Source organism: Nannobrachium achirus, assembly GCF_963921795.1.
Source record: "Nannobrachium achirus genome assembly, chromosome: 21".
Classification (NCBI taxonomy): Eukaryota; Metazoa; Chordata; class Actinopteri; order Myctophiformes; family Myctophidae; genus Nannobrachium; species Nannobrachium achirus.
The window spans coordinates 43164360-43308538 of NC_137828.1; the positions used below are offsets into that span (position 1 = coordinate 43164360).

The window sequence follows — 144179 nt, forward strand, 5'->3', positions numbered from 1 at the left end:
AATCCAACCCTTCATGTTGAGTACCAAGCAGGCATTGGGTCCCATTTTTTGTCTTTGGAATTATGGCCCAGCCAGGGATCGAACCCCAACCTCCCAGTCTCAGGGCGAATACTCTCTAACCACAAGGCCACTGAGTTTGTGAACTAAATCATTTGCAATAGTGGTGGAAAAACTCATTCAAGCTCTCTTCCACACTAGACGGTTAAGGACCCATTGACCTATATACTGTAGACCAATATTATCATCTTTTCTGTGGTCCGTATAATGACTTCGGGACTTCAGGGTTGCCCAAAAAGCTTACCCAAAGCTTTTCAGAGTCTCTTGTACGTTCTTCAATCTTATTCTTAAAAAGAGGTTTCTTGGCGCGTGTGTGTGTGTGTGTGTGTGTGTGTGTGTGTGTGTGCGTGCGCGCGCGTGCGTGCGTGTGTGTTTGTGCGTGTATTTGATGAATTTTGAACAAATTTAAAGATCCATGGGATCCAATGTAGTATAATGATTTATAATGTAGTATAACGATTTATACTACGTTGTGAGCTTGGAGGTCGGCTATTTTCGATGCTTGATTTCTACACAGAGAGGGCAATTCCTTCAACATAATGATTTGTTTGTTGGTATGAGAAACGGCACATCATGTCTGTGTCTGTCCACGTACGCTTTTTTACAGTCTATATGGGTTTGCCGCTCTGACATCATGCTCTGACATCACTGTGATGTCAGGAGAACAGAATCCCTTTTATGCCCATATATGGAGATCCCTGATGTCATCAATATTAAGCCCATATCTAACAGTACTTCATATCGGAATGCCCATATATGGAGGCCATATCGGCCACATACCACACTAACAGAATCCATATGGCCAAGACGGCCCATATCTGTGTGGCTGGTTCTACAGACAGGGATCTGGGCGAGGTCGCTTGTCGCCCTTAGGCGTCTTACTGGTATAATGTGCATAAAGCCTTGTCTACTTTGGGTAAGGGCTCGAACACACTGTACGATTTTGCGTGGTCGGCGAGTCATCAGATCATTCGAGTATTTCACACTGCACAAGTGACTTTCTTGAAATCGGCTTGTTGTGGTTTTCGCCGACAAGATTGACCACCGACAGATCACCGACAAGGGGTCACACACTGCCAGATATTTCACCAGGATGCATCCCCGATACATAGCCAATATTACATTTGTTTTTATTCTAATTGTGCACAAGCGGGCGCTAATGATTTTCCTCTCTCGCTGCATGCGTGCGTTCGTGCGTGCGACACACACACACGCACACGCACGCACGCACGCACGCACACACGCACACACACACACACACACACACACACACACACACACACACACACACACACACACACAGAGCGTACTCCGCACCTGTTCAATGTTTTCATAATAACACCAGCCATGCTGCTGCGTGGTTTTATCAACATATTGTGAGATGCGTTGGTTTTATATTGCTATGAAACAGCATCTGTATTGTTATGATGAAAGTCATGAAGCAGACTATTATTTAACAACAATATTACTATTATTATGGACCGCTGGACCACTGCATAATAATGCCCTCTCCAGTCTCCAGCTCTCCTCAGGTTAAATTCTTCAACCCTCAGCCCCTGCTCTCTCTCTCCCTTCCTTTCTCTCTCCGCTCCGCGCGTCTCCATTTGACACAGAGAGCGAGAGAGACAGAGAGACAGACAGACAGAGCGAGAGCGGCGAGCGCGCACTAGTCTAGGAATGCGCTGCGAGTGAAAGAGCCAAATATCAAAGCTGCTAGATATCTAGAAACGCTCGGGAAGATGTCGGCGAGCGCTGGAATCGCGCATGGATCTTCTCGCAGTGCTTTTCACACACAGCGAGTAAAACCCCAGGGAGCAAAGCCCAATCTTGCGGCAGATCAGCGTTTTTTTTCGGCGAGCGCCAAAATTGGTCGGCGACAGCATAATCGGCTCAAAAAGTCGGGTAGTGTTTTCGAGCCCTAAAGTGTCAGCAAAAACAAAACAAAAAAAAAAACTTCATAACTATTACACATTTCCACTGTCATTTGGAGTGTGTGTGCCAAAGCAGTGCTGTGGTGCTGAAAACAAACAAAACTAGAAGCAGTGCTCTTCCGAGCACAGGTCTCCACCAGGCCGTGCATCCTGGTGGTGCTACTGTATAATAGGCCAATGTAAAAAGGGTGGCATATGTTCTTCACCTTAGAGACCTTTCATGGCAATCGGACGCTGCATGCATGATTTGAAGCATTGTGTTCCAAAAAATGTATTTTGCTAAAGTCTACCTGCTGGTGGCGCTATAACAGGCCAATGTGAAAAGGGTAGCATTTGTTCCTTGACATAGCATTTTGTTCAAAAACGGAGTAATCCTGCAAACTTTGGAAGCTAATATTAGCCAATCAGGATGGAATATGAAATATCAGACGGATCAGACTTGATCACATGACTATAGAGATACTGTGTACTGATTTGTGTTATTTTTGGAGAAAATCTGAAGGAGAAATATCCAAAAATGTGTTTTACATAAGTCGGCCCAAAGGTGGCGCTATAAAAGGCTGATGTGAAAAATGCAGGGCAAAGGTTTATCCTTGGCCTCTAGGGAGTGCGCTTACAAAGTTTGAAACTGATCGGTGGAGAAAACCACAAATCGGCCTGTTATAGCGCCACCATGAGGCTGATTTCAAAAATTTGAAGTGGCATTTCTTCCTCGACCTAGTGGAAACGTGTGTGCGCGATTTCATGATAATTGCACTTTGCGTTTGGAATTTGAGGCATTTTGTTCAAAACGGCTCAATCCTACAAACTTTGGAAGCCAATCTTAGCCAATCAGGATGGAATATGCAAAATCGGACACATCCGTGTTGATCACATGACTGTCGAGATAATGCCTACCGATTTGTAGGATTTTTGGACAAAATCTGTAAGAGTAGTGCACAGAAATGTGTTTTGCGGACATCGGCCACTAGGTGGCGCTAGAAAAGGCCCATTTGAAAAATTTAGGGCAGAGGTTCTAGATTGGCATCCAGGGAATGTGTGTGCTCACTTTGCCAGCGACCGGGCCAACGGCGACTGAGATTAGGTGCACACAAACTGCGAGGACACACGGACGCACGCACGCACGCACGGACGGACACACGGACGGACGAAGGGGAAAACATACTCTCCCCCATGCCTTCGGCTGGTGGAGACAATTAATGATCACTTTTTCCCCTCCATCTCCCTACAAACAACAGGGGCAGCCAGGGTAATGTTAAATCCATGTGTGATAGAGACTCTGTTGCTTAGTGTGCAGCGCATCTAAAAGGGTGTAATGAACCATGTTTTCCCAATGGCGTATGTTTTTTTCTCTACTGTACCGTGGTGCTCCTGCTCCATCCCAGTGGAGAGCGTTCTTTTTTATTGTTCCGTGCTCCATCCATCCCAGTGGAGACCGTTCTGCGTCAGCTAGTTGTTCAGAGCCTGTCTGGCATACTGCTGCACGGCACACTTGATCTGCAACCTCACTTCTATATAGACATAAACACAATAAAATAAATGTACTGTGTATCCTCGCTGTGTTGGGCGCAAACTTTCTGCTTTTTCCAACTTATTTCAACTACATCAAAAATATTATATTATATATTATATATATTATAATATCCAAAACGTTTTGGGTCTGAGAGGCTAAATGTCATCAAATGGTGGTATGTGGCTCAAATGCAGAATAAATAATGGACTTTGATATGGAAAGGGTTGAAAACCACTGCTGTAGATATATCCTACATCAGCAGTAACTATTATATCTACAGGTATATACAGTATATCTGTGTATATTTATCCTAGTCTATGGTCATTTACTACACAACATTTTACACTTTATTACTGACTGATAAAGTACTAATCATGGAAAAACATTACCATACGTATTATATTTTGTACTATATAGGATATTCCGGCAGAGAGTATCGCACCAACATTGCACTGTATACTGTACACATACTGTATGGGACAAATAATGTATTTGAATCTTTGAATGCATCCCATCCCTGCAATCCCATCCCTGCATAAAAACTAGATACTCCACTGAACCACACAACAACACACAGTCTACAGTACAAACACAGTACTAGCGGCAGTGGCTCACGAGTGGCCGCTTGGGGAAATAGAAGGTTCCCAGTTCGATTCCGGGCTCCCCCAGAGTTGTTGAGCAGGTTGGTGACTTGTATGGTTTCCTACGCCATGCACGGTGTATGAATGTGTGTGTTGTGTGTGTGTCATTGGGTGAATGTAATGCATGATCATTGTAAAGTGCCTTGGAGAAAGTCGTTATAGAATTGCATCTTTTACCATTTACACTACAGTATAGTCACAGTGGCTTTGATGGAAAAAACAACATGGAAATACAGTTGTGTATAGTTGTTGGCCAGTTGATGATGCTTAAAGCAGATGAGGATATGGGCCACCCTGTGTCCTGTGGGGGGCCGTCCCTGTCCCTGAACTGAACCTACAGTAGCAAGTAGAAAAATATCCTCATGTCTTCAAGCCGAGCCTGCGGGAACATATTAATGCCTCAGCTAATCCGATTAGCATTAACTATCCCACAGGGGAAATCGCTGCACATCTGCAATGGGCAGATAATTACGTTGCCTCACATGTTGGTTCTTGGTTGTTTATTTCTTTTATCATGGGGGTATTTTTTTATTTTTATCTCCACAATGTTTTGAAAGACTGCCAGGGTTTGGTCTGCCCAGCAGGCTTGTTGGGCTTCCATTTCAGCACAAGATCTTTATGTAAACATGGATGAGCTGCTTTGTCTCATTGACAAATCTCTCAAACAACCAGCTATCAAGCTAGCTCAAACAGACTTTTCCTGAGTACTGAGGTCCTGTGGTTGTTTTGTGGCATCAAACAGGACACTATCTTTGCTGTATAGTGCACACTAATCTCTCAAGGCACATTCTGCTGTTTGCAGTACCACTGCCCTAAACATGTAGTTATGTTTTTAGCAGGAATAAGAAGCACCCGGGAGGAAGTGGACTATGAAAGGGGAGGAGCCAAACCAAGTTGCTGTTTCCACACTAAAAAAGGAGGTGGTGCCCCCAGAGGCAAAAAGAAAACTAATGGGTCCCTAAATTGAGTGCACACTAATAGTAGTGGTACTAGTTTTACTCCACTATTTATTCCATCTTTGCAATGACCTGCATCTTTCTTTCTCAGTATTTCATTGTGGCCATTAAACCTCATATCACTCTGATTCAATATAACAAGTAAGACGCCTTAAGGGCAAGAAGCGACCGCAGTGCGCAGGGAAACAACAGAATAAAAAAAATAGTCACTGTAAACATACACATACACAGAGACTAGGGCTGTATTGACTCAGGTGTGTGTTTGTGTCGTTACAGGCAAGCATTACAGACAGTGTGACAGGCAAGAGTAACAGGCAGTGTGACAGCGTGACACAATTGCTGCAGGTTTTCACACTAACTGCTCCCTGCGGTCGCAATTACCATATCCTACCATGCCTTATTGCTATACACAATGATAATGCTTTAATTACTATTTTCAGTGGAAAACATACCACGGTGCCTTCATGCCTGAACCCTAGACATCTGTTTGAACCAGTAAGCAGAGAGGCAGTTAGACTTTGCACAGCTTTGCACACTGTGCTCATTAAAAATGTGTTTCTCTGACACATTGTGTACTCCCCATGGTGAGCCCCTGAGACAAGACAGACTTGTCCTCTGCTGTCCACAGCCGGTCTGTCTGGTGACCTCTATTGGAATAACTCTTTCTTCTCTACTCTCAGAGAGAGAGAGAGAGAGAGAGAGAGAGAGAGAGAGAGAGAAACAATACAAGTTTCAGTACGAGTTCAACTTGAGTAATTGAGTTCCTCAATAGGATGCTTTTCCGGAAATTCGATTACCAAAATAAGTGCAATCCCCAAAAGAGTAAAATGTACCACAACTCCATTTTCTTATATAAAAATCTAAATGATAACTACATGCGCAAAAGACACTTGTCACGTCATATACTAAAATGTCACAAATGTATTATTCACACATTCTGATCATTGCATAAAACCTGAAACTCACAAGTAAAACACTGGACAGATTGTCTAGCTGTCAATGTAAAACAAACAAAAACAATAGTTATAAAATCATGGACACACAGACAAAAGAAAGAAAAAAAATATATATGTTCATTACATTTTCATCTATAGCCTTATTTTTTGTTTGTTTGTTGTATTGTATTATCAATCCCACAGTGGACTGGTTCAGCTGAGGTTACACTAGTCAAACTACTTCAGCCACGCTCACGCTGTGATTTACTATATGGTCAATGCTCATCTCATAGAACATTCATCCTTTTCCTGCCTCCTCCCCTGAACCCGTGTCTCCCTCACTATACCACGCACTCCCACACCTCTTGCACGACCCCGAATGACACCTGCTTCTTGTTCCATTTTCTACGTACGTAGAAAGAAACAGTGCACTGTAAGCCTTAGCATTTGTGTAATGTACGTTTGTGAGTATTGTGTTCACAATTTGCATCTCTGGGATAGAATAGACATCATGTGTGTTCTCTGTTACCCGTGATGATCAACCATCATGCTATTGCTGGCCTCATCTTTTGTACAAACACAATGCTCATTGTACATAAAATAGTATTTAGATTTTACCCAATGAGCAACTTGGTCAATGCAAAAGGGAAATGTGGCATTTGACTGGAATGTGGCAGAAATGCTATGAGAAATGCATTTAGTATTATGCATTCTGTGTGAACACAGGTGCCAATTGCCTTGGCACCTGGTGTGGAGTTTTGAGGTGAGAGTTTCAAGCAATTGAGAACAACTATAATCAAAGGATAAGGAAAGCTAAAAAAAATAATAAAATGGTATGATATAACTGGAATGAATTGGAGGACGCATGAGCTTGTGACTGGAGGATGAGCAAGATCAGCCTGTGTCTCCGTGCATACCTGCGTGCGTGCCTGCTTGCACATGTGTGTACGTGCGTGCGTGTGTTCATGTTTGTCTGCCTGTCCTTTTTACATATCTCAAGAATTGTTCATTTTGATCCACTTCACACTTGCTGGGTGTACAGCATAGCAGAGGAGGACCCAAGGGGGTCCCAAGGGTCCATTTCATTGTCGAGTGTGAAGTTGATTGGATGAGCGATTCTCGAGAATACAGCAAGCAGCCATACCACAATTCTGTATACAGTATACTGCAAGCAGCTCTTCCAAGGGCCAAGCAATCAGCCTGCTGCCATGCCTTTGTGCACTGCCAATCATTATGCCCTGTGCTGCGAGGCGTTGTGAGCTTGTAATATCTGCCAAGATCCCTGGACAAACTGTGGTAACTCTGAGAGTGGACAAATGGCCCTGAAAGGATTTAGCTGGCAAATTGTCTGATCGATGACGCCAGTATGTATACTTCGAGTATAATCTTTATTTCTAGTCTATTTGTCTGTTCAAAAACAACAGTAAAAAAAACACATAACCATAAAGTACAAAACAACATATCACCAAGACGATACAAGAGGTCCCCACTACACGCGGAAAACCATCCTATCGACGGGGCAGTTTGGACAAAACTCCCCAAACATAACTCCACTAAAATTAACCTTTTCCTAAGGTTCTGTATCTTCGCCCCGATGGCATGAAGTCGAAGTACCGATACCGGGGTGATCAGTGTCTTTGTCATTGAAAGTATTACGTTTGTGATGGCTTCATTGTTCATATCAGAAAGTATGGGTGTGGGAAGTCTGTGGGATACTGTACGTACATACTGTAGCTGAAGCTGCACAAATCCAGACATCCGTATGGTACGTGCTAAACTGAAGGATTTGGAGCCACCAACAGACGACATTTTAATCAGGATGACTTCACACTGTTTTGAGAGTGTTTAATGTCCCATGACGCCCAGAGAACACATTTACCATGCAGATGGAAGCACACAGCAAGGGTGTAGATGAAAAACACAACTCAAGATGAAAAATCCTTCATTCATTCAAACCTTTATTTATTCTCGAAAGGACATAGAGGTTGCCCTCATTTGCAGTGTCGTCGAGATACATCACGATCGCATGTACGATTTCATTTTCACTTCGATATTCACATCAATGTGTGATGCAACACATTTTAAAAACAGTTGCAGATTTTAATTTGTCCGTATGGGAGAACTGATTTTTGATTTAAGCTGTAGGTTATTCATTCCAAGGGGTTGGGGCACTAAAACAAAAGGCTGTTTTTCCCAGTTCAGTCTTCATTTGGGGACCTTTAGCGTGAGCCAGTTGTTGTTGCGTGTCCCATATGTTCCGTGAAATGTGTTTTCCCGATGGTTTCATTTGACTTCTGCATGAGAGACATGACATGCGATGCCATGTGTTCCACTCTCATGCCATGTTCCTCCTCTCCTCTCCCAGGTTGTTCTCATACATTATTACATGGCTTGGTTGAATGCTTGATTCTGATTGGTCAATCGCAGTGTGTTATTTCTTGATAACAGGCCGTTCCGTTCTATACAGACCGATGTCTAATAGAAAAGCTCAGAGCACCTGCTGCACTGCGTGAATTTTGTGCCGTATCTAACATGAAAGACTTGTAAACAAACACACAGTGTCATTTACAACTAAACGTTGCTCTCAAAAATGTTTAAAAAAATATTTGAAGTGAGAAATAGACAATGCAGTAACCGGAAATTGATTATATTTGACCAACACTTCCTTGTTTTCCAAGGTGACCGACGCTGACCGTGTTGCACTAGGGGGACACCCATAGCGCAACACTTTTACTGTAAGCAAGCCAGGAAATACTTTGTTTTGTTTTGAGTTTTGTCAAATTATACATTTTATTGATAGCCGTGTAATAAGAAATAAAAATCCCTTCAGGCTGATAACCCCTTCCGCTTTGCGTCGGGGGTTATCAGCCTGTCGGGATTTTTATTTCTCGATAACGACCGCTGAGCCAGACGTTATCCCTTACGTATCATGTTCCTCCTGTCCTCTCCCAGGTGGTGATCCTCTACTTCCAGCCCAGTGTGTTCCGTTGTATCCTGCTGAGATGGGTCCGGCTGTTGGGCTTTGCTACCGTATACGGGACGGTTACTCTCAAGTTATATAGGTAATGACATATAAACACACACACACACACACACACACACACACACACACACACACAATATTTAAAAGATTTGAGTTCAAAATGTTCCTTTAAAAAATATAGGCCTATACGGTATATGGTATGCTAATTTAGCTTTGGACGCCCTGGTACACACGCACCATCCATGCATGCATGCACGCATAGTACACACGTGTGCCTTGCACATGCACATGGGGACCCATGGATTAGACTTCATGTGATCTCCTTAAAATGCAATTACAGTCTATCATACACCTAATTCCCATGAGGGTGAGATCATTATGAATAGCCGATAATGAGATGGAGATGGGGGGTGGGGGTCTGCTGTATTAACCACTTTGAACTGCATCCCTATTTTGGGCATGTCATTATAGGCAAAAATATAAATGTAAAATTAAATTAAAGATTTATTTTTTTCAAGAACAGCGTGAGGGCTTGAAGCGTATGTGAAATTCTCCGCTTTCCATTGATTGTAATTATTTCATTGAAAACAATATGTTTAATCAATCTATACTTAATATAGTTAATTAAGCGTCAATCAATGAAAAGCTGTCCTGTAAAATTTTGAAAATGTCACTTACTGTACACCCAATATAGCATATCAACGAGGTTGTCATCTTGTAGATCGGCTGAGCAGAAAAGTCTGAAATCACTGCCAAACCAGGTGATATACATTATGGATATATGAAGCATCAACTGATGGTGAAAAAGTGCTAATATCATAAAACAACAGAGACACATAACTGTACTGTACCTGACCACATCACTGGGGTGGTTTGTTTATTTCTGGAACACAGTTCTAATATGACGTGATATGGGACAACAAATAACACCGTTAACCAGGGGTAGTGGGATTGACGTCAGGGACTTCGGTACCCTTATTACTTGCGGCAGCAGAGTGCGCAAGTACTGCGTTCGTGGCGTATCTGTTTGTGTTTAATAGCCAATCAGGGACCAGTATTCTTGGTGACGTCACCAACAACAAGCGCGACCTGATATAATAAGGCGAGCTCTGCTGGTGCACATGTAGGCCATACATGGCCACAAGTGCACTAGGCGCAAGTTGGCACCTCGACCTCGTCTGGTTTTAGCTGTTGTGATGAATTACTGTATATTACATAAGTGCTTAAAGGAATAAAGCAGCGTGTGCTTTCATGTGTGCATCTGTGAGGTCTGTTCATGACGAGCGGGTCTGTCAGAAGAGAAAGGCATAGTGAAGATGCTGATTAAGAAGCTGTGGTCGTACATGCGTGTGGGAGCTGCATGAACCCACAAGAGGTGAAAATCTACATATTGCAGAATATACTTCTGATACAGCCTCATTAGTGGGAAAAGCAGTGTACAACAGAGTGTGGAAGAGCCCCCGTATCTCCCAACCGATGCTTCATCTGCAATTAAGAAGCCACGCTATGAAGAATAGGTCTATACTAGGGATATCGTCCGGCCTGCCAATATTATCGGCCAATATTAACATAAAAATGTTATATTGGAAAATATCTGTATCGTTTTTTGTAAAAAAAAGTGAGCTTGCTTAAAGAGGTGGGTTAGGGTAGGGTGGTTCTGTTTTGTATGTGTCTATGAAGTTAACATTATTCTAATAGGCCACCGGGTGGGGTTATAATGTGCAGATTTGTCTTCCCTGTGTATTTGTGTTTACTTCCTGAAAGCTGAAAGCCTCTTAGGCCCTGTCGAAAAACACAGATTAAATGACATCATATACTCATCCCCTCCCCTTTTCCCATTCACCCAACACTGTGGGTGTGGCTAACTTCAGCTGGGTCACCACCCACCTGACAACCAGGCATACCCATTAACATATAAAGGTGGATGCCTCCTCCGGTGTGGGGCGTTGGTAAAAGAGGACTGGCAAGCCTCCCTATAACTCTATGCAAGCCTCCGGAATTCTGAAGGACGCTTCCTTGTGCGTTGCAAGGAAGTTATTTTAGAAGGAATGGAAACACGTGACCACTGGGCATGCATCATGAAGCTCAGCATGGGTGCCAGAACTCGCACCGGAAGTACGATAAAATACATGTCAGTGAAGCGACCGCAGTTTTCCCAGTGACCCTGAGCGCAACGGTGGGGGCCGATGGGCAATAGGCTTCCCACACTCCTGCGCCCAATCAGATGCAAGACTGGCGGGACTCCCTCTTTCCCAATGCAGGGGGCAGAGTGCCTTCCACAGTTACGCACTTCCGCCAGTCTTGTTTTACCAGTCGCGCCAATGAACTGCAGCGGCGGAGGAGGTATCTTGCTTTTTATCTGTGGGCATACCTAATGAACTTGTGGGTGCGATCACATAAAAATGCAATTTTAACTCTTTCTTTACACTTTTCTTTGAAGAATTCTTCCTCCTAGTATAATCATAATACCTGATCATCATGTTTTAGGGGGGAAAAAATCATGGCACTGCATCTTTTAGGGCTTTTGGTCTCCAGTTCAAATATGATTATTTTGGGAGGTCAATCGTGGCCCGAAAAGGTTATACTTGTTGTATATGACACACAATATAGTAAATAAAGTACATGGTAAATAAAATCCTAAAATATCACACTTTTCCCTGGCTGAAAAGTCATTTTGGGGGTGAACTACTCCTTTAAGCCCCATTTCTAAAATAGCGGAAACAGTGGATCTACTCGATCAACGGCATTGAGATCCTGTAGCTACACTATTTTCGCTATTAGATTAGTTTGGGGGCGAAAAGAGCAAATGTTTGAAGATGGTTGCATTAAACAATAAAACACTTGGATGTTTTGCATGATGCATGTACAGTAGATGGACGGCCATCGATTACAATGAAATCAGATCAATCCACAAAAACTGGGGACAATAGGATATGCATAAATGAGATGAATTTGAGGTTAAATGTGAACACTAGGGGGTGGCAAATTGGCAATTGCCATCCCCTGATGCCCCCAAATAACGCCCCTGCGTCCAACCCACAGGGTGCTGAAGGTGTTCCTGTCCCGCTCGGCCCAGAGGATCCCCTACATGACCAGCTGGCGTGTGCTGCGCCTGCTGCTCATCATCCTGCTGATGGTGGTGTGGTTCCTGGTGGCCTGGACCTCCGCCGTGTGCCAGAGCGCCGACCGGAAGCTGGCGCTCATCGACGTGGGCTACACGCCCGACGGCCTGCAGTTCAGCATGTGCCTGCTGGACCGCTGGGACTACATGATGGCCGTCGGTAAGCGCTGCGCTTCACGGCTATGCCTCTTCTGTGTGGACAAGTTAGAACAGAGGTTCTCAACCTGTGGGTCAACCAGGGGGGTCCCCAGATGATTTAATTAATGTGCAACATTGTTTTCTCTCTCAACAGTAAACAAACCGACATAAAGTTTAATTGTATAGAGCAGGGGTAGGCAACCTTAGGCACGGGTGCCAACATTGGCACAGCTAGGGGAGGGTGATCGCCGGCACACTGGAAGAAGTTTGAGAGAGAGGATTTTTATTTTAAAAACAAAACTTTTTTTGAACGTGGTCAATTAAATGAAGTTAGCTAATGAATAGCTAATTACATATTGCACAAAATTCTACATTCATTAAAACTCTGAACTCTGACTGGGGAGGGAGTCAGGGAGATAGGTGGTTTATTGCTCTGGGTCTAATGATACTTATAACAATGTCCTGCCAATCAACATATGACAAAATATTTGTCATTAAAATGTACCGTATGTTGACATGGCACACCGACACTCTAGAAAATAAAAACGTGGCACTTCATTTCAAAAAGGTTGCTGACCCCTGGTATAGAGGGTGTCTGCTCATTTCTAAAGTGACAATTAAGGACTTTTTAATACCTCTATTACAAATTAAACCAAAGCCAAATTGTCAGAAATTGTGAAAATAGACGATCTACATACTTATCAGCTATTTTCACAATAGAACCATATTATACAAAATGTAATGCCTCAACTCTTAGTGCTTATCAGGGTAGGGTGTCCCCAGTTCAAATATGATTATTTTGGGGGTCATGGCCTGACAAGGTTGAGAACCGCTAGGTTAGAACATATTATACAACAGGTAGCTCCGACGGAGCAATCTGATTGGTTGAAATAGCTTTCTACCCGTGGTGACAACGAGCATTATGGAGCAAGCAAACAAACAAACCATTTACAATAATCAGATATAATAACAAAAGTCTTGGCTTGCTGTCTCCAATGTACAGTATATTCCCAAAACCAAATTAGCAATACCACCACAGACAAATTAGCAATCCTAGAACAGTGTATGCAAAAAAGAAAAGAGTTGAATGAGAGAGGGGGGTTGTTGGGCAGATGAAGGAGAGCTCAACAGAGTTTGCTCTCCTTCACGTTTGGCAGCACTACTCACGTCTCTCTGGACATTAATCCTTCTTCTCGGTTACAGACCGTGGTGTACATTTACTCAAGTACTGTACTTGAGTACAATTTTGAGGTATTTATCTTTTTCTTTACTGGAGTGCTTCCAATTTTCAATAATCTTACTTCACTACATCTCAAAAACAATTATTGTACATTAATTTACTCCTCTCTAATTATTTGAAAACTACATTAACCTAACCACTTCAGCCCTATATACTTCAGCTATTTGAAAATAGCCGATCCACAAGCTCACAACGTGTCGCCATGCAACGCATTGTGGGCTTGTAGATCGACTTTTTTCAAAATACTTTTTTTATACATTTTAGAAATGGGACATTTCTGAGTACATGCCAGGATGCCAGTACCTTGGCATTTTGAATACTGAACTGAGTGTTTTACATTGTGGTATTGATACTTTTACTTGAGTAAAACATTTTAATACTTCTTCCATCACTACTTCTAAAGACAATAAGACATTAATCCTCTCCACTGGTAATGCAGCTCAGATACTCTCCTGGCTTACAGAGGATGTTCGTAGGGAAACTTTAAGGATCTCACACTGAGGGGGGGATAAAACCCCGAGAACAACATGCTTGTGACTCAGTCAGCTTTAAGACCCGTGTTCAGTGGACTTGCTCTCTGCATCGAGGCTACGTGTAAATCAACCCGAGGAAATCTGAATCTCACTATGCGGCAGTGTGCCAAAGATCACACCGACTGACTGTGTCAGGTTGCCTTTGATGGATGTTCCCCACATTCCTCTCCATAAAGCTAACAAATGTTGTTTCCCCGTGTGCGTGGCGGCGTATAATGTATGCCGCTGATGCTATCGCGAGGAGCGCACGCAGCTCAATCAAAGCTGGCAGTCACCTGCGATCACGCAGGCAGACAAGCACCATAAATGTCAAAGTAATTGTGACAAATCTCTCATGGGAAACACAGGTGTTTGTTGCTGTCAGGCTAAGCCTGGCACCAGGAGATATTACAGCACTGAGCTGCCAGAGGGCGCTGGGGGGATTTATGAAGTAAGAGCCTATTGAAGCTGCTCCTGAACCATATGCAAAACATTCCAGAGAATGTCTGTCCACATCTATATCATGTGCATCAGGCTTTTGTTGAATGCTATCTTTTTCTGTATTTTTCTGTATAGAGCATCGCAGCGGAAGTGGTTTACTGGTGCCACAAAAAATCTCCCATTCATTTTCCCCATAGACTTTTACAAAAATATTTATTACAATTATGTTAATCCTAAAACCAAGCCATCCAGGATCTCAGCGAATTGTGACCACAAAACCTTTGATCTTATATAAAAACATATTTTAATATTTAATTATTTGATATACTACATTTAATAAATACGCTTTGTTTAGCGATTTTCAAACATTGCTTTTCATAGAAACAAAGGTTTCATGGTCATGATTCACTGACATCCTGGATGGCTTAGTTCAAGGCTTAACATAATTGTTATAAATATTTACGTAAAAGTCAGGAGGAAATGAACGGTGGAATTATTATAATTTTTTTGGCACCAGTAAACTATGCCCACTGCGATGCTCTATAGTGTAGTGGTTTTTAAACGTTGTTATGCCCAAGGCATATCAATATACCGGTACAAAATATCGAAATATTTTGCTACTCACCAAAACAAAGCAGTTTTGTGTTGTTGAAAGTCTATTCTCCAGGGTGGGAAGCCTCTTAGGACCCCACTTTCTCTGTATAATACGCTTTTTGGTCATTTATATTGACCAGATCTGTAGAGGGTGCAGTGGAGTAAATAAAATAATTTCTTGTTTAGTGGATATATTTTATTTTCTCTCCAAAAAGTGTCCTGAGAGGCTTTCAACAACACAAAACTACCTCTGTTTCGGTGAGTAGCGAAATAGTTTTGTGTATGTTTTGCTAAAGTTGGAGACCTTGCGTGGCAGTGGAGTTTTCTGACTATGAGTCTGTTAGCATGTCTGGTAGGGCGTTAGTGAGAACTCACCAGCGCCCTGGACCAGGGCTAACGGTACATAGTGTACAGTACCTCAGCACACATGTTTGAGAATCTCGATGAATTGAATACATAGGACCACAACGGATCAGAGACGCACAGAGAGCACTGAGCTCAAACCTCACAAAAGGGCACTTCTGCGTGTGCAGATTTTTGTTGTTCAGTAGTAGTACAGTGAACTTCATTCTGCTTTCTGGCCGTCTCAACTAATGTTGTTTGCAGCTGCTAGGTTAAGGAGGTAATGATAGTGAAATTATAATTATTTGGTGAAAATGTTTGTCTTGCGGATGTTGGGCAGGCTATTAACACATTCAGGATGCTCTTGATAAAAAAATTATTTAATCGTCGACTGCCACGGTATTTTATTGATTTTTCCTTATTTCGGAGGCTCGGAGTAAAAGTAATCGAAGTAAATGTAATCCGAGTACTTCCGGAATTTCCGTGTGATAGTATTTTCTTTCACTCAGAACAGAAGAATGACAATCGCAGCCATCAGTTCTTTTGTAATGGCCGGTAGCGAATGTCTCATTTTATACATGAACGTGATCTGAAGTTAGATTACGAGATGTATTAGGAAACCGGATTTCCTTATCATGTTATATCCCGTTGCATTCTGGGAATTGGAGTGTTTCTCTTCAGCCGTGGCTGCCCCAGACAGTAAGCTACGGTTTAATATAAAACCCTATCAGACCTGTCAAAGGCGTCGACGGCACAAAGAGACATTGATGAGTTTGACTTTTTTAAATGTTTTATTTTTTTTGCAAAGGGGCACTTTGCGGCAAAAAGGGCAGGTTCCCAAGCACCCAAAGTCCCCCCCCCCCCCCTCCTTTTAGCATTATGGTATAACTGTTGCTTCTGTACTTTTTGCAAATGATTTAATAAAGTATTCAATCAATCAATCACTCGATCAATCAAATGCACATAAAATAGAAAAAGAAAGGCTCAATGGATAAAAGCTCTGTCTGCAGTAGAGGCTTGTCAGGAAATGCAACAAAATATTAGACATATATTACTACAGTACATCTTATTATTATTATTATCTATAAATTCCAGAAACCATGTCCGTCTGTGTGTATGCCGTAGCCAATCACGGGCCACGGGTCATGTATAACCATAGCCATGGGCGATTTGGGGTGTCTATGGGTTCACTTGCACCCCCTGGCCGCCAGGGGGGTGAACAACCTCCTAAAGTCATTGCAAGCTACACAAGCAACACATTTCCACAGAGCAAAAAAGTGTCTGTTATTTAGCTCTGGTGGTGAATTTGGTGGTGAACTGCTCCTAAAGCCTCTCTCTTTAAGTGTATTTTACACACAAGTTGTTGCAAAAATAAGTAAATAAATCATATAGACATATGCTCATGATGTCTAGAAAAGCACAGTTTATATTGTGTTACAATTAGATAAAAAATAAACATTAGAAACCCGTTAAAACAACAGGATAAACCATACAAAATCCGAAAATGTTCGCACGCGCGTATGAGGAACCCAGTCTTGCACCCCCTGCTAGAAGAGGCTAGAATCGCCTATGACCGTAGCCAATCAGAGAGAGTCAAAGAGTGACATCATAATATTGAATATATATCTGTGTGGAGTTTGCATGTGGAGCTTGCATGTTCTACCCGTGTCTCCTAGAGGTAGATAGTTACAAAATCGTGGGATAAAAATAAAGAAATAAATACAATTAAAATAAAATATAGAGGCATATATAAGGCTATATGAGGCTATATAATACCACACAAGGCTATATCGGACGGGTGAGGATCCCCTAGTATATTCAATATTCAAATTTGCCTTTGGCTTCACTAGAAATAGAGACATGTACTCTATGGTCCAATGAATACACATTAAGTAAAACTTTGGAGGGGGCACGGTGGCGCAGTGGTTAGCGCTTCGCCTCACAGCTAGAAGGTCCTGGGTTCGATTCCCACCGGGGAACGCTGTGGGTGCTGGGGGCGTGTTTCTCCCTCCGCGTCATCAGCGCCCACACCCTAGGTGGGGTCGGCGATAAGGCCTTTCTGTGTGGAGTTTGCATGTTCTCCCTGTGTCTCCTAGGGTTGATACCCTCACAAAAACATGCAGTAATCCTGGTCTCAATAATGCCTTCCCCTGGCCAGCTGGGGCGCTTGATGGAGGGGAAAGGAACTGGTTGGAATAACGTGTTCCTTCCACGCGCTACGTCCATCCTGGGGAAAATCCCCCCTGTCAGGTGAAAAGAAACAACTTGGACTACTCATGCATTGAAGGAAGCATGAGGTCAGTCCATTGTCTCCCCAGGTGTGGCAGAGGGAGAGCAGAGCCCAGGATTACATAGGCAATTGGCACTGGGTGAAAATGGGTTGCAAAATCATGGGATAGAAATTATAGAGGAAAAAAAAAGTAAAACTTTGGTGAAAGTGAAGACTTGGTGAAAATTGGCAAAAATTTAGCAAATCTAAAAGCTCACAATGTGTCACGTTGCGAGCTTGCAGATCTCATATTCAATCTGCTGGAGTATTTCCAATTTTCTGTAGGCTACATTTACTTCTACTCCACTGCATCTCAGAGGACTTATATATATATACATACTTATACTCCACTATAATTATTTGAAACCTTACTAATTAATACATTTGTAGATTTTGATTATTATTACAAAACATAGAGTAACTCTATTCAGCCCTGCAGTATCGGCCATTTGAAAGTAGCCGACGTGACGCATTGTGAGCTTGTAGACCTGCTATTTTCAAAATATTTGTATGCGTTTGAAAACTTGTGAGATGGGACATTCTGCGTGTACTTTCTACTTAACATTTTCATAGCAATTCTTTTGTACTATTACTCAAGTACATTTTGAATATCAGACTAGCCTTATAAGGGCACAGTCCGCACTGTGGCCACTTTTATTCCACCTATGAGGGCGGACTTTGCATTTCCATGGGAATGGAGCGGTTTTCTCACTTTGCTGCCATTTTCCAAAAAAAAAGAAAAAAAAAAGAATTCCCACTGAAATGCATGGGCAGAATCCGCCCTCAGATAGGTAGAATAAAAACGCGGTGTGACCGTGCCCTAACAGAGTATTTCTACATTGCAGTATTTATACTTTGACTCAATTAAAACAAATGTGAGCACTTTTTCCATAACTGCCTCGCACTTACTTCCCATGGTGTAGCTGAGTTCCTGTTCCTGCTGTGGACGGTGTACCTGTGCTACGCTGTGAGGACCGTCCCATCGGCGTTCCACGAGCCGCGCTACATGGCCATCGCTGTCCACAACGAGCTCATCCTGTCGGCCATATTCTATGTCGTCAGGTAATCAAAGCCTCCCCACTGGGCTGCGTTCAGTATGAGTATGAGATATGGTGATCAATACCGTCTTTGGAGCAGACACTTTGTTATAACTTTTGGTAATACTTTCCGTTTGTTTGGTTTGTTTTGACTCTGCTTGAGTTTCAGTGTGGCTACGAGGCTTGCCACATGGATCAATAAGTGCCAGGAAGTTATTGATTTATTTATTTTTATTTTGTTTATACATTTATTTATTCATTATGTCATTCGATACTCTTTATTTACTATAGGATTGTTTTTAGAGGGATAGACTGGCAGAGAGTCGCTGAGCCATAATTGGTTATATGATTGACGTAACAGGTTAATAATTATGGGGTGCCCGCTGGCCTACTGGTCCAGGCGCATACCACATAGGCATTGCCACATAGGCATTGATGCCTGACGGCGTTGCCGATCTGGACAACCTTTGCCTTGTGTCACTCCCCATCTCTCCCCCCATTTCCTGTCAGTCTACTGTCCTATCTAATAAAGGCATAAAAACCCAAAACAAATATAAAAATTTTATAAAAACAGGTTAATTACTAGCACAACTCAAGTGACAAGAAATGTAAAAAGCTTGATCTTCAAATAGTGCTAAATGCAGAAAAACCCACTCCTCTGCTACTGCAACCAGATGAAAGCAAAGGGTTAGATTTTCTGTAGGCTAGATAGTCTATTTCTGGCAAAGAGGTTTGGTGTAGGGAGGAATTTCTCCCTACACTAAAGTACAGAGTGAAAGGTCAAGTTTATTAACTATGGACAATTTAAGTGGTTAAATGTCTGAAAATACACTAACCTGAATCCAAAACAACGCTACACAATGATAATGCTGTCAAACAACTATCTATAAAATCTATGCAAAAGTTTAATCTGCAACACAATGTTATACAATTTGTAGTGGGGGTCCCTGCTCTCTCAGCTAAGGGGTCCTTGGCCTGAAAAACGTTGAAGACCCCTGATCTAGTATTTTCTATAGTATTCTTCTAACATGGCTCAACCTCAGGTGTACACAAGGGGCAAACCCCCTGCGCTGGAATTGAAGCTCTCTTCTGAGTTTTTCTAATGGCCTTGTACTGTAGATGTCGCTTTTTTCACCTTCTGCCGGTCGCAATACAATATACTCTCAATAGAACCTAAGGTTTTGGGCAGACTTTACACTTGATTTTATTACCTTAGCAAACATTTTCATAAACACTTTGTTTTCAATCGCTAGTCATCATTATATGCGTTTTGTAAATTATGATCCCATTATTTTTATTATGTATTTGAATTCATGATAAAGTATGTGTCTAGGATTTCTACTGTTTATACCGAGTGAAAACCCACCCTTTCTGCGGTTGCCGCCAACTGCAGTCGTTTCCAGAAATTCAAAGATGTCGGATTTCAATTCGCCGAAAAAGTGGCTTCAAACCGGTCTGTAGAAACCAACAGGCCTCGCTGTGTCCATATTCTTTTACAGTCCACCACACTAACTACTATGCTAACTATACCACCATGCAGACTACAAATTAGATGCTTGAGCTGACACTGCTAAAGCCACTCTCAGCTGGAGTCCGTCTAATTAAAAGCTCTGCACCACCACGTTATTCACTAATTACACACGTCCCAAGGACTGATATTTTCTTTCTCCACACAGAACGATCGGCTGTGATATAATTAATATCTGTAACCACGTAAATTGGCTGTAGCTGAGGTATTTTGGGAGCACGGAGGCGTCAGGTTCTCCCTGGTTTAGTTTAGTTTTTAGCATTCGGAAATGTGTGTCTGTTGTGCCGAGCCTTTTAATGGGGCTTTTTGCAAGCCGTGGTGTCTATTTGTCTAAGGCTCCAGTGCCTGTAGCAAACAGCCAGACGAGAGAGACCCCTTATCTATACTATAATTTTGCGAATGTCTGTCTGAGTGAGTGAGTGAGTGAGTGTCTGTCTGTCTGTCTGTCTGTCTGTCTGTCTGTCTGTCTGTCTGTCTGTCTGTCTGTCTGTCTGTCTGTCTGTCTGTCTGTCTGTCTGTCTGTCTGTCTGTCTGTCTGTCTGTCTGTCTGTCTGTCTGTCTGTCTGTCTGTCTGTCTGTCTGTCTGTCTGTCTGTCTGTCTGTCTGTCTGTCTGTCTGTCTGTCTGAAACAGCGTTTCTCCTCAGTGGCTGGAGCATTTGATCTGAAATCGCATCACCAATAGCATATGAACACACCTGACATAACTGTGAAGCCCGTTTGTCACTTTCACAAATCATATGCTGTATATTAGCATTTTTATGGTGTATCTATATCTATTTAGCCTACAGTACCTTTTGTGACCACACATGTTAAGGGAGGGGCGCTGTTGTTCAGGCCATGCACAATCACACACAAACCCACACACACACACACGGAGGGGGGGGGGGAGTGTGTGTGTGTGTGCAGGCGGGCGGGGGGGGGGGGGGGTTCTGGCCCTGTTACAGATGTTGTCCAAAAATCATGCAGATCGGTACACAGTATCTCTGTAGCCGTTAAATGGAACGGGTATTTCTTACATTGATGCTCCTACATATTAGCATGCAAGCACCAGTTAAAGTTACTTTCCATCCCTCATATACTGTGTGCACAGTGCACATCCCATAACCCACACACTGCACATCATTTCGGAGCTCATATCTTTGAACGGGTAAGGGCTAGTACAGTAAATTGGAGCGCTTGTCTGGCATCGCGGGTTGATGCTGAGGGGTTGCAACCTGGGACTCACGGCTGCAGCTTGTTAGAGGCATCCCAGCATCCACTTCTGTTACTTACACAAGCTGCTATATAATCCCACAGTGACCAGTTAGAGCACAGACCAGACGTCTGTCCCTTGATCACAGCGTGGGTAATAGGGTACAGTCTGGCCCAGGGTGAGGTTGATGTGTGGGTAGAAAATGAATAACAAGACAGGCTGTAATATTAATGGCATTGCCTCCATGCATGTTGTGGATCTCTCACATAATGTCGATGACATCGGTGTGGAACTCCATATTTGGGCAGTAAAAGAAAAAAAGCGCACGCACGCACGCACGCACGCACGCTAGCTCTCATGTTACCAAGTAAAGAAGTTAAAATAAATACTGTTTGGAGTTAAAGAACTGCTGTGGGGATTCATTCAAGAACTTTGCAGTTACTATCTCAGATCAAAGGTAATATTCAGCTCGTATGAGTTGAATTTTTGATTGGTCCATGCTGACGTCATGATTGTGGTTATAACACGGACCAATCAAAGGCCGTAAACGGTGCTAATTATTTGTTAAACGCGCTTATAGCAAGCCTCTGTGTCCATGACGATATGGTCAAACCGGTGTTCGATTGGTCTGTTCTGTTTGCTTAACACATGACTTCATGATCAGAAGTGCTTTTGATTGGTCCGTGCTGACGTCATGGTTAACACTAAGTGAAACATAGGAGCGGTTTGCACCGCTCAAAAGTTTTTGTTTCATACGACTTTACATTGTGCAAGACTGCAAGTACAGTAACGGCAGGGGAAGCAGCTTCTTCTTTTGTGTATCATCGTCAACATACTGAACATAGGCAAAAATCAGAGCTATCCATGTGCAAAGGTTGGAGTCTGTAGAACTAACCGTGTGCTGTGAGACCCCAGTCATGCTTACTCAGTTACTTGTTATGTGAAAGTCCTATGACGTCTGACATCATACATACAATCCCTTTTATGCCCATATATGGAGATCCCTGTCTGTAGAACCAACCATGTGCTGTGAGACCCCAGAGGCCCAGACATTTGTGTGGTTGCCCTAACAGGCCATCATCTGGGAATCACATGTAGAGGTCAGCTCCATATATGGAGATCTAGGTGATGATCCAGTCGTCTCCATATGGACATCCAGGGTTTGATCTTTGATGAGTTGATGCCACAACAGTGTGATGTCATAATGTCAACAATATGATGTCACAACAATGTGACATTGACATTGAGGCATTGAGGCGTTAAGACTCTACGGACAAAAAAGAAAAGAAAAATCACAAAACAACACTAAACAAATTGACCCTTACAGGTCTGTAACTCCCAGATTCACAGGGGTCCTTAAAAACCTAAAAGGTTTGAGAAACTGATCTAGGAATAAATAAAATAAGTAGTGCAAGTTTTGCAACATCAACGGAAGCATTCAAAATAAAGAAAATAATTGATTACTGTAAATTACATATCAATGATCTGGTATGGGAATGGCATAGACTGGCATACTCACCAGCATTTCAGGCAGTATCTGCACCTTTGTCCGATACTGCTATCCAGTGGTGGGAAAAGTACAATTTTCTTTTACCAAAGTAAAGTTATCAATACTGCAGTATAGAAATACCTGTACTCTGTTAGTAAATCTACTTAGTTACTTTAAACCACTGCTGGTATCAACTCTAGATATCATTTGGCATTTGTCGTTGCCCTCAGTATCCAAGCCTTTGGCTTGGGCTTAGGGCTGTCACGATTATGATATTTTACATTATGATTAATTGTCACTCAAATAACTGCGATTAACGATTTAATTGTGTTTTTGTCGTTGACAATTACAATTCTGTTTGGCTTTTAGGCTTCGAAGTTGCACATGGTAGATGACACATAACCTAAAAATACAAAGAAATTACTGACATATTTGACAACTTACTTAAAACAACATTGATAGTGGAAATAGCAGATCTACAAGCTCACAACGCGTCGCATCGCTTTTTACATGGAAACGATTATGACGATTGTGAGAAATAATCACGATTATGTCAAATAATCGCGATTAGATGATTATGTAATAATTGTGACAGCCCTACTTGGGCTGCTCGTGGTTGGATTATTAATTATCTATATTAAAACATTGCATTAGTGATGCTGTAGCCAATCAGAAGTGTTTCCAATGAATCGAGTATAAAAGGTTCAGATCCTTCTGTGTACGCTAGAATGATTAATGATGCTGCATAACATTATTCCTGTCACGCCCCAACAGGGAATGACATTTTGCACACAGCAAATAATTGGATAAATGTAGCAGCACATTGTGCAACGCCTATTTGATTTTGCATTATTTTGGATTATTATATATTTCATTGCTCCACTCACCAGTGGTGGAAAGTAACTAAGTACATTTACTCAAGTACTGTACTTAGGTACACTTTTGAGGCAGTTTTACTTTACTGGAGTAGGCCTATTCACAATTTTCAACACATTTACTTCTACTCCATTATGTCAGAGGTGAATATATAGTTATTTGAAAACCTTTGTTTCTAGTTTCTAGTTACTTTTACTTAATTTTGATTACCATGCAAGGTTCAAGGATCAAGGTTGTACTTTATTGTTACATCTTTTGTACAGGTACATAAGAGTAAAACGTATTTTGGTTTGGCTTCCTTCAGACAATGCAACGGTATATAATAACAGCAGAACAAAACAAAAATAGAAGATAGTTATACTAATAATTACATATTACAAAACATATTACAAAACATACACCACTTCAGCCTTAATAATTATATACTTTGGCTATTTGAAAATACACGATCTACAAGCACACAACGTGTCGCATAGATCTGCTATTTCTAAAAGATTTGTATGCATTTTGAAAACTTGTGAAATGGGACATTCTGCACAACCAGTACTGTTACTTTTGGGATTTTTTTGTGCCAATACTTTTGTACTTCTACTCAAGTAAATGTTGAATACCTGACTTTTACTTGTAACAGAATATGTTTACCTTGTGGTATTGATTACTGAAGTACAAAATCTCTTCCACCACTGCAAATAATTGGATAAACATAGCACACTGCGCCAGGGGTGTCACACCAAATTCTGGGCCCTGGGTACAAGGATTCACTCACATTTTATGCTTTAACTATTGAAAAATAGCAGATGTACAAGCTCACAGCGCGGCACCGAGTGCCACGCTGCGAGCTTGTAGATCTGCTATTTTTTTTTAAACCGTGAACATTTTGTGCAAGTCATTTGCAAATCCTTTTTTCGAAAAACCTATGTTTCTATGTCAGTGGTGCTCAAACCTTTTCATGTGAAGGACCCCCAAAATTATATGTATTTGGCCACGGACCCCCATCTCAAAATAGTTAGTTCCAGGGACCCCCCAGAAGCAAAATTTGACTTACAAATGTCCGCTTAAAAAATACATATATATACTGTAACTCAGTCCCCCCCCCCCCCCCCCCCTTTGTGACACCCCTGCACTGTGCTGTGCCTGTTAGTTTTTCATTATGTTGGATTGTAATATAATTCATCACTCCCTCAACTGTCTCTTCTTTGTGTCTCTGTTTTTTAATAGGTTCACCCTGGCTCCCGAGCTCCATCCAGACTGGATGTTGTTACTGTTTTTCGCCCACACCCACCTAACCATAACAGTCACTCTGGGACTACTTCTTGTCCCCAAGGTACTCTTCCTATGCTAGATTCATTGCTCCCTTTACTTTACCCGTCTAGGCTAGGGAATATGAAAAGTGTGGCAAGCTCATGTGTTCATTTTTAGACTGCTTTACAATACAGAAGGACACTTTTAGACTTTTGAAGTTGACCTAGTACTCAGTCAGTAGTAATTATGCAAAAACTTCTTGCATTAGCACATATCCTTCGGGGCCAATATTTACAAGTGAGGATTTTACTGTGAGCTTGTCTGATGATAATATTTTGAGCTCATTGTTGTTTGCTGAAATTACAGTTTCTGCAACCTTAAAACAACTTTTTTTTTATTAATAAAATGTAAATTTGTTTTCTTTCAGAGATTTTCACTAACCTTTGAAAATTCATAAAATATTCCACGATGCTCTGATTTGCTTCGATTTGCTCTGATTTGTTCCAAGACCTTCTACCTTGGAAAACATTAGTGATCCATAATCTAGCGAACAATGCCATCCAGGAAAAGGGTTTTCCTTTGTTGTCCGATTTTGGTCTGGTGACATCGTCAACGTGTCGGTTGTCCTTCCGTTTACCCCGGAAGTAATTTGTGACCCATAAGCTAGAGAACAGCGCCATCCAGAGTAAAAAATAAGCAACTTGTCAAACACATGACGTGGCAGTTTTATATGTCGGCTATAACTCGCCAAACTCGTCATAACTCATTGTATGAGTTAATGCAATATAACTTATACAATCTGTTTGATACAGTATGTTAATACAATATAACGTATACAATTGGGGTGGTCATATTTTATCTCCCTGCTCATCTATAGAAACATTTAGATTGTGTCAAAGGTCATGTCTCATGATAGAAGAAGAAAGAGTTACATAGTGCTGCTTTAACTAGTACAGTTAATGGCAACACTGTCTATAGGTTATTTTTTAGCAGCTTGCTTCAGCTGCTGCTCTTGTTACACACAGGAATGTAGGCGTTTCCTTCCTTGATAGGCCTATATGCAAGAAGGCTCAAAGAAGGAGAAGACACCCACCCGGAAGTTGACACACCACGGTCCATGCGCCATGACACTTTGGGTGGCGGAAGTGGCACCGGAGGTTCGGTGAATAACATTAGCGTCTATGAGCTTCGGCTGGGACAGCTCATGAACAAAAAATAATTCTGAACGATAGAGACCTTTGTTGTATAATCGCTCCAGGAATATAAAAGAAGACATATCACAGGTATTTTTACAATCACTTGCTTTTTGATGTGCACAGTACATAATGTTATTGAGGCACCTAAACAGCGGCAAGTATAGTTTCTGTCTCGGAGCTATCGCGAGATTTGGATTCCAGACAGGGAATGGTGGAGAGTCTCGCGGTCTATCTAGTTCAGAAATGTAAATTGTGCTCTTTAGATGCCTCTATAATGTTATACAGTGTACTCACCGAAAAGCAACACAGCACAAAACTATGTGTGACATGTTTTCTTGTATATTCCTGAGCTGAGTGTTTTATAAAGGTCTCTATCGTTCAGAATTATTTTTTGTTCATGAGCTGTCCCAGCCGAAGCTCATAGACACTAATGTTATTCACTGAACCTCCGGTGCCACTTCCGCCACCCAAAGTGTCATGGCGGATGGCCATGGAGCCTAAAATGACGTTGGTGTCCATTCCTTCTTTGATCTTCCTTGGATATATGTATCCAGGTAGGCAAAAGGGGCGAGGGCCGGCTTTAGTGAAAATGGGTGTGGCTTTAAACAGAAGCATAGGTCGCCATCTGGTGGCCAAAGGAACGAACTACAGATTTAAAGTTGCAACATACACATTCATATATCTCATAGAATTAAATTCGCTATGTCTCTGAAACAGTGTTCAAAGGAGTGGCATATCTTTTATTTTATATCTTATTTATTTCCCCTCTTTGCTCTCTGCGTCCAGTTCTTGTTTTCCGGTACACACATGCGAGACGACATTGCGTCGGAGGCCTACGAGGACGAGATGGACATGGGTCGCTCCGGCTCCTACCTGAATAGCAGCATCACCTCGGCATGGAGCGAACACAGCCTGGACCCCGAGGACATCCGGGTACGACCGGGCGCTTCCCCCGCTTCCACCCTTTTCACCCCAACCTCCCTGCAATTCTTACCCCAGGGGTCTTCAATGTTTTCAGGCCAAGGACCCCATAGTTGAGAGAGAGAGAGATGAAGCAGGGACCCCCACAACCTTTTCATAGATTCCATATAGTTTCATCGTTTGACAGCACGATCATCAGTGTATTTTGGATTTATGTAAATTTGTGTTTTCAGGTATTTAACCACTTGAATCGTCATTACTTAATAAACTTGACCTTTCACTCTGTACTTAGCCTGATCTTTTTCCCCTCTACAGCAAAACTCTTTGCTGAAAATAGCCGATCTACAAGCTCACAACGCCTCGCAGCGAGAGGCGTTGTGAGCTTGTAGATCTACTATTTTTGGCTAAAAAAAGTTCTCAGAATATTGACACTAGGGTTCAGGTGATTAATATAAAAAAGGAGAAAAAAAATCACTCAAAGATTTGGAGGACCCCCTGTAGTAACTCTGAGGACCCCCTAGGGGTCCCGGACCCCCTGTTGAAGACCCCTGCCATTGTATATAACCCAGTGGTTGTCAACCTATTCAGGCCACCAACAAAATAATCATAATTTGAACTGGGGACTCTCCCAAAATAATCATATTTGAACTATCCAGCCGATAAGCACTTGGAATTTAGGAGTTGAGGCATTCGATTTAGTTTGACTCGGTTCCACAGATAAATATTGCGGAAATAGCCGGTCTACGAGCTTGTGAAGTTGTAGATTGGCTATTTTCAGTGTTTGACCAGTTTTTATAGTATAGTTTGTTGATTACTTTTGATGCAGTAATCGTCTTTTCTTTTTTCTTCTTCTTAGTATTAAAAAGGTCTTAAAAGTCCTTAAATTGTCACTTCACTGCCCCCCCCCCCCCCACACACAGGTTGAGAACCACTGGTATAACCTGGTGAAACCACTGTTTTTAAATCCCTGTCATTTGTGGAAAATATACTGAGCCATGGCAGTCTTTTTATTGCAGACGCCAGACGAAATGGGCCATCACAGTTCTGTTAATGGCTGTGGCGTAAGATCTGACACTCTTTGGGAAAAACGTACCAATGTGAGCAGAGGTTTCTGTTTTGTCCGTTAGAGCTGAATAAGTCTCTCCAAACGATTTGAGCACCAGATATCAAAGTTGATCATATTTATATCCTGCTTGTTTTGAGAGCTGTCACTGTATCGGATGGACACAGAGACATAAATACAATAAATTCAGGACCAAAGCTTTTAGAGACTCTTTCAGACTGATCGTTAAAACACACACTGTTTTTTGTTTATATGCCATCCAAGACCGTCCTGTCTTTTTCCATTACATCACCAAGCATGTGATACACACCATGGTGCTTTGTTAACCAGCTGTATGTAGTTGTGTGTCTTGGGTATGTACTGCATGTTTTCTGTCGTATAGAACGTCTGCTTTTTTACGTGACACCATCTTGGTTGGACACCACAATTATTCACGTTTAAAATTGTAAAAATTAAGCTTAAATTTCCAGGTCAATAATTGTTTTTTGTGGTGGTGTTTCTTTCTTTTTCTTACAAATTCTACAGGAGGAATTGAAGAAACTCTATTCCCAGTTGGAGATCTACAAGAGGAAGAAGATGGTGGCCAACAACCCTCATCTCCAGAAGAAGCGGAGCTCCAAGAAGGGTCTGGGTCGCTCTCTGATGAGGCGCATCACCGAGCTCCCTGAATCGGTGCACCGGCAGTGCAGCCGCGAAGACAAGGAGGCGGAGCACGGCAGCAACCGTAACAGCACCTGCATGCTGAGGAAGAACCCCTTCGACCCGAACCACTCGGGGAAGCCCGTCAAAGATGAGACGCAGAAGAACAACGTCTTTTCGCTGAAGAAGTCCCACAGCAGCTACGACCACGTTCGAGATCAGAACGAGGACTCGAACAGCTTGGCGACGGATAAGATGGAGGAGAATGCGTCCGAAGGGTCTCTCCTGATGGGCAAGAAACTAGTCAAGAAGTCCAATGAGAAGACGGACGCGACCAGCGAATCGACTGAGTCGGTTCCTTTGGTCTGCAAGTCGGCCAGTGCTCATAACCTCACTGCGGACAAGAAACCGATTCACCCGAGAACCTCCATGCTACAGAAGTCCCTGAGTGTTATCGCCAGTGCTAAAGAGAAGACACTGGGTTTAACGGGAAAAGCTCAGGGTGTGGAGGACAACAACAACAAGAGAAGTCAGACAAATGGCAACGATACCAGGCCCGGCGTGGAGCCAGAGGACGAATGCCTGCCCAAGATGATCATCAGCCAGTCGGTTGAGTACAAACAGACGGCAGCAAAAGGTGGGATCATGAAACAGCAGGTGAGTGGAAGTCAGCCGTCCATCTGCTCTGAGCCCGTGAAGGGCAAGGACACCTATGATCTCTCAGAAGTGTGTCCCTGGGAGGTAGAAGACCTCCCGACTCCGTCTGAAAACAGGGTCCAGAAACACGTGTCCATTGCGCCGAAGGAAACCACAACAGTTCATGGAAACGGCTCCAAGGTAATAAAACCTCAGCAGCAGAAGCAGAAAGTTCCCGATCAGTCCCCGTCTGGTGCTCTCCATTCTAAAGAACCCCAGAGGACACTAGTGGTGTGTCCATGGGAAGATGCAAATGAGAGTCAAGCCAGTCAATTAGAAGGCTTAAAGACACAACCGTGCGTTCAGGTTAACCAAAATACCAAAACTGACCAGTCCCGCCCTGCAATAGAGAGCTTCAATACCCAGCGGGTTGATGTCTGCCCATGGGACTTTGAAGAGCCCTTATCAAAGACAGCTGAATTTACCCCTTCTGCAGAGACCACAAAGCAGAGGAAGGCCACCAGTCCTGTGGGTGGGAAAGGGAGAAGTGCTGTAACAGAATCCTTCCTCACAGGAGAATCACTCAAGTTGCCTGTTTCAAAGGCAGACGTGTGTCCCTGGGATTGCGACACCGCAGCTCCACCTCCACACTCCGAGAGAACACCCAGTCCTTCTCAGGTTTCCAAGACCAAGGAAGCCCCCTCCAAAAAGAAGGGCACAACGCCTTCCACAAGAACAGTTGAGAAGGACAAGCCTAAAGATACCGACGAGGAGAGAAGCAGAACAAAAGCCAAGGACAAGAAAAAATCTTCAGAGAAACACGTGAGCCAGCAGGCCCAGGTGTGCCCTTGGGATGTGGAGGATCAGGAGATGCCTTTGGTAGAAAAAAGGAAAAGTCCGAATTTTGGAGCAGCTAAAGTACAGCAGGCTGGAGCAACCAAAGTACAGCCGGCTGAGGTGTGTCCGTGGGATTTCGGCGGTGCTGCAGACAAAAGTTCTTCTTCAGTAAAACAACAGAGCAATCAGAAACCCAAAGGGCCGATGGTAGTTGAGGCAAGAAGAGCAGATGTTTGTCCCTGGGACTTTGATGAGAGCACACAAGGCAAAAAGGCATGACACTCAAACTAAAATAATGGACCGTTGAAAAATTATATTTCTTCTTGTATACCTTTTTCCACTTTAAAATCCTCAAATATTGACATTATTATTAGGGTGACTTGGAAGAAAAGATGATTAATTTCCACAAGTTGCCTTCCTTTCTGAATTTTGTTTAATTTTTTTTAAGTTAAACGTACAAAAACAAGATGGCATAATCATGTTAAAGCATTCCAGATTATTACAGATTATTCCTAAAGGTAAAGAAGACCTAGCCTATAATTATGCAAGTTTTGATTAAACTTTTTCACTTAATGTGCATTGTTACAAATCTTCATTGATCATATTCTGTGTTCAATCAACATTTATAATTCTTAGGCTAATTAAATATTAACTCATCAGTAAGTATACAAATAAAATGTAGAAGGTATAAAGGGAAAAGAAAAGCACTGATATGTATAAGAAGCTACACAATTTGAATTATTATGATAGAAAAGAGTAAAAGCCAAAGAGTAAGTGACCATCTTCAAAGAACGGTGATCTATGTTGGGGACAACAATCTTCATTTTGTAACTGTGTCAAGCCAAGGCACTGATTACGAGGGACCCGGTCTAATAGCACTTTAGCAAACTCCATGTAAAAAAATGTACTGAGGATAGGTTGCGTTCTTTAACTACATGAGTTAATCTTGTACATCGACATGTCCACTTACTTTCTTAAAGGAGTAGTTTGTCCAAAAAAAGTACTTATTTTGTGTCAATTACACACCTCATGAAGCCTTGAATTCATGGAGATTTCTTTGTTTTGTCGCATTCTTTAGCCAATAATATGATGAACGGGTCATCGGTCAATAGGAGACTCAGCTTTGACGGTCATCAAATTATTGGCTTAGGAATGCAACAAAAACAAAGTAATCTCCATGAATTCAAGGTTTCATGGTGTGATTTTTGGGTGAACTACTCCTTTAACCTCGTCGCTTGATATCATAAAAGATATCACACATCAAATTAGCACGTGAATTGCTGAGGTTTTTTACGGTTTAGCTTTCGTTTATAGTTCTCAGCTCAGTCTAATAATATTGCTTCCTAAATTCTGTGGAGATTACTGTATGTGCCTATACCTAACTAGGATTGTCTCTTCTCAGTCTTACTTGTATGTTGTCTCGGGTGAAGCAAGCAGCATCTTTTCGTCAACTTTGTGAAGCCGAGCTACAGTATATATACACAGCAGCATGGAGTGTAACGTGTGGGTTCATGGGTTTTACCGATTTGTTAACTAAAGCAAGACATTATTTTTCTTTTTTTTTCTAAATGCCAGCAGCCCATCATGTTCTTTATTCATATATCATATTTCAATTGCTCATTCTCTGTGGAAACAATAGAGTATGAGTGCACTGCAACTCAAGTGTCTTGCTAAATTGTCCCATACTGTATGTACAGTACACACTGTAAAAGGTAATGCTATAGCTCTTAGCTCCAATAGTGGGGCAGCCACTTGCATCAGCTTAGAACATGTATCTAGTATGGCAATATTTAGTTTGCCATAGTTTTTATGTGTAGCAGGGGTTCTGTTGGGGGGGGGGGGGGGGGTTAACAACTTAAACCCTATATGGTTGAGCGGTGTCCCTCAGGGCTCCATACAAGTGTATTTTCTGTTTGAAATTTGCAGAACAATGCCGATCTACAAACTCACAATGCGTCTCAGCCTGACACATTGTGAGCTATTGTGTGCTATTTTATGTAGTTGTTGCCTGGGGTTTAAGTGGTTAAAGAAGAGTTCTCAACTCTAACTCTAACCCTAACTGGGCCGGCCCGAGGCCCTACCTGGCCCGACTAGTTAGTATACATTTTAGGCCCTACCCGCCCGAAAACATCGGTCGGGTCGGGTATGGTCGGGTTCGGAAAGAACATATTTTATTTTTTCATTGAGCCCGAGGCCCTACGACTACGTAGCCCAACCAATTAACATACATTTTAGGCCCTACCCTACCCTAAATGTCAGGTCGGGTATGGTTGGGTTCGCGCAGAATTTGAGACTCTAGGTTAAAGCTTCACTCTTCTCGGTGTATCATCCCACTTCTGACACCAATGTAACGTTTCCCGCAGACGCGCAAGCTAGAATTAAACCCCGGTCTCCAGTTTGGCAGTTTAACGTTGAACTATTTGTAAAGTACATTTGTAATAACCTACACTTCACCTGATATTTCCAACTCAGTGGATTTTCTAATTATTTATTTTGATAAACTGATCACACTTTTGGGGGCAGGTTTTGTCACTAGAATGTTTACATTTCCTTTGTATAATTTCAACACAACAACTAAAAATGACATTGTAAGAAATTATTATTTGTGCACTTGTTACAAAACAAATATCAATGTTCAGTAACCTTTATGATCTCTTTTTAGATAGATGGCATTATTAGATGATGTCATTGATAGTGACTGTCACCTGGGTAGAATTGCAATCAAATATATCTGTATATGTCCACATATATATGTCCTCCTGGTTCATTTTGAACTTAAATTAATACTGGGTGTTGGTGAATGATACTGTGTAGTCCAGATCTTACTATGACATCATTTGACTTTGTACAGCAAAATACTGTCTTTTTCCGCATCACGAAGACAAAGGAGAAAGAAAGAAAGAAAGAAAGAAAGAAAGAAAGAAAGAAAGAAAGAAAGAAAGTTGAATGATGAAGCTTTAAGGTTAATTTTTAATTTAAGCAGAAATGTGGTTATCATACCGAAATTGAAGCAGCACTTGGTAACTTTCTTCTTCTACCCGATTTGAACCCGGTTTCCTGTGCAAGCTCTGAATGTTTTACCATTGAGTTAATAGAGCTATAGTAGTGCTTGCTCAGGTGATAAACTGAATCTTGACCATCAGGTCAAAATTTGTGTAAGATCCTGTGTCTGGGTGAGACATGATGACCGTTGACATGATATGATCTAAATATCTCAATAGAAGAGCAGGGAGACAAAAATACAACCACCCAGTATGTATTGCATTAACATACTCTACCATACAGATTGGACAAAATTCATAAAAGAAATGTACATGGTGCCACTTTAACGTCTCTCCAGAGATAGACTCACAGCACCAGTTTCTTAATTCTACCTCCAACATGCTGAAAAACTGAAATATATATATAAAAAGTAGTAGATCCGCAACTGACTGCAGTTTTAGTCATCCCCAATTTAGTCATGCCAATTGATTCCGACCCACACACATTTCTGTGTTGCCACTGCTGTTGTATCCTACTGACTCACCTGCCACTGGTGAGGAGCCCCCACCAGGAGGACGTAGGGCCTGGGGGGGGTGCTATTGGGTTCACGTTGTTAAAGGAACATACTGTAGTTTCAAATAAAAGCCCTTTGCTTATCGCCTCTGTAGGGTGGAATGTCCAAAACTGTTACTTTTCAGGATCCAAATCCCAAAAAGCATCAAATGTAGCAGACCAGATCGACAAGCTGGAGAACTTGCAGATCTGCTACTTTCAATTTTTTTGCGTGACACTTAGGCATGATCAAGTATGGCGTTAATTTACGAAGGAAGACAAAAGGTTAAAATATGGAGATATGGAGACGTTTCTGCCTGACAGGGACGTTACAATACGAGACCATGCATGTGTGGTTAGAAATCAGTTGCTGATTTAATGTAGCATTCATTTGAAATTTGACTCGCAAAGATACGCATGAAGGTTTACCCATCTAGTCTTGTGTCCTTTAAATACGTGTTATACTGAAACAGTTCCATAGATAGAGCCTGTCCCATTAACATTACATAATAATGTTTTAGATTATATTTATTTTTCCTTTAAATATAGTGTAAGTGGTATTTTGTGGTTCAAATAAAATAAAATATTTTTTGTTTTTGTTTTGTTAAAGCTCTATAATCTGATAATCATTGCTATAGAGCAGGGGTTTTCAATGTTTTTCAGGCCAAGGACCCCTTAGCTGAGAGAGAGATGAAGCAGGGACCCCCACTACATATTGGATTCATAAAATGGGACATTTAACCATTAAACCCTCAATACTTTGTAGAATTGACCTTTCACTTTGTAGTTAATCTGCAATATTTTCCCCCTCTACGACCGAAATACCGTAGTTGATCTGCAAGGTATTGTGAGCTTGTAGATCTACTATGATTGGCTAAAGTTCTCCTCAGAATAGGGATGCTAGGCTTCAAGTGGTTAATGTAAAAAACATATCTTATCACACAAAGATTTGGCGGCCCCTCTGTGGTAACTGAGGACCCCCTAGTAGACTTATTTTAACAAAACGAAAAAATCTCTTGTTGAACCTTTAACATTTTCCATTTGCAATTATTTGTAAAATATACCCAGTAATGTACAACGTAGTACAGATTGCCACTCATAAAATGCTTTGGTGAAAAAGTGTTGCAGGACATTTTGCTAGATACAAAAATTACGTTATTATAACTTTAATGTGTGTGTGTGTGTGTGTGTGTGTGCGTGCGTGCGTGCGTGCGTGCGTGCGTGCGTGCGCGCACGCTAGAGTTCTCAACGGGCCTGAAAAATAAGGCCCGGCCCTATGAGCCCTAACTGGACATACATTTTAGGCCCTAGCCGCCCTACCCAGCCCGAAAACGTCAGGTCGGGTCAGGTACTGTAGGGTCGGGTTCTGGAAGAATTTGAGAACTCTATCACAGAGTAAAAGTAATATAAATAATAAAAAGATATATTTTATTTTTTCATTGAGCCCGAGGCCCGTCCCAGCCTGACTAAAGACATTTCAGTCCAAAGTTTACATGTGAATCTGTCTATAATACATGAATCGGTGTCTTATTATGTTTTATGTCTCTGGAAGTTACCGCTGTAATTTCAGCAATATAACATCTAGGATTTGGTGCAGGTTCTTTGTGAAACTCCTTCAATTTACAGTAAAGCCCACTGTCGCTGTGCCCCTTTGACATAGTCGGCCAGTGGTTCTCAAAGTGGGGTCCTCCGGGGACCCCCCAGGGGTCCTTGGAGGGATTCCAGGGGGTCCCCAGCTGAATGTGTTACCTGGGCTATTTTAAAAATATCAGATGTACACGTTTGTACATCTGATTATTTTGACTTTTTAACACAAATCTTATCTTCTGGGGGTCCCAGGCACAACACATTTTCAGATGGGGGAGGGGGGGGGGGTTTCCATGTCCTTATATATATATATATATATATATATATATATATATATCGATTTGGGGGTCTTTGGCACAAAAAGGTGTTTCCCAAATAATAGGCCATAGCAATACACTGTCCTGTCCTCTCTTTGTCCACTGGTTTGATTTTTACCATTGGCGTTCTTAGTTGGCTATAGCTTGATTATTTTAACCCGACTTCTCTTGTGACCAAAACCAAGTCACTGAATGGCAAATACTACGACTATTACTACTACTACTACTACTACTCAATGCTGTAATGTGGTAAACTTTGCTCTTTGTGGCTTCTGCATGAATTCAAAAACTAGTAAGACCGATGTTTCACTGCCCTTGAATAGAACAAAACATAAACTTGATCTTTTATGGACTGTTACCAGTTGTATAGTGAGTGATACTGTAATAACCCAATGTATTATGTGCTTGTTATAGCTATAATTGCTATATGACAAGCTTATAGCATCCATATATATGGGAATATTTGGTAGATTTATATTGTGTTATATATTGTGATAGCATGTACATAAAGAAGATACCTCCTCTGCAATAAATATTTATATGAAAGTTGAGTGTGTGTAAAAAATGTGTTATTTAATTACATAATACTGTATATAATAAAATGTGGTTAATGCAACTCTGGAAGTGTAAGACTTTACCCATCTGGTATTGTTAAAATGGACCTTTACTTTCAGAGTTAAGTAATTTTATTGCTTGATCTCACAACTTTTTTGCTTCCACTTTTGTTGTTCGAGCGAGTGTTGCACTCATTGCCACCTTCTTAAAAATATATGGCATATGTCATCTTAAGTTTTTCCGAAAACAGAAAAAACTGAACCAAAACAATATGTTATTTCTTCATAATTTCACCCAAAAGGTTTATAACAATATATGACCACTGACATAACTGTCATAGTTATGTAACATAATTGGATTAAATGACTTACGGCCGGACTACACCAAGCCGTTTCGCGCGCGTCAGTGCGTATGCGGGGCGCGCGCGCGTATGCGCGTTTTGGATAGATCCAATGTATATCAATTCAGCCGGCTACACCAGGCGTACGGATAGCGCGAACCACGGATACGCATTCCCTAAAAATAGGATCGGTTCTATTTTTTAAGTAGGCGTATGCGTTTTGTACACAGACCATCTGGTCTTCCTCACATATACTCCCTCCTTGGTGTAGCCTGGAGCGTTTACGCACACGCGAGCGTCTTCACGGACAGTACGCGCGTATGTGCACATTTTTTGGTGTAGTCCGGCCGTTAGGCCAATTTGTGTTTTGACTAGGGCAATTGTAAATCTGGCCAAATTATTTGTGGAGTAACTGACCTAAGTCTAAGTCACAAAACAATATGACTTAGGCCACAAGTCACGTGTCATCAACTTAGGCTAAAATTGTCACACTCTTGACATAGGCCACATTATACTGCACTATACTGGGGCGGGAACATCATGATCTTTTCAATTCAGATATAGGACATTATTTTTTGGAAAGTGACGCTGCGTCTAACACTATGGATAGAAATCGATAAAATGCATGGGCCTTTTAAAAGCTCTGTGCATCATAACCACTCTAACCCAATAAAACCTGGGAAAGCATCTGTCATTGTACATTCTAGCATTGGCTATTTAGAAATGGAAGATGCACAAGATCACAGCATGTCACTTTGTGCCACGCTTGCACGTTTGCCATTTTTGGCAGTTTTTGAAAAATCTTGAATAATTTAGTTTTTTTAAACAAATATTCTCTTCTGGGGGTCCCTGGCACAAAACGTTTTCAGATGGGGTGGGTCGGGGCGCCCGCTGGCCTGGTGGTCAAGGCGCATACCACATACTAGGCTATGATGCCTGCTGGCGTCGCCGGTTCGATTCCCGATCCGGACGACCTTTGCCACATGTCATTCCCCATCTCTCTCCCCATTTCCTGTCAGTCTACTGTCCTATCAATAAAGGCATAAAAAGCCCCAAAAACAAATCTTTAAAAAAAAAAAAGATGGGGTGGGTCCGCAGCCATATATATCAATGGCATCACGAAGTTTGAGAACTACCGATTTAGAACGCATTTGTAGAATGGGCATCAGGTCAAGATATGTACTGCATGTGGTCTTGGCTTCTGGCCTGAAATGCTCTCATGGCGTGTTTTGGTCTCTTGGACAGAGATCAATGGCAGCTCTGCAGAAACTAGAGGATAGAAGATAATACACAGGCTCCAGACCCCCGCTTAAAACAGACGGGGTCACAAACAGGGAATCATGGGAAAAGTGATGCCCAGAGAGCAAAATTGATTCCCTCACAGAAGATACATCTTGCATATTAACCACTTTCAACCCTATTTTGGGCATGTCATTATTTAGAACAGGCGAACTGTGACCCGTCCAGGTGGCCATCTTGTGTGGTTTGATGTGTGTAATAATATAAAATATCTACTAGTAACAAAAGTTTTCATATAACTGTAGTGGAATATTTGCCTCTGAAATGTACTGTTGTAGAAGAAAATGTATTGAAGATTAGAAATATTCCTGTAAAGTAAAAAACATCTAATTTTACTTAAATGTATTTACTGTAATTACTTTCCAGCAGTGAAAAAACTATAAAGCTATATACTCATTACATTGGTTTGGTACAGAGTGCAACACAGTGCTAGAAAGTGCTTTCCTGCAATAGGCTACTAGTCAGTCACAATATTATTCATGATCATCATTTCTTTGCTAAACATGCTTTATTCTGGAGAAGAAAAAAAGGTTGGTTAAAAATGGGTAAGTAATAGGGAAAGAAAGAAACAAGCAAGACCAAAAGTGAATGAATTTCAATTTCTGTGCTTATGATACCCACTACCCAGCTCTGTTTGTAGCTCCAGACGACTCCTGTGCTCTAGACCCGTTGTTGACCTGTCAAATGCTGGATGAGTTAGATCTTTCTCAAGCTAAATGTGGATAAGACAGAAGTTCTCATAATTGGTCTACTTATTATAGCAGAGAATAATAAGTAGACTCGGTAACCTGACTGTAGAAAGTAACACTGCAGTAAAGAACCTGGGGCTTGTAATTCATTCTTTCTTTCATCGTAGAAATATTGCAAATCTGTCGCTGGAAGATGGAAAAAGCGTTGATCCACGCTTTTGTTTTTTCTCGGCTTGATTACTGCCATGCACTTTTTCTGGCCTGCCAAAGAAAACAACTGACAGATTACAACTTCTTCAAAATGTTTCAGCCAGAGTTTTAACTAAAACTAAGATGAGAGAACATATTACTCCAGTTGTAGTTTCACTACATTGGCTCCCAGTAGTTTTTAGAATTGTTTTAAAATGTATTTTACTTGTTTATAAAGCTCTAAATTATCTGGCACCTTCATACCTCTATGACTGCCTGCCTATTAGAGGTGAGTGGATGGCGGTTTCATCTGCGGTTGCAGATGAAACCCTTTAGACTACTGTTCAAATCATATGTTGATGCCTGCTGTCTCTCAGCTTGAACGTGTCTTTGCTGCCTGCCTTTGAACACACGTCACCTTCCAAACATCATGGCAGCAGAGCTTAATGTTAAACCCCCAGACCACGATCAGCAGGTCTGGATGAATCATGGCCTTTTTATTCTGCGGGGCGATGTGTGGTGGTGTGGGTGGAGGTGGGAGGAGAGGAGAGGAGAGGAGGCTCATTGCTTGGCACAGGCTAACAGTCTCTGTCAATGACTCATCTTTCTTTCAGAGGGACAGAGGGCCTTAGGGAGGTGGTGGCTGCAGTCTTCTTACATCTCACACTACTCACAGCCAGCTCATGATGAGTCATGAGGGAGAGCGATTGATTGATTGATTGATTGATTGATTCATTCATTCATTGATTACGACCGTAGTATGAAAACCTGCAGATCATGTCTGTCCGTCCGTCCCTCCGTCACACGTCACACTGAGGCGTCACGTCTCATGTCATGCTGAGGCGTGACGCCTCATTAAAAAGTTAATGAGGCGTCACATGTCAGCGAAGAAGGCAGCTTGTCTGTCGGAAACGTTGGTCCCTTATTTCTGTGTCATAATAAAAAGTTTGCATCGGCAGCTACGAGTGTGCGTCTATACTCTTCTTTAATTATAGCGTGCATGACATGAGGCGTCACTTGATGCCATCAGATCCCTGGTGTCCCAACGTCCTTGTCCCTTTTATGCCCATATATGGAGATCTCTGATGGTCAATATTAAGCCCATATCTGGTAATGTCCATAAATGGACATATTGCGTCAGTCTCATGTGGTCTTTGACATCAGATATCTATGATGTCAGACGTCACTCATCTCCATTATTTGGGAAAATATGGCCACATTTTGGGCACATTTTGGCCAACTTTTGGCATCTTTTTTGGTCAAAGTGCATCCCATGCCAAAGCGCCAGCACTCGCCCAGCAGTCTGCTGTCACCGAGGCGGATACGTGCACGTGCCAATGTGCACACACGCCCATGTGCGCGACCTTTCCCTAAAGGGCGAGCTCGCTTCTCGCCCTTAGGCCGTCTTACTAGTTTAATACTTTATTAGTCAGAAATGTAAACTGCACATTGTGGTGAGTGACGTTTCAGTTGAGTCGGGTGAGCGCAGAACAACATGACACCAGGCAGTGTCACACGACCAGTTCTGAAGTTTAATACACACATAGAGAATATGTACAGTATTGGATAGATGACCAGAAGATATGAGACAAGGATGGACAAGAACAGAATGGATTGTTGAACATGCATCTCATTGTGCACAGATGTCAGTCTCTGACAAAGTAATTGATGGTCATCATCATGGTCATCGTACCACAGGAATCAATTATGCTTATGCAGATGAGTGATTCACCAGTGTGTTGGTATACTAGGTTAAGCAGATAAAGCAAGGTCATATAAATGCACATACCGGTAATTACTGATGACAACAGGGGTCTAACAGATACAGAGATCTCCATATAGCGACAAAAAAGGGACAATCTGCATCTGGTTTCCATCAATTTCCAATGGCAGCGGAAAGGTTTATCTAGAGAAAATAAAGTGTATCTAGTGAAAAGAAAGTTTCCCCAGAACTACAGTGCCTGGCTGAAATGGTGAGTCACAGCAATACTGTGTGTGTGTGTGTGTGTGTGTGTGTGTGTGTGTGTGTGTGTGTGTGTGTGTGTGTGTGTGTGTGTGTGTGTGTGTGCGCAAGCATGTGTGTGTGTGCGGCATGAGCGTGCAATGAACGCTGAATTAACACTCATTCATTGGAGAAAAAGGTTTTCGTTTGACGTCATTCATCTTAATCACTTGGTTCACTGGGTTCCTTCCCTGATGTTTTTATGTTCAGCATCTCTCTCTCTCTCTCTCTCTGTGTATGTATGTATGTATGTATGTATGTATGTATGTATGTATATATATATATATATATATAAACCAGTAAGACGCCTAAGGGCGAAAAGCGACTCTGACATCATACATACAATCCCTTGTATGCCTATATATGGAGATCCCTTTTATGCCCATACATGGAGATCCCTGCTCTGAGTATCTGACATCACTGTGATGTCACCTGTGATGTCACAGTGATGTCAGCCTTTTATGCCCATATATGGAGATCCCTGCTCTGAGTATCTGACATCAATGTGATGTCACAGTGATGTATCAGGGGAACCACAGTGTCAGGCGTTCACATATTAGACTTTGGTGTATATATATATATATATATATATATATATATATATATATATATATATATATATATATTTATATTTATATTTATATTTGAGCCAGGGTTCTTAAAAGGATCCCTGGATAAATAAAATAAACAGTAGTTCATCTTTTACCCAAGAGGGGCAATGCCTGTCACAAGTTGATGATGTCATTTGTCTATGTGTGTTCTATGGGATTTATGGAATGCAAGTGCAAATATAACATATATAAAATATTGATTGTAAAGGGGAGAACCACCAATTTTCAACGTTTAACTAGTCATTAATGTAGCCTACCTTTGAGTTGTTACTTGGAAATAAGAAAAATGTCCTGCCCCATCTGTGTTGCCTAGAACTGGAGGATTGATTTGGGGGTTTGGCTTGCAAAGTAGGCTACATATGGTGACATAGTTCAATGTTGAAAATGGGTGGTTCTCCCCTTTAATTTCTCATTAACTTCAGGCAGCGACTCCAAAATAATCATATTTGAACTGGTAACGGCTTTCCATTCCGACATATCCCCATTCCGACACACCAGGTTAGCATTCACCAGCGTCGGCAGGTTAGCATTCACCAGCATCGGCAGGTTAGCATTCACCAGCATCGGCAGGTTAGCATTTCACCATGCAGGTTAGCATTCACCAGCGTTAGTTTTACTGAGGTTAGGGTTAGGGTTAAGGTTAGGTTTAGGTGGTCGGAATGGCAATAAGCTATATCGGAGTGCTGACATGTATTTGAACTGGAGAATCCCCAAAATAATCATCATGATATAGTAACCTAAACCGTATTGCAGGCTACACAGTGCTCACACACAACCTCGGTTTTACATAGACGTTTGCAGCATCTAAGTACAACTATAAAACACCCAAGCTGTGGCACAAATACAAACCTTTACCAACAACAGCATGCTAAACATAGATGAATACTGCCACCTAGTGGTCATAGGCAAGGCTGCTGATGTTCCCTCTTCCTGTTTAATATAAATACATTTATCACAGCAATAACTCATAGTATGTAGCCTATCATTTCAGTTAAGAAAACAGAAACATACAAGTACCACAATGAGGGACTTTGGTAAACATGCATCAGATTAACAGTGCATGTAGGGAAGATCAAGAATGAAAAGCAAAGTTTGTCACTGACTCATAGGGTACAACCTGACCTGTTACCGGTAGGCCTACAAGCATTGGTGTGTCATGATCGATACAATATACAAGAAAATAGTTTAATATAATAATTATATAATAATACATAATTATATAATTATACATAATTATAATTACTTTGTCTGTTTGTCCTGTGTCTGTCAGTGGACTGTGGTCAATTTTGTCTGTTTGTAAGCCCAGGGTCACATCGGCCATGCTTCTACTCGCAATGAAATTAACTAATAGCACCACTAAAGGTAGTCAACAAACATAGTTTGAGTCTACTCAATTAACACTGGCATCATGTCTTATTTAGCTTATAGCAGTACCTCACATTTGTTTTGGAAATGGTGCGCTATTTTTCTGGATATGCACAAAGCAAAGCAAAACTTGTTCTGTTTGCTTAATTTGATTTCGGCAAATGTTTACCAGAATAAAAAATTAAATAAAAAATAAACCTTTACTCTCATCAAAAATAAATAAAAAATGTAACGCACCCATGCATACTGTACAGTAGCCTACTTAAAAAATGCATAAAATAAAAAGCTTAAGCTTAAGCTTGAATTCCACTACTTTGTGTCTGATTTGTTGTTTATTTGGTTAATACATTATAAGGGGGACATACAGTCCTGTGCTGTGTGTTGAACTTGAATTTGCACTCTCTCAGCCAATCCCAACTGCTGATTTCATCATGGTTTACAACCTCTGATGGCAGATCTGAGTTTGTGGATCTGCTACTGGATCTGCTACTTTTGATAGCCTACAACGTAGTCATACTTGTAAGCCAATAAATCCACTGTGCAGTCACTACATGTACCGCCGTTGGCCTTTCCTCCTGGTGAAGGGATTAGACCAGAAATGCATGCCATAATGCAAAGCTGCCTCGTATTGATAAGGATCCATACTTTGAACTCAGCATTCAAGGTAGGACCATTCTCATGTATATGTAGATCAGATTCAATTAGTTGAAGGATATCACTGTTGCGGGTGGAAACCTTGTACATTATGTCCAAAACCTTTCGTATTACATTTATCATTTGAAAGAATGACTTAAAATAGTGAGAATTGAAGATCTACAAGAACACAATGCCTCGCGGTTTGAGGTGGTTTTAGTTCTGTGTGACAGGCCTGGGGCCCAAACTAGTATTTTCAATACTTATATATATATCTATATAGTATATATATATATCTATATTAGATTTTTCATTTTATTCATGAAATATTTTTGGAAAATGTTTTTAATTGATGAAAAGGCATTGTTTTTAATTGATGAAAAGACAGTACATCGCTGATATAATATAAAGATACAAGGAATATACAGTATCTGTACATGTTATGCTGTTGATGTGACTACCACTGTGTTATAGCTGTTCTTATACCGTTACTATTGCTGCTTTAGTATAAAGTGTCTTAGTTTTTCTACAGGCTACATGGCTATGCCTTATTGCACATTTTTATGCCTCACCCTCATGCCTCAAGTGAAAATGTATATATTTAACTGTTTTCTCCCCGCTCTTATTGCTATGCTGATGTGGATATTCTGTCGCAGAGTACAAGAGATGAAACCTTGAGCTTTGAGTGTAACAGGAAGTTCAAACGGTCTCATCATTTACCTCCGCGATGCACAAGGTAACCGAGTGGACTGGATCCCTACGCCACTATGTGACCGTGAGTATCTTGTTCAGAGAGAATTTGTGAAATAAGTTTTCATTTATGCCTTGTTGAATTGATAACCACTTGAAACCTATACAGTGTCACACATTTTTGGCGAACATAAAGTTTGGCACAAAAAATATATATAGCCTGGGTCTGTGCAGGATTTTAAAAAGTCAGCGGTAAAAAAGGTTCAAAATAATTGTTCACAATTTGCCAAGATAGTTTTTTTTAAATAGCCAATTAAAGTATAAAATCGGTTTAAGTCGGGCTAAGACTTGATGCTATATTAACTAATTTAGCAGGGGACCCCCTGGAACCCCCTCAATGACCCCTGAGGGTCCCCGTATCTCACTTTGAGAACCACTGGGTTAAATGATGGTAAAAGAATGATATATGATGATATATTGTATATAACTAACAGATCACACATTTAGATTTTCCAACCAATTCAGCTGTGACATGTCTACTGGCACCGGCCCAAACTCCAAAGTACCAGATATGAACCCGGCACCACAAGTGTATTCTCACCTGATGACACAGTCACAGTGAAATGTGACTGAGGTTTCTTTATTGGTAGCCATAGTAACAACACTAGAGCAGTCATTACCTGCAAAGATGACTATTATAAAACATCTACAACAAATTCAAATTAAAAGTTTCAACACACACAGGCACGCACGCACTCACATTTGAAATGTTTATTTATGTCCACATAAGCAGAAGTACACGAATGTACAAAGGACATAAACAGTATCAGTGCAGTCAGATAATTAGGAAAACAGCCAGTTACAAAGTGCATGTAGGGCATAACATTGTTACGTACAATACTGTTGGCATAGATGTCAAACACAACAGACAACAATCAAGGGTAAAGATAACAACGCCTCCTCCAAATTGAGCGGCTTCCTATAATAGCTGATACAGAGCAGTACCTTGCTAGCTGCTTGGCCCTTCTTTTGGTGAGGCCGGCCATTTGAAGGCCCCTCACAACCAACTTATGCACATGCCCTAGGCTCCCAAAGATAAAAAACAGAAGTTTACATCTGTAGCCTAGCTGTGTGATGGTCTGCTCTAGCTGATTATATTTTAACACTTTGGTTAAGAAAGCTTCCTCTAAGCTGTAATCAAAGGTATAGCCGACCTCGAGAATAAACACTTCCTTATGAGTTTCATTAACAACAATGACATCAGGGGTGTTAGCTGAAATGTTAGAGAACACAGAATCGTCGTTACACAGGCTAAACATGCTCGGCTTAACAGTAGAATGCTTATATAGCATGATGGAGGACCTGAAGATGGAAGAGACATCTTTTGATATCAAATCCACTATTCTGTCATGCCTACTTATGTAGAGGCCCCTGTATTTTACATGACACCCATTTAAGATGTGGGACATGGTTTCAGCTATTTGTTCATGACCATGATGTATACAGTAGGGAGCATGATTGCCTGGAAACCAGATGGAGAGGTTAAGTTTAGATGGTAACACCTGCAACCTCGCTTTCAGAGTAAAGACAAAAATGCATTCGTCTATGGCAACATTTTTGAACACAGAGTGAGATACAGAATGGTCCGCAGCAGGGTGACACACACACACACACACACACACACACACACACACACACACACACACACACACACACACACACACACACACACACACACACACACACACACACACACACACACACACACACACACACACACACACAGGACCACAATGGAAAAAATACATGTTTTTGTTCCTCCTTTTGATAGAGTACAAATATAAGTTCATATACACCTTTTGGTTAATAAAAACATTAGCCAATCAAATAACTCACACTAACGTTCACAATTGTCTTTCTTGTGAAGAAATAGAATGTGGCGATCCACATAGCGAAGCCAACGTGAACAGAGCTGATGGACGAAAGAGGAAGCTGAACGACACTGTAACTTATTCATGTCACCGCGGCTACAAAGCCACGAATGGCAGCAGCACTGCCACTTGTATACAAGGAAGGGCTGGACACCAAAACCCCTGTGTGAAGGTACACCCATTGGGCAATGTTCGGCTATAAGACGTCTGTCTAAAATTGGTCTAAAAGTGAAAGTTTTTTAGATGTTAAAACTTCGACTACGTTGATTAGACGTTATTTCAATGGCTATATATAGACTGTCTATATATAGACGCCTATTGGACGTTTAATCAATGTCTAATCTAAGCTTAGACGTCTAAAATACACTCTTTTTAGACAAATTTTAGACTAGCGTCTAGACGTATATAGGCCGAAAAATGCTCAGTGGGCAGTGCATCTGTGAAACCCCTGTGAAAGTACAGAGCATTTTTGGAACAAAATGCCTCAAATCATGCATGCAGCGTCCGATTGCGTCAGTAACGTCAAAGACAGCACTGCCTGCGATCTCGCCATTTTGTACTTTTATAGCCATTGTTTTTTGGCTTGAAGCCAGCCCACAATTGTTTCGAAGGAACAATATTTTCTAGTTGATTTTGAACTTATCTCAAGTAGATAACAATCTAAAATTCAACATTCTACCAAAGATCAACATCACTTTCAAATGTTATTTTAAGCTGCCATGATGTGAGTGAAAGACAATTATCCGGCCACCTTGTGTGGACAGTAAATAAGTGGCATGGTATGGAATGGAATGGTATGGTAATGGTATCATCAGAGTTGGCCTGGGTCTGTGAGACCCAAGAAGAGGTCTTGGGCCCCAAGTAAGATTATATCCTTTGATCTGTGAATTTTACTTAGCATTAACACATTGACCGCCATTTTAACATACCTCCGTACTCCCACCTGCCATTCGTCTCCATAGACTTCCATGTAATTGGGTGTGCACGGATCATGCACACCCATGCCTAGATAATGCACCACGTGTGTCCACATTGCTCACAGCTTTCAAACAAAAAAATCCGAATGGAAATCCGTTCAGGCATTCATGAGATAACAGCCACTATGTTTAACAAAGATGGCTGCCAAAATGGCTGCCATGCTTGAAAGATGGGGTTGCTATGGGGGTTAAACATGCAATTTCGCGATTGCTATCATGCCTACTCCATTTTTTGGGGTCCAAAAAATTTTTTGAAAAAAAATTTTTTTTGAAAAAAAAAAAACCTTTTTTTTTTTTTTTTTTAATTCTCGGGACTATCGGGCCTGGCGGGGAAAGACATTGGAATAATCTCGGGACTATCGGGCCTGGCAGGGAATGAGTTAATCTGATACAATAAAGCTATCTCTTTTTCTCTACAACTCAATAATGGAATGTCATTCTTAATGCCAGTGAGTGAACTGTCTTGCTAACACTTACCTGACTGGGAGGTCAGGCAGCTGACCGGCAAATTACCATGAATCACAATGTCACCACCACTAACCCGGTGTTTATTCTATGTGTTTATAGTCTAAATGTAAAATGTGCATCGTTGACCACTGTGTGGCACTAACATTAAAAATAGTCCTATATGGTCGCCTATACACAAGCCAATGAGAGATAGGCAGGGCGGGGTTACAGAACGTCAGTGCCATTTGTAATCAGGCTATGTTGGGTGTAACATCATCTTATCAGCATTTTGGATGTGTAAAGTTGTTCATTTGGACATTGGGCATTACACTGGTAAGTTACATATCAAACACCTTTACATTTACATTATATTATACAGAAAGCGTTGCAGCGATGCTATTATGAATGTGACGTAGTAATAGTGTTTCATTTCATTTAGTCATGATTGTACACAAGGTTAAATGCACCTGGTGAAGTGTGTTACTTTAATAATCCTAATCATGTTCTTTGAATTCATAATTAAATCATGAAATCACTTGGTCAGCTAAACCACATGGACTTCAGGTATATGATCATTTAGAAAGATGTCAGGTTTGTTTTGTATTTGTTTTTCCTTGACCACTACCCCCTGTTTGACGTAAAACATTCATAGCACTGCCATGGTCCCTCTGTAAATTGCACTGGTGGGCTACTACTCCTACTCCTAAATGCCTAAAATGCAAATTATAGTAGGTACTACCGCTATGTCTAAAGGAGCCTAATTAACTGAACTAAAATCCTAACCAGGAATTAATGGTAAAAGTGTGATTTCTCCAGCCCACCTTTGTTTGACAAATAGCAATAACCTCTATGATGACGTGGTATGACTTCCAAAAGCCATGCAGGGTGCATGGCGTTTGAATCTTTACACAGTTGCATAGCTGCATGATGCAGCTACGCGCAACTATCTAAGGATTGTGCATATACACATGCTAAAATAATTACAGTTTAATAAAGATTGTATAGCCTACACAGGGTAAATTATGTGCATACCGGTATAGTACTCATTTTAAACCACACGAGGCGTTGAGAGCTTGTAGATCTGCTATTTTTGGCTAAAGTTCTCCTCAGAATTGGGATGCAAGGGTTCAAGTTGTCAATTTAAAAGAATTATCCTATCGCACAAAGATTTGGCGGCCCCCCTGTAATAACTCTGAGGACCCCCTAGGGGGCCCGGACCCCCTGTTAAAGACCCTTGATCTAAAGGCTGTGTCTGATTAAAAATTTCTTCACAGCAGATCACCATGTCATCCTCCACCCCCCTGTCAGCCGCCTGCACAACCATCGCTCTGTCTCTGTACAAACAGCTCACGGAGAACAACGGCACAGGCAATGTCTTCTACTCTCCTATCGGCATCTCCTCTGCTCTGGCCATGGTGCTGCTGGGAGCCCGTGGAAACACTGCCGCACAGATGGCACAGGTGGGTGCATGGACACACGCACATGCACACATATGCATAAACATTTCATGATTGGCTTAGTGCACACCAGTGGTTCTCAACCTTTTCAGGCTGCGACACCCAAAATAATCATATTTGAACTGGGGACCCCCACCCTGACGAGCACTGCTTGGAGATGGAGGAGTTGAGGCCAAAATAGCCAATCTATCTAGATGTAGATCAGTTTGGCCAATGTTACATTTTTTAGAGGTATTAAAAAAGTCTTAAAAGTCCTTTAATTGTCACTTTAGAAATGTGCAGATACCATCTACACACTTAAACTGTATGTTGGTTTGTTTACTGTTGAGTGAGAAAACAATGTTGCAAATTAAGCTCATCTGGGGACCCCCCCCAAAATAATTTGGGGACCCCACTGGGGTCCCAGACCCACAGGTTGAGAACAACTGGAGTGGACTGCTCAGTTTCCCAACTCAGCTCCCGGCAAAGGGATCTACTTTCACAATTACATCTCAGCTCGTCATGGACATTGAGCCAAATGACTAAATTACATTGTAGAGTCCTGGTGTAAAGTAACAAAGTACATTTAATTAACTACTGTACTTAAGCACAAATGTGAGGAACTATTTCCCATTTTCCTCCACTACATCACAGATCCAAATATTGTACTTGTACTTCACTACAATCATTTGAAAACTTTAGTTACTAGATACTTTGCAGATTTTAAATTATAATATTATGAAACATACATTGCTCACTTTACAGTAGGCCTATTTTATGCCTAGCCTATTTGAAAATGGTGATCTACAAGCTCACAACGTGTTGCGATGTGACGCGTTGTGAGCTTGTAGATCTGCTATTTTCAAAAATGTTTTTACTTTTACTTTTGGTACTTTTTGTATATTTTGATGCTAATACTTTTGTTCTTTTACCCAAGTAAATTTTGAATTCCGGACTTTTGCGTGTAACAGAGTATTTCTATATTAATACTTTTACTTAAGTAAACATTTTTGAGTACTTTTCCCACCACTGCTAGAGTCAAATATGAGTGAAATGCAAGTGTCAGTAGAGTCACGCCCTTGTTTCCTATCCTAATCGTGCCAGACGGGTGTGGGTACTGTATGTTCACCAGCCACTGATAAGACCACTGAGGGCTTCCTTGCTTTCAAAGAGACTGGCAGCTCAGAGCCAGCTAAGACAACTCATTAAAATGCTGGAAATTCAAATAATGTGAAAGAAAAAGTGCCCATATGGAATATGGCATTCTCTTAAAAATCGATATTTCTATTAAATCAAGCACCATGATCTATTTTATTTTATTTTTTTATTACTATTTAATTTTTTCTTAAATATTTAGCTTTCATTTTCCGATAGCAGTCAATGTATTCTGTATTCTAGAGCCGATTGAATTGACCCGTCCATCTTGATGGTCGAATTAATGTTGAGCAATCGACCAAAATAAAATAAAATAAAGACAAATTGAAACAATCTCACCACCTGCCGTCACACTCAGGCTGGTTTGCATGTGAACCCTCTGAACACTAATGCCCATGTTAGCAAAGAAATGGTCACTGTGTCCTATGTGTTTAGTACTTTTCTTAAAATGTATCACATGCCTTCTGTACCAAACTTCTCAAAACATCTCTAAACGTTTTAAATGTTCCACTTATTTCTGTTCTATAGTGAGTGTAGTTTGGATGTGTCAGAACACTGCCATTCAGGCACGTTTAACTTGACTTCCATCATCAGCACAATTATTTAAACATGTTTTATTCTTTTCAAGGTTGGTTACTTCATTTTCACTGCCCTGTTGAGTTACTAGTGAAACACCACCAAAAGTCCAACTTGTAGGATGTGATAAACTAATCAGCCCATCGTCTGCTAGCTAATGTTTTATCAGTTGTTCTGTCTGTTACTTCTGTCTCATAACCTCAAACACATGCAATTCTCAAGTGTCTTTTCCATGTAGAACCACTTTATTGTTAATGTATTTATTTTTTTGGATTCAAACCATTACTATTTAAAATGATCTATCATCTATATTCTGGATGGATGGTCTCATGTTGTGTGCTTTGATCCCCCACAGTGCCTGTGCATCCAGAGAGTCAAGGGTGACGTCCATGTAGACTTCTGCCAGCTCTTGAGTGGCCTGAACAAGACCGGAACCACTTACACCTTCAGCGTGGCCAACCGGCTCTATGGAGATCACTCCTACCAGTTTATTTCGGTAGGGTTGGTTGCACAGAACCTCTGCCGCAAATGTTTCTCATCGGTCTGCTATAGCCCCACCAGGCGGCTAATCTTTGCTAAACACATTTTTTGATACAGATTTGGTCCAAACATCACGCAAATCGGTACACAGTATCTCTATAGTCTTGTGATCAAGACAGAGCTGCCCGATTTCTCCCATTCCATCCAGATAAGTTTGGTTTCCAAAGTTTGCAGTAGTGGCCCATTTTGAACGAAATGCCTCAAATCATGAACCGATTGCCATGAAACTTTCCATGCACATTCCCACTAGGACAAGAAAGAAATGCCACCTACATTTTTCGAATCAGCCTCATGGTGATGCCATAACAGGCACATTCACCATAGGTCATACAATCAAAACAGTTTTCCCTTCAATATCCCTTGGCTTCCTTGGATCATTACGCTACCACTCCTACCGATTGTCCAAACCTCAACCAACTTTGTGCACCATATCTCTTGTATTGTGATCAAGATGTATCTGTCCGATTTTCCGACGATTGGCTCTCAAAATTTGAAAAAGTGGACAATTCTGCACTTAATGTCACAAGATGGATTGATCGGCGAGAAAGTTCCAAACTTCGCAGGAGTGGCTTGTTTTGAATAAAATGCCACAAATCATGAACGCTCCCGATTGCCGTGAAACTGCACACACTCACAGTAGGTCACCCCACATTTTTCACATTGGCCTGCATGGTGACACTTCTACAGTCTTCTTACTGTTTGGCCAATAACTCTTGAACCATAGCTTGTACAATGAAAATGTTTTCCCTGGCCCCAAAAACACACTTTTTTGATACTGTTTGTATGTCCAAAACTCACACAAACTGGTCTTATCGCTGGGGTCATTGGATCAAGATGTATGAGTTAGCTTTTTTAGATTCCAACTGGCTCTGACTGCACTTTTCTAGTTTTGTCCTGTGTTCAATTCTGCAAAGCACTTGTATGTGCTACATGCATACACAATTATTATCAATATTATTCACCGTAACATTCTCAGTGTTTATTTATCAATTTAAAAATATAGGCTACAGTAGTCTTTGAGTTAATTTGACACTGATGATTTTTAAATGTAGGAAATAGGTTTTCACTCAGTTCATGGTGAATGAATTCATGCAGCTGAGCTGTTGTGTTGGTGTTTCCCAGGAGTTCATAAAAGCCTCCAAAAAACACTACAATGTGGCCCTGGGGGCGGTGGACTTCAAGACCAAGGCAGAGACGGTCAGGGTCGACATCAACCGCTGGGTGGGGACACAGACAAAAGGTGTGCACGCGTGCACACACACACACACACACACACACACACACACACACACACACACACACACACACACACACACACACACACACACACACACACACACACACACACACACACACACACACACACACACACACACACACACACACACACACACACACACACACAATTCAGACATTGCGTGGTGTCACCAGCCATGGTCACCGCTCGATATCATAATGGCAAAATTCACACTTTTGTATATTCATTTTTATAGTTATTTTTAAATACATTAAACTAACAATACAAACAATACATCAACAACACACAACAACACAAACTTATGCTATAAACAAGTAATTGACCCATCATACAAGTTGGACATAATGTAAAGTTAAAAGTGGAGCACTCAAAGTGGAACAAATTGCTACAAAACCTGTACATCGTCATTCTGAGGCACAATAAAGAAGCTGGATGTGCATGTTCACATTTTTTCACTACTATAGTAGTGTCACACAGAGTCGAGATGACCCGTGATGGGACCCCGGATACTGTATATTCAAATGTTGCCAGACTGTCCTGATTGTTGTGCCTGCTTGATGTGCCTGTATAAAAATATGGTGAAGCAGCTTTCTGCTTCTATGGACCGACAGCTTGGAATAAACTCCCAGACAGGCAGCCTCTGTGGATAGCTTTAAAGCACAGCTCAACACCTATTTCTATACTCCTGCTTTTAGCTGAATTTTTAAATTCCTGTGTTGCTTTTGAAGAAAAATGAAAATGTTGAGAAACACTGGATATCTTCATTTTCTAGTCAGTTTTCAACTATAAGGTAACTTTTATCCTAACCCATGTGCATGAAGTCTTTTCTCTGTAAGGCATGCCCCTTATCAGTTAGCAGCCCCATGCTTTAGAGTAGCTTGACGGCATGTGTTGTTTTGTGTGATATTTAGATCAAATCAAGGATTTGCTGGCAGCGGGTGTGGTGGATGAGATGACCAGACTGGTGCTGGTCAATGCCATCTACTTCAAAGGCTTGTGGGACAAGCCGTTCAAGACAACCACTGATCACCAGTTCAGAATCAACAAGGTACAGTAACATCAGTGATACTCAGCATTCAATGTCAATGTGTCCATTAACTGGTACTGTCCTGTCCAAATAAATAAATAAAGTAAAGTAAAGTATTGGATAAAGATGTCAATGCCATACTGTTGGCAACTTGGCTCAATGCATTTTGTCTGTGTGTTGTTTTTTTGACGTTGTTGACAGACTGAAACCAAGCCGGTGATGATGATGTACAAGAACGCTAGGTTCCCCCTTCGTTTAATCCCCGACATCAACTGTCAGGTAATCAGTCAGTATTCTTCCTTTTATTTTGATCCTTGTTAAAGCAAGAATTTCGGTTGGAGTGTTTATTTAGTTACCTTGCATATTGGTGAGATATCTTCAATAGTTGCTCTGTTGAGTATTAATTGATATTCAAAAATGAACTCCTCATTGACTTACATTATGGTACGGTGAAACAACTCTCAAAGTGACTCTTTTGGCACATAGAAAAAATTATGATTCTGCCAGTAAACCTGACATAGATTTTCTTTTTTCTTTTTTTGCCTGCAGAATTATACTTTGTTAGAATGGCAACTTTGAGAGATGTTTTACTGTGTACATTAAAGTAAATTAAATTAAATTAAATTAAATTAAATTAAATTAAATTAAATTAAATTAGGAAAATATTATTGAATTATCAGATTCTTAATCAACAGAGAAATTATTGAAGATATCTTGCATTTAGGCCTTTAGGCAACCTCTTTAGTTTGTTATGGAAAAAATGTGTTACACTATTGTGTATTGGCTTTAAGTGATACAGCCCACTGTGTTTTTGTCAGGTACTTGAGCTGCCCTACACAGGGAGACACATGAGCATGATCATCTTACTGCCTGTTGAGATGGAGGACGATACCACAGGCCTGGAGAAGGTAAGCACACATGCATGCAGGCAAGGATGTACACTCACTCTCTCTCTCTCTCTCTCTTTTTAGTGTGGTTGCCCGGCAAACAGACTATCGTAGGCCTACTTGTCTGACCTTTTTACTTTTTTCCGGATATACTTTATTTTGCAGCAGAGAGTGGGCGGGTCTATGGGCTGGCCTGGAGCCAGGCAAGTGCTTCTCCTCCCACAGTTTTGGTGGCACGCACTTGGGCCATACAGTATGTCAAATCAGAGATATCCATATATGGGCATGAAAGGGACAAATGGTCAGACGGAATACATTTCCCAGCGGATTCCTCGTGACTTGTGTCATGGCAACCACACTTGCAATTTCCCAGAATTACATCTTTCTAGTTCCCTTTCTCTCGCTCTCTCTCTCTCTCTCACACACACACACACACACACACACACACACACACACACACACACACACACACACACACACACACACACACACACACACACACACACACACACACACACACACACACACACACACACACACACACACACACACACACACGCGCGCGCACACACACGCATACACACATTTGTATTACTATACTTATGAGGACATCCGCCTTTAAGGACAACAATTTTATGAAACAGTAGGACAGTTCTCTTAACCTGACTGCGCCAGATGGTGGCAGTAGTGCGTACCGCCCTACTTTACCATCTGAGATCTCTTGGGGAGAGTTGATAACACTCGTAAAGTCCCGGGCCGGACGAATCAGCGGCAGCTACGGGCGGGCTCTGAGCGGCTCTGAGCCAATAGTCTGATTGCAGACCACGTGGAAACCCCGGAGGCGGATTATGTGGGTATAACGTCATGCAGACAGGCCAATATGAGTGGTTGGAGTTGGCACTCCCAGACTGTGATAGAGAGACGGCCCCATCCAATCGCTTGCTAAAGAATTTGAAAAAATGGCCCGCCCCTTACATCGTGTCTGCCCGAGCGATCCCAGATGATGGTAAGCAGAGCGGTATGCAGCCAGGCATACGCACTGCTGCCATCATCTGGCACAGTCAGGTTACAGTTCTCTTGCTGCTCACTCTAATCTCTGCTAATCTAACCACTATATCCCCAGCTCGAAAAGGCGCTGACATATAGGAACTTTGTGGACTGGACCAATCCACGCGCGCTGGACGAGGTGAAGATTCAGCTGGCTCTGCCTCGGTTCAAGATGGAGCAGACGTACGACATGAACGAGGTCCTGACCAAGATGGGCATGGTGGACGCCTTTGACACAGAAAAGAGCGACTTCTCTGGTATGTGCTGCTACCAGTGAAGGACAAAGGAACTCAAATCCAGTGCTCGAGTCAAATTACAAACACACCTGGTGATGACTGGTCAAATGTTACTCCACTACACGTGAAAGTTGCTCAGTCAAATATGTACTTGAAAGTACTGGAGTAATAATAAATGCTAATATTATTAGTAATATTTTACAAGTAGGCTATCAATAGAGGGTATGCGTGTTACATCATCATACCCGGAGGTTATGCGGGAACCCCTACTGAGTGGCAAAAACTACTGTCTGACCTTGACAGCCCATACATGCAAACAGAAAGGTCCTATCTGATTGCATTAAATTACATTAAACAACGTTAAACTCACTTTGCCACTCACTTCGCCACTCGATTTGCCACTCACTTTATGCATGCGCATACCCTCTATCTTTGACTCAAGTAGGCTACTGGGGTTGAGTACTTTGTCCACCACTGAATCCAACGCACTAAATAAATGTTTAATTTACTGTACATAAACCTAAGCTCAGAAAGTGTCTCACTCATTTAATTACGTAAGAGACACTGGCTTCTGACTTAGCATAAATATGCGCATAAATTGACCTCAACCGATGTTGTTTGCCTCTTATCTTGCTTGCCCTCTTGTCTTCTCCAGGCATGAGTCCAGCTGAAGACCTGGCGCTTTCCAAGGTGGTTCACAAGGCTGTCGTGGAGGTGAATGAGGAGGGCACAAAGGCAGCAGCCACCACCACCGCCACTGCTGTAAAATATGGCACTGAGAATGAGATGACCCCTTTTGTGGCCGACCACCCCTTCCTCTTCTTCATCCGTCACAACCCCTCCATGACCATCCTGTTTGCCGGCCGATACTGCTCTCCTTGAGTTGGTTCTCAACTCCAGGGGTTTGCAAACATTCTCACCATGTCAAGGTCCCCCAAATTCATATTTATTTGGCCGTTCTGAAACGATTTTGCTCCAGGGAATAATAACCCAATAACAGATACACTATATTCGATAATTTTCCAAAATGTTCTGTTTCTAAAGCCGAGCTGCAAGATCACAACACGCCCCAAGCTTATAATAGTTTTATAAAGTTTACTATCAACTGGTTGTTCATTACATTAACTTAGTGCAGGCCAGGGATTAAATAAAGAAGTGTGTGTCAGTGTGTGTGTGTGTGTGTGTAAATAAAGAAGCATGCGTTGGGTAAAATGTGTTTTATCTGACTTAATTCTTGTTTTAAAATCAAAATGTAAAGTCTGATGAATGTAACAATTGCTTAGGTTGCTAGGACTAAACAAGAATCGACACACAGTCAATTTAAAATCTGGTGTATTGGTGTGTTGAAGTTAGTGTTGGTGTTCTTTCTCATGTATATTTCATAATATTCTAACTTACTGTAGGCTATATGTCTAGGGATGGCCAAATGGAGATTTTTTCTTAACCGATAACCGTCAGGCCTTATCAGTTAATTAACCGTTAACCGTTAAGGAAATGTGTTAAAAAATGCGCTATTTTAGCGATTTAAAAAAGGAAAATAGGCCTACACACGTTTTTCCCCATAATAAAGTGCTATATTTACACATTAAAAACCATAACACTGGGAGAAACAAGAATACAAATGTTTTCTAAAAGAAATGTGTTTTTGCAAAGAAACGGATTGAAATTATAAGTCTGTAATGTGATGCGCTGGTCGCCAGGCACGTGCGCACATACAGCAAAAGGGGCTTGAGCCCTTAACTTTTATCCGTATGAAAAGGCCCTTTTAGAAATGTCAGCCCATGCCTCTCTAAAATTCTGTGCACTCCCTGGACCCTGGCTGTTGCCTAACAAAACCAGCATGAGACGCATGTAGCCGCATGTAGCAATAACTTCCAATCGTATGACTTTTGGAATCGTTGAATCGGCTAAACGTGATGTCCATTTCATTCATTTACTTCTCTCACGCCCGTGTTTTGTGTGTGCTGATGCAGCGATCATTGAATTTGCGACTCTGAGCTTTGTTATTTTCGCATAGCCTACTATGTAACCAAGACGACTAGCGTTCCTCACGTCATCAATGTAACATTAGAAAGTTGTGTTTTAAGCTCTACGACGCGGGTCTGTTTTGTAAAATCCAATCGACGAGGGAGCATGTTTCCTGATGAACAAGTCAGCGTCTACAGCCAAATCAAGCACGCAGCGGCAGACTCGCAGTTGTATGAATGCATGTATGTTACACAGGCATTGGTGTCCAGAAATGTATGACCACAGGCCCTGGCCTGTGAAGTGTGAAGGAATGGTGCTCCCTGCTGGACAAAATATTTCATTACCAGTCCAGGATTCCATAGTCTGGAGGAGAGGTAAAGTCCCCTGCTATTGGCCCTAATGCAGTAATGTCCACCCCATAGTCTGGAGGGCCGCTCACAATCATGAAACTAGCTCGGTTACCATGTGACATGGACAGCCAATCGGCAAATAGGTCGCCTGAAAGTCTCGCCAGAAAATCATCTCTTTAAAGATCTGGTTTACACCAGATAAAAACTACAGTATACAGTATATGACATCTACTGCCATCTGCTGGATTGATTTATCTTTACTGGAAGTCTAATTTCACTCTATCAACTTTCATGTAACTGCAGACAGATGAAGCCACAAAGGTATTTTTCCCAAAATATTACATCAATCTACATGGCACAATTTATAATAGCTAAGTGACCCCATGTAGTATGTGGCGAAATTAGACCTTATGGGTTTTCAGATCAAAGGGGCCCTGGGCTCAGGGGCCCAGGGACCAATGTGAGCGGGTCAGTCCGACGGCTACGACCCACAATTGTCGGGTCTTGTCTAGCACAGAGTGACAGCCATACACTACAATGATTAATTCACAGAGTGGAAATCATAGGCTAACAATAACTGCTGTGAATATAGCCTAATGAACAACTACATGGCAGAGTTATGTGCATTCGTCTATATTATTTAATTTTAGACAATAGAAGGAGCCAACAAGCCAAAAAGGTGAAGCAGAAGAATCAACCATGAGTGATTGGCATGACAAGCATTTTTATATTGCCAAAGCATTACATACAGTATGATACAAAATAAAATAATCTCTCCATCTCTCTCCCTTTCCACACACACACACACACACACACACACACACACACACACACACACACACACACACACACACACACTCACTCACTCCTTGTCTCCCTCTCTTTCATGTGCAGTGCCACTGTGCCACGCACCGGGGCCTTACCTGATTGCAGGCCGCGGCACGGGGCGGAGTGACCGCGGCAAGGGGCGGAGTGAACGCGGCGGTTATCGTGGGCTTCGGTGACGTGTGCAGTGGGGCGACGGTGAGATTCAAACTAGTGATCTCTGGCACTCAAGTCAGCGACGCTATCCATTCAGCCATCAATGCTGATGTTTATCGTGGGCTTGCCCAGGCCTTACGGCCTGGGCATAAATATAACGATTGCATTCACCACGGCTTCGTAACTCGCGCGGCCGGCCCTGGCCCGCTCTTCGCGGCCACTCGCGCCTGCGGCGCTCGGGGGCGAAGAGCAGGACCAAGGTCCGCTGGCCTTCGCGCCGCTTGCAATGTCGTGGACAATAATCAAACGCCTCCGCCCACCGCCGCGTTCACTTACGGTAGCGTTCACTCCGCCCCTTGCTGCGTTCACTGCGTTCACTCCCCTTGCCGCGTTCACTCCCCTTGCCGCGTTCACTCCGCCCCGTGCTCCGGTCTGCAATCAGGTATACTAGCCGGGGCGCCGACACCACGAATGAAACATACACGCAACAACCGAAGCACCGAAATGAAGCACGCAAGCGCACACACACGCGAACACTGGAACACCACCACCAACAACACAATCAAAACAAACACACGCAGTGACGCAGGGGCACGCGGTCACGTTGTTACACAAAAAGACAGACAGCTTAATGACCCACTGCACATCAGTGGATTACACTGATTCACTGATTACAGCAGGATAAATTAAATTCAGATAGGCCTACCTTGGCTTTAGGTCCAGTCAGTGTCTCCTCCAAAAAGCAAAGCAAGCATTCCACACCAACAAAATATACGATTTTGTTTCCATGTGTTATATCCTTTGGACATGCACCCAGTCTCTTGACTTCCACTTTTTCTCCTGCGAACATGAGCGTTTGTCTCCCTTCCCCATCTTTCACTCGTTGACAAGTTGACTGACAAGTTTGAATGGTTTGAATAGCACATTACCGGATGTTTATGATTGGCGCTTCCTCACGATAATGCGAAAATAAAAGCTTTTGTACTTTTATGAGGGGGCCCACAGAGGAGAGTAGAGACCCCTAATATATCGGAAATGACAATAGCCTATGCATTATGTAGAATAGATAATATGGGCGCATTGTGTGTCTATTGAAAACAAATTTTATTTTCGCCACTAGGGGGGCCCGTGGGTTTATAAAACCCACCAACCCCATACAAATTACGCTTTATTGTTGCTCATATTGTTACTGTTCACTATCGGATTTATTAATTTATGAGGAAAAAATAAATCTAATCAAATGAATAGAATAGAGAGGCCATGTTGACCCATTTCATAGTGATATAAGACACAGACCATGTGATGAGGGTGGACACAGTTTAATGAAGCTTATACCCCCCCACCCCCAGTTGACCTTCAGGAAAGGTATTGCCTTGAACTAATCCGGACATCCAAAGTAGAGTAGCTGATCTTTTACCCTCTTCAGGGCCAAGCACAAAGGTCTGTTTTCAGCACTCTGACATTCTGTGGCTGTGGGCCAGTACTCGAGCCATGTCCTCTCACCTATTGAATACTCGTACCTAAGGACAAAAGAGAAGAAAACTCAGTGCTTGTCTTGATATATACTGTAGGCCTATATATATTTTTCCTTATTCAACATGTTGTTGAATAATATTTCAGCTCTCAGCAAGCAGATAAAAATGCCACAGGGGAACATGTGAGCGTCCCAAAAAAGATCAGTGTATTGTCACACTGCTGGGATTTCCAAAAACACGTCGCTCATATTGTTTTATTTTTTATTTTTGACAATTCTAAATATTCTTACTAAGTAGTGTGTAAGCTAATTTGATCCGCATATGCCTGACCCCATCCAAACATCCATGACAAACTGAATTAACATGAGGAACGTCAACCTCTTTTCTAATTCTTGACAAACAGAATTGACTAAATAAATTGGATTCCACTTTCAACCTGACTTTGCTATTTTAGGCATGTCACTGTAGGCATACACAAACTAAAAGTTACAAAAAAATTACAAGAATTTTCAACCTTGTATGTCCAAAACTGTTTCTTTTCTAGGAAATAGCAAAAAAAAAAGAAGAATCACAGTGTTCACAGTGGATCCAATGTAGTTATTATACTCACAACAAGCTCTTATTAATACTTTGAGGATCTGAAGGGCCATGTGATTACGCTCATGTCACTGTGACATCATTTTGTAGGCGGAGGAGAAATTCTGGTGCCAAGAGTCACCAGCGCCTGTGAATCTTTTTATTTTTCTTCTCTTTCTTGTTGACAGGAAAGTGGTAGAATTATACTTTAGTCTTTATTTTTGTCTCGGATCTGTTGAAATAGCGAGGGACACAGCACTGCCCATATTGACAATTTTCTGCTTGGCACCTGACTACAAAATGATGTCACGGCTTAAGAAGCCCATAGGAGTTCCAATATACCCAATTATGGAGTGTTTTTTCTAACCGAAATGATTGTGTTGTCATGGCATCATATATGGGCATATACTGTAGGTGGCCTATTAGGTCTACAGTGTAGGCCTACTGGAGACATCAGGGAACTACATACCGTTGTGCACAACATTATTCACCCCCCTGCAAATCTGGCTAAATTCATAAACTGTCAACTGAATGAAATAAATAAATCATACAAGAATGCAATGCTAAATGCCACTTTCAATGCCACCTTTTAGGCACATCTGAAAACATCTGTAATCAACTGCAATCGTCTAATCAAGGGCTTAAATAGTTGGATCAGATGTGCAACCTGGCCTGACTAGAAGTTTGTTGACTTGTTGACTGTGATTAGAGCAGTTAGAAACATGGCTATAAGTCTAAGGAATTGTCAGAAAAGTTCAGAGAAGAGATTATCGCTTTGTAAACAAAAATTATAATAATTGCAAAGGCACTGAATGTTCCTAAAAGTACGTTTTTTTTAGCATAGTTCACAAGTTCTCAGTTAAAGGAACAGTGCATGGCTACAAACTCATTTTCAGAGGGGGTATATGAGCACAACGGGTATATGGGCACATCGGTTGGATTGGTGGTGCAATGTACAATAGCAGGTACAGTATGAGGGCCGTGTAGCAGTGAGTAGATCTGCTATTTTCACTACTGTGCAATACTATAGTACATTATGATGACGTATTGGATTAATTTACAAATTTACAAACAAAACAAGTAAACATATGGAGCCGAACAGCGACACATTTGGTTATACTCACTCATTTGTTTTTTTCACTTTATACAAATCATCTGACAAGCCCATGATGAGATATGTCTTTGTTTCTTCCAGTGCCAAAGCATGTCTGCATTGGGGCATGCTCACAAATGAACGCAGGGTGTTCAAGACACCCTGGGGGGGTAGACCCTTGTCAGTTCCTGTAACATGCATAGAAAAAAAGAAAAGGAAAATCATTATATAGCAAGTTCATTGGTTTAGGGACCCAGACCCCACTTTGAGAACCATTGTAGTATAGACATTCATTGGTTGGAGCATTCTGATACAGTAAAGTATGTAATCATTACTATAGTGTTTGTTTTGTAACAGGGGTCCATCCATCCAGCTCTTCTAAACAAAAGGGTATTTCCGGGTAGAAAGTTTATGGACTTTGTCACGAGTGTGTCCGGAACATTATCTATTGTCAACCTACTGTATAATACAGTAGGCCAGGGTTCCCCAATAGGCGGCCCGCGGGCCATTTGCAGCCCGCGGGGGGCTACTGTCTGGCCCACACCAACCCCAGTAATAATGGTGGTATAAGAGCAGCAACAACACTAGTATATCGTCGTTGTCGGGTGGAAATCTCGTATCTCCAAATTTGTATGTTCTTTTGCAAATCATACAAGGCCGTCGCACAAAAGTAGTGAAAACAGCAGATCTACAAGCACACAACGCCTCGCGGTGCGAGGTGTTGTGTGCTTGTAGATCGGCTGTTTTCACTAGTTTAAATAATTTTGAAAATGATAAATGCTAAACGAATTTGGACATACAAGATTTTTACTCGACAAGGACGATATCTGAACTGTTGCAGTCGCTGGAGTAGCGGGAACGCCGCCGTCGCCCCCTGCAATGTTGTGGCCCTCGGCTTTAGACATAATTCTGCCCTTGGGGAAAACTAATTGGGCAACCCTGCAGTAGGCTATACTGTATATATTTTTGTAACAAATATATTTCTAATAGCCAAGCCAGAAACAATATCATCACATCAGTGTCCTGTACATCCACAAATAAGGTTAATGAATAATGCAGCTCCAAAGCGACGCTACCAACATCATCTACATGGAATTATTTGTTCTGTGTTGTGCCGATGTCATGATGATTCTGTCTATTTAGGTGAAGCCACTTGAGGAGTTCTCTCTCCTCTTTGGATAAGATAGGTATTTTTTTGTTTACTAAAGAAAACCATTCTTTTTTGTATAAAACGAATGGTGAAAATAGTACATCTACAAGCTCACAGTGCATTGTGAGCTTGTAGATCTGCTATTTTCACTATTATCGTTTACTACTGTTTAATTGTATACGTGTATGATGAAGTATTTACAGTATGTATGAAAAACAAATTTAGTTTTAGCACATTTTTTAAAATGGATAAAAAAAAAGTACTGTACCTTCCTTGAGAACTTCCTCTATGCGCATCCGGTAAACATCCACAGTCGTACCATTTTGAACATGTTCCACTCTCACTTTGTATACTGTAAGACACATATAGGGTTAGGGTTGGGTACCGATTCCAAATTGATACCCATATAAATGAAGGAATCAAAATGGAATTGATAAAATCCTTTTCAAGGTCCAAGTGTTTCCCCATAAAACAAGCTTTAACTGCTACTGCTTTCCATTGTGTTTTCATGGAATAGACATGTAAAGTATAAGAGGTTACTATTCATTACATTACATTACATTAACAATGAATGACCAAAGCATGCACATGCACTGTCTGATACAACGTTGGTAATGCAGGTAACACTGTCAGTATTACAACATTTAGTTAACGATTAATTGTCATACAAATAATTGTCATACAAATTATTAATAATTTACGATTTAATTGGGTTTTTGGCATTGAACGCGCATGACATCATCCTCATACCCAGAAGTTATGCGGGAACGCCTACTGAGTGGCAAAGAACTATTTTTCGCTTCATTTTTCGTTCGACGTTAAAATGTGTGTGTGTGTGTGTGTGTGTGTGTGTGTGCACTCTACATTTCTTTTTGCCTTTTAGGCTTCGTTATCAAAAATTGTACAGGGCAATTCTGCTTTTTTATATTTGAAAATGTTTTAAAATGTTGTGCTATTTCAGCTTTTCTATATTTGAAAATGTTTAGAAAATGTGTCAACATGGAAACTGACGATTATGCAAAAATAATTGTGTTTATCTCAAATACTGGTAATGATTGTGACAGAAACAGTAACACTTACCATAATCTGTTTTGTTGTTGGCTTCAGTGTTGCAGGCCATGGCAAAGCGTTGGGCATAGGCCGTTTTTGAATTGGTAATTTTGTCCTTCCTCTGCTTACTGCAGGTCTCTGGAAATGCACAGTTCAAAGAAGAAAATAAGGCGAGTGGTGTGTAGTGGTGGAAAGTAACGAGCCTAGAAGTCATTTTCAACATTAATCCATGTCATTATAAATGTTAGATACAAAGTTCCCTATCCTTCAGCCGAGAAACAGAGAATACATTTTGGCTGCCAAAGAGTTCAGCAGCTGTATCTTATATATACATTCCTCTAAGAGCCGCATCCCACTTCCAAGCCCATTCACGCCCCCTTTACATCGACTTCAACTCATAGGTAGGTGCTAGAACGTAAGGAATACCACCCATAACTCTATCATTGGCCCCCCGTTGCCATGGTGACAGCCGTCCATTGGCTCGTATTCCCAGCTATGGGACCGGCGGATCCAATTTCAACCGAGGGGGGCGTAGCCAACACACACACACACACACACACACACACACACACACACACACACACACACACACACACACACACACACACACACAAAAATAGCTAATAGTTAGCTCACAACTTTCCACTTTTCTCTTTCACCTCAATCGCAGTAACATCCGTATACACCACTTGGCTAGGACTGATCACGTGGCACACGGAGTTCTTAACCGGAAGTGCGTCCGGCGGTCAAATATGTCCGTCCGGAAACGTGCGCTGCGCCACAATAGTTCCGCCACAATAGTTCCGCTACAATAGTTCCCCCCCCAAATTTTTTTTTTTTTTTTTAACTTTTTTATTTTAATTTTTTTATCATTATTTTTTTTTTACTTTTTTTTTTTTCCAAAAACTTTTTTTTTTGGAAAAAAAAAGTTTTGTAGTAAAGAAGCGGGCGTGGACTCTAAATGTGAGCGGTCCGAAGGGCCGCGAACCTCTAGTTGATCACATGACCCAAAGAAATGATCCTGCGCTTCTTGGCTGCACAGAAAGGGTGGGGGGAGGGGATCTCATTTCCATACAACCATACAATCAGCACAGTACTCAATGTACTTGTGTAGTGTGTAGTGTCCACCACTGGTAAAATGGTAAATGATTTATATCCAAATGGTGCACTTTTTATCCAAAGCATAGATTGTGCATTACATTCAACCATTCACACACACATTCATACACAGATGGCGAAGGAAACTATAGACCTGGTACAGTAGGTCTATGGTTGCAAGTAGTTGCATTGGTGTCTGTGTGAGCTGGCCTTAAAGGTTTGCTGCTTGTCTGCCTACTACTACCACACACACGCACGCACGCACGCACGCACGCACGCACGCACGCGCACACGCACACGCATACGCATACGCACACATACACATACACACACACACACACACACACACACACACACACACACACACACACACACACACACACACACACACTCCGTCCTCAAACAATCACATTTATCGTCATGTACCTTCAGCACACACACACGTGTTGTCATCCTGTTGACAGAGCTGTAGAATCTGTCCTTTTTCTCTGTATGGGTGGTAGAATTTCACACATGGTTTCTCTGTAAGCAGAGGGAGAGAGGGGGGGGGGGGTATTTGTTCCAGAATTTCTGCAGATATTCATTAACAAAAAATGCACCCTGGCCTGAACATACTAACTAGGGCCACGTTCAGACGACAACAGTCTCTAGAGAAAACAGCAAGGTCCCGGGACCTCGCAGTTGCGTTACTTTTTATTTTGCCAGTGTTCGTATGAAGACGCATCAGGGAATGAGACGATGTAGTGTGCATTTTATGTCGCTAGGTGTCGGTGACAGTACAGTACTTGAGTAAATGTACTTCGTTACTTTACACCAGTGCTCCATGTGTGTGTGTGTGTGTGTGTGTGTGTGTGTGTGTGTGTGTGTGTGTGTGTGTGTGTGTTTTTTTAGGCTATTGTATGTTAATCGACTCATTATTTAGTGTTGTGAGGGCAAAATGCTCTGCTCGTCACAAACAAGGCTCACGAAAGCCTTTCCTCTTGACAACACTATAAAATCAAGGCATAATATCTTTGGCTATCATCTTGGCTGTCAAATCAGTGATCCTTTCTGCCGTGTCGTGTATCACACGCCTGGGTGCCAGCCTGCTCGCTACGTTCCATGGATTCCATGAATCTTGACAAAATCATCGCACACGACGGCGATGCTGCCATTTAACAAGTGAGCTTTCATTTCAAGCATGTTTCAAGCATGCACAAGGCAGGAGGTAAGCAGCGCTTAAGATCAGACCAGCATGCAGCGCAGTGTTTCTCTTTGAAAGGACAACTTTGTTTTTTTACAACAAGGGTTCATATTTTAGATTGTAATTAGAGAAAAGAAAAGATGAGTGTTCAAATATTTTAATTTACTGCTTTCTATTGTTTTAGCGATTTTTGTATTTTGATTTCAGTGGGTGGGGGCATGCGTACAAGTGGCTAAATATGTCTTTTTAGACACAATAAGCCAGTGATTTCTTTATTACTATTCACACCAGCCCCCATAAGTCACATCTACCCATGACAGATTGTGGTGCATCTTGGGAATGGGCTTAGTGTGTCTAAAAAGACATATTTAGCCACTTGCATGCATGCCCCCAACCTGGGGGCATGCATGCAAATCAAAATAGTTAAAATCACTAAAACGATAGAAAGAAGTAAATGAAAACATTTTAACACTCATCTTTTCTTTTCTCCAATGACTATCTAAAATATGAACCCATGTTGTAAAAAAAACAAAGTTGTCCTTTAAAACATTTTTGGGGGATTTCTTTTTTTTTTTGTCTTACTGGTAAATATCATCTATTTTTCATCGTCTATCATTACCTCCCCCTGACCTTTCTATTGTAAATAGCCTACCATTTATCTTTTGCATTGTGTTTCTATTTTACGATGATATCTTTTATGATGATATCTTCTGCATAGTACTGTGTTCTATGTCTGTCATTCAATGTTATATGAATAAAAAAAAAGGATCTCAATTTAAATAAGCCATGTGCTGTCTTGGGCATATCTTTTTAGTTGACCGTGTACCAGAGAACCGTACTGTCATGAAACTGTACCTTTTCCTATGCAAACTTCTAATAAATTCTTCAATCAATCAATGAATGTAGGACTCACTTTCGTAGTACTCGTAGACAGACACTGCTGCAGGCTGTAGAACGCCCACTTTAAACTTCTGGATGAGATGGAAGGCGATCTGGTCACGCTGCACATGAGACACCTGGACAAATTCAGACCAAAGGTGGATTTAACAAACAGGGGGCTTCCAGCAAAGTAGAAATGTGTGGCCCCCCTGCGCTGCTCGTGCGAGAAAAAAAAGGTAAATAGGAATAAAAAAAAGTCCACCGACCGGAAAGAAACGCACTAATTTGAAAGTCCACTGACCAAGGGTTGACGTTCATCTAACTTGACACATGCACTTGCTTGACGTACTGCTAGCTGCTGCATTCTTCACGTTTCGCGTGCGGTGTGTGTGTGGGGGAGAGAGAGAGAGAGAGAGAGAGAGAGAGAGAGAGAGAGAGAGAGAGAGAGAGAGAGAGAGCAATGGTTGTGCTGTGTTTGTTTACTTTAGACAGATATCTTGTGTTGTGTTTAACGTTATGTTTACAGGGAGACTGAAACCCAATTTTTACGGGGCAGCCCAGGGGGCCTCCTCTGCCTCGGGGCTCAACGCAACGGAGTCTGCTCATAATTCCAACCTCCCGTTGGTCCGTTCAGGTTAACACTGACCAGCGTCGGCAGGTTAGCATTTCACCAGGTTAGCATTCTCCAGCGTCGGCAGGTTTAGCCAGTGTTATTTTTACTGAGGTTAGGGTTAGGGTTAACGTTAGGTTTAGGTGGTCGGAACACCGGCCCATCAGCATATTGACGCGGAGCCAACACAACTGCGTGGTCTGCGTAGTGGAAATAACCGCCTCTGGGTGACAAACACAGTGAGAGACACCGTCAGAGTGTGCGCGTGTGTGTGTGCGTAATTGTGAGACCCAGAGAGAAAGCTTACCTTGTCCAGGTAGATGATGACAGAACCTTTTTGTGCCGTATTTTCTGACGTCAGACTGTCAATTTCATACCTCTCGATGACACGGTCAACCCCTTTGGACAGCTGCACACGCACACACGCGCGCGCACACACACACACACACACACACACACACACACACACACACACACACACACACACACACACACACACACACACACACACACACACACACACACACACACACACACACACACACACACACACACACACAGCAGTTACTATTTTGGGATACTACTACAAGCTCACAACATGTCGCATAACAGCGGGTTGTGAGCTTGGAGATTTGCTATTTTCACTATTATTATCAACTTTTGGAAAATAAAAGTCTGAAAGATCTTCACCTTTTCTGGTGGAAAATGTCAACATTTCAATACAGCAACAATGCATTGATATTAAAAAGAATTGATGCTTTGTATTGTCTACTTTTCAATACTTTTTAAAAGGAAGTCCTCCAGTACTTTGACAGAAAAAAACTTTCACTTAAGTAGTTGTAGTCACTGACCCTTTCCAGGTCGTTGTTGTCGGGATCGAAACCCGTTGGTAAGCTGATATCCAAAACTGTCATCTTTGCATCTTCCTTGCGGTCCTTATACCTGTGGGGATAATGGATGGAATAGATGAAATACCAATGATTGAAAGGCTGATATACAGTGGCGTCTGTTCAGCAAAAGCTAAGGTATGGCAACATGACTAGTGTTTTGCACACACAACGACACCAGTCATACTGTACCTTAGCAACAGGCATGATGAATTTATTAAGTACATTAATTTTTTTCCCCTGCCATACCTTGCCATTCCGAATTGACGCCTCTGCTGATATACACTATTATACACAATTCCCTCAGTTAATTTATACAAAGATAATAACGATTATATACTCTACTGTACATCCCTGCCATAGAATATCAAAACAAAAACTAAAGCGTTTCACACTGTACTTACAAAACCTCAATCTCCAGCTTGTAGATATCGCCACTCTCAGCGCTTTTCTCTGTTGGACAGGAGCATGTGTGTTTAAACTATCAGTCAGACAAGATCAACATTGCACATAGAGTAGGCTACAGAGCCAAACAGTCATAATATCTGAGTGAAAAGCAGTGGTAAGTCACTAAGTACATTTACCCAAGTATAAATAATAGCTGAACTCCTTTTTTATAATGTGTTATTGCTATTTTTACCTATAAGTAAAAAAAAAAAGATACTTCTTCCAACTCTGCCTCCAGGTGACTATGATAGCACTTCCTTTTACTTGTAGGAGAGTATTGCAAGCTACTTTTATTTACATTAAGTACAACAACAACATCTGAGTGCCTTTGCCACCACAAGTGAAAAGACAGATAACAGACACATGGACAGACAGACAGACAGACAGACAGACAGACAGACAGACAGACAGACAGACAGACAGACAGACAGACAGAAGTTCACCTAGGGCGAATTTCACTTCGAGGTCAAACTTCTCACAGTCACCGTCCCTCGGGATCGGTAGAGCATAATAGAGTGACACCACCTGTACAGCAGACAGAGGCCATTTTAATCAGCACCACTAAAGAACACACTCACTCACGCACACGCGCACACACACCCTAAGTGATACTTACAGTGAGAGTTGCTTCTCCTGATCCACGGGCGGTGACATTCATGGACTTTATACCATCCACCTGTTAGAAACATAGCGTGAACACATGCACGCAGTCGTGCACACACACACACACACACACACACACACACACACACACACACACACACACACACACACACACACACACACACACACACACACAGCTGAGCTAATAGAAAACATATTTCGGATCTCATTAAAGCTATACTGTGTAAGTTGCTCAACTAGTGGTCAGTAGCAGTAGAGCAAACCGCGGTCGCGTCTGCTTTTTTCTGCCGTTTTTCGCCGCGCACCGGGCATTCAGACCACCGCGTCCGCCTCGCCTCGCCGAGACCTATCCATAGAGGTCTTTCGTGTCCCTCTACGAGCCTCGGTTGGGGAGTTACGTATGCTAAACTCCTAGACCAGTACACTGCAGTGTACTTCCTGAAGAGCTCAGCAGTGTATGATCTGGGCTTTGATTGGCCGGTAGGGAGACACGTGTACAGAATGATGCATAAAAACAGCCCCGGTCACGGCCACCAGGGCTCAGTAGAACACATATAAAGAAAAGGCTTTGGGAGCTGAAATTAACAGAGTGGGGGTTCTAAAACTTTAGCGATTTAATAGTTAGGACAATTTTAAGATATGTTTTATAAAAAAAGTTACATAGTATAACTTTAAGTAATGACGTTTGCAGTCGTGTGCGCGCCCGTGGGCACGTGCTGTTGTGTGTTTTGTGCGTGCACTTGTGGGCGCATGTGCTTGTGTGTGCGTGCATGCGCTCTCACTTTAGATGATCTGGTCGTGTAAGAATTGGCCTTGTCGAAATGCCATCTGTCAATTTTGGCCCGGCCGGCCACATCGATCTCCAAGTTCATATCGAATGGCTCTTCTTGTACGTTGGCCCAGTACTCCGCCAACGCCTGGTAAACTATCATGGTCACCTGGGTTGATGAAAAAGAACAAAGGAAATCCATTAAAAGACCTGGAACACGTCTGTATCGCTTTAGATTTGAACCACTTTAACCATTATTTTATGTTTTAACTATTACAAAATAGCAGATCTACAAGCTCACAGTGCGGCACTGAGTGCCGTGCCGCGAGCTTGGAGATCTGCTATTTTTGAAGAATCTTGAAAATGTGTGCAAGTCTTTGAATATATATATATATATATATATATATATATATATAATGTTTCTTAAATGTTTATCCCACGATTTTGTACCCCATTTGTAACCCATTCTTTGAATATTTTTGACCTGATACTATAAATGTCTTCTAAATCCTTATAAGGTTTTTGAAAAACGCATGTTTCTATTTCAGTGGTTCTCAAACTTTTCATCTCAAGGATGTATTGGCCGCCGACCCTCATCTCTAAATATTATGTATCAGGGAACCCCCAGATGCAAATATCTGAGTTATAAAAAAAGATATATTCAAAGATTTGCTAAAAAAATCAAGATAAAAAAAAAATAGCAGATCTAAGCTCGTAGCGAGGCACACAGTGGCGGTGCCGCACAGTGAGCTTGTATATCTGCTATTTTTTAATAAAGCATAACATAATGGTTAAAGTGTTTAAACGTTCCAGATCTTAAAGATGCAGTGCCATGATTTATTTCCCCCCTAAAACATTATTATCAGGTATTATGATTATACTAGGAGGAGGACTTTTTCCAAAAGACAGAAAGAGCTAAAATTAGGTTTTTATGTGGCCACACCCACCGGTTCATCAAGTATGCCTGGTTGTCAGGTGAAGTTAGCCACACCCACAGTGTTGGGTGAATGGTAAAAGGGGAGGGGATGATTATATGATGTCATTTAATCACTGTTTTTGGATTGGCACTTTTGACCCACAAGGTGTCAGCCTCCAGGAAGAAATCCAAAATAAAAGGGAATACATATTTTCTCATAACAACCACACCAGGGGTCTAATGAAGTAGCTACTGTCAACATCATACCGAGTCATGCGTAAAACCAAGCAAAAAAAAGAAAGTCCGCCAGCTGCCTGGTTAGCTCAGTCGGTAGCGTCGGGGACTGGTAATCCAACGGCCGGGGTTTGATTCTCACTGAGGGAGCGACTAGTACATTGTTCCTGTGAACGTGCGTTGGCGCATGCGCATTGCAATGACAAGTCTATGGGCGATAACGGATCTACCAGCTCCTGGTAGTTGGTAGTCCGACTACTGAGCCTTGGCCAAGGCATGACAGGGGTGATAACAGACCCATCCCAAGGGAGGATAACACGGAAATCGGCTGACATCATAGACACATGAAAACCAGAAAAAGTAAAATATTATGGCACCACCTCTTTAATGGGTTTACACAAAGAGTAGTACAGTAACTCTCCGGAGTCCCTGTTGAAGACCTGTGGTCGAATGTGTCTGTGCATGTGTGTGCACTGCAGATTACCTGGGTGGAACCGTAGCTTGAGCCCACCAGTCTCTGCGTGTTCAGCCATTTGACGATAGGCTTTGCCTCCTCAAAAGCCTTCGTTCATAAGATACATTAAAAGAGAAAGAGCAAAGTGGATTGGATTGGTGTTATCACTTTCCCAATGCATTTATACAAAAAGATACCATAAAGACCAGGGATTCTCAAACGTTTTCATGTCAAGGACTCCCAAATTAATACGCATTTGGCTGCAGACCCCCACCTGAAAATATGCTTTTGCAAGGAACCCCTCATACAAGATTTATGTTCTTAAAATGTTTCAAAAATATTCCAATTCTTTATTTATTTATTTTTTATGTTTGGATGCTATATTAGCAAATTTAGCTGGGACCACCTGGAGCCGCCACAAGGACCCCTGGGGGTTCCCGGAGCCCACTTTGAGAACACCTTCACAGACGATAGGTCTTGCACAGCCCAAAGAGCTAGTCAGACACATTGGAGCACGCAGCAGAGATCCTCACCTGGGCCTTGACCAGTGCCAGGAGAGCATAGCCTGTAGCTTCACGGGTGTAATCGTTAAAACCGCCATCAACACGCCAGTGGTCACGCCCTGAACACATACGTACACGCACGCACGCACGCACACATAGACACACATAGACAGACACACACACACACACACACACACACACACACACACACACACACACACACACACACACACACACACACACACACACACACACACAAATAACCTTGATCACTAAGATAGTACAGTAGTTAGAATGACTATTGACGATGCACGGCCGTGAACCACGTGCATGAATATGTGATAATGTACTTGTTGACCCTTTTGAAAGCTTCCCCAGAAAACACTGATTGAATCTGCAGCCTTCATCATCACGGTAATGGTTACTGGAATTCACCTGGTAGTACTGCAAACCTGAGCAGAATATCCTTGTTCAGTTTCTCTTCATTGGCGAGGGCGTATGACGTAATGGCTGCAGCGTATGGGCGGGCAAGGCCAGGCAGGCGTCTCTCCAGGTACGCCACTGCTTTGTCTATACTCCTTGGCATGCTCTGGACGCACAGGAAAGGACAGAATTCTTACAGTCTATAAGTCAATGCAGAAAGGTGTGTGTGTGTGTGTGTGTGTGTGTGTGTGTGTGTGTGTGTGTGTGTGTGTGTGTGTGTGTGTGTGTGTGTGTGTGTGTGTGTGTGTGTGTGTGTGTGAGTTTGTCTAGCTATACTTATGGGGACTAAGCGCATGTTCACACAGTCACCTGCAGGGGACCTCTGATAGTGTGGGGACAAAATAGTAGGTCCCCACAACGGTTAGGGTTAGGGTTAGTGTAGAAAATAAACCATATTTGGTCGCGGCTTCATGACAATGATCAACGCGTCACCATGAATTGTGTGGCGTCATAATCAGCACTTATAAACAGGACTTCCTGTAAGTCTGATTTGTTCTGATAGGTAAGTGTTTGAAAAGAAAGAAAGTGAGATTTTAGTAATCAACAGCTATTCTATATCCCATCACTATACGTCTACCCACTGGTGCGATATAATCGCTCAGTGAATTGCCCTGAGACGTAAGCTTTTGGTAAGTTTACTTCAGCGTGCCCCATCATTGAGATTATAGATTTTAAGTAAATCTACTCAGTGAGCATCGACGCAAGCTTTTAGTAAGATTGTGATCGAGGCGTATAGAAGTATAGATAAGGCTCCCAACAGGCCTATCTCAGCGATCCTGAACTTGTAAGAGGTTCTAAGGTTCATAAGAGACTCAAGGACGCCAGCAGAAACTAGATAGAAATCTAGTTAGTTTGACGAAGAAGAAGACCTGGGCCACTGGTCGTCAGTCATAAGACTAGCTCCGAAATACCAAGCGACCCTTAAGAGTGCTGTTACACGCTCGCTCTATATTAATACCTTACAAATCTGTAACAGTTAGGTTTTGGGTTAGGGTTAGGGTTAAGGTTAGGGTTAGGGGTTAGGTTTAGGGATAGAGGTTAGGGTAAGGCCACAGGACTTGCATAAAAATTAATGGAAGTCTATGTAATGTCCCCACAAGTGATGTATATAAATAGTGTGTGTGTGTGTGTGTGTGTGTGTGTGTGTGTGTGTGTGTGTGTGTGTGTGTGTGTGTGTGTGTGTGTGTGTGTTGTTTGTTACTCACACTAATGCGGTTGGAACACGCTGGACGTGCCTCTTGCATGGCGATGAGTGTGAAGGCAGTCATAGAAACATCGGTGTCCGCGCCTAACAAATTCCCCTGCATTTGCACAGACATACAAGAATCGAGAATCAACTTTATTTTCATGAACGTAAAAGTAACGTTTTTTTTGTGCAAACAGAAAGGCAAGCAGTAAAGAAACATGTCAAAGAGAACACAAAATCAAAGATCTCACAACGTACGTGTCACTATTTCCAATATTAGCATTTCTTTATTCATTTAAATCATAAATCTGCCCTGTCTGTGAATTTTTGGTTTAAAAAGCCTAAAAGGCTCATTGTGTTCCAATGAGGCCACAATGCCAAAAACTATTCATCGTTAAGTAAAATGGCATGATTGCAAGCTGGTCAGTGGTGTACAGTAAGTACAGTTACTTAAGTACTGTACTTATTTAAGTACAATTTTGAGGTATTTCCACTTTCCAGTACTTTTACTTCTACTCCAACTTACTACATTTATTTTAAAACTTTAGTTACTAATTACATGTAGATTTTGATTATTATTACATTTGAAAATAGCCGATCTACAAGCCCACAATGCTTGTAGATCGGAAGCTTGTAGATCGGAAAATAGACGATCTACAAGCTCACAATGCATAATGCGACACATTGTGAGCTTGTAATTCTTTTTTACATTTTATACATTTAAAAATGTGTGAAAACCTGAGTACTTTCTACTTTTGGTACTTCAAGTACAATTTGATACCAATACTTTGTACTTTTACACAAGTTTTATTCCGGATTTGTAATTGTAACTTATTAATACTTTTACCTGCGTAAAACGTGAGTACTTTTTTCCACCACTGCACCTGGTTGTGTGTCTAGTACTTAGTTACACAGGGGTGTACAGTAGAACTTACAGCCATTCTTCGGTCGTACAGTTTTCCGACTTCTTTGAAGATGCCATCGGGCTGCTGCGTGTTGAGAATGAGCCACTTGACGGCATCACAAATCACATTGTCTTGCACAGTCACCAGGCTCCTGGCCATGGAAAACACCTTGACCACATAGGCTGTCAGCCTGGGAGAAGGAAGAGGAAAGCAGGGTTATTATAGGTAACTAAAACTGACAAAATAACCTGAAATAAAAAAAAATATGAAAAAGAAGAATTGGTGGGGGAAGCTCACCAGGTGCTGCATGGGTAGCCGGGTCTCTGTTCACTCCATATGGAAAAACAACCAGACTTGAAACGGTATGCCAGCTCGGTCTGGTAGCCTAGACACACCACAAACACACAAACCTTCTGATTTCCTTTGGTTCAAAAATAATATATTATATATTCTGATAGTACTAATTTCTATAGAGTGGTGTTCAGTAACAGGAGTATCCATGTCTCTCAAGCTCTTTATTAAACAGAAAATGCATTTTCAGGTTGCTATAGGTTATAGTTAATCTGGTGTACACAACAGAAAGCTTCATTGAATAGATTTGCCTGACGCTAAATCTAACCCTAACCCAGTGGGTCACAATCTATTTCATGTAAAGGGCCCCCAAATCAATATGTATTTCTACTATATGTCTGCTGTCGGCCCAAAACCAGCTAACTCCAAATGTTCATTTTTCAGAAAATGGAAAAAGCTCAATTGGAGTGAGGAGGTTTTGGCCGAAGCACTTGTTAGACCTACTACTTTTCATTGGTTCCATATTGTTTTTAATCAACACGCAGAAGACGTAAATGTTGTTTACACTACTGATTTATGGAAAAAAAATAAAAATACATTTTGAGTTGCCGGACAGCAACGATATGTTTATTCCTACCTGTTCTGATGTGATTGAGGGTTTCGTCGCGTCGGCTAAAACCCACATCTTCCCACTTTTGAGCTTTGTCCAAATATGTGGCGGCGATGAGCGGGAAAGTCATTTTGCCGATGTTCTGCTCTCCACAGCCCGTTGGCTCTTTGATGAATCTTTCCAAAGCCTTTCCACTGAGCGCATTCTCCACCAGATCACTCAGCTGGTTTCCCCCTACACAGATGCACAAAACGCAGCATTTAACCTCAGGCCAAAAAGGTGGTAGATTGCAGGGTTAAGACTGAAGGACAATGGAGTATCTACAGGCTCTGGACATACCGTGACAACATTTTACAATTTTGTGCATTTAGAAGACACACTTAATCCAGAGGGATTTAACAATAGGCAAGTACAGCACAAGGTAATACCTCAAAATGCATAGAAATAGTAGTCTGGGATCGTAAGTAAACCACTCATCAGAATAACAGTTAAATAACCAAATAATCTGATCTGTACATTGAAACTATACACACCATAGGATGCCAGGTCAACAATGACCTGGTATCTCTCTACATAACATGCTAACATTACATTCTAGCCTTATTTGCATAAGCCTGCAAAGTCTTCGAGGCTAGGTGCAAGTGCTACGGTAAGCGCTATGGGATAAAGTGGGGTCTGAAGAGAGTCTTCAGATTACAGATTACAGACAATAGAGTGTACTGTAGAATGCGTCACCTGTGACTGAAATAAATGTTTTGGTTTTTGTGCCAGGAACGACCCGCTCCGTTTCAGGGATGGTGTTGTAGATGTGTTCCTTCTGTACGCCGCCTCCTGTAGACAATGACATGTGAGCAGTTCTGGTAAACCATTAACAAACATTTATTTAACATTTATATAGGCTGCTATGTCTAACTGCAAGACAAATGAATACTTTATCTGGTGCAAATAATTAACACTCAACCACGGTAAAGCCATAACTGTTACGTCCTATCCAGGATTTGAACCCAGATATCCCATGCGAGCATCACATATTCCACTGTTGAGCTATATGTATCATGCCTCTTGCCAACCAGCAGATGTCCAATAGAGCATCGCAGTTGAAGCCCCACCCCGTCTTCACTCTGGGGTCGGAAGCGTTTTCCCCATTCATTTCTTCCATATACATTTCATAAAGTATTTATGTAAACGTTTTTAAGCCTCGGACAAAGCCACCTCGGCTGGTGAGGAATCATGACAATATATATATATTTTTTTTAATGCAACGATTAATTGGAAAGCTGAAAAAAGGGCAGGGTACAAGACAGGGTACATCATTATTTTAAACCTTGCGGAAACTACACTCAGCACTACACACTAGTGATAGTGTGCCTATAAAGTTTGCAGTGATTGATCGGTCCAGGGGTTTGCAAGATAAACAGTCACGATCACGCGCATGCGCGCATGCAAATGTACACACAGACCCTGTCATAGTGTCATAATGGATTGCGGCTTTAACAATGGTGCCCCCTATTTTAGGAAAACATTTATGAATGCTGATGATTTTGATGATTCAATTATCTGTGATGTTGAAAATAAACCCACTCAGCAATCATTAAATGATGAACTCAAGCTCAACTCACTTGTGGCAGGATCCAGTGTTACCGCCATTGGATGTTTGGACAGTACTCCTATAGGCTAGAAGACGTGATAAAAGAAAAATACTTGATTGAAAAACAAACACACGGGGCACTTTTAATATTATTAATATTTATTGTGACTGTTAGGTCGCAGTTACTATCAAAATCTCCACCGGCTGTCAGTCCGTCAGTCTGTCAGTAAGTCACACTTTTGCCCTTCTCATATCTCCGCCACCGTTGCCCTGATCCATGCCAAACTTTGCACACACTCCTTGCCTGCAAAACCACTACCTCCACCCCCCATTTCTCACATGGCCCTCTTCTAGCGCCACCATGAGGCAGATTCTTGCAAAACACATTTTTGGACACTGCTCCTACAAAGTTTGCCCTAGAATCACGCAAATCGGTACACATTTGGTCTACCCTCATGTCTTCAACATGGATCTGTCCCATCCCATATAGCGCCACCATCAGGCCGATTTTTTCAAACACATTTTTGGACACCGCTCCTACAGATTTTGCCCTAAAATCACGCATATCGGTACACAGTATGTCTACACTCATGTCATCAACATGGATCTGTCCCATATAGCGCCACCATCAGGCTGATTTTTTCAAACACATTTTTGGACACTGCTCCTACACATTTTGCCCTAAAATCACGCTGCGACCTGGCGGTCGCTTATCTCCCGATTAGGGAGTCTTACTGGTATAATACTATCAGGAATCCTGTAGGCAACAACAGAAAACTATTGGAACTGTCTTCACTCAGGAGTAGTTTACTAGTAGACGCCTCAGAGCGACAAGCGACCTCCCCCTAAATATCTTGGCCATCTGGCCAGTGATGTATATCGGAACAGTTACCCATATATATGGAGACCCCTGGTACCCATATATGGAGAACCATGTACTGTATATGGAGATATGCTGTGAAAGCCCAAACATGTTTAATCCGTTATTCGTTATGTGAAAGTCCTATGACGTCTGTGACATCATACATACAATCCCTTTTATGCCTTTTATGATCCCTGTCTGTAGAACCAGGCCAGCCAAACAGGTCTTGGCCATCTGTCTTGGCCATACAGTATATGGATTCTGTTAGTGTTGTATGTGGCCGATGTGGCCTCCATATATAGACATTCCCATATGAAGTCCTGTTAGATATGAGCTTAATATTGATGACATCAGGGATCTCCATACATGGGCATAAAAGGGATTATGTTATTGTGGTTCCCCTGACATCACAGTGATGTGAGAGTGTGATGTCAAACCCAAAGTCCGTAAAAAAGCGTACACGTCCGGACTGACGGAGACAGCCGTTTTACTGTACATACTAAACAGCAACCTTCGGTCGCAATTAGGCTACAATGTTCAGATACATCACGTATCTCAAGATACCTGATGGAGGTTGTTTAGACCTATTGTGTGTCTCTTACCTCCACCAGTAATTTCCTTACGATTCCATCCCCGCTAAACAGAGACGGGACAAAGGCTTTGACCTCGATCTCGTGCTGGCCTTCAGTCATGGGGATAAGGATGAAGGGCACGGCCCTGGTGGTCCTGGCTCCCACCCTCAGCTTCATAGTATGCTTTGTCCGCTTAGAAGCCACGCTACACACGCCCTTTATGTCGTACAGTTCCAAAATCACCTGAGCAGTGGCGAGAGGGCAGAGAGAGAGAGTTACAGTACGTTTTTAAACCCTTTAAGACCTGGAACGCATTATTACGCATTATTACTTTAACCATTGTTTTATGCTTTAGCTATTGAAAAATAGCAGATGTACAAGATCACAGCGCGGCACCGAGTACCGCGCTGCGAGCTTGTAGATGTGAAAAATCTTTAAAATCTGTGCAAGTCTTTGAGTATTTTTTATTTTGATTTGATTCTATAAATGTCTTCCAAATCCTTCTAAGGTTTTTGAAAAAACGCATGTTTCTATGTCAGAGGTTCTCAAACTTTTTCATGGCAAGGATCGCTAGTATTATATGTATTTGGCCGCCGACCCTGATAGTGAAATTACATTTTAATATATTTTATATTTAAAACACCAACTTCAGTGTTAAAAGTGACAAGGTTATTTTGGTTTGATCAACTAACTAATGCACGTGACGAGAATCTGCCCCACTACAGGGACAGAGAGAATGACCAGAGAAATGTCAAAGTGTCCAGTACACTGGATAATGAAAAGCCAAAACATTCTACATCCTTGGCTTCTGATCACGATACCATCTCATGATCCATTGTTATGTTTAACTGTCCAATGAAGGTCTTTCCCTGTACCTACTACCTACTGAAGTATATTTGTGAAATGATGTTACATTGTATGAAGATTCAGATTGAGAAAGAAAAGAAAAACATTTATTGTACTGTATCACTGGACATCTATTTTGTATGCTCATTGATTTAATATACAGTAAGAGAAAAGACAAACTTACACTGTGTGGTCTCATTTATTGTGTGGGAGTGAATTCAATCATTTTTGGGGGAAACTGTCTATTCATATGGAATATAACAATCTTTCCATCAGACCCCCATCTCGAAATATGCACCAGGGGCAGGGGCCCCCCAGAAGCAAATGTTAGAGATACAAATGCAAATATATATATATATATATATTTCAGAATGTGCAGATCTACAAGCTCACAATATTAGTTAAAGTGGTTCAAATCTAACGTGACACAATTCCAGGTCTGAATGGGTTGACAGTGGGAAAACAACGGGTCTCTGGTCGATGAAAATCTCCAAGTGACGGCGTTCCTGCCGTCATTACCGTACATCCTCCATTGGGTAAACAAAGCAACGCATGGAGCTGATTGGCTACCGCCGGACGATGTCGTCCAGCCGTTTCTGGGATGGGCGTTGCCAAAGAGGCAGTCTTTGGCGGTTGGTTCACCCCCTAATCAATCACAATAGCAAAGCAGAGGACGCCGTCGACCCTTATTTGTGTTGTTATGTGGCTGGCTAACCTGTTGCTTTGCTAACCAAAGAAACCAGAAGAATAGGAGCGCTGCTAACTAGTAATCAAACATGGTAAAATATGACTGCTACTGATGTTTCATAGCGAGATCGTTTCGATCGCAAGTTAGATAGATAGATAGATAGATACCTTACCGCAGCGGGGCGACGCCATGTTTGTTTGTGTTTGGAAATGTGTGGTCTGGTGCTGTTGTTTGATGTCATCGAGTTGAAACGGGGAGCGTGCCGATTTTTCGACATCACATTTGTTCTAGGTCGCAGTATTTCGACGCAGGTGAATGTTAACCTGGTGAAATGCTAACCTGCCGACGCTGGTAAGTAGCTAACCTGCCGACGCTGGTGAATGTTAACCTCTATGCCTAAACCTAACCCGAACCCTAACCTCAGTAAACCTGGCGGTGGTGAGTAGCTAACCTGCAGACGCCCGTAGTTGAAATAATGGGACGTAGAAAAAGCGAGATTTCCCCGTTGAAACAATGCTGATTTGCCGTACAGACCTAGTCTAGCAATCGTCACCAGACCCTGAATCCCCTGCACATATTCTTTTGATTCAGGGACTGGACTAGCGCAACAACATGTCCACACCTCCAGGTGTAAATAACGGAGTCTTCACTTACGTCTAATGCCTGTGATTTGAGGTTGTGCAGGATTGCCCTGATTTCTATTTGTTCCCCACGGATAGCCGAGTAGGGCAGCCTGAGGTCAACGAAGAATAGCTTTTTAACAATGACCTCCAATGGTTGGCTCACGCAGATGCCTGCAGAGAGAGAGGGAGAGAGGGAGAGGGAGAGAGAGAGAGAGAGAGAGAGAGAGAGAGAGAGAGAGAGAGAGAGAGAGAGAGAGAGAGAGAGAGAGAGAGAGCAATGGCTATGATGAGACAAATTATGAAGAGCATTAAGTATCTAGAAAGACAAGTGAAACCCTATATACAGTATATACTGTATAAATATATATATATATATATATATATATATATATAAATATATATATATATATATATATATATATATATACAGTATATACTGTATATATATATATATATATATATATATATATATATATATATATATATATATATATATATATACATACACACACACACACACACACACACACACGCACACACACATATACATACAGTTTTATTACACAAGTTTTTCAAATTTTTTCACTGTTCCTAAATTTAAGCTGTTTATTAGCATTTTTGTGATCTGTAGTCGTGGTTGTCCCATAGCCCAGATGGATGGTGGGATATGGACTAATGCTACTGTATATGTATAATATGTAAAGACCAGTCCACACCAATGCAACTCCTTACAACATGCAACTACTTATGCAACGATTGTTCCCAATGGCAGTTGCAGGGAGTTGTGGGCCGTTCTTAAAACTGTTTTGTTGCAAGGAGTTGCGACTAGCTGCATTGGTGCGGTCTGGCCTTTTGTCCTCCAAATGACATTGACATATAGCTATTAGGAAGAGATCCATTATTGCGACCGTCAGGTCGCAGTTACTATCAAAACCTCCACCGGATGTCAGTCTGTCAGTATGTCAGTCTGTCAGTCTGTTTGTCCGTCACGTCACACTTTTGCCCTACTCATATCTCCGCCACCGTTGCACCTATCCATGCCAAACTTTGCACACGCACTCCTTGGCTGCCAAACTGATTTTAGCGAAACACATTTTTGGACACTGCTCCTATACATACTTTGGCCTAAAATCACGCAAAGTGGTACACAGTATCTCTAAAGTCATGTCATCAACATGGATCTGTCCCATTTCCCATATTCCCTCCTGATTGGCTACGATTGCCTTCTAAAGTTTGTGTATGCCACCAGACGGTCGCTTATCTTCCGAATAGGGAGTCTTACTGGTATTCAAGTGAGAGAGAGAGAGAGAGAGAGAGAGAGAGAGAGAGAGAGAGAGAGAGAGAGAGGTCCTTACCATGATCTGCTGACAGACTGACTCCACTGATTTGCCAGGTAGTGATGGAATCGGGCAGATGGCGTTCTCTCCTTATTGGGTCGATGTGAGTTGTAGTTTCACTGAAACGTAAGAAAAATATTTTATCTGCAGTGGTGGAAAGTGACTAAGTGCATTTTCTTAAGCAACGTACTTGAAGTTGCTATATAAGCAGTTTTCTGCTGACATAAGCAGGAAACAGGCAATTGCTTATTTTTATTTTTATTTTATTTTAATTTTTAATTTTATTATATTCAGGCGGCTAACAATGCTCCCTAAAAAATCGAGTCTCTGTGGCGCTTAGGAGCCGCAGTCTGCCTCCAAAACTATAATTTTATCTGTAAGAAGCTCTGTCACTAGCAGCTCATTGGTGCATGAACCAGCCGACCGGGGCTAAAAGGATTGACAGACAGGTCAACCAATCCGAACAAGAACAAGAGGCGGTCCTGATTGGTCTGCTTATTGGGCAGGCTATCTGTCTATCGACCAATGACAGAACTTCTCACAGATAAAAAATAATAGTTTTAGAGGCAGAGTGTGGCCCCAGGAAGTGTCACAGAGACAACATTTCTTTAGGAAGCATGGTTAGCCGTCTGAATATAATAAAATAAAAATAAAAAATAAAAATAAGCAATTGCCTGTTTCCTGCTTACGTCAGCAGAAAACTGCATATAGCAACTTTAAGTACAATTGTGTGGTACTTTTACTTTATTTAAGTAGTCCAATGCCCAACATTTTACTTTGTAAAAGTTACTCTGTAGATGATAATTACAAAACATATATACAGTACATTAACAAATTAAGTTTCTATTCAAAGGCAGCAAAAGCTCACAGCATGTTGCAATGCAACATGTAGTGAGCTTGTGGATTTGCTATTTTCAAAGGATTTTGTCCAAATTTGAAAACTTTTGAAAATAACTATGCAGGACATACTGCATTGATCAGCCCTCTTACCAGGCAACATGTGTAGGGCACTGAGCAGGCAAGTCGATCTCATTCCAGAGCCAGCTCTCAGGGAAGTTGGTGCGAGAAGTAATCGATATCTGACTGGTGTCAAAGTTTCCAAAATTGTCACCTATGTTGTCAAAGAGAACAGATAAGATATACAGTAGGGGTTAATGACTCAAGTCACAAAGTATTTTACCAGCTACAGTACATGGCACTAAAACATTCCTAATTCCTTTTAAACAAATCTGCTGATTGCATATTAATTGAGTTTGAACAATAAGCATTACTGCGGGCCAGGATCAGCTGGTCTTCTCTGTGCTCGTCAAGCTGGTCGGCCAGCTGTTGGCAGCAGTGCAGGAAGGCCGCCTTGCATTCTGGGCCGTCTTGGATGTACTCGCTGCGCCGTTGGCAGTTGTACGACAGCGGGGTGTCTCTCATGCCGTCCAAGCAACACCTGCGCCGCAACTCGTCTGTGAATCCACTCACTGTGAGGGAAAAGAAACATGGGTAAGGGGCAGGGTTATTATAGTTAACTAAAATTGTACTGATTGCACTGTTGTCACTTCTCTTTGCCTTGTACTCATAACTCATTGCATGGTTGACACTGACACTTTTTGTTGCCTAAGCAAGGGTGAGCCATGGAGGTTGTTTTCTGCAGTGCAGTATTGGGGTAAAAACAAAGAAGTTTAGGGATACGGCATAAAGGGTAAGACATGGATGAAAATATAGCTCTAAAATCTATTCTGTGAAAATAGCCGATCTACAAGCTTACAACGCGAAGGAGATTAGGCTGTTTTCACAGAATGTTCTGCTATTATGACATGCACAGAAAACTGACATTAGGGTGGTTTCGTGTGGGTAAAACACAGTGATAGTGCATTTCCATTGAATATTCTGGTGTGGTTTGAGTTGTCTTACCAAGTGAAGTCCTTGCATCGGCTATGTTTACTGCGGCTCGACGCCTCCTGGCACTTACTGGGCACTTTATGTCTAAATATACAACAACAAAAAAAGAAAAAAAGAAGAAAAGAAAAATCAAGACAAAACTAGAAGCACAGGTCTTGTTAGGTTATTGTGGCCTCCTGGTGGCGCTCTAATAGGCCAATGTGAAAAGGGTGCCATGTCTTCCTCTGCCTTTTATGGCAATCGGACGCTGCATTCATGATTTGAGGCATTTTGTTCCAATGGGTCTTGCTAAAGTCAACCTGCTGGTGGTGCTATAACAAGCCAATGTCCAGAATGTATGCAAAACACAAGCAGCGTTCATGATTTGAGGCATTTTGTTCAAAACGGACCAATCCTGCAAACTTTGGAAGCCAAAGTTAGCCAATTAGGATGGAATATGAAATATCAGACAGATCCGTCTCGATCACATGACTATAGCAGGGGTCGTTAACATGTCCGTACATGGACATTCATGTCCGTGGTGCAATGTATGTGGCTATCTCTCTCTCTATCTCTCTCTGAGAACTGTATGAGTTAAAGTGGCAGTTTTATTGTTTCCATATTGTACAGCATGGCTTTGGCTGACAAATTTTGAACTTTGAACTGTACATAGCTGAATAGGATGGGTAGGTAGATAATATATTTTGGATGTTCATGGCAAACATCTGCCTCATGGTGGCGCTAGAACATTCCCACATGAAAAATGTGTGGCAGGGAGTGTGTGTGCATGGTTTGGCAGCGACCGGGCCAATGGTGCCGGAGATTAGCTGGTAATGGACGGACGGACGGACGGACGGACGGACGGACGGACGGACACACACACACACACACACACACACACACACACACACACACACACACACACACACACACACACACACACAATGTAGCCGAGTGAAAGTCATTAGACATAATGAGGACTCATGCAGGTGGTCATTATTACCTGTGCGGTCAGGGGTACCAGAGGCAGTGCTGGACTGAAACATCAGCCCGGCGTCATAGAACACGCCCATCGCGTTCCTCCCCCCACCTGGTGTACAGCCTGTGTCATACCTATCCACTATGCTCCACACCTGAGACAGGTACGCACGCACGCACGCACGCACGCACGCACGCACGCACGCACGCACGCACGCACGCACAGACACAGACACAGACACGCACGCGCACGCGCACGCACACACACACACACACACACACACACACACACACACACACACACACACACACCCCACGCACACACATACATTTCAAAAGAATGACGAATATGAAAACAGAGGGTGCACCCTTGGTTGTGCTACTGAAGGAAAGCAGGATAATAGCAACTTTTATTCCAGGAGGCAGCCCAGCTCCTCATTCAGCCATCTGTCATATCAAAACTTGACTATTGTAACTCTCTCCTCACTGGTCTCCCGGCATGTGCACTTAAACCTCTCCAACTGATCCAAAACGCTGCGGCACGACTGGTCTTCAACCAGCCTAAGTTCTCACATGTCTCTCCCCTTCTCCGCAGCCTCCACTGGCTCCCGGTTGCGGCCCGCACTGAATACAAAACACTGATGCTGACCTTCAAAGCAGCCAAAGGTATGGCTCCTCCATACCTCCAAGACCTGATCAACGCCTACACCCCCACCCGTTCACTTAGATCAGCCAACACAGGGAGGCTGACAGAACCCTCGCTAAAAACTCCAGGGCAAAAATCCACTCGTCCGAGACAGTTTGCCCTCCTGGCCCCCAAGTTGTGGAATAAACTCCCTGTCGCACTTAGAACAACGGACTCACTCGATAGCTTTCGCCGTGGACTGAAGACCCACCTCTTCACACTCCACCTAAACCCTTAGCACTACAGAAAATCAATGACCATACATGAAGATAGTTAGCATTTGTATTTAGGTTTTTTTTTAACTTTGATTTTATTGTGTTTTTTTCTAGATAGATATCCATTTGCACTTGTTATATTGCTGTTGATGTACTGACATATTATCTTGTGATGTTTTGTATCTGCTTATTGTAAGACGCTTTGGATTAAAAGCGTCTGCTAAATGCCTAAACTGTAAACTGTAAACTATTAAATTTATTAGCTAAAGTAGCACTTAAAGTATTGAGAATAGAAGTGAGCAGGGAATGTTAGATAAATGTCTATACTGTAGATAGATCGATATTATACAAAATAATCTAAAAGACAGTAAAAAACAGTATAAAGATCACTTAATAATGTGACCCATGGCCTTGCTATTACCACATACCTGTTTCTGTGTAAGCCGGTGTTTGTTGTTGAGGACGTAGACAGCCTTATCCACGGCCACCAGGCCCACCCTGGCTCCTTTGTCCCCCGTCACCTTCAGCCTCAATTTGCCCCGCGGTGCAAAATCCTCTTGCTCTGCCACCTCTATCTTCAACTAAAACAGACAAAGATATACATACAACTGTATTTTTTCTTTCTTTTTTTAACTTTATTTATTTATCTATTGTGGCAATACTGAAGCAGCAGGTTCCCAATTTCTTTTCCTTGGAGCCCCCTTCTTACATCTTACATAACCTCATATAGATAGGGATATTTAACTTAAAATGTTATTGTCAAATCAGACTTTTGGGAGCACCCGGGACAGTTTTTAAGTTGCTTGATTCAGTATTTACATATTTGATATTCATTTTATCACATCACACGCTCCCTTCCTATACAAACCCATTGTAACTTCAAACTTCATTTTAACCATGATAGAGTCATCGAAAACACCCGTCCTTGGTTTTGGTGACTCATCCTGTCCTCCTAATACAAACGTAACATTTTACAAATGTCAAATGTCACCAGCACCTAGGGAAGTCTGCCCTCTAGTTTATATCTAACTCTATGGTGTGAAAGTGAACCCTCTCACCGAGCCCATGCAGGTCTCCTTGACGTAGACCAGGACTGAGTCCGACACCACCTCGGTGGAGGAGGCGTGGTAGTACCCCACCACGCGGAAGGAGGGCAGCATCAGCTTGCTGACGGTCACCCGCTCCTTCAAGACTGAACTGGACGACGCCCTCGACAGGTAGCCCGCCTTCACTATCTGACCTCTGCTCAGGATCTGAAAACAAAGAAAAGACGCGTATTACACCGTAGTTGGTTTCGTCGGCTAAAAACTGTGACAATACTTTTTTTGCTCGTCGACTACCTAAATAAAAACTAAGCTATGATGACTAAAACTACGACTAAATATATTGCCTGCCAAAATACATTTTAGTCGACAAAATCAACAGTAGATTTAGTCGACTAAAATTGTATGATTATTAGTCGACTAAAACTAGACTAAAATTAAATATTTCTTTATTCAAAAGACTGACTGAATTAAATCAGAATTTCCTGTCAAAATCAACACTGGTGTATACATGTCGGGGAGGGAAGTAACTGAGTACGTTTACTTACAAACACCACAAAGGTGTTTCCACTCACCGGTTCATCACAAAGGTACCAAGTACTTTTAGCTATACTTTTCAATAGTTCTACACATATTATATACATTTAATTATGATTTAAGATGCAAAGATGTGGCAATACAGTTATTTTAGTTCATAATAAAGTTCATACTCATTTTCACACAACTCAACTCACCAGATATGTAACGCCATGGGTAGATATTGCCACCCCCGCGAAGTTAAAGGTAATTGTGATGTCGTTTCCTGCTTTTTCCACACCTGTGACAATAGCAAGTTAAGAAGTCAGGCAACCTTTTCTGCAGCGTATGGCTTAATCTGTTACTACATAACGACAACACTATTACTATAGGGGTGCAACTATCGTTGTCATGGTGTCGTGTGCCTGTACTGTACTTGGTCACCTGGGGGTCCAGGTCCTCGTCAGTGGTGTAAAGTACAACTAAGTACATTTAACCCATTTAGGCCTGAACACATTATGACGCAATATTTTATGCTTTAAATATTGAAAATAGCAGATATACAAGCTCACAGCGCGGCACCGAGTGCCGCGCTGCAAGCTTGTAGATCTGCTATTTTTGAAAAAAAAAGGTCCTTTTCACTTCAACTGGAGCTCAGTTAGTCTTTTCTTGAGAGACTACTATGTCAGTGGTGCTCAAACCTTTTCATGTGAAGGACCCCCAAAGTGATATTTATTTGACCACGGACCCCCATTTCAAAATATCTAGTTCCAGGGACCACCCAGAAGCAAAATTTGAGTTACAAACGTTCGCTTTGAAAATACATCTATTCAAAGATTTGCACACATTTTCAAGACTTTTTCAAAAATAGCAGATCTACAAGCTCGCAGCGCGGCACTCGGTGCCGCGCTGTGAGCTTGTATATCTGCTATTTTTCAATAGTTAAAGCATAAAATATTGCGTCATAATGTGTTCAGGTCTAAATGGGTTAAGTAATGTACTTAAGTACAATTTTAAGGCGTTTTTACTTTACTGGAGTATTTCCAATTTTCAGTACTTTTACTTCTACTCCTGTCCATTATGACAACAGGTATAATGGGGTTTGCATTAAAGGGGGAACAGGCGCTGTGTCTGCAACACAGTAGGAGGCACAGACAGATACAGAGATCTCCATAATGGGAATAAAGGGACACAAACAAACAGATACAGAGATCTCCATATATGTATGTGCATTAAATGGATGCAGACAGACAGATACAGATCTCTCCAAATATGAGCATAAATGGACAAAGGCAAACAGATGGTCAAAACGGGTCCTACAGAGATCTCCATGTGTGCATAAAATGGATGCAGACAGACAGATAGAAATATCTCCATATATGAGCAAAAATGGACACAGGCAAACAGATGGCCGGGTCCTACAGAGATCTCCATATATGGGCATAAAATGGACGCTTAGAGACAGATATCTCCATATATGGGCATAAATGGACACACGCAAACAGATGGTCAAAACGGATCCTATGACAACAGGTATAATGGGGTTTGCATTAAAGGGCAGGGCATTCATTCCCTATTTACATTGTTCCCAAGTTGGCCAGGTCGCCGACCAGCTTCTAGTACATTAAACACTTCAACCCTATATACATTTCGGCCATTTGATAATAGCCGATCTACAAGCTCACAATGCGTCGCAAGTTCAGCGCATTGTGAGCTTGTAGGTCTGCAATTTTTACTTGATAACTTGAAATGGGCATAATGACTACTTTTACTTTTGATATTTTAAATATATGTTTTGATGCCAATACTTGAGTACTTTTTCCACCACTGGCCTGTACTCAGTCACGTGGGGGTCCAGGTGCTCGTGATTAGTGTATGGCCATTCCTCGGCTTGTCCTTCAGTAAATGTTTGCACTGCACTACCTGTCTTTGACGTATTGAATGTATCCCTATACCTAAACTGGCGGGGCGCGTAGTGGCGTATCGATGATTCTTTTGATTACTTTTTCAATTAATCATTAAAAGTTTTCATCATCAATCATTAATCGTGAAAAGGAAAAATATATAATAATAATATAAAATATAAAATAAATATTGACTAAATGGCGTTGCAACATATTGCAACGTGCACTGTGCATTCAACCAAGCTGTGTAATAATACATAGACATATTTCATCTCTACATTTTTCCAGGTGGAGGTAGTTGTTACTACCAGTACCAATAATACATCTACTGTATGTGTATGTACCTAGTTGGAGGTAGTTGTTACTACCAGTACCAATAATACATCTACTGTATGTGTGTTTACCTAGTTGGAGGTAGTTGTTACTACCAGTACCAATAATACATCTACTGTATGTGTGTTTACCTAGTTGGAGGTAGTTGTTGCTACCAGGTGGAGGAAGATATGACTGGACTGTCATGGTGGCTTGGGTCTGTCTGTCTTCTCTGATTCCTTGCTTCGTGGTCTTTGCCTGGGATTAATCATGCACCCGCGCGCGCACGCACGCACGCACGCACGCACGCACGCACGCACGCACGCACGCACGCACGCACACACACACACACACACACACACACACACACACACTCATGAGTTATCAATCTATATGACACAGATTTCAAACTGTTATTTTCATGCATTTCTTTTTTTTCTCCTTATTTTTCCTTAAACAGTGAAATCCTGCCCAAAGAAGAATTTCACATCACTTTTACATCTAAGAGTTTTGTGAGAATAAAATGTGATGCAGTGCATGGTTCCCACAACCTTCGCTGGATCAGAGCCCACGAATCTCAAAAGCGTCAGATGGGAGGGCCCTGGGCACACAGAGCATTATTTTAATGCTCGATCGATTGTGTTCCGGCTTGGATCAATGAAACTTAGCTAGTATCCTTAAAATTTGTATTTATTGGTGTCCAAGGTTTCTTTTAATACCATTTTCAATCAATTCTTAGTAATCTAATCAGTGGTTCTCAAAGGGGCCTTTTCCACCAAAACAACCTTGGTTCAAGAACTAGTGCCGTTCAACTTTCTTGGAACCTTGGTTCGTTCTTGCGAACCGGCCGCGAACCGGCTTGCGTTTCCACCAGATTGAACCAGATTGAACCAGAGGAACCAAGGATTTTGTGGTTCCCGTTCCGAACCATCTTTTACGGTTCAGAACCACCTTGGTTCTTGGTGGAAAAGCTCACCTCTGGTTCATCCCATAGGCGGGAGAAAGAACCCGAACTGGTTCTTTGTAAGTCAAAAAGCGCCCAAAGTGGATTCCAAGGACTCTGTGGGTTCCCTCATGGGGGTCTACATTGACCCATACAAGTAATTAACTCTAACAGTGTACAAATGGAACCAAATGAACCCTAACAGATCCATTTGGTTCCATGTGTACACTGTCAGAGTTAAGGGGAGACATTGACATTTGAAAGTTTGAGAAACACTGATCTAATTTATTTGGAGCATTGGCCAGGTCCAGTAACTTACAGTGATTACCAGGCTTGAGCCCGCTGCCTCCTGTATGTTAACAGGAACCTGGGCCATTCCGTTGTCATCTGTTGAGCTTACTAGACCTCCTGGGTTCACCAGCAAGGGCACGTTAACCGCTGGAGTTTCATCAGGGTTCATAACCTGAACCTGGAACAGTGGGGTAAAGTAATTAGGTACATTTACTCAAGTACCAGGCTCCAAAAAACCCTAGTAATAACAAGTACATTTACTTAAGACCTCAAGAACGAGTTTTACGACTTTCTTTGTTTTGGTGCTGGATAGCGCTGTTCGCTGGCCTATGGCTCACCAAATATTTTTGGATTCTATGGTATGTCGCCCGATAACGTCATGACGTAACCAAAACAGCCTTTCCCTTTTTTTAGGAATTAAAAGAAAAAATAGCCATAATGATGTGTATGGGAGACGGGGCTGGGCACATGCTGGACTCTGAAGCCTGTATATTTGGAGTGGATGTGGATCGTTGGAATAGATCTGTTGTTGACAGGGATTCTTTTCTGATTCTACAAGACGTGCGGGTGTCTTTTGAAAGCTCCAGTGTACGCATGTGAAAAACACGTTTTTTTCCACATGCAATTTTGAGGCATTTTTTATTGGAGCATTTCCAATTTTCTGTACTTTTACTTCAACTCCACTACTTCTCAGAGGTAAATATTGTACTTTTACTCCACTACAATTATTTGAAAACTTTAGTTAATATTTACTTTGTAGAAGGATTATTTTCATACATTAGTCTTTATTTTCATACATTTTGAAAACTTGTGAAATGGGACATTCTGCATGATGAGTACTTTATACTTTTGGTATTTTTGATGCCAATACTTTTGTTATTTTACTCAAGTAAATGTTTAATTAGACCCTCTAGTTCTGGACTTTAACTCGTAACAGGGTATTTCTACATTGCAGTATTGACACTTTCACTTATAAGTAAACAATTTGAGTACTTTTTTCCACCGCTGGTATGACATACCAAAACATCAAGGGCCATTCCTGGCTTGAAGTACTTTGCACTCTTCTTGAAGCTGATGGTGTAAGGAGACGTGACGATGCGGATTCCTCTGGCCTCAGCCTCCACCATCTCACTACCTGTGAGGCAACATTCACACATCAGTCACCAGTGGTGGACAAAGTATACAGTAGCTACCCCTGCATGGTCCAATATTACTCAGCTGATATACAAGGGAAAGTTCCTCAGTCAAATCTGTACTTGGGTTTAAAAATATAATCTATTATTGTATTGCGAACTGAATTCTGAAGTCTTACCGTTTATATTATATAGTGTGATGTCATGTGAAGCATGACAACAGTGACAACAGTGTAGTCAGGTCCGCTATGTTAATAAAGGTTTATTCGTTGGATTTTTTTGGAGATTTGTAAAACTATACATTTTTGGAATCTTCAGAGCATGGGGAATCCAGAAATCTTTGTTTGCATTTGCACTGACACCTGCAAAGCCTCCATTTTGGACGTTCAAAATGGCCGCCATAAAATACACAATTTGTGCTATCTTGGCTTCAAGACAACCTAGAAACGTAATTAAACATGCTAATCCTATGTTTTCTGGGTCAAGGAATCGAATGAATGAATGATGGATGTAAAATGTTCTGGACCCCCACCCCCTTTCTGGGGGTTATCTATTTTGGGACCTCCCAGAACAGTACGCTAGCCAGTTAATGTCCGATTTTCATAATATTAGAGTTGTTTTGTAGGTTTTAAAACATCCCGAGTTCATTTATTAGACTTTTAAAGCAGCCAGAATAACCTTTCTGACTTTTGGTTGGGGTCTTTCCTCACCTGGGACCCCTAGACAGACCCCTGTCTAGGGGTCTGTCTCCAGAACAATGCTCCAGAACAATGTTAAATTAGATCATAATTGAAGCATAAAAGTTGTTGTAGCTGGGCTCTGAAAACAAAAATGAGTAGTAGCAAATACCAGGGGTCTTCCACAGGGGGTCCGGGACCCCTGCTGGGTCCTCAGAGTTACTACAGGGGGCCCGCCAATCTTGATGGGATCTTTTTTTTTTTCACATTTGAAACTGAAACTTTTAATGTTTTTATGTATCCTGGGTTTATTGCGGCCATAGGTCGCAGTTTGCGACCATAGGTCACAGTTTACTATCAGAACAGTCACATCTTGACCATATCTATCTGTCTGTCTGGACGGGTAACGCTTTTTTGTTGATTGACTCTCACACTCTGGCATCCCGCTCTGACATCACTGTGATGTCAGGGAACCAAATCCCCTTTATGCCCATATATGGAGATCCCTGTGATGCCAGGGGAACCATAAAAGGACAACTAGGTAGTCATCCGGCAACAGCTCACAGCTGTGAAGCCGGGAGGAGTTCAGATTGACAATCAGGTTCACAGGAGGGGAGGGTGCGAGCAAAGTGTGGTAGAACAGGGGAAGGGCAAGGGTCAGACCCAGAATTTGACATAATGAAAGTATTGCAACTTCTCACTTGTGCAGACTAACGTGTCCATTTATTGCACTGCACTCATACTGACAACACAACACACACACATACACACCTCTTTGTTATTGTCACCCCAAAACCCTCACCCTATCCTCTTAAAGAGCCCATGGTCAATTATGCCCAAAAAGATTCACTACAATGCAGTCATTTCAGACATGCAGGATCTATTGTCTTCATCATTGTCATCTTCAATGTCCAACCTAATAGTGTTGACACAGTCTCCACCATGGAGTGAAAGGCAGGTTACTTGAGCAGCTGCACCGTCCCTTGCAGCCATATTTGATGAGCTCAAGTACTGCCTTTGAGCAGGGAGGGCAAGACACCTGACTGGAAAATACCCTCCACTCTCTGAATTCCATCTATTTTCTTCGATTGGTGGAAGCTCAGGGCAATTTGTCAGGTATGATTTATCCTGCATTGTGACATAGTTGGCACGGATGTGGTAGCAGTGCAGCACGAGTTGGAGGTAGCATCTCACCCTCAGTTCTTTGACAGAAATAGTTCCCATCTGAGTAATCGCAGGGTTGTTGGACCTTTTGAACTGTAAACATGGCATGCAAAATGCTCCAATGACTGCAATGTTGATGGAAGCTCACCAATAATAAGCTCAGGAGGAATGGAACCCTTTAATGTCCTTGAAGTGGTTAATGACTTGTGGTTAATGACTTGGTCATCATCACCAGGCTTCAAGTAGGCATTGACCCATGTCTTTTTGGAGATTCCAACAAAATTCTCTTCCCCAGCCAGCACCAGAAAAATCATGTAGGCCAAGGAACCCTTGACATTTGTGACATCCAATAACTTGAACTTGCTTGAATATGTGTGTGCACTTCCACAAAATCATGTCCCTTGAAGGTATCGTATTATGATGCCTACTTTGTCATACCTGACAAATTGCCCCAAGCTTCGATCAATCGAAGAAAATAGATGGCATTTAGAGAGTGGAGGGAATGTTCCAGTCAGGTGTCTTGCCCTCCCTGCTCCAAAGGCAGTACTTGAGCCCATCAAATTTGGCTGCAAAGCAGGTTGCACTCCTCCCTGCAAATGCTATGGTGGAGACTGTCAACACATATGTCTTGCAAATTAGGGAGGACATGTACAGTATTTTAGTGAATCTCTTTGGGCATAATTGACCATGAGCTCTTTAAGAGGATAGGGTGAGGGTTTTGGGGTGACGATTAACAAAGAGGTGTGTGTGTGTGTGTGTGTGTGTGTGTGTGTGTGTGTGTGTGTGTGTGTGTGTGTGTGTGTGTGTGTGTGTGTGTGTGTGTGTTTGTCAGTGTGAGTGCAGTGGAATAGATGGACACGTTAGTCTGCACACCCAAAGTGAGAAGTTGCAATACCTTAATCCCTGCAGTAACACCTGTCAACCATAAATGTCTAACACAAAAATTGTATAAATAATACTGAGAATACTAATAAATCATCGAAGTACAATACATAAACCCAGGATACATAAAAACATACATAAAAAAGAAAATCCTTTCCCATTAAGATTTGGTGGGCCCCCTGTAGTAACTATGAGGACCCCCCAAGGGTCCCGGACCCCCTGAGGAAGACCTCTGGTATTTTGCTTACTCATTTTTGTTTTCAGAGCCCAGCTACAACAACTTTTATGCTTCAATTATGATCTAATTTAACATTGTTCTGGAGCAGGAGCAGAGCGATTACTGTGATAGGCTCATGGGTCTGTCTAGGGGGTCCCAGGTGAGGAAAGACCCCAACCAAAAGTCAGAACGGTTATTCTGGCTGCTTTAAAAGTCTAATGAATCAACTCAGGATGTTTTAAAACCTACAAAACTCTAATATTATGAAAAATACATTAACAAGCTAGCGTACTGTTCTGGGAGGTCCCAAAATAGATAACCCCAAGAAAGGGGGTGGGGGTCCGGAACATTTTACACCCATCATTTACTCAGTCGATTCCTTGACCCAGAAAACATAGGATTGGCATGTTTAATTAAGTTTCTAGGTTGTCTAGAAGCCAAGATAGCACAAATTATGTATTTTATGTCGGCCATTTTGAACGTCCAAAATGGCGGCTTTGCAGGTGTCTGTGCAAATGCAAACAAATATTTTTGGATTCCCCATGGTCTGAAGATTCCAGAAATGTATAGTTTTACTAATCTCCAAAAAAATCCAACAAAAATACATAGTGGACCTGACTAGTGTGTGAATGACCAAAAGCTTAACTTTTCTGTCGTGGAAACGTTAACAAAAAGTAGGATCACTTTGCTGGCAAAGAATTCCCGGACCTATAGAACAAAAGTGTGTTGCCTATATAGCAACCACAACTTTTCTTCAATTTCCTGAAAAAAAAAAAAAAAAAAAAAAAAAAAGTAACCGTTTCCACCCGTCAACGATGATATGCTGACATAATATATGCATTTCTGGTCCACGTTACACTGATAAGAACTACGGTAGATGCGCGTGCAGGTTGGTATGAGCCAATGAAACCAGCGCTCCCCAAAACAACAGGTTTGGGGATTGTTGGGAATTGATTACATGATACAGTCACCTGTGCATTTAGTCTCAATGTTTGTAAACAAGAAACGGGTCTATCCACAAGTTTCCAACATCCCATCGTGCATTGCGCAGAAATTGGACAAAGCTTCCGGCGCCGCAGCCGAGTGTGATCTACAAGCTCACAAAGGCTGTATCTGCGACACGACGTGAGCTTGTATGTCTGCTGTTAACCGGAAGTGTGGTGCAGTGTGGTGCAAAACATTCTCCAGTAAATTTCCGCGGAAAGAGGTGGATAGGGAATATGCACAGCAGCCTTATTGGAGAGAAGTTGGGTCTCTTCTCACTTCATTCAAAGGTGTTACCAATGATACTAATGAAAGTTCTGTTTCATTTCATGTAGCACAGTACTCAAACCTTTTACAGTATTTCAAGGATCCCCATAACTCTGGGAGTGTACAAATGGAACCAAATGGAACCTTATGCTTACAGGTCCAATTGGTTCCATTTGTACACTCTCAGGGTTACACACCTGTTAACCCTTAACTTCGGTTCGGGTCATTTTGACCAGTTTTACATTTCCACGTGAAAGCACAAGTGCAAACATTTATGAATTGTTTGGAATTGAGACAAAGTCAATGTATGATGATGATTTGTTAAGTTAAAAACATATATTAGTCTTGTTTTTTAAACCACATATCCCCCTGAGATATTTGGTTTAAAACTAAGGTGAAGTGAATTCGAACCGAGGGTCATTTGGAACCGACAAGGATCCATGAGGGTCCCTGGACCACACTGTGAGAGCCTAATGCACAATATCAGCACCCTGTTTGACCAGAATGGAACAGAGCCTTCATTAGTATTATTGGTAACACCCTGTGAAGGAAGTGAGAAGAGACCCAACTTCTCTCCAAAATGGCTGCTGTGCATATAGCTGATTAGACATGCACTCTCACCACTCCCAGTCAGCACAGTGACAGAGACATATATGGAGCTCCCATTGTTCGCCAGCTGTATGAGATTCTCTGTGCTCATGTATTCCCTCTTCAAGGTGGCCCTGGCCTCTCCCCTTACCACCTAAAAACACCAACCACAAAGGACTAGTTATTATTTATATTAAACAAGGGGTCTTCAATGTTTTTCAGGCCAAGGACCCCCACTGCATGTATTAGTTTGTGTTGCAGATTAAACCTTTTCATCGATTTCATAGAGTTTCATAGACTTGTTTGACAGCACTCTCAGTGTTGTCCTTGTTCAATACTTAGTAAACTTGAATGTTGCGGGCCCAGGAAATGAGAGTTCCTAAGTGTAAGGAGCCCCCCCGCCCCTGCCCATTGAAGACCCATGTATTAAACTGAACAACGACATTGACATTCGAAGTCACTTTGACTGTATACTAACCGGTATTCTCTTTAGAGAGCCAGGGAAGGCCCTCTTGTGATTTCCTTGAATGACTCCAAACACCACAAAGGCGTTTCCACTCACCGGCTCACCATACAGATACCTACAAAGGTACAGGTACACACCACACAATCAATACGGACAGACCACTAGCCCATGTTAATAGTCCCCCGTCTGAAATGGCCTTAAGGCTGTGTGCGTGTGCGTGTGCACAGATGAAGGCTCCGGGTCCCCGGGCTGCACTTAGACCATCACTGGGTCACCAGTTACCTCATTCACACCCTCACAGCCATGAGTAATAGCAACAGCTATTCATTTAGCTGATGAAGCCACACATTGCAAAAGATGAGTGCACGCTAGATGCACTAGAGCTTGCGTATCTGCTCCTCTTAGCCATATACCTGATTAAGCAGAGAAAAGGGTAAACTGCTATGTCCGAACAAATGGCTATATTGCGAAAAGTACAAGCCCAATGCGATACATTTTTTCCCCTTTTGCGGCCTGACACATTGACGCACTATACAACGTGTGCGATTTTCATGTCGTTGCGATTATAAACGTGGTTGCAATAAAGTGCAGGCGTTTGTGGGAATACAATGTGTTTTGCCATCACATGCAGGCACACAACAACATACTTAGCTTCAATGTTCACTTCAAATGTTTGACTGTCCACGTAGAAGAAGCTGGCCTCTGGATCTAGTTTCACCTCAAATGTAGGCAGCACTGTAGACACACAGGAGGGTGAAGCACTTCAATTATAAGAATAGGTTCATTCATGGTCAACATTTGAAATACATGAAACTCATAGCTTAGTTTTTTATGTATTATTTTCCTTCTCACCGTATTTACTGACTTCAAATTCAGCATTGAAGCTCTCCTGTGGATTGTTGGCAAACTTGGCCACTACCTTCCAGAGCCCAAGACTACACACACACACACACACACACACGCACACGCACACGCACTCGCACACATGTACACGCACACGCAAATACACGCACGCACGCACGCACGCACGCACGCACGCACGCACGCACGCACGCACGCACACACACACACACACACACACACACACACACACACACACACACACACGTGTACAAGTACACCCACGCATGGGTTAATTCAATGAAATGTTTAAATTCCGATGACAGCATGGCTTGACGGAGAAATACACAAAGAAAACCCACCTGGTGATATCAGGAATGTCATAATTCCCAGACTTGATCCCCTTATTCAGGAAAACAGTGCCAGCTGAAAACGTTATACCGTCTGGGTTCTGAGAAGAAACAAGCAATTAAAAAAAATTAAAATAAAAGAAAGTAAAGAAACTGACTAGTGACTTGATAAATAAAAACAATTAAGACCTGAGGCTGATTCTAAAAAGGTATTTTCTAGAATTATATGTACTAGTCCTTACCCGTTCAAAGATATGAGCTCCGAAATGATGTGCAGTGTGTGGGTTATGGGGTGTGCACTGTACACACAGTATATGAGGGATGGAAAGTAACTTTCTGGTGCTTGCATGATAATATGTAGGAGCATCAATGTAAGAAATACCCGTTTCGTGTAAAGGCTACAGAGATACTGTGTACCGATCTACATGACAACATCTGAAAGAGGGCCAGCCAACACCCCCCCCCCCCACACACACACACACACACACACACACACACACACACACACACACACACACACACACACACACACACACAGAGCTGGTTAAACATGTTGCCCCATGCTAGATGCAGAATAGATATGCCTCATGCTAGATGCAGAATAGATAGTAGTTACACCATAAAAATGCTAATATACAGCATATGATTTGTGAAAGTGACAAACGGGCTTCACAGTTATGTCAGGTGTGTTCATATGCTAATGGTGATGCGATTTCAGATCAATTGCTCCAGCCACTGAGGAGAAACGCTGTGACAGACAGACAGACATCTCAAAATATTTTGTTCCAGGCACCCCAAGAAAGAAAGATTTGAGTTACAAATGTTCACTTTAACGCATTCAACCTTTGACCTTGGTACACTGCAGGACTTTGTAAATATTTGTTCCACCACTGTCAAACATGCATCCATGCACTCAACACAGAGGATTTTCCTGCGGCTCTGCCTTAAAGGTGTATTCAGTGATAATGAAAGTAGCCGGGGGTCATCTTGTCCCTTACTGGCCTTACAGCGTGGAAATGTTTTGTTTTTTATAGATTTTTTACACCATTATAATGTTCTCGTTTTGATCATTAGACCCAATCACTGAATATCAGTATGCCTACGTCTCCAGCTTCAGGATATGTATGATACTGATTTACTACGACTGTGGCATTTTATGAGTTCAGTCATTTACAATCTAGTAGCGACTGTGGTTCTCAAAACCTTTATTTTGACCATCATAACTAAACATCATAACATAACTACGGCCATACTCTACCCTGATTGGTCGAGGACTGGCTGGCCACCCCCGAAAACCTAAATCTAGCTATGCTCATAACACGGGCCATAATGGAAGTCCTTATATGGTCAGCACACATTCTACTGAGGAGAATGAATGGAAAATGTACCAATGGAGTGTATGCGCATGCATAAAGTGAATGGCAAATCGAGTGGCAAGTGTGTGTGTGTGTGTGTGTGTGTGTGTGTGTGTGTGTGTGTGTGTGTGTGTGTGTGTGTGTGTGTGTGTGTGTGTGTGTGTGTGTGTGTGTGTGTGTGTGTGTGTTTACATTATGCCACGCAACACAATTTCAACAGTAACGGACGCGCCCTCAGCTCCCCTCTGAATGGGATCCATGCCTGGGGTCACAGCAAACATCCTGTAATTCACTGACACACACATACAGCAACACCGTTAGTATGTTTTATTGCACACTCCATGTCATGCATTAATAACCCATTCTGAGGTCTACTCTTCAACAAACCTTCTCGCCCTGATTTCTTTCCGCCAACCTCACGCTGACCGCTCGGTGCGACGGTTCTAGTATATTTGTTTTAATGAGAATAAGGTTAGATATAACTTTAGGCTTACTGAGGTTAAGGTTAGGAATAAGGTTAGGTTTAACCGTTTAGGCATAGTTTACCGAGATTACGTTTAGGAATATCATGCAGAGACCATTCTACCGCTCCACCGGATAGACGCCCGGTGGCGACTGTGTTTTAGTCTTCTGGTATTTGTTCTCAGCCCTTCCTGGATCATGATGGCCAGTGGTGCTTTGGGATTTTCTTTTCCGGGCGGACGGTCATTTATTGACGCACGCGTTTACACGGTCGTGCACCGTTCGGTGCCGTCCGTGTGTCCGTGTGGGAATTTTTCCGACCACCCGGCGTCCGGTCGCGTCCGGCCTCCAAAGCGCTACTGATGATGGCCCAACATGGAAAGTGTTCTCAGCCCATCCATCTGCCCATTTGCCACCCATTTCAATGTTGTAAAGTCGACGAAATGAACACGGGTTCCTACCTTTACTGTTTGGGGTGTAGATGGTCTTATCTGTTTGGATGAATATGTAACCGGACTGGAAGGAAGCCATGACCACCTTCTCCAGCGTGCGGTCAGGGAACTGGGCTTGCACCACCACATACTGCTTGACTTTGGGATCCGTGTTGAAACCCTCCACTGGGATCTGAAAGGGAGAACGCATTTTGCTTTCTTTTAGACCAGTGAGTTCTCAAACATTTTCATGTCAAGGACCCCATTTACTACACTTTGTTTTTCATTGTTATTATTATCTATCTATAAATGCGAGAAGTCTCTGCGTGCGTGCGTGCGTGTCTGTCTGTAATCCGCGTATCTCGAGAACCGTTCGTCCCACCGGCTTCAGATTCAGCACGCGCGTTCCCCGCCGCGGAGTGCAGTGGCCTCGACCCGACCTGACGCGCGGTTTTCCGAAACCGGCGCAAAACGTTCGGAATCTCTTTATGCAGAGCTGATTGTTGTCATCAGGCTGTTCCGGAGGATATCGGCGCAAGCGCTGACTCATTGTGACATCACGCTGCTTCTAGTCTTACTATAAATGCGAGAAATCTCTGTCTGCGTGTGTGTATGTAATCCGCGTATATCTCGAGAACCGTTCGTCCCACCGGCTTCAGATTCAGCACGCGCGCTCCCCGCCGCGGCGCGGAGTGCAGTGCCGGGCCTCGGCCCGACACGATGCAGGGTTTTCCCGAACCGGCGCAAAACATCAGGCTGTTTCTGAGGAAACCGGCGCAAGCGCTGACTCATTGTGACATCACATCATAAAAGGCTCTGACATCACGTACACCACATGAGTCAACAAAAAATGCCATGGTTACGTATTGAATGTCATCAGTATGACGTGTTCTGATGTTCATATATGGGCTTAAATGGACACAGACAAACATATGGCCTGTGTCCATATATGACAACAGGTATAATGGGGTTTGCATTAAAGGGGGAACCGGCACTGTGTCTGCAACACAGTTGGAGGCACAGACAGACACAGAGATCTCTATAATGGGAATAAAAGGACACAGACAAACAGATACAGAGATCTCCATATATGGGCATAAAATGGATGCAGACAGACAGATACAGATATCTCCATATGGGCATAAAAGGACACAGGCAAACAGATGGTCAAAACGGGTCCTACAGAGATCTCCATATATGGGCATAAAATGGACGTACCGGTAGACAGACAGATATCTCCATATGGGTCAGTGACGTGACGCCCCAAAAAATGTGTTTTTAAAAAAACTTTAAATTGCAGGCATAAAAGTTATTTACTTCTGTTCTACTCACTCTCAACCTTATGGAAATACATTTTGTTTTTAGATATTTTATTGGAATCAGACTTTATTCAGCAGTTTGTTGTACTTGTGCCTAAAATCGTCATATGGTGTGACATGAAAATAATTGTTCATGAAATGAAAATGGAGTACATCTTTCTTAAGTTACTCACTTTATCCAAGTCCTTTATCATAACTAACCAGTGATCCACTATAGTTTTTTGAAAATTAATTATATCTGTATATTTTTTTCATAATCGACACTCTGTGTGAGGCCCATGTTCATGATCTTACAACATATTTTAAATGTATTCTGTCAAAACTTTCTCTAAAATTACACAAATATTTGTGACTCTTCCTGATAATATTCTCTATGTAATCCATAAACATTTTTTTGGTTTAATCATTAATAAAGGTATGATTTCTCACTATTTGGAATGTCACACCAAATGATTTAGTGTCACACCGTATGATCATATCTTCATGTGTCAAAGCAAACTGTGTTTTAACCTACCTATTAGTGAGTACTGAACTTTACTGATTGATTAAACAATTACCCAGGATAACATGGCCTTAATATTTCTGAACAGGATATTATTGTAGGGCTTTAACATGGGATAAGAAAGAATTGTAGTAGTAGATGGATGATGAGGATGTGCACAGGAATGCTACGCACACCTAAGTCTTCTGCCGGCCCACGGCAGAAGGATCCTAAAGGGACAATAAGGCGCATAGCCACACTTGGAGCCAAGGCATTGAAGGCAACATTTTATTAACACCAATTAGTGGAAACAGAACTCAGCATTCAGGTAAATTGCTTTTTTTCCGAAGTCTCCTGAACTTGAACACAGCATTTTGTGTTGAACAAATGTAATTAGGAATCATGACATTACACCACATCTCCACTAGCTAAAGAGTGCTGGGTTGCGCAACTCTGAAAATAGCTGATCTACAAGCTCTCGCAGCACAACGTGTTGAGAGCTTGTAGATCAGCTATTTTCGCTAGTTTTGTCTCGGGTCCTACCTTAACACTGTCCACTGTCCAGTCCAGTGAGTGAAAGTACAAAAGTATTAGATCAGATTAGATTATACATTTAGACTGTATTATTTGTACATCAGCCAGTCGTATTTGGTGAGGGTAGCAAACCGGCTGCCTTGTTGAGGTTCTGCTATGCCACAGACAACCTCCTGCTCTTCGTAGAAAATGCAGTCTCGCCCCTTTGGCTCCTCTCTCCTTGCTGGGTCATTGTTTAGTTTCTCCCTGTACTTTCTCGTTCTCTCAGAAAATATTGTTTAGATTGAAACAATATGTTAAGGTTTCTGTGAAGGGGTTTCTGCTCTGTCTGATGAATTTGAAGTATCACTGAATGAAGCTAAATTACATTTTATGTAAAAATGTTTAAAACAAATGTTTAAATGTACAAAAGAAACATGGAACTTTGTTATTTGTTGTTATATCTGTAGTTAAATACAGTATAAATCATATGGTGTGACAGTCAAGTCATATGGTGTGACAAGCAGACATGTCACACCATATGATTAAGTGTCACACCATATTACTGTTTTCTCCATTTAGGTTTACCTTGAGGCTACTATGTACACATTAGCATGCTAACAGCATGCTAGCTATAACAAAGCAGCCTAGATCTACATGGAAATATGACCAAAACTTCAAATAACTTAAGCTTTTTTTAAAGAAAAGGTGTCACACCAAAAGACATCCAGAATGGTGAGTTTGTCAACGTTTCAACAAGATGGCATTTCATGAAAATGTTAAAATCATAACTCACCTCAGACACCTGTCTTGCAGTTGTGCTGGGAGTGCTGAATAGCCTTACAGAAGAAGGACCTCTCTAGCCAATAGGTGTCCAAATAATTGCCTGTTTAATTTTTCCAAACTAGTGTCACACCAAATGATTTTGGGTTGGGGGACAAAATGTTTTTGATCAGAAATGACTGAAAACATTATGCTTTGACTTTGAAAAGATATAGGCTCAAAATAGACATTTTTTTTAGCCTAAATTCATTTTCAAATGATTTTTAGCAATTCTTTTTCTTAGTTTTATTCAAGTTCCCACTTTGAGAAACAAGGTCAGGACAGTCACACCATATGAGTTTTGCCATGTTTGGTTGAAGATTCTGAAGAAATGAGGAATGAAATGTTTTAATCTTGAGTAAGTTCACATAAAGCTTAATGTCCTGCACAATATTCAGAAGGTTTTTGACAAATATATTTTTTATTTATACATGTTTGACACCGAGGACAGCAAAAACGTTACGTCACGTCACCCACCCATATATGGGCATAAATGGACACACGCAAACAGATGGTCAAAACGGATCCTATGACAACAGGTATAATGAGGTTTGCATTAAAGGGTGGGGCATTCATTCCCTATTTACATTGTTCCCGAGTTGGCCAGGTGGCCGACTAGACGCTCGGCCGCCCTTGAGCTTCTAGTTATTTAAAGCTATACTGTGTAAGTTGCTCAACTAGTGGTCTGTAGCAGTATAGCAAACCGCGGTCGCGTCTGCTTTTTTCGGACGTTTTTCTTCGCGGACCGGGCCTTCAGACCACCGCGTCCACCTCGCCTCGCCGAGACGCATCTATAGAGGGGTCTCGTGTCCTTCTACGAGCAGCGCTTGGGGAGTTACATGCTAGACTTCTAGACCAGTGTAAACAAAGCTGTTGAAGCAAGCTATTTCCTGAAAAGACGCAAGATGCACTGTAATTGGCCGGTAGTGTATCATGTGTGTATGATCTGCGATGTGATTGGCCAACGTATACACAACGTATACAGATGATCCAGATTACGTAATTTTGCCGCGAAATTCTACCCCCCTCACGGCTCATAGAAAACATATAAAGAGAAGGCTTCAGAAGCTGAAAATAACGGAGTGGGTGTTCTAAAACTTTAGCGATTTAACAGTTAGGACAATTTTAAGATTTGTATAATCTAAAATGTTCACAATTCTCAATGTTAAATTAAATAGCAAATTTCAAATTTTTCAAAAGAATTTCACAGATACATTAAAAAATAAGAATCTATAATTTGAAGAAAAAGAAAGGTTTAAATAGCACATCTACACGCTTTAGCATTTAGTATTGCATTCTAACTGTGATGTGAATGTGTCTATATAGGTCCTCTATATAGGCCCCATACCTTGATTGGTGCCAGTTGCTGGTAATGGTTTTGACTTGTTAGGGTCACATATGTGGAGTGCAGCTCTTGTGTTTTGGCTGGATAGCTCAACACTTTGATGGCGACATGCAAGTTATCTGACCCGGAATGATCCTGCACCTCCACGAAAATGTTCTCCTCTGTTCCCACCCGCAGCTTGTTAGGAGCAGCCAACACGTGTCTGAGATGAGAAGGGTGAAGAAGAAAGAAAGAAAGAAAGAAAGAAAGAAAGAAAGAAAGAAAGAAAGAACAATGCAATTACTTTCCACATATGGACATAGGTTATTTCATATTTCTAAAACATACATTTAAAGCCTGACATTTTTACAATTGCTACAGAACCTGTGGATGGCAGTCATTTTGGGAATGATTCATGAACAAGAACCTGAAGGGTACATTTAGGTGCATGTATAAATCATATACTTTACATTATTTCCGGACATTTTCAAAAGCATACAATTTATTCTATATTAATTTTTTTACATTTTGAAAAAAAAAAAAAAAAAAAAAAAAAGCTAGCTAGTTAAGGTGCTCACTCGACCGTGTATGCCTGTAATTTTCCAAAGACACATTGCATGAATGAATACAAAGCTCGCCTACTCACAGAGGAGCTGCATTGGCCAGTGAAGTCAGAGAGGCCAAAGCCAGAGAGGCCAGGCCCAGCCACAGCAGCATGATGTCTGTCGCCTGATCCTGTGCTTTCTGCCCTCGATGATGTCTCTATAGCTGCCCAGATACCTGTCAGGGTTATCACAGACAACGACAACTAACTGAACAAACATTTGAGTTAAGTGAAATAAATAAAAATGACACTGAAACTGTATTGTGTGTATACAAAACCAATGTGGGAAAAGAATAACACTAACACTTAAAACAAATCTAAAACTAAGCCTTTTCGCAAAATCCCCCCCCCCCCCCCCCCCCCCCCAAAAAAAAGCAAAACAATACCGGTAATACATTTTATACATTACCTGCTAATCCCACAACCACTGGTCCTGTGGTCTCAGCTGGTCTGCAGCTCCCCCAGATAGTTGGCCTTTATGCTGTAGTCTAGTCTAAACACACAGCACTGTCGATGTGGTCACCCCCCCCCCCCCCCCACCCCCCACCCCCCCAAACATCACTTGGGTTCAAAGTTGTTTCTTGACACAACTTTTTAAATGGCTGACGCAACTAAATAAAAACAAACACAAACTAGAAGCAGTGCTCTTCCGAGCACAGGTCTCCACCAGGCCGTGCATGCTGGTGGTGCTACTGTATAATAGGCCAATGTAAAAAAGGGTGGCATATGTTCTTCACCTTAGATCTTTCATGGCAATCGGACGCTGCATGCATGATTTGAAGCATTGTGTTCCAAAAATGTGTTTTGCTAAAGTCTACCTGCTGGTGGCGCTATAACAGGCCAATGTGAAAAAGGTAGCATTTGTTCCTTGACCTAGTGGGAATATGTGTGGCAAATTTCACGGTAATCGCAAGCTGCGTTGATGATTTGAGGCATTTTGTTCAAAAACAGAGCAATCCTGCAAACTTTGGAAGACAATATTAGCCAAACAGGATGGAATATGAAATATCAGACGGATCTGACTTGATCACATGACTATAGAGATACTGTGTACCGATTTGCGTGATTTTTGGATAAAATCTCAAGGAGTAATATTAAAAAATGTGTTTTACATAAGTCGGCCCAAAGGTGGCGCTATAAAAGGCTGATGTGAGAAATGCAGGGCAAAGGTTTATGCTTAGCCTCTAGGGAGTGCGCTTACAAAGTTTGAAATTGATCGGTGGAGTTATAGGTAAAACCAGAAATCGGCCTGTTATAGCGCCACCATGAGGCTGATTTCAAAAATTTGAAGTGGCATTTCTTCCTCGACCTAGTGGGAACGTGTGTGCGCAATTTCATGATAATTGCACTTTGCGTTTGGGATTTGAGGCATTTTGTTCAAAACGGCTCAATCCTACAAATTTTGGAAGCCAATCTTAGCCAATCAGGATGGAATATGCAAAATTGGACAGATCCGTGTCGATCACATGACTGTCGAGATACTGCCTACCGATTTGTAGGATTTTTGGACAAAATCTGTAAGAGTAGTGCACAGAAATGTGTTTTGTGAACCTCGGCCACTAGGTGGCGCTAGAAAAGGCCTATTTGAAAAATTTAAGGCAGAGGTTCTAGATTGGCATCCAGGGAATGTGTGTGCTCACTTTGGCAGCGACCGGGCCAACGGCGACTGAGATTTGGTGCACACAAACTGCGAGGACACACGGACGCACGGACGGACGGAAGGACGCACGCACGGACGGACGCACGGACGGACGAAGGGGAAAACATACTCTCCCCCATGCCTTCGGCTGGTGGAGACAATGAAGGGCCTTCACAACTATAGGGACCACTACATCAAAATGTAGTTTAAAAATAATTACAACGAAATACCCATTGTAATCGTTGTAGTGAGAACGGCATTAAAGAGAATATTTTCTGTATCTTCTGTCACAGCATCGTTACTTGAATCAAAGCTAAAACGTCCAAAACCATGAATTACAAATATGAAGTAACACATTTCTCTGAAATAATAAAATAATAATGATAATGATTAAAAAATAAATAATGTGACAAACTTTATAGGCATTTCATGTTAGGATACAGGATTCACTCCTGTATTAAACTTCTCGTTACTCTGTAAAGAATTCAGGTTAGACATTAAACATGCTAAACACTAAAATAATCTATACTCTTTTGATACTCTTGTTAATGTAGAGTAGGTATATATTTATTTGCTTAGCATCTACAGCCTCATGTAGCCTACATAGTTAATTGGACATAAACAAAACCATGTGTGCTCAGCAATCCAGAATATAGTGCACATCAGCAGATCAATGCTGTTTCCCATCAGCAAACATAGCCTTTAATCTAGCAAAAAAGTAGTTTATTTGTCTAATCATTAAACTCAACCCTGTTAGCCAGGGACGTGCTGGGTTCAGCCCGGGAAAAAGAGTTGGAGAGGCCCTCATTTTGCGTGCTATAGAGAGAGATCTCTCTCCATAGCGCTGCTGCTACTCAAAGATTTGCCATTTCAGATCATGACAAGTGAAAAGCCAGTGAGCCAATTACATGAGTTATATTTTGTCGTTGTCGGGTGGAAACCTTGTATGTCCAAAACCGTTTGTTTTGATTTTATCATTTAAAAAAATATTTAAACTAGTGAAAACAGCCGATCTACAAGCTCACTACTTTTGTGCAACAGCCTTGTATGATGAAGCAGGGCTTTGCTTTCTGAAAAAAAATTACAAATTTGAAACTTGGAGATACAATGTTTCTGCCCAACAGTGACGATTTACTTTGTTGGCCGCCCAGCCCCCAAAATGGAACGAAGGCTGACATTTTATTTGTATTTTTTTCCTAATGGCCGGCCTGGACCGGCCGGGAATGAACCGGCCGTTCGGGAGTAGGCCCGCTTTTCCCAATGGCCAGCGCGTCCTTGCTGTTAGCTGTTGTATGGTCATTTGTACTGCAGAATAAAGGCCTTCTCGACCAGCTAAGTGGCCTCGTGGAGTCGTGGTTAGTGTCTGCCCTGAGACTGGGAGGTCTAACTCTATATGTTTTAGGGCAGTATTTTCCTTCTCATCCTGTGAAACAGAAAAAGATACAGTATAACTTTGGAAACACATTACGTTAACATTAATGATACCCTCAATAATATGCAGTAACCAGTGTAAAACGAAATAAGAGTTTGGCCTTAACTTAACTTTAGCAAAGATCCCACAAATTAAATGTTTTCCTTCAGTTTGTTCTACATGTCAACTTTACTCTCTCTCTATCTCTTACCCTCTCTTAGTGACCTCAAGGAGGTGGAGTTGCAGTTGTCTTTAATGATTCACACCAGCGCACGGGAGGAAATCAATATGAAAATGTTGACCTCTTTTGACTATGTGGCCCTTCATTTGAATCTCTTCACCTTCATCCTCCTCTCCAGCTAGGTTCCCAAATGTCTAGGCCTCCTACAAATGAATTTACCTCCTTCTCTTCACTGGTGATGACATGACGTGATGATTTAAGAACTTTTAAAATACCCTTTTAATATCTAAAAAAGACCATTACTGCATCAAAAGTAATCAACAAACTATATTATAAAAATATGTCAAACATTGGCCAAATTGTCAAATAATATAAGAAAGGTGCAAACATTCCTCAATATTTATCTGTGGAACTGAGTCACACAAAATGTAATGCCTCAACTATCAGCCTACTATCATCTAAAAGGACAACTTTTTTTTTTTTTTACAAGGGTTCATATTTTAGATTGTAATAAATAAAATAAAAGATGAGAAGATGAGTGTTAAAATGTTTTAATTTAATTCTTTCTATCATTTTAGTTAGCATGCGTAAAAGTGGCTTAATATGTCTATTTACGCACAATAAGCCCATTCCCAAGACACACAACGATCTTTCATGGTCAGATGTGACTTATGGGGGCTATACTAGTAGTGTTACTGTAAATATACATTACAACACAAACTTTTTCTTTTCTATAATTACAATCTAAAATATGAACCCTTGTTGTAAAAAAGAAAGAAAAAAAAGTCCTTTAAGAATATGTGAAGGATCACACTTACTGAATGCAAATAAGCTTGTAATACAAATAAACTTGCTTGGCCTTATGCAAAGCCAGTGCAATTCATTTGAGTTTAGTGCAGGGTGCAGAGTCATATGTGGTGGAATAGTGAAATTGAGAGTGTGACCTTTAGCTATTGGCAGTGGTGTAAAGTATTTTGAGGTATTTTTTACTTTAAGTATGTGCAATTTTCTATACATCTACATCTACAAGTATATTAGTGATATTGTACTTTTTACTCCACTACAATTATTTGAAAACTTTGATTTGGATTATTATTACAAAACATACAGTAACAACTTCAGCCCTGAAATGTTTCGTACTTTATAAACTTTGGCCTTTTGAAAATAGCCGGTCTACAAGCTCACAAGACATCGCATTGTGACGCGTTTTGAGCTTGTAGAGCTGCTATTTTCAAAAGATCTTCATGTCTATTGATTGAATATTTTCATAGACATGATGACTTGTGAAAGAAGAAAGTGAAGAGGGCTCAAAGCAATTTTAACTTTATTTAATGATCTGTTTTTGACAGGATACAATGACACTATCTTTTTATTGAATTTTAAATGACAAAATATGATCCATGAATATTATACGTTTCATGAATTAAACATTAAATGTGCAACAATTAACGGCCAAACAAAATAAAATAATTTTCAAAAAAGCAAGTTATCATGAATAAAGAAACAAAAGAACATGATCATAATTTGACCTCGCATGCTAGTAAAATCTTAGCTTCAATGCTGCTAAATAACATTCTGCATTCCTTTTTTTCCTCCCCCCTTTTTCACTGCCAAAATTAAATAACTGAAAGGAATACAGTAATCACAAAACATTGCCACACAATGTTGGTGAGCTATCAAAGACTCAAGACACTTGATTGGTAAAACTACAATCAGTTGTAAAAAGATAGCCTTGTTCAAGGGCCTTTCTTGAAGAAATCAGTTGACATTTATTAACCCTCACTTCCTTATTTTGGTCTACAAATGTGCAAAATACAAATAAAAAGATAAAAACATTTAAAAAATGTTGTATGTCTTTCCTAAGTAGCTGATCTACATGTTCACTTGTACATCTGCTATTTTTGGAGCCTTGCAAACCGCTTCCCACGTTTGACTTGGTATGTATTCATACTGTATGGAGTAGAGATCTTCATGGGGGCCCTGACCCCGAAATTACCCGAGGATCCGAGAGACCCGTACGGGGTTCGGTCAGTGTTTTATCATAGTCACTCGGTGCCGGGTCGGAATGGCCGTATCTCCCTCAGAACACAAGGCTGTAAATCATTATGTGTATTACCCGAGATGCCCCATACTGTGTGTGTGACGTGTGTTTACTTTCTTCTTTTTTATGCAAACTGTAAAGCAATCAATCAATGTGTGTGTGTGTGTGTGTGTGCGCTGTTGCTGTTGCGCTGATCAGGATAAGGAACAAATCTGAGTTCTTTTTAATGTGTGCGCTGTGCTGTGTCACCTGATACACGTGTTATCATATCCTATGGATGGGACTGTTATCAAAATTGTCATACCTTAGCCAAGGCTCAGTAGTCAGACTACCAACTACCAGTAGCTGGGTAGTCCCAATATCAACCTTAATATCAGCCTTGAGAAAGAAAAAAAAAATTGTTCCCGAAGCGGGATTCGATACCGCTATGAGGTGGTTACCAGCCACCCGACGCTACCGTTCACGCCACTATAAACGACGGAGCCGCGCCGTCTCAGGCGCCGATGAGCCCCGAGAGCCGCCGCCGAGGGAGCGGTAGCGACCGAGTCGCCGCGGCGAACGGTGCGAACGGCGCATGAGCCGACTCAGCGGCGTTACCGAATTATGTGCCGTTATGGACAGAATAGTAAATTTTGACCAGGGGACTGCTCCCGTTACCGAGTCATGTGTAAAACCAAGCAAAAAACAAAAGTCCGCCAGCTGCCTTGGTTAGCTCAGTCGGTAGCGTCGGGGACTAGTAATCCGACGGCCGGGGTTCGATTCTCACTGACGGAGCGACCAGTATACTGTTCCTGTGAACGTGCATTGGCGCATGCGCATTGCAATGACAAGTCTATGGGCGATAACGGATCTACCAGCTCCTGGTAGTTGGTAGTCCGACTACTGAGCCTTGGCCAAGGCATGACAGGGGTGAAAACAGACCCATACCAAGGGAGGATAACACGGAGATCGGCTGGCTGTGTTTAGGCTGACCAAGGATCAGGTCCGTTAGCTGCGAGGCAGCGACATGAAGAATGGCTGTGTAACTGTGAGATGATAAAGCTGATCTAGGATTTACAGTGGGGAAAAAAGAGCTTGGTGCGTGCGTAATGCATGCGTGATGCGTAGCTACTCCTGCTGCCAGGCTGATGAGAAAGTTTTACAAGTTAAACCATGACAAACAAACCGAAAATGACTTACCTCTGTAGATAGAAAATAGCTTAAAAGTATTCCTTTATCCCTGGCTTTTGTTTCGATCTTAATATTATAGATTCCTTGGCAGCCTTCTTCTGCCTGCCAATCAGTTAACAGCGCACGCCGCACGGCTGCAGTGAGTGAGGGATCTCAGTACATGAAAGGGGGTTTTAATAATGATTAAATGGTCTGGTCTCTCGGAACCTCGGAAATAAAAGTATTTCGGGACAACATGTCACGGGTTACGGTCTGTAAAAAAAGAAAGAAACTCGAAACGGGATGGAATCAGACAAGACCATTACAGGGCCACTCGGGTTTGGTTTTGTAATTTCATTATTATTTCGGGACAGGTCGGAATCGGACGATATTTGACGGTCTGTTTCGATTTCGGTTCATGTTTTTGGACCTGTGAAGATCTCTAGTATGCAGTAGCAACAGCTACAATACCGCTGGGTGACCAAGTGGTGCAGCCGAGACACACACACACACACACACACACACACACACACACACACACACACACACACACACACACACAGCCATATACATATCAATTTGGGGGTCTTTGACATGAACATTTGTGAGAACCACTAAGTGATATACGCACATAAGATATACTGCCATCTGAGTAAAACCAAAAAAGGCATGCCTCCTCAATTCTTCTTTTTTGGCTCCCCCTCCTTGTGGAAGATGTTCCCGTCTCTCTGGGTCCAGCGCAGCTTGAAATCTGACATCCCCTGCTTCTCCAGCATAGCATGCACCTAGAGAGAGAGAGAGAGAGAGAGAGAGAGAGAGAGAGAGAGAGAGAGAGAGAGAACCTCTTCTTCTTGAGATCCACAGAACACTGAAAATTCACTATAGAAGAATATACCATTACTGGGGTTTAAACGGAAAAAAATATTTGACCAAAGTTTCCCTTTATACAGCACGGATATTGTGTTCCTCCATCTCACCTGCTGTAGAAGCTGACGCTGGACTTCCGGGTCGTTCATATCAGATCCAGAGCTGATCTTAACCTTGAGCCTTGCCTGGTGTTGAGCTTTTCCTTGGCAGACAAAAGGTAAACTCTTAACGCAGTTTTCATCAACCCACTTCCCTGTTTTGGTGTTCATTGCAACACAGACTTTGTATATGCCATTACTTTGCTTAATATTGGGCCGACCCTCATCCCAGTGTGTGAAGTTGACACTCAGCTGCTCAGACCAATAGGCCCAGGGCTTTCTGTACAAACCAATCCACCAATTTTTCCATCTCAGAAGTTTGGTCATCTCTGTATTCTCAGTTTCGTCCATCACGCTGGCCAGATCCATGTACTTATCCCGACAGTATTCCTGAGCCTTGGACCACGATCGTAGAGTGTTCTGGATAAAGTAAGCAGAACCTAGAACACAACGTGGAGTAGAAATAAATACTTGAGTTTGAACTGACCAAGACAGAGTGTGCAAACTAGAGAGGCTCTGAGCCACTACTGCTACTCAAAAGTAAAAACCCAACAGAAAGTACCTGGCCTCTATAGTAGGCTAAACATCACCATGAATAACATCAAGACCTGTTTTGTTTTGTTTGGAGCACCACCACGTTATTTAACCACATCAACCCTGGGATCACTTGTTCAACAATATTTGTAATTTTCTAAAATCGATCGACTACGTAAGTTGAAGATCGTTATTTTCGCTTTTCATCATAATGTGTATATAGGGCGTATATATGGGCTAATGGGTTAATAGACACGTTAAGACCCACCATTGTAGCAGACTGAATACACTCTATTCCAACAGGGCTTATCCGACCAGGAACCGTCAGATCTGATCCAGGTACAGATCTGATTTCCCTTAGATAGATTAGGTTTGCCCAATACCCAGTTGTTAAAGTGTGTGTCCTTGTGATGGCCTGTGCTATTCAGGGACCACGTCCAATTTTTCAGGTCATCAGAAAGCCCTATCCACGCCAACTCAGAATTGAGCCTATCCATGTGTAATTCACGGTTCTTCAGAAGACTGTTATTGTCCTCCATGCTGAGCAGGCTGGCCAGGTCGTGGTAGTTGTTTCTGCAGTAACTCTGAGCTTGGCTCCAGGTCTTCTTCTCTGTCACATAGTGGAACTTTCTGATCCCCTCACAAGAGGACAGGCTCCACAAGCCTGTCAAGAGACACCACCTCAGTGACAAAATAATGAATTTGCTGGTATAGTGTTATGTGATTGGAGCACAGAAGCAAACACACGCACTCGCGCGCACACATGCACACACACACACACACACACACACACACACACACACACACACACACACACACTACGTTCTCTAACCTGATAGAATGAGGAAGAGCAGTATTATCCCCCTCATCCTGTGCATAATACTGTATTTATAACTGTGGAAACATAACATATTACGTTAACATAAATTTCTTTTTTGAAAATAATTAAAAAAAGGGAAATCTGACCTGAATTTTTAGGATAAAGGGTAAAACTCAGGGGTGGCAATTGCCATCCCGCCGGAACCCCAAATGATGCCCCCAATATGCAGTTCCCAATGTAAAACTAAATAAGAGTTTGGCCTTACCTTATAGCAAAGATCCCACAAATTAAATGTTTTCCTTCAGTTTGTTCTACATTTCAACTTTACTCTCTCTCTCTCTGCTCGTATCGCTGATATCTGCTGAAATCTCACCCACCTTCTCTTAGTGGAGGTGCAGTTGTCTTTAATGATTCACACCAATGCAAAATCAATATGAAAATGTTGCCCTTTTTTGACTACGTGGCCCTTCATTTGAATCCCTTCACCTTCATCCTCCTCTTCCTAAATGTGTACAGGCCTCCTACAAATGAATTTACCTCCTTCTCTTCACTTACGATTTAAGGACTTTTAAAATACCTTTTTAATATCTAAAAAAGACCATTACTGCATCAAAAGTAATCAACAAACTATACTATAAAGACCTGTCAAACATTCCTCAATATTACTGTGTAGTATGCCTCAATTCCTACAATTCCAAGTGCTTGTAAGGGTGGTTAGCACCGCTCAAAAATCACAACCTAAGAAAGAAATCAAGGTGTATTCACAGAGTCAGACCCTGAGTTTCAACAGCCACAACACAGTTAATTAAGACAGCCTACTATCATCTTAAAGGACAACTTTTTTAACAACAAGGGTTCATATTTTAAATTGTATTTACCAAAAATAAAAGATTTACTCCTTTCTATCGTTTTAGAGATTTTAGTTTGATTTCAGGGGCTGGGGGCATGCGTAAAAGTGGCTAAAAACTTATTTTTACACAAAATAAGCCCATTCCCAAGATACACAACAATCTTTCTTGGGCAGATGTGACTTATGGGGGCTAGTAGTGTTACTATAAGTAGTAATAAATAAATCACTGGCTTATCGTCTGAAAAGCCACTTGTAGGCAAGCCCCCAGTCCACCCACTGAAATCTAAATCGCTAAACATGCTAAACCATAGAACGAAGTAAATGAAAACATTTCAACACTAACCTTTTATTTTCTCTAATTACAATCTAAAATATTAACCTTTGTTGTAAAAAAACAAAGGTGTCCTTATATGTGAAGGATCACACTTACTGTATGCAAATAAGTTTGTAATACAAATAAACTTGCTTGGCCTTATGCAAAGCCAGTGCAATTCATTTGTGTTTAGTGCAGGGTGCAGAGTCATACGTGGTGGAATAGTGAAATTGAGAGTGTGACCTTTAGCTATTGGCAGCGGTGTAAAGTAATTAAGTACATTTTGTCAAGTAATGTACTTAAAGTGCAATTTTTATGTATTTTTACTTTGCTAAAGTATGTCCAATTTTTTATACTTTTACTTCTACTCTACTACACCTATTGCACTTTTTACTCTACTACAATTATTTGAAAACTTTGATTTGCATTATTACAAAACATAGTACTTCAGCCCTGTAATGTTTTGTACTATTTAAACTTTGGCTTTTTGAAAATAGCAAATAGAGGCTATAGAGCTAGAGGGCTCAAAACAAATGTAACTTTATTTAACGATCTGTTTTCGCCAGGATACAATGACTATAGCAGTCTTTGTATTGAATTTTAAATATGAACATGATTATTATAATTAGTTTCATGAATTACAAAACATTAAATGAGCAACAATTAAAAGCCAAACAAAAAAAAGAAAAAAAAACATTTCAAAACAGCAAGTAAGCATGAATAAAGACACACACACACACACACACACACACACACACACACTCACACTCACACTCACACACACACACACACACACACACACACACACACACACACACACGCTCAAATTCACCACTCCACTTCCAACCGATGGTTCGTTTTCTTCCTAACGTAAGAACAAATCACAGCTAAGAAAACATTGGTGTAAGCCAAAATCTTCGTAAAAACTTCTTAAGAGGGTCTAGGAAGAAATGTATTTGTAAGAACTATTGGCAATGGTGAATGAGGCCCAATTGTCAGGAACACAGTCAAACTTTATTGTTCTCTAAACTCTGACAAGTGACTCTTCTGTGACATGACATTCAATGCCATCCAACCGCCGTTTTCAATCATTTTTTTGACTCAGGGCACCCCTTTTCATCCACGGCACCCCTGAATTACACTGTTCATTTGTAGAATCTTATATCATATTACGCTATGTACGGTAAATATGCACATCTTTCCACCTGAGATACGGTATGTCAGGGTATGTCCGTTTCCATTAGAACAGACTGAAAATAACTTTTATACTTGGCGTTTAACCACTTGAACCCCGGCATCCCTATGCAACGTGACGTGTTGTGAGCTTGTAGATTGTCTGTTTTTGGTAAAGGGAGTTCAGGTAGATGGAAAAGTACAGTGCAAATCAGGTCTGTTTTACTAAGCCAACCCAGTCTCCAGGGCAAAACGTTTTATTCCAACGATTTTGCAGTAGGCAAGAACGTGAACGTTCTGATCAGAACTTTCCAAGTGCCCACATGTCCCTAGTGGCCAGTTGTCCAGGTGTCCACCGCTCCAAGTGCCCACATGTCCATCTCTATCTCCATAAAAAAAAGACTGTGTGGGGCCCCAGGCAGCCACCTACTGTAGGCCTGGCCCTGCACCACCTACAGCCCAAAAAGGCCCTAACTGTATGGGGCCCCAGGCAGCCAGTCACATGTCCCTTGTGCCCACCTTAAGTCTGTCTGTCTGTCTGTCTGTCTGTCTGTCTGTCTGTCTGTCTGTCTGTCTGTCTGTCTGTCTGTCTGTCCATCCATCTCTATCTCTATTAAAAAAATTATAATAATAACAAAAAAACAAAAAAAAGGAAAGAAAATAACAACAACAAAACATATTGTCATATTGAATCTTGTTCTGCTCTTACAGTCACTGTATTATTTATCAGGGGCAATGAACCAAAGGTTTACATTTCTAAAACTCTACACAACATATGCAACAGACATGCAACAGACACAAAATATTGTGATTTCCTTCTCACATCACTGAATTGACCATTAACTGTTCACCTGAACAGTTTATGATGCTGTACATGATAATCCTTGACCATCAAAAACATACAAAACATACATTATTTGGTAATGGCAGATATTAATTAAAATGGCTACCATGGCTACCAGGGGGAGTTTTTGCGACGGCTCCATATCTGACAATGTTCAGGGTCCCAAACTGTACACGTGTACCAAGTTCATACTTTTATGAAAAAGTGTAAAATGTTTGGACAGAACTACGGAACAACCTTACAACATCACTGAATTGATTAAATATTCACCTGAACAGTTGATGATGTTGTACATGATATCAATTGAATCATTGACCATCAAAACATAGGTGTAGACATCACATGTTCTGTATTATCATGCTTGGTTCTGGAGTTATCATGAAAAAAATCATTATTTGGTAATGGCGGAAATTAAAATGGCCGCCATGGCCACCAGGGGGCGTTTTTGCGATGGCTCCATATCTGAAAATGTTCAGGGCCCCAAACTGTACAAGTGTACCAAATTTGATGTTTTTATGAAAAAGTGAGCGGTTTTCATTTCAATTCTCCGGACTACTAATGAGTTTAGGGATATCCTATCCTGCTTTCAGAATCCCTTGAAACACTGCAGTTTCCCAGCTTTGTAGATGTAGAGCAAAGGATGAAAAATCAATGACATCATGACTATTGTATATGTGATGTACGTAGCAACCGACACGGAACCAACAGTCTTCAGATTAGCTACAACATCAGTGAAATGACACACAAGTGTCACCAACATCACTACCAAGCTGATCAGAATAATTTTAAAAGCCCTTCTCTTCACGTCGTTTCCCTCCCCAACATCCCTCTTCTGTCCTTCTCCTGGCCCAGGCTGCTTCAGAGCTCTAAGGACCGAGAAGCAGCAGAAAGACACCACAGAAACGCACACAATGTCAAAGCCCAGAGAGATGTAAGCCAACACTATGAATGCCCACATTCCCCAAAACACCAACAAGCTGAATGCAGGACCAATCAACCAGACAACACAGCAACAGCCCACCCTGTACCGAAGAGCTTTGTACCTGCGAAAAATCATGGGGTGAACCACGGCCATGTAACGCTCCACACAGATACAACACTGGAACGACGGAGTGGAGAAAAATAAGACGATCATAAAAGCAAAAGATTTAACTAAATCTAAAATAAAGTTATTTGTGAAGATCGCTGCTAGGTGGAAGACGGAGGCCAGGGAGGAGAGGATCATAGACACGGTCAGGTTGAGATAAAAGAACTCTGAGGCTATCGTCCCACCGGCTCCACTCAGGATCAGCCACAGAACGTAGCTGTTGATGGGGAGACCCAGGGCGATGTTGATGGAGTTGAAAGAGGCAAATAGTGGCACATCAAAGGGGTTGGAGCCATTCCCCCCTGTGTAGTTCATCTTAGGGCTGTACGTGTGCTCTGTAAATGGCTAAGAAGAGAAAAACACAATGGATGGATTTGAGTGTCGACACAACTAAACATTTTGAACAACTCTCGATCCTCGACATTCTTCTTGGAAAACGCCAAACTATTCGAATGAACAATGTGATCTCACCTTTTTTATATATTTTTTTTGATGCAAGCAGATTGTCTCTTCTCTCTTCGTCAGACTGTCAGTGTCTTCCTTATAACAAATCCTCCAAATGATGTCCTCTCTGCTTCGCCTCCTCTAACAGTTCCCTTCCAGTTCTCCTCCCCATCCTTCCTCTGTACTGCTTGTTGTACAACTGGCACTTAAAAGCATTTCCTTTGATGGTCATTCCATGGCAACGTATATTGAATTACCCGGTCACTATGCAAACTCTGCTTTTGGGTGGAATAATCTCGAGCAGCAACAAGGTGGTGATTTGTTTATTACACACCCCATAGCCCTGCAGCTGTTTCCACTGCTCCAGTGAAAGTCATTTTTCATGTGCAGACAGGGGCGTCACAGTGGAAAAGTGGGAAAGTTGGACTTTTTATGCCCATATATGAAGATCCCTGATGTCATCGATATATCACTGGCCAGATGGCCAACACTTGGCCCATATCTGTGTGGCTGGTTCAGATAGGGATCTCCATGTATGGGCATAAAAGATATTGTATGTTGTGATGTCATGGGAACCACTCTAACAGAATCCCTTTTATGCCCATATAGGGAGATCCCTGATGTCATCAATATTAAGCCCATATCTAACAGGACTTCATATGGTAATGCCCATATATGGAGGAAGACAGCCCATATCCGTGTGACTGGTTCAGACAGGGATCTCCATGTATGGGCATAAATGGGATGTAATATATACAGTACATGGATCTCCATATACCGGTATGGTTAACTGGTCCGATATACATCACTGGTCAGATGGCCAAGAATTGGCACACATGTCGCCCTGAGGAGTCTTACTTTAAGCTCAGCTGTCTAAAAAACGTTCACTTTTAGACTAGTTATAAGTCACTTTTTGACCAATAGACAACTATGGCTCACTGGGGTGCATTTACTCAATATAGCGCCTTTATCCAAGGCGCTTTACAATGATTGTGCATTACATTCACCCATTCACCCATTCACCCATTCACACACACACACACACACACACACACACACACACACACACACACACACACACACACACACACACACACACACACACACACACACACACACACATTCATACACCGGCGATAGCAGAGGAAACAATGCAAGGCCAAAACCTGCTCTTCAGCGTCAAGAACCTTTCGACACTAACTCTGGGGGAGCCCGGGATCGAACTGGCAGAGAAAATGCTCTTTCTCTCTTTATCACACACGCGCATGCACACAGGGCAGCTGTGGCTCAGGGGTAGAGTGGCCAGGAGAGCGGCCAGATGAGTTAGTGTTGAAGTGTCCTTGTGCAAGACTCGGAACCCCTGGTTGCTCCCATGCAGTGAGCAGGCTTGGATGGTTTCCTCCGTCATCAGTGTATGAATGTGAGTGTGTGAATGGGTGAATGTAATGCGCAATCTGTGTAAAGCACTATATAAATGTAACCGGAATCTGCCAGATGGTGGCGTATTGTCTTCCTTAATGCACCATTTACCAAGCACTCACTCACACACACGCCTACACACAACTACACACACAGATGCGCACGCACGTGCACACGCATGCACAAACACACACCCGCACACACACACACACACACACACACATCAGAATAATTGAGACAGATTACGAACAAAAATGGTTTAAGGGACCTCTGATGAGATCATTGGGCCAATAGTTATTACGTTAAATTACAACGTTTTCTTCTTAAATTTCTTCCTACAGTAAGTGATTTCCTAATTGAAGTCGAGTCAGATTCATGAAACATCCTTAAAAGGCAGAATTGTTCGTAATTATGTTCATATGATGATGAATTCCAATCCTCGTTACTTGAAGGGTTGTGCCAGTTAATCGTTTTCTTCTTAAATTTCTTCCTACAGTAAGTGATTTCCTAATTGAAGTCGAGTCAGATTCATGAAACATCCTTAAAAGGTAGAATTGTTTGTAATTATATTCACATGATGATGAATCCCAATCCTCGTTACTTGAAAGGTTGTGCCAGTTAATCCTATAGGTACCACATATCCTGATTGTCACAAAAAGAACAAGGCTACTGTAAAAAGTATTGTCACAAAAAGAACAAGGCTCATACCCGGTGATTCATTCAATCCAGAAAGAAATGACATAAGGTTACAGTATACAGGCGGAATGGTAAAAGTGTTCTCTATCAGACAATAGAATGGCAGGGCATTATATCCCAGAATGATTTCGGACAATGACATTGCATCATTAATAGGCAGGGCAGGCACAGTACATTTACCTGCCTTACCCAAAGACAAGACACAATACATAGTCATGGAATAACAGTTAAATAGATCGTCTCCGCCTCTCCGGGTCCAAAAGGTTGTCAGCTTTTGGTGGTGTTTCAGCTTGTTGTTTTAGAGAGATGCCTGTAGATTACTTTTAAAACTATTGACTGCTGCCAAATATGTTAAACAACACTCAGTTAAATGTTTACTTGTAATTAGTCAACAAATTAAGATTGTATTTCACCCAGACGGCTATATTGGCTTCACATCTGAAATGAGCAGGCACATGACTTATTGTACTGTATATTCCTGATTGCTATTGATGAAGTCCACAGAAGGTTATTTAATTACCTTACACTAATAACATGGTTACAAAACAAAAGGATTGGGTAGATGAGACATGTCCTATTTGAAGCCATTTACACCTGTTTTATGAGATACCGCGTTTGATCACCCAGGATGCAAATGGTGCACATACTCAAGTAATAATTATTAAAACAATAATTAATACTCAAGTAAAGTACAAATCCTCAGAATCTGTACAGTACTCAAGTACATGTAATCAGTTACTGTCCACCACTGCGCGCCATCCACTATTTGGGGAATTAGCATGACGTGGCCAAGTTGCTATCTTCTGACACCAGCCTTATCCATAAAACATCTGCGCCACACCTTACATCATGCATAGTAGTCTAGTCAATCTGAGGTTTGACCCAAAAGAAAACTGAGCTGACCCCAGAAAAGTGATGACTCATGACTGTTGGATATAAATTATGATACATAATTCTCTGGTTTGTGTACGAGGCTCATATGACCATATAAGGATATATTATGAACTGAACTTACAGTATAGACCACATTTTGGTCGGATACTTTAAGTTCAGGCTAATGGTCTCTGTTTTATTTTGGTTATGGATTTTATCCATATTCCATATATATTTAACTTTAATAATTTATTTAACAATAATGGTCCCTCGAGCCGGATACAGTTTGTCAATATTGGCCGACTGAGGGACGGAGTGTTCAGGCTGTTTAGCCATGGTTCACTCTCTCCCCCGGTGGAACAATGTTGCAACACGTATGAAAAAGAACCAGCCAAATTGGAAAATCCTACATTTCTGTATTTTCAGACAAAGGTTTTTATTGGACAACAGTGTTATCTTATTTTGGATTAATGTGGACCCGCGTGGACATCCATCAGCACCGGACCGTGTGACGAAGGGTTGGATACTCCACCGATGCTCAACGTGTGCGGTGCTTTGGGATCTCCACGCCTGGCAAATTCCTAAGTTGATTAAGATAAGTACATATTTACTTAGACCCCGTAACGTGTTGTGTCTTTGAATTTTGAATTAACGATGTTAATGTAATGATAATTAAGATGATTTTGAATTATGTTTTCTCCCTGTCTGGAGGAGTCAGAAAGCTCCTAATAATGTTTTGGTTTGACACGCGTCGTAAATTAACCCCTATCTATAGATACAGTTGGTCGTAAAACTCTTTGTTTCATCTTACAACGTTTCAGGGTGGTACGTAACACCTTATCTATTTTTATCTATTTATCTGGTTTGGTCTCTCTCTCTCTCATTGTGATGAGGAGGCAGAGACAACACTGATTTTCAGACTTTTAACTTTTTTCGGTACAGTCGTTTTTTGTCATTGTCTTCTACAAGTTGTTGTCAACTTGTTGTTTTTGTACCCAATGTAAGCCCAGGCAGAATCTCTGTAGACCCAGTACAGTTGTCCCCACTGTAGACCCAGGCAGAATCTCTGTATACCCAGTACAGTTGGATGTTATTTGTCAGTTTGTTACTGTTATGTTCACTGTACCGATAATACTGTGTTTATTTAGGTCTCTCACTTTCATGGCTTGGCCCGGCCATTGGAAAGTGAGAAACAACATTTTATCTTTGACTATGTTACTGACCAGTTCTGTTTTCTGTAATATTAAGTACTTTTAAGAAGTTTATAAAAGTTCTTTTAGAAATTAAAGTTAAGATTTAAGATTAAGAATAACTAACTCAAATTATTGATGTCTAAATTAATTTAAACTGTTGTAACATTAAGATTTTAGAGCCTTCCATAGGACTATGGTTGTGTTTACAGTATCGATAATTCCTGAGAATTAATTTACTGTACTGTATGTGTGTGCGAGCAGAAGATGCGTGTGTGTGGGTGCTGCTTCAGTAAAACCCCCCCTCTCTGACTCCCATCTCTCTGACCATGAATGTGTGAGCATGAGTGCGTGCGTGCGTGCGCCTGTGTGTGTGAGCGTGCATGTGAGTGTGTGTGTGTGTCTGTCTGTCTGAGTGCAGCGTATGTGTGCCTGTGTGGCTAGAAGACATCTGCAGCCTTCAAGGTCAGATGGTCTGTGTGTGAGAATTGTTTTGGGAACATGTCTCTGTTTAGACCTCCTTTCTCCTAGTTTTCGTCAACATTAAATTGTTTTCTGTCTAAAGTATTTTGTTGATGTTCCATCCTGTCTGTTATGATAAACACTTTAGAAAAACGTCATTACCCATAAATCTCTTGTTTGAAACTTCCTGTACCCTGATTACCATAACAACCTTTAGATTCCATTGCTGGGAAGGACAAAGTCACTTCCCCTTCTTTTCGCCTTGGGCGTCTTACTGGTACTAGACACAGTGTCTAGTAACTCACTATCCCTTCCTCACTGCTACTGTATGTGTACAGTGTATGATTTAAAGCCCTTTTTATTGATTTAAATAATTTAAATTATTTATTTAACTTTAAATGTCACAACCTGTTGTAACATCAGAGGGTTGTGATGTACCTTTTGTTTTTTCATTTTAACATTTTTAACATTGTTTTAATTTGGTTTTTCATTGATTTAAGATTTATTTGAAACTTAATTTGAAATATTTCTGTTTACATGGGCTGAGGCGGAGATGGAGAGGACTTGCAGAGTGTGGGGAAGAGAATCGGGTCACCGGAAAACAACCACGACTGAGGCGGGGTGCAGACGAACCACCACCTGGACAGGCCAGGACAGTGCATGCCAATTCACCGCATCGGCACGAGTCAATCGTGCCTGGTCGGTGAGTTTCTGTTGCACTGTTGAAGTTATGCCATGTAGTACAAACACTATCATGAAGAACTAAATTGTCTTGATCAAATGACTGGCCAAAAGTTCTCTGCCCCGTAGGAATTAATCACCTGAAGAAGACGACCCAGAAGAACCCACAGCTTCTGCATGTCCTCCTCCACACGTCTCTCCATGCCCCACCGTCATCATCATCCGATCCTTGGACTTATGGACTTTTTTTCAATCTTTTATTTGTTTTCATTCTTTATTCTTTATTTTTATTTGATTATTCAATTTTAATTCTGTCTTCATTCATCTGTAAAAAACGATGAAATATTTTTATTGGTGTCATTTTTCTTTAACTTTAAGGATTTATTACAGTTCCCTTAAAAAAAATATTACAGTTCCTTTTTGAAAATTTGAATTTCGAAATATTATTAAAGTCTTCATATTATTATTATTATTATTACCCTGATAAAATGTTTAATGTGGAGGTCATATGAACCTCATACAAAATTAAAAGGGTAGATTGTTGGATATAAATTATGATACATAATTCTCTGGTTTGTGTACGAGGCTCATATGACCATATAAGGATATATTATGAACTGAACTTACAGTATAGACCACATTTTGGTCGGATACTTTAAGTTCAGGCTAATAGATTACAGGTCATAGTAACTTTGGTTGCCCTGACTACGAAATCATGATATACTGTATGTCACTAGTGGAAAATTACCACTCACTGTCTTCCTTGTTATGATCTGGGAACCAATCAATGAGTCCCACGACTTCTACTGTCATAACTGTACTCTTTATATACATGTTAAACTTCCATTTTGGGAGAGAGAGAATTATCAAGCTGCCACTAGGATGGTATGCTCACTGTCTGTCTTCCTTGTCTGCTCTCTTAAAATACAGCAATCTAAGATATACGTCCTTTGGTCTCTGTTTTATTTTGGTTATGGATTTTATCCATATTCCATATATATTTAACTTTAATAATTTATTTAACAATCACTAAACCATAGTTCTGGGGGTCAGTACGCATTGCACAAAAATCCTTCCTTGGGCTAGAAATGGCCCCCAAAACACCCCCAAAACTGTGAAAAGTGATGACCCATCACTAAACCATCGTTTTGTGGGGCCATTTCTAGCTCTAGTCGCTTTTGTCCGCTTCGTTTCAATACTTTTGTTAAGCCAACCCACTAATTCCCATTGCAGGCACGCTAAACGGATCTGGCATATAGCGGGTGGTTATAGAATCCGATATGCGCTTCCTCATACGCGTGAGGGCAAGAAAGCAATTTTAAGGATAGCGTATGGGGTTATATTAATGCCTTAATTAATTCGTATTCGTACTTTGCCTTTTTTTTACTCGTAAACATTTTTACAAAAAACATTACACGTAAACAAATTAATTAGAAAAAAATATCCGTAAAAAAAAAAAAAGTATGAATGTTTTTGGGGAAGCTGCAGTGATTATAATGCCAAAACAAAAAAACAAGCCAAAATACGAATATTTTCTTACTGATTAACGAGTTGTTTTGTTGGTTACTTCGTCACGAATGCTTTCATCATCTCCACGCCTGCGAATCTGTATCAGTACGCTTGCGAATCATAGGCCTTTCCACTAGCCAATCAAAATGCTCCACTGTTGGCAGGGCAACCAGCGGTTGCCATGTCTGGTAAAAGTGAGTAATCTCTGCTTTCTTTTAGCTATGTTCCTAATACAATAGGCCCGATATATACTACAATGAAATGAAATAAAATAAATAACAAAATGATATAAATAAAAAATACATAGTTCTATAGATCTAGGGAGTCATCCATATGTTTTCAGATCTATATGCCCATCCCCATGTTCTATTAACAGATCTATGGAGTCATCATATGTTTTACGGGTCTACATGCACATCCCCATGTTCTATAGATCTATGGAGTCATCATATGTTTTATAGATCTACAGGCCCATCCCGATGTTCTATAGATCTATGGAGTCATCATATGTTTTACAGATCTACAGGCCCATCCCCATGTTCTATATATTGGTCAATCCATGTTTCTATGTCCCATCCATATGTTTTATAGATCATCTATTGATCCATCCCTATGTTCTAAGGTTCTATGGACCCACATATTTTATAAATCTAAAGGCCCATCCCCAGATCTATGATGTTCTCTAGATCTATGGACCACATGATGCATTGTGAGATTGTTGTAGATCTGCTATTTTCAAAAAAGTAATGTTGAAAAACATGAATAAACTAGAAAGGTGCCATCCTGGGAAATTGCAAGTGTGGTTGCATTGACGCAAGTCGCGAGGAATCCACTGGGAACTGAATTCTGTCTTTGCATTTCTATAATTGTATTAAATAAGAGAAGTACTCTTTGTATTGTACTTATTTTAAATAAAGGTGCCTCGGCATCGGCCGAGGGACCCCCCGGGGACCCCCTGGAGCTCCGGGGACCCCCGCGGACCCCCTGGCGCCGCCGCAAAGGGGCTCCGAAGGGGCCCAAAAATAGGAGCGGCACTTTCATGGGAAATTCGGGACTTTGACCGTGCGGACCCCCTCCATGGGTGACAGGACCAGGGCAAACGTGACAGCGCGGCCTGGTGGCGGCCCCCCGGTACTGCAGCGCACAAAAAAACCCATAACTCGGGCTAGGAGTGACCGTTCGAGACGGGACCGGTACCCACACGTCCGGCTCGGGGCCCGGAGCCAGCCGTGGCGGAACTGCAGGTGGGTAAAAAAGGCCATAACTCTGCCCCCGAAAAAAAAAGTTGCCGATCCTTGACCTTAATTGGTGCAACAGGAAGTGCCCTTTGCCAAACAGGAAGTGCCTCTATATCTCATGAACCGTTTGTCGTACAGGCGCGTGGGTGGCCTCATATTACTTGATTAAGAGTCCTTGACCTTAATTGGTGCAACAGGAAGTGCCCTTCGCCAAACAGGAAGTGCCTCTATATCTCATGAACCGTTTGTCGTACAGACGCGTGGGTGGCCTCATATTACTTGATTAGGAGTCCTTGACCTTAATTGGTGCAACAGGAAGCGCCCTTTGCCAAACAGGAAGTGCCTCTATATCTCATGAACCGTTTGTCATACAGACGCGTGGGTGGCCTCATATTACTTGATTAGGAGTCATTGACCTTAATTGGTGCAACAGGAAGTGCCCTTCGCCAAACAGGAAGTACCTCTATATCTCATGAACCGTTTGTCGTACAGACGCGTGGGTGGAGTCATATCACATGATTAAGTCCTTAACCTTAGCCGGACGTGTGGGTACCGGTCCCGTCTCGAACGGTCACTCCTAGCCCGAGTTATGGGTTTTTATGTGCGCTGCAGTACCGGGGGGCCGCCACCAGGCCGCGCTGTCACGTTTGCCCTGGTCCCGTCACCCATGGAGGGGGTCCGCACGGTCAAAGTCCCGAATTTCCCATGAAAGTGCCGCTCCTATTTTTGGGCCCCTTCGGAGCCCCTTTGCGGCTGCACCAGGGGGTCCGCGGGGGTCCCCGGAGCTCCAGGGGGTCCCTGGGGGGTCCCTCGGCCGATGCCGAGGCCCCTTTATTTAAAATAAGTACAATACAAAGAGTACTTCTCTTATTTAATACAATTATAGAAATGCAAAGACAGAATTCAGTTCCCAGTGGATTCCTCGCGACTTGCGTCAGTGCAACCACACTTGCAATTTCCCAGGATGGCACCTTTCTAGTTTATTCATGTTTTTCAACATTACTTTTTTGAAAATAGCAGATCTACAACAATCTCACAATGCATCATGTGGTCCATAGATCTAGAGAACATCATAGATCTGGGGATGGGCCTTTAGATTTATAAAATATGTGGGTCCATAGAACCTTAGAACATAGGGATGGATCAATAGATGATCTATAAAACATATGGATGGGACATAGAAACATGGATTGACCAATATATAGAACATGGGGATGGGCCTGTAGATCTGTAAAACATATGATGACTCCATAGATCTATAGAACATGGGGATGTGCATGTAGACCCGTAAAACATATGATGACTCCATAGATCTGTTAATAGAACATGGGGATGGGCATATAGATCTGAAAACATATGGATGACTCCCTAGATCTATAGAACTATGTATTTTTTATTTATATCATTTTGTTATTTATTTTATTTCATTTCATTGTAGTATATATCGGGCCTATTGTATTAGGAACATAGCTAAAAGAAAGCAGAGATTACTCACTTTTACCAGACATGGCAACCGCTGGTTGCCCTGCCAACAGTGGAGCATTTTGATTGGCTAGTGGAAAGGCCTATGATTCGCAAGCGTACTGATACAGATTCGCAGGCGTGGAGATGATGAAAGCATTCGTGATGAAGTAACCAACAAAACAACTCGTAAATCAGTAAGAAAATATTCGTATTTTGGCTTGTTTTTTTGTTTTGGCATTATAATCACTGCAGCTTCCCCAAAAACATTCATACTTTTTTTTTTCTTTACAGATATTTTTTTCTAATTAATTTGTTTACGTGTAATGTTTTTTGTAAAAAGGTTTACGAGTAAAAAAAAGGCAAAGTACGAATACGAATTAATTAAGGCATTAATATAACCCCATAATAGCGCAACAACATGCCCAAACGGCCACACCTCCAGGCGCAAATAACGGAGTCGGCATAATGTATAGTGGATAGCGCCAGCTGCCTTAGACTCTTAGTCCAGTTTCAATCACCATTGTTAGTTTTTATCACATTCAGTCAACCTCATCCTGTTTTTGTCGAGCATTTTAGTCTTTATCTTAGTCCAAGACAACTTAATTTTAGTTAGTCAAAAACTGTTAACGAAATTGTTGTCTGCATAGCTCATTTTTATTTAGTTTTCGTCAGTGAAAAAAGGTAATCGACTAACATTTCTCGTCATAGTTTTAGTCAACAAAATTAACACTAGTGCCAAGGGATCAACACAAAGCCCTGCTGTACTCAAAACGAAATAAGTCAAGCTAATAATGGGCGTTGAGGGAGACCATAATAAAAACAATCATCTACGCCAAACCCATTGGAATACGATTTAGCATATGACTACTGTACAACTCAAAACAGATTTTATCTTTACAATTTCTGTTTCTGTCATTCTTCAGGGGGACACGCAATGTGTTGACTACCCCCACAAAGCATTAAAGTTTTGTCTCGTTGTTCAATATATTCGAGATCATTTTCTTCATGTATAGACCGATTTCCTGAGCGCTCCCCAGTAGAGGGCGCAGTCAGCCATGGCTGCGGTGTTACTCTATACTGTGTGTTGATATGCCGGACGAGTTACAAAGATGTTCGCCAGAAGTGGATAAAAACTATCAGGACTTTGTTCCCACAAAGAACCGCACAGTAGGTTATGGAAACTTTTAGTTAGCGACTCCTCCTAATGTTCGCATGCAGCCTCAGGAAGCCAGGTGTGATTTGTATTGGTTTTAGGGATGGGACAATACGCGATATTATCGTTTATGTTGATAAAAATCACTCACAATAATCGTATCGCAGAGATTTAATTTATCGTGATATTGTCCTCCGTCATGAACTGGGATCAATTCACCTTTTATTTGCCGAGCTGCATATTTGGTACCACTTAAACACTCTATAATTGGTAAAAGGTACTTGTAATATACGTACTTGATAGTCTTTTTTCACTATCAAATGTGTTTGCCAAAATATAGCCGATCTACAAGCTCACAAAGTTGTGACGCGTTGTGAGCTTGTAGATCTGTTATTTTTTGGTAAATGTTCCGCCCCAGGATAAAGGATTTTGATTATTGTGATATCATAAATCGCGATTTCTTTTGTCACAATAATCGTGATATTAAATTTTCATATCGTTCCATCCCTAATTGGTTTCCCTGGTTGTTCGTAGGGTTGAACCCGCAGTAATGGCGAGGTGCTCCACAGGGCGTCGCTCAGGAAATCAGTCTATAGATATAATGTTAAAAGAAAACCACTCATTCTTTTCCCTTTTTATTACAAAGTATACAACAAAATCATTATCTACATTCACATACCACTAAATGTAGCATGACTGACCACATAGATTTCAAGAAGGATTTCTCCCAATCAAATGTATCAAAATGTACTTCTGGCCTCCCTGCAATTCAATGTCTCTCTCTGTCTCTTCTTTATTCATTTTTTGGGGTGATGTCCTTTTTTTTTTTTTTTACATTTGGCACTTGAAGCAAATTATCAATGTCTCTGTAGGAGTCTGTAGGAAATGGGAGTATTTAAGCCACATTTGTGTGGTGCTATGAGAGGTCAGATTGTAAAAACAAACAGACAAAAGGCAAACAATGACAAGAAAACGGGGACTCCTTTTGCTGCCGTCAGTGTGCCGTCAGTGTGTCCGAAGCATTCCAAGGTGATGAGCAACGGAGGAACGCGTGTAGGCTGGCTGTGTCATGTTCTCGTCCCAGGAACAACAAGCGTACTGTTGATTATGTAGATGCTATGTGTCTGCCTGGTCCACACTGTGCGTCGGCGTGTAAAAGATGACCCTTTGTTCTTCTGCTGGGGTGTAATTAATTCAACCCATCTAAGTTCCTTATGAAGGTACAGTGTCAGCTTTGTTTTTTGTTGCGTGTGTGGAAGCAAACAATACAATACAAAAAATAATAATCAAAAAAGATATACAACAAATGTTATGAACCTTCAAAATCCACATAGGATTACACACCGTCATCTCTTGAGAGTGACGTAGGTCAATGGTTCTCAACTCCAATTGTTTTTATCGACCGTGAAGTCAATATATGAAACAACCCAATGGTTGAGAAACACCGTCAGAGAGCACTTAAAGATGCATGGACAATTTTTTGCCGTTGACACAAAACTAAGGGCAATTAAACGCCACCAAACCCAACATGTTACATCATCATACATTTGAACTTTGAAAACCGTAATGGTGACAATAAGTACAGTGTTGGTTTGATGTATCCAAATAAGTTATAAGAAGTATAAATACAGCCATTTAAAAAAGAAAGAAGAAATAAATAAATTAAGACCGGCACACATGGAGCAAAGAGGAAACGACAGCGTGACTTTGCTACTATTCATTTTTGCCATTTGACGGTTGTTTGGGCCATGAGAAAGACCAAAAAATATATATATAGATACAAATCTCAGCTGAACAAAATGTGAATGCTGAGTTACACAATCAGCATTCAGAGTTGTATCTCCTGCATGACCGTAAGGTAAGGCTTCACTGAGTGCCCCTGTTTTCCTCCACATCCTGGGGATGGAACCTGAAACGCTTTGGACTAAAGAGTTTTTTGCCCCGTCGGTGCCGTCAGGCAGAGGAGTTACGGTGTGCTTTGAAGCTGTTTCCTTTAAGGCCTCCACGAAAAAGCTTCCAGTCTGTCCCTCTCTGAAGTCCCTTCACTCCAGCGTTCAAAGGCATAGAGGAATCACAAGTGCTACAGCCGACGGGGTCATGAGAGGAAGCAACACCTACTTCAGTCCGTCTACGTGTTATAGAACTTCGCCTCTCATCCGTCGCCGTGTTTTTTTTACTTTGTCGTCAATCTCAGATTCAAACAAAAAGGAAAAGAAAGAAAGTAAAACGAAGCGTGAGCACCTCCGCCTCGGGGGCTTTTACCATAGCGGAGGAGGAGGGCCATTGTTCGTCTCCAGCACCCCGTACATCTCAGCCAGTTTCTTGAAACGCGGCCCCCACTCGTTGAGGTAGTCGTACTCGTGGTCGGCGTTGGACATCCCCGACTGCAGGGAGCTGAGCGACTCGGCCACCGAGCCCTCGCCTTCGTACGCGTAGGTCTGCAGCGAGTCGTAGGGCGGCGCGCACGGGTCCACATCGGCCTCCAGGAGCTTGCTGAGGACGTAGCCTTGTACGTTTGTGCTGCTATCCCCGCCTCCTCCTCCTCCAACGCCCATGACGCAGGCCTGCGATATGGAAAAATACAATATCACGATATTTTTCCAAGCTGTATCACGATACAAGATCTTATCATTTTTCATGTTGGTTTTTATAGTTATTTTTCAAGTTACTTACTAACAGTACAACCACCTACAGTACAAGGTAACACAAACTAAAAGTGGTCCTCAAAGTGGGGTCCAAGGACTCTCTGGGTTACTTTTGGGAGGTCTAAATTGACCCTTACAAGTATGTAACTCTGACAGTTTACAAATGAAACCAAATGGACCCGTACCTTGACATTAACGTTTGAGAACTACTGATTTAGACCAAAATGCAGGTTTAAATGAATTTGTCAATTAATCCATGTACCGGTATTAACAATTCAACAAGGCTCCCTCATTGTATCACAATACTGTATATAGCTATCTCTGAAAAGGCATATCGTGGAGACATTGTATCGTCTCAACGATATCTATCACCCCTACCTGCGGCACGTAGCGCGACAGGCTCTCGATCTCGGGCAGCATGTCCTGCCTGGTCTTGCCCAGCAGGGGGTGGTGTGGGGCGTTGGGGTGGTGCACCACGTGCGGGTTCCACATGGCGGCGATGTCGAAGGCCTCCGTGTCCTCCTCGCCGCCGCCTTCGTCGTCGTAGCGCACAATGTTCTCGTGCACGTTCTCCTCCTCGTCGCACAGGTAGGGCTTCTTGCGTTGCCGCCGCAAGGACAGCATGAGCAGGATCAACACTGAGTGGGACAATGAAACAGTAGCAGAGGATAAGAGTCTTTTACTGTCAGGGACATGGGTTTTTAATCCATGAGGCCGATTCTACTAAATGTCTTCTAAACAGTTTTCTGAAAAACCTATGTTTCTATAATCAGCGGCTCTCAAGCGTTTTCATGTCCAGGACCTGGACCTGGGTTATTTGTCTTTGGCCGCGAACCCAAAGATTTCAGGTAAAAACGCATAGGTTCTGAACGGAACCCATGTTTATTTAATACCTCCAGACAAGGTCCCCCATTGGGATATCAGCGCCACCTGGCGATGCAACAGAGTAAAACTCAAAAGCTCCCATACGTCTAATTTTAATTTGTCGGGAGGGCTGTCAATCAAAAACGAGGGCGCCGCCCCCGAGTGCATAAAAGGCAACCCCGCCTATCTGTCTTCTAAACAGTTTTCTGAAAAACCTATGTTTCTATAATCAGCGGCTCTCAAGCGTTTTCATGTCCAGGACCTGGACCTGGGTTATTTGTCTTTGGCCGCGAACCCAAAGATTTCAGGTAAAAACCTTCACTTGTTGCACTAATTCTCGCGATTTTTCAAAAATAGCAGACCTACAAGATTATAGCACAGCACGAAGTGACGTGCTATGATCTTGTATATCTGCTATTTTACTACTATTTTATTCTCAAATGACACAGACGCGTTCCCGGCAGTCAACGTTAGACAGTCAACGTTACAGACTTGTAAGGGTCAATTTAGACCCCCATAAAGGAACCTAGAGAGTCCCTGAAATCCACTTTGAGAACCACTGGGTTAAGCAACAACCAGCTACAACAACAACTCACCCAGCAGCACAAAGATGCAGGCCAGGATGGCTATGAGCGCCCCTCGGCTCAGGCTGGCGGGGAGGCTGTAGGCCTCTGCGTTGCAGGACATGACGTTGCCCTCGCCGTCGCAGCTGCACACGCGGATGGTCAGCGTGCTGGTGCTGGTCTGGACCGGCTGCTCGCCGTCCGAGATGAAGATGGGCAGGTAGAAGACCGTCTGGTCCTGGTGCGCCCAGCCGCCGCGCCGCGTCAGGATCCACGCCGTGTTGTCTGGAGGGCAACAAGAGTTGATATATAGGTCTTTCTTTTTTCTTTACGTTTTCAATTTCAGCTTAGTTTATATATATTTTTTTTATTTTTTTATTTTATTTTATTTTTTTTTTATATATTTTTTTTAGTTTAAATGGCAACTTTGGGTATTTTACAACAAGGGTTAATATTTTAGATTGTAATTAGAGAAAAGATGAGATGAGTGTTAACATGTTTTCATTTACTGCTTTCTATCATTTTAGCCATTTTAGTGAAGCTTTTGCACACTTTTTTCTCCTATACAAATACCAAGATCCTGCACATTGATCAAAACATTTTACTCAGATCCAACCAGGACACATTGACAGCGAACATAGGACTATTATTGGTCGTTTTCAATAAGAATTCATATAGAAATCAACAGATAACACAAATGTTCCTGCTTGCATTGTAATGAACCGGGCGGATGTTTTAGACCAGTGTTTCCCTAACTATGGGTGAGGACCTGTTTTGGAGTTACGGACTCAAGTTTAGAGGTTGTGAATAAAAGACCCTCTTCATATGCTTTTTGGCGAAACCAAGCTCAATGAACTCCTAACAATTATGGAACAGATTATTGCGACGGCCCATAATTTATCTTTTTATTTTGTATTTCTTTCAGATTCTCTACTAATAGAACTAGTGTTCTAAAGCGATCGGTGTGTGAATCAAGTGAAAACACTCAAACAATCCTGGCAAGGGCATAGTAGACAATGTTTTAACTTAAGCAGTTACTGTATTAAATAGTGGCTAAGTGGTTAATCCATACGGTCGGATTTGGGTCCAAAGTAATAATAATAAAAAAAAAAAGAAAGTTCCCAAACTTTACAGGTTGAGACCCAAAAGAGAGATTAGACTTTTGCCCGGGACCCCATGAAAATAGCAGATCTACATGTGCACAATGCATCGCTTGAAACTATTTTCACTACCGTACTTCTTAATTATTATTATTTTCTTTTTTTATGGAATTTCTTAGTTTTAAATGTATTATATATATATATATATATATATATATATATATATATATTTTTTTTTTTTTATCGTATAAAAATACATATTTTGAAATAGGTCTGTGACCCACAAATGGGTCCCGACCCTGTTATGTGTTTGGGCTTACCTTGGTTGTCTCTCAGGGTGAAGTTGGGGTTGTTGGCGGCCTCTGGAGCCAGGCTGTAGTAGAAGCGATGGCCTCCCGACGGCTCGTCTGGATCCACTGCTGTCACTGTCTGGATCAGCTGGCCATGTCAACAGGACACATACTGTAGTTAGTTTACTGTCTGGATCAGCTGGCCATGTCAACAGGACACATACTGTAGTTAGTTTACTGTCTGGATCAGCTGGCCATGTCAACAGGACACATACTGTAGTTAGTTTACTGTCTGTCTGTGGATCAGCTGGCCATGTCAACAGGACACATACTGTAGTTAGTTTACTGTCTGTCTGTGGATCAGCTGGCCATGTCAACAGGACACATACTGGAGTTAGTTTACTGTCTGGATCAGCTGGCAATGTCAACAGGACACATACTGGAGTTAGTTTACTGTCTGGATCAGCTGGCAATGTCAACAGGAGACATACTGGAGTTAGTTTACTGTCTGGATCAGCTGGCAATGTCAACAGGACACATACTGGAGTTAGTTTACTGTCTGGATCAGCTGGCAATGTCAACAGGACACATACCGGAGTTAGTTTACTGTCTGGATCAGCTGGCAATGTCAACAGGACACAGACAGTAGTTCGTTTACTCTCTGTCTGTGGATCAGCTGACCATGTCAACAGGACAGCTGTGTAGTCGTACCTGTCCTGCTTTGGCGTTCTCGCACAAATAAGCCTCAAAGTAGTGTGTCAGCGACGGAGGGTTGTCGTTCACGTCTTGCACCTTCACAGCAACCAACACGCTCGATGTCTGCATGTGGTTATCTGACACACACACACACACACGCACACGCACGCACACGCACACACACACACACACACACACACACACACACAAATGTTCAATTTTTTTGTCAACTAAAACTAGACTAAAAGTAAAACTTTTCAGATGACTAAAATATGATTAAATTACTAAAATTAAATGCAATTTTATTCAAAAAAACTAAATCAAAATGTGCTGTGTGTGTGTGTGTGTGTGTGTGTGTGTGTGTGTGTGTGTGTGTGTGTGACTCACTCATCTCCATGGCCAGGACAGTGATGTTGTGCCAAGGCGTGTCCTCTCGGTCCAGTGACTGCACCGTCATCAGTGACCCGGAAGTGATGTCAATGTAGAAGTACTTCCTGGGGTCGCTGGACCTCTCGATAGCGTACCTGCAGGCGCGTGCACACATAGACATTAAAGTGGGCGGACAGCCGGACACCATCTCAAAATATGTTGTTCCAGGGACCTCCCAGAAGCAAAGATTTGAGTGACACAGATGCTTTCCAGGTCTAATGCTGTGAGTGTGTTTCTTTAGACTGCCAGTATGACATTGACATTAACACCTACTGTAAATTTAACACATGAACAACATCAATGCCTTTACTTTTTGGAACCTTTATTCTTTAGTCAGATCCCCATTAGCTTCCACTGCCGCGGTTGCTAGTCTTCCTGGGGTCCACAAAACATTATAGGGCGTAGGTATCAGCTATTTATCTTTAAAACTTTTGAAATAGGGCATAAGTGGTTAACTTGTGTCCTCTAATGGGGAAGTCTTTTTAACATTAACAATAACATTTTATTGATTCTGTTGGAGGATGTTTTAGATTATGTTCGTACTTTTGTGCGTTTGTGTTGTGCTGTTTTCTCTCCCGAGCTCAGACCAAATCGATTTTAAATCAATGTCTCATTGAAATTGTAAGAAAGTATTGCCCCTTGAATTGTATCTTAAATACAAATTCTCACCACTGCTGTGCCACAAATGACCTTATTGTTAAATACTTCCAGTGATTTTTGGAGTAAAATAGATTTGAAACTTGTTTGTGTCATATCTAAAAAAATGTGAGGTTTGTTCACTCATAGCTAACTTGCCTTTGAGGTGTGCAGTCTAGTAAAAATAATGATGTTGCTGTTACATTCATTTGAGTATATTTAGGCTATTTGGTTTTACATCAAACACTTGGGGGACACGCACCATATACTGTGGATAATGGGTTTGATTATGTCTAAACCGCATGCAGTATATGGGAAAACAAATAAATTAAATTACTAAACTGAAGTCCTATTAGCTGTTGATTGTGATATGTGTAGCTAAAGTTACCCTAGAGTGGTGCTGCGTTTTGTGCGACAGTGTAGATGCATTTTTGTGGCATTTCTTTCTGACTTGTTGTAGACTACTACATAGTACATAGCCTTTCAAATGAGCTCTTGGGCTGTCAAGTTTGTATTTACATGCGTTTGTCTATGCAGTATTTTAGGTAATACAGAGCTGACTTTCAAATCTCTGCCTGGTATAATACACAACAAGTAGTAGTCTAGACTAGACAAGCACTCATTCAGAAACAACATCCTCATTGGCACCCCTTTACTCTGTATGCCTGACTGTGGATGCAGAATGAGACACCTATTAGCTGAGCTCACAACTACATAATAAATATAATAATAATAAAAAAGAAACATACTATTAAAAGTTTGGTAACCACTGATTCATCAAATGTAGTTAACAGGTCAATAAGTTGGGTCTGCACTACTGTAGATTAGCTCTACGGTTAGGGAGATTGTTGAGTGAGGGTGTCAGTTTCAGTCGCTGGTTCAATAATCAATTTCTTTTTATGTCAAAAACACGTCCTTGAGCAATGCATCAAACCTCTGAATAAGTTAAATGTCCGCGTATGCCACAGTAGAGTGCTGATCTCTGAGTGCCAGACGCAGATAACTTTGCTCTCAGAGAAACCTTCTGTAATGGAAAAGGTTGCAGATCCTGGCTTCAGGCAACATGCCCTGTCAGTGTGTCACGACTGTACTTCATATCAGTGGTTCTCAAAGAGGGGTCTGGGGACCCTCAATGGTCCTTGGGGGGGTTCCAGGGGGTCCCCAGCCAAAGTAGGTAATATAGTATCACTATTTATATGTTGGCTAATCAAAAATAGCAGATCTACAAGCTCACAGCGCATCACTTCGTGCCGTGCTGCGAGCTTGTACATCTGCTATTTTTGAAAATGTCAGGAAAATATAGATTTTTTTTACATAAATCTTCTCTTCTGGGGATCTCTGCTACAACATATTTTCAGCTGGGGGGTCCGTGGCCAAATACACATCAATTTGGGGGTCCTTGACATGAATAAGTTAGAGAACCACTGCTCCATATTACACTCTTCTGAAAGCCTAAAGACTAAAGACACACTATATGTGTACAGCATGAGTCAGGGACGTGCAGAGAATGTTAGAGACGCAGAGGCTGAAATTTCTAAAAGGGCCTTTTGGTGAAAATATTGATTTTCTAATTTCGGTGCTTGATACCACATTGAACTAAGAATAATACTGGAGATGTGGTGTATGTCATGGATTTCTACACAGATAGGGCAATTCTTTCAACATAAGATGCTGCGTTCAAGTTCAGGAGAGTTTGGACAAGGCAATTCTCTTGAATGCCACCTTCAGGTATGGCATGGAAAGAGCGCATTTGCAGTTCTTTCACCATAGTAAAAACTGCATTCATGGTCTGGAGAGGGCACTTTTATAGATGGATAAAAAGGGCAGGGGCTCAAGCCCCCTTTGATGTCTATGTGTGCAAGTGCATGATGGTGTGGGTATGAGTAGTAGTGGTGTTTCGTCCGTACCTTACGGTGTTGTTGGCGGCGTCCGGGTCCCGGGCCGAGATCGTTTTGACCACGGTGCCGATCTCGGCGCTCTCTGGCACCTCGACGAGGTAGGCCGGCGAGACGAAGACGGGCGGCTCGTCCACATCCTCGATGCTCACGTGCACGATGGTGACGTCCTTGAACGGGCCGCGGTACCGCAGGGCCGGGTCCACGTGGGTGTTGGCGCCCTCCACCTTCAGGGTGTAGCTGAGCTTCTTCTCAAAGTCCAGAGGCTGGTGTTGTGTGTGTGTGTGTGTGTGTATGTGGTGGGGGGGGGGGGGGCAGACACAAACACATGTGTTATATACCGTACTTTACCATTTAGAGCTGAGGACCCGATTCTACAAATGTTTTCTGAAAGAAATGTATAAACGTTGCTGTCCAGAAAGCTATTTTTTCTCACATTTTGCACAAATTAGCCTCCTGGCAGCGCTATAACAGGCATGTGAATAAATTGGGACAAGTTCTGCTCTTTGCTCTGGCACCCAGGGAGTGTGTGTGCCAGAGATTAGCTGTCCACAGACGGAAGGACAGATAGACACACACACACACACACACACACACACACACACACACACACACACACACACACACACACACACACACACACACACACACACACACACACACACACACACGGACAAACATACCGTAGTCTCGGCCTGGTGGAGACAATAACAAATATAAAACTTTGAAACGCAGTGCGACGCAACATGTTTTGAGCTTGCTAAATCTGCTCTTTTTGATACTTTTTTAATTGTATCCTGAAATGAAACAGTTTTGGACATTATGCTGTTACCACCCTACAGAGACGATAGCTAAAATCTAGTTGCACAAATAGACCTAATACATTTGCACTGACCATGAAGTCGGATGTGAAATAAAAGATTCACAAATGCCTAACATAATGTGTATTTGCTTTGGTAAAATAAAGATATTCACATTGGCAATTTTTCTGCTTCAGAGGTTTGACTTAAATCGACATCTCCTCTCAAGCTCATTTTGTGCGTGTGTACCTTCTTGATGCTGATGATGCCAAACAGGTGTGTAGGGTCGGTGCTTATGTCGAAGGTGTCCCTGCCGTCCCCATCGATGATCCTGTATGTCATCTCGGCGTTGAGGCCAATATCCTTGTCCCTGGCCCAGATACGACCCACCACTGACCCCACGGGGGCAGATTCCGGGATGCTCATTTGGTAAAGCCCTGAGAGAGAGGGAGGGAGAGAGAGAGAGAGACGTTTCTGACCTGGTCTTTGTACCCTTTACTAAAGTCTGCTTATTAAGCTAAAGTATTGGAAAGTGGTGGAAAAAGTATACTCACATTTATAAGTAAAAGCATCAATACTGAAATGTGTAAAGACTCTTTTACAAGTGGAAATCTAAATGCACTTGAAAATAGTAGACGTACAGTAGCCTACAAGCTCACAACACATCATAGATCTGCCTAGTTTGAATCAGGGCTGCATGTTTTGTAATCAAAATCAAAATCTACAAAGGAACAGGTAAATACATGTAGTGGAGTAAAAAGTACAATATTTGTCTCTGACATGTAGTAGAAGTATAAAGTACAGACAATTGGAAATAATCTAGTAAAGTATAAGTACTGTACCTCACAATTATTACTTTCCACCACTAGGGTTGGGTATCGTCAGCGATACTTTTAATGGTATCGATTCAATGACGTCGATACTATCGGTATCGGTTCACGTAAAAACGAACGATACCTTGTTTCGATACTTTTGAATGCACCCCTTGCCGGTCGCATTTGTAACAATTGTGCTACTGAGAGTTTAATGACTGCTTTAGTAGGCTACACTCGTTACTGTGAAAATAGCTGAGAATAGCCTATAATGTTTATTATTATGATAATGATCCAACGTCTATAAAATAGCCCATAGAAAAAGGCAAATAATAATTATAATAATAATAATAAATAAAAAGTATCGAAAATGGTATCGAAAAAGGTATCGTATCGATTCCCAGGTATCGAAAAAGGTATCGTATCGATTAAAAGGTGAACGATACCCATCCCTATCCACCACTGCTTATAAGTGTTCTTATTGATCCACAGAGGGACCTAAGTCTGGCTAATTCTACCAATGTGTCATTGCAAGATGTGCCAGATAATCCTGTTAGCTGAATGCTCAAAATGTGAGTAGGATGGAAAATGTTTAATTTATATCCATCTAAGGCTGAGTGTGTGTGTGTGTGTGTGTGTGTGTGTGTGTGTGTGTGTGTGTGTGTGTGTGTGTGTGTGTGTGTGTGTGTGTGTGTGTGTGTGTGTGCGTGCGTGCGTGCGTGCGTGCGCGTGTGAGTGAGTGGGGACAATAAAGTGTATGTGTGTGTTAGTAGATGGAGTTTTAACTGCACAGACTCAGCCCTCAAAGGTACTTCTGTGGGAATGCCACCAGACAATTGTTTTGATTGTCCACAAGAGGGCGCCAAGCCCCTTCGCTTGTACCACAATGGCTTGTCTTTGACACAGCTGAGCCCGGTCCATTCAGGCACTCAGGCCACATGCATAAAGATCCTTGCTGGGATTTTGGAAGAACCTTGTCAGTCATAGCCCTTACAGCCACTCCAACCATAGCGTCCCTATTCTGGAACGAACATCTACAATCTCACAACACAACCCGTTGTGAGATTGTAGATCAGCTAATTTTGGCAACGAGATTTGGTATAGGATGGAATATAGTAGCACCCATGAAAAATAATGCTTGCTTATTGTAAGTCGCTCTGGATTAAGAGCGTCTGCTAAATGCCTAAATTGTAATTGTATACATGGTCTTTTCGCCAGTGTCGCTTTTGGCACTTGCTGCTAGCTGTGTGAGATCAATAGCTCAATTATCACAAACTGAACTTTAATATACATGGATAGTATGGAAATACTAGCAGACCTATTAGAGAGCCCTGGGGGACACCAGTCAATGTATACTGTATAGTGCTTAAGTGGTTTAAGTCCTCCTAACCTTCATCCCCTTTTCAAAAAGGACACATCAAACATCACTACACAACTAGGTATTGCATTCTCCCCATCACCCCTACAGCAGGGCCAACAAAACATGGCCGGTCCTCATCTGAAGCGACCGTGCATTGTGCTTATTGCCCGTACGGAGTCTGTGAACCTCTTCGTAATAAACTCAAGTCCCATCAAAGTGATGGGACATAAATGTGCACTAATTGGGGGGGGGGGGGGGGGGGGGGGTGTTAGTCGTTTGGGAACGGGTGGTTACTGGTTATTATGGCTTTCTTCTTAAGGCTTTAAGCCACCAGTAAGAAGGGCAGACTGGGATGGTGGCGGACAGCTAAATGACCCGTCACCTCCAGGAGGAGGGTAATGAGAGGAGCCAGAATCCAGGGCAATCACAAGAGACAGCGTGGGCCGAATGGCCGGGGCCAACGAGGGGACAGAGGCGAGAGGAGGAGGAGGAGGAATGCAGAGGCCCTGGGGGGTAAATGGCTGGTTGACTGGTGGCCCTAAATAAGGAAGCAATGGGAGGTTGAGGCTAATGACTTGTACAGTCAGAGAGAGAGAGAGGTTGGGGGTTAGTTAAGAGAGATGCTGTCCTCAAGGCGTAGCCGTAGTGTCCATGGCCCTAACAGCACAATGGTTCAAGTTCCTATTCAGTGTGTTCCTGGTTCTCTGGCACTGGAATCAAACCAAAGAAATTGGCACACATAGGAGTTCAAAGGGAAGCACGCACATCCCAACAAAAATGTACGAGTGCTGAACTAAAATACGTACACTGGAGAAGGACATGTATTAATACTCTCCCCCGAGTATTATATCACTAATTCATCCGCCACTGTCAGGTTCTTCACTGTTTTAACCTTATTCTCGCCGGCAACAGGAACGTACCATGTGGCCATGATGTCAACAAAACCAACAAAGACAAGGTGAAGTGTCATCTTTTCTTTCACCCCGAAGAGAAAAATGATATCATCCATTTTTATTGAGGTCTGTATAAAAAAATGAGTTTTGACCAAAAACCGCAATATGGGAGAAGAATCTGAGATAACATGGACTGCATCATGAAGGGGGACGAGGCAAAACATTTAAGGGATGACGTCATTTCCGGCAGTATTCGTGGATTTGTAGTCCTGAATCGGGTTGCGGGAGAGCGTGTGTCAACGACAGCGAATCACTGAAAACACGGACATGGTGCTTATATATTTCCTTGGCGCTCAACGGTTGTAACATTACATGACTTATACCAGTGTTGTTTTTGACAGCAAATTTTGATGTAGTTTTAGTCATAGTCTTTTGAGTAATTTAGTTGTAGTCATAATTAGTTGTAGTCACCTGAAAAGTTTTAGTTTTAGTCTAGTTTTAGTTGACTGAATATCATAAGATTTTAGGC

General features: G+C 41.8%; 4 protein-coding genes across 4 annotated transcripts in view; 2 read left to right on the forward strand and 2 right to left on the reverse strand.

The window, feature by feature from the left end:
• gpr158a (G protein-coupled receptor 158a) overlaps positions 1-30609 on the forward strand; it is a gene marked incomplete at both ends in the record, with an annotated part of 134254 nt that extends 103645 nt beyond the window's left edge. The window contains 7 exons of the mRNA XM_080752296.1: positions 8986-9095; positions 12059-12297; positions 18597-18735; positions 25015-25120; positions 27021-27167; positions 28172-28252; positions 28744-30609. Of these exons, the coding sequence (XP_080608422.1) occupies positions 8986-9095; positions 12059-12297; positions 18597-18735; positions 25015-25120; positions 27021-27167; positions 28172-28252; positions 28744-30609 (2688 nt within the window). The remainder of the gene's footprint in view (positions 1-8985; positions 9096-12058; positions 12298-18596; positions 18736-25014; positions 25121-27020; positions 27168-28171; positions 28253-28743) is intronic.
• Positions 30610-47800: 17191 nt separating this feature from the next.
• Positions 47801-56805, forward strand: LOC308306484 (leukocyte elastase inhibitor-like). The gene is made up of 9 exons (XM_080751500.1): positions 47801-47829; positions 48771-48956; positions 51019-51159; positions 52326-52443; positions 53373-53509; positions 53690-53767; positions 54307-54396; positions 55499-55679; positions 56314-56805. Exons 2-9 carry the CDS (start codon positions 48780-48782, stop codon positions 56538-56540), a joined length of 1149 nt encoding a protein of 382 aa, XP_080607626.1. The 5' UTR covers positions 47801-47829; positions 48771-48779; the 3' UTR covers positions 56541-56805.
• Positions 56806-60260: 3455 nt separating this feature from the next.
• On the reverse strand, positions 60261-107040 carry LOC308307136 (complement C3-like). The gene is made up of 44 exons (XM_080752292.1): positions 106941-107040; positions 106574-106707; positions 105952-106150; positions 101499-101661; positions 100782-100867; positions 99233-99321; positions 98883-98965; positions 98678-98765; positions 98043-98145; positions 97598-97718; positions 92672-92787; positions 91681-91830; positions 90571-90676; positions 88421-88503; positions 87702-87896; positions 87072-87224; positions 85769-85898; positions 84799-84870; positions 84168-84365; positions 83887-84007; positions 82915-83015; positions 81591-81730; positions 79433-79645; positions 78000-78054; positions 77116-77211; positions 76408-76614; positions 75777-75864; positions 75510-75669; positions 74594-74689; positions 73341-73494; positions 72936-73024; positions 72433-72510; positions 70812-70967; positions 70022-70081; positions 69849-69930; positions 69363-69411; positions 68923-69013; positions 68379-68480; positions 67496-67598; positions 65826-65921; positions 64332-64439; positions 63520-63603; positions 62133-62289; positions 60261-60477 (listed from the first exon to the last, which is right to left on the reverse strand). The coding sequence occupies exons 2-44, from the start codon at positions 106642-106644 to the stop codon at positions 60336-60338; spliced, it is 5034 nt and encodes a 1677-aa protein (XP_080608418.1). The 5' UTR covers positions 106645-106707; positions 106941-107040; the 3' UTR covers positions 60261-60335.
• Positions 107041-132925: 25885 nt separating this feature from the next.
• LOC308306745 (cadherin-20-like) overlaps positions 132926-144179 on the reverse strand; it is a gene marked incomplete at both ends in the record, with an annotated part of 136577 nt that continues 125323 nt past the window's right edge. Inside the window, 8 exons of the mRNA XM_080751790.1 lie at positions 132926-133231; positions 133691-133950; positions 134773-135024; positions 136160-136277; positions 136841-136962; positions 137213-137349; positions 139798-140051; positions 140835-141022. Of these exons, the coding sequence (XP_080607916.1) occupies positions 132926-133231; positions 133691-133950; positions 134773-135024; positions 136160-136277; positions 136841-136962; positions 137213-137349; positions 139798-140051; positions 140835-141022 (1637 nt within the window). The remainder of the gene's footprint in view (positions 133232-133690; positions 133951-134772; positions 135025-136159; positions 136278-136840; positions 136963-137212; positions 137350-139797; positions 140052-140834; positions 141023-144179) is intronic.

Bases quoted from the DNA above. Each gene is read 5' to 3' on its own strand.
- LOC308306484 (XM_080751500.1), top strand. From the start codon at position 48,780: ATGTCATCCTCCACCCCCCTGTCAGCCGCCTGCACAACCATCGCTCTG. The intron at 51,160-52,325 runs GTAGGGTTGGTT...GGTGTTTCCCAG, and splicing joins ACTCCTACCAGTTTATTTCG to GAGTTCATAAAAGCCTCCAA. The intron at 54,397-55,498 runs GTAAGCACACAT...CTATATCCCCAG, and splicing joins ATACCACAGGCCTGGAGAAG to CTCGAAAAGGCGCTGACATA.
- LOC308307136 (XM_080752292.1), bottom strand. From the start codon at position 106,644: ATGCTGCTGTGGCTGGGCCTGGCCTCTCTGGCTTTGGCCTCTCTGACT. The intron at 78,055-79,432 runs GTAAGAGACACA...CACGTCTTCTAG, and splicing joins TAAGGAAATTACTGGTGGAG to CCTATAGGAGTACTGTCCAA. The intron at 65,922-67,495 runs GTGAGTCCTACA...CTCTGCTTACAG, and splicing joins TGTCTACGAGTACTACGAAA to AGAAACCATGTGTGAAATTC.